At 40.1% G+C, this 144,179-nt stretch overlaps 2 protein-coding genes across 7 annotated transcripts; both read right to left on the reverse strand.

The window, feature by feature from the left end:
• Positions 1-17,914: 17,914 nt before the first annotated feature.
• Positions 17,915-87,405, reverse strand: OMA1 (OMA1 zinc metallopeptidase). Of its 6 annotated transcripts, none has more exons than XM_033225049.1 (9): positions 87,317-87,405; positions 79,418-79,934; positions 77,148-77,376; positions 73,897-74,070; positions 73,691-73,798; positions 70,366-70,494; positions 67,332-67,406; positions 37,373-37,522; positions 17,915-18,369 (listed from the first exon to the last, which is right to left on the reverse strand). In XM_033225049.1, exons 2-9 carry the CDS (start codon positions 79,915-79,917, stop codon positions 18,160-18,162), a joined length of 1,575 nt encoding a protein of 524 aa, XP_033080940.1. In that variant the 5' UTR covers positions 79,918-79,934; positions 87,317-87,405; the 3' UTR covers positions 17,915-18,159. The 6 variants fall into 6 exon arrangements, with proteins under 6 accessions (XP_033080940.1, XP_033080939.1, XP_033080941.1 ...); XM_033225048.1 differs by having other exon boundaries at positions 87,278-87,368; XM_033225050.1 differs by having other exon boundaries at positions 87,304-87,338.
• Positions 87,406-116,713: 29,308 nt separating this feature from the next.
• Positions 116,714-119,025, reverse strand: TACSTD2 (tumor associated calcium signal transducer 2). The gene has a single exon (XM_033225054.1). It carries the CDS (start codon positions 118,442-118,444, stop codon positions 117,473-117,475), a length of 972 nt encoding a protein of 323 aa, XP_033080945.1. The 5' UTR covers positions 118,445-119,025; the 3' UTR covers positions 116,714-117,472.
• Positions 119,026-144,179: the final 25,154 nt, after the last annotated feature.

Here is a 144,179-nt window from a genome sequence, read left to right on the forward strand (position 1 = left end):
TCTTTTCGGTGGTTGAAACTTGCTCTCATTCTTTTGAAGCAATTAAAGGTAAGGAAAAGGCAGGGGTAGTTAGAAGGGAGAAAGCAAAAATGGAGACACAGAAGAGATGAAGGCTTTGGAGGGCCAGCACTACTCAGGGACGGCCCAGGAGAAAGCAAGAGAAAAATCTGTCTGAAGCTGTTTTCACATAATCACAGTAACCAAGGACAAAACCACAGTCAACCCCAGCTAGCCTACTAAGCAGCTAAAAAAGGGTCAGAAAGGTACACATCAAAGGATGCAGAGCCAGCAAGTGTGGATATGAACAACAGTGGTTCTGTGAGCACCCCAAAGAGTACTGATGAAGGCACTGAACTCTCTCTGTGGCTGAATTATTCTCAACTGCTCCTGATTTTTTTCTGTTTTTATTTTCTATCCTGATGAGAAATGCGCAGATTTTCACCCTGTCTCAGGACAAATAGAACTCTGACATGTAGTTCACAATTTATGTAACTGATTTCATATACTTCTGCCAGTTGTATCATGTTTCTGACAATTACAAATGTTTCTCTCCTCACTCTAAGGGATTGTGAGGCATCCACAATCATGCTGTTATCCCTTGTATGCTGCAGTCTGGGTGCTATTACTTCCATCTGACACTGCAGGCAAACAAACTGAGGCTGAGAGGGGTGATGTTACTTACCCAAGGACCCAGGAGGGTAATTGGCAGAGAAAGGATTGGGATCCACGTCGATCTGAGAAGGTACCTTAACTAAATTCTTTTCTGTATTCTAGGTGTTAGTCTGGATACCCTCAATCCCAAGGCATCTCAACCAGTAGCAATTTTTAGAGGTTCAGGGTATCCCCAAGTTGTTCTCAAAACTTCAAAAGTCTCATTAAAATGGCACAATACAGGTTTTTTTTTTTTTTTTAACGAATAGCGTTTGTATTGGATGAAGTCTTTCAAAGGTGGAGTTAGTGATGCAAGAAAATCAGATATGTGATCAGCGGTGGTCAGAACATGGGGAGCCATTCTTTAGATTTTCACCCAGAAGACAAAGAGCCCACATTAAATCCCTTTAACTTTAATAGCATACAACTTGGCCAGACTGCTTACTAAGTAGGTAACCTCAGGCTGTTCATTTGACCTATGTGCTTCAGTTTCCTCCTCTGTAAAATAGGGATGAAGACAGACATACCCGAGTGTTATTGTAAGGACTGAAAGAAGTGAAACATGTACGGAACTTAAAACAGTGCCTGACACATAGTAGGAAGTCAGGGACAACTGTTGTTCTTATTGCTGTAACCTCAGCTTCCTTGTCTGTAAAATGGGGGTGGTTTATATACTATCTACCTCATAGGATGATTGTAAGACTCAAATGAAATGGTGAAAAAGTGCTTCATAAGCAATATCATGCTCTGCAGATGAGAAAGTATGCTGTAATTTTCACTCCTATGTCTCACATATGAAACAAGTCTAAGAACAGTGTATTCCAGCCAAGAAATTAAAAGCTTTGTTCCTTTGGAGTCAGAGTGTGTCCCTGCACAGATCAATGTTGCTGAAGTGAAAAGAGAGAGATTTAATTACCTTGAGCCTTAGTGCCTTCCCCACCGAGAGCAGAGAGTTCCTGGTGAGAGGAGCAGCTGAGTGCGGAGGTGACAGGTCGTCGTATGAGTGCCTGGGGACTCCTAGACATAAGCTCCGTCACCTTCCTAGGGCCAGACAACTTGACAAGGGAAGAGCTGGCTCCAAGGAGAAGGTGTGAACCTGTGTCTTTGAAAGGCCATGATCTGTGATGAAATCTGTTCGAGTGTGGCACCCAGGGAGAATGAGGCTAAGGCTGCCTTCCTGGCCCTTGCATGGCTGTGTGTAAATCTTCATGTTCAAGGCATACGGTGTTTGCATACACTGGTATCCACATTCTAAGGGGTATGCGCACCCACATACTGAGTCTCATATGCATAAGGTCATATGCATGCTTGAGAGTCTGTGTGTACATATATCTATGGCCTGGGCACATCCTGCATGCATAAATGGGTTTGCATGCGAATGCTGCTTCTGTCTCCATGGGCAAAAATGTGCATCTGTGTCTCTGCACTTGGCCTGGTGGACATGTACAGATGTGGATGGCCATGTGGACCCACCTGTGTGAGTCCATGGCATCACAGATGTATGAATTCTGTACATGTCCTTGCCATGTGTTTCAGTAGAGTTTGAGAATCTGAGACAGGCTGTGGGGTTGTCCACTGGGACCATCTGTGGAGCTGGGTCTCCAAGATTGTGGGTGAATGCCCCAAAGCTAGGAAGAGATAGGAAGGTTTGCATGAGAGAAGCTGAGCTCACAGCTCCAAGCAAATGGATCCTGTATCCAGCCATAGGGGTCAAGGAAGACCAGATACTAAAGGACAGGAGGTGCAGAGCCTGGGCTGTCAAGAGGAGAGTTGAAGGGCAGGGAAGAATATACTGCAGAAATGTGGAAGCAAAGTGCTCTGGCCACCAATCCACAACTGCCAAGCAGGCACAGGCAGAACAGCATTCTTATCGTTTAATTAGAGATGCTTCCTTAAAGGTATCATACCAGCTGTACCGTGTGTATGCATGGAAGACATCAGTGTGTGTATTGTCGTGTATACATTGAGGTCTGTGTTTGTACAGGTCCTTCCCGGGGCTTGACATATGATGTGATTGCATGTCAAGGATTTCCACTCTTACTCGGACAGCATTTAGACAGCACTTACTGTGTGCATGATGTGTTTGGCAGACAATGGAATGAAGTGGGATCATGTCCCCTGTCCTTGAGGTTTTTATATTCAAAATGGGGCCAGAAACAGAGAAATATGCAATGCAGAGAAAAATTATAAGTAGCATAAATAAGATGCGTAGGAATTCTGCCTAGACTTGTGTTTGAGCCTGAACTTGGCCTTGTACTAGCTGTGTGGCCTTGTGAATGTTATTTAACTTCTCTGAGTTCCTTTTCTCTCATCTATCAGACATAGCATCAATATAACACCAAGATATAGCACTAGGTTGCTGTGAGAATTAAAGGAAGTAATATATCAAAGGCACCTAATAAAATGTAAAGTACAAAGCAAATACGATGGATGTGGGCTTGCTCAGGCAGGCTCCTTGGAGGAGGAGGTGAGAACTGACCAGGGTGATGGGCAAGGCTAACCCGAGCCCAGGAGAGGATGCGACCATTCTAAACTCCATATCTGGCAACCCTTGCCCTCACACCTCAGCAGTATCCAAACACCATGCTTCCTCTAATCACTGCATATCGGGGCAGCAGAGGACCTTAGAAACTTGAATCTAACCCATCCTGTTGCTAAGGCAGAAACAGCCTCAGAAGAGCTCATCAAAGCCTTTCCAGAAGTTTGCAGCAGTAGCTGACGCAGTGTGAGGCACTGTGCTGATGCCTCACATTCTCAGCCTGGCTTATTGGCTGAGCTGTTGTTAACCAATATGGTATCTTTATCAAATAAGAAAAGTACCTGCCTCTGGACAGGTGCAGTCCATCAGAAACTCGCATTACAAGCTGTAAGCAATGTGTGAATGCAAACTAGAACACTGTGCCTCCTTCAGGCAAGCACAGCCCCTGAGCCCACCACTGGTCACCCAGTCACAAGGTGGACTGCAGTCCTCCTCTACTCTCAGGCAAGTGCCCTGCATGACCCTAGAGAGTGGCCCTCCCTGGGTTTGAGCCTGGCTAGGGCACAGGTCAGCCAACATGTAGGCACTGATGATGCGGCAGGAAACAGGACATCGTCCTCACCCCCACAGGGACTCTCAGTTTATTGCAAGAAATGAAAACAACAACAAAACGTGCAACCAATCATTGTAAAAAGTTCCATGGAAAGGGAGGCTACAGGCTCAGGGGAGGACCCCAAACCAAGCCTCAGGGTCAGGAGCAGCTTCATGGAAAGATGGTGAAGGATTCAGGACAGAGTGAGGTGTAGGTACATTTGGCACGCAGCAGCGGTGGGAGTACAGGGTTTTTACATTTTGATGCAGTCTCATCAAACCAATGCATTGAAATGCCCCCTAAATAAAAAACGGATCCATTAAAATAATAATAGGTACCATTTATTGGGCGCTTACCGTGTGTTTTAATTCATGTACTTCTGTCACAACCTTAGGAGACAGGAACCATTATTATCCATACTTTCCCACGAGGAAACTGGGGGGTTCAGTGCCTTGCCCGTGGTACCCATGGTCAGTGGCAGAAATGGGGGCTGCTGCGAAGCTCTGCCCCTCACCACTACCCGATGCCACCTTTTCTCAGGACTGTTTCCCTTGGCAGAGCCCAGGAACAGGGGTTGAAGCAGAAGCCAGATGTGGAGGGATACCAAACCTAGGGGAATGTGGTGGCCACGGAGAATATTCCTCTCAGATACCCAGCTTCAGGGAGCATGACTGCCCAGCGGTTCCCACAACTGCTTTCCAAAATCCAGCACAAACACTGTCCTGACTGCCCCTGGCCACCCCCAGCCGATGGAGGAGCAGGGCAGGGATAATGAGGAAGGGGCCTTCCTAGAGACTTGGGACCCCTCTCGTGGGCAACCTTGGCTCCAGGACTCCCAGAGAGCCCTGCCAAAGTTTCCATAGGATTGTCTAAAACACTTCCCCCATCCCTCCCTCCCCTCCCTTGCTCCTTCGCTGGGAGTCAGGTCTGCATCGATGACTTGTGGCTTTTCTAGCCTCCCCTGGTCTCCACATTTTTCCCCACAGGCATTTCCTCTAACAGATTTCTTGCGTGTTTAATCCTGTCTCAGTTTCTGCCTTCTCGGAGGGCCTGGATTAACACAGATGTGGGTGGGTAGGTCTGTGTGGAAGCAATGTGGGGGCCCAGGGGAGGTCCCTGAAGCCAAGGACTCAGAGCCTGGAAGGCAGATGAATGGGATACTTGGGAAGAATGTACAAGCGGCTGTCATGGGAAACCCTGACACTCTGCTCTTTCATCTTCAGGCCTCAGAGAGGCTGCTCTTTCTTGAAAGGAACAATCCTCCTCCCCTGCCAAACACCCTCCTGTCTTCCCTCTACCTACCCTCACCTGGGTCTCATCTGGAGGTCATTCTTCCAGGAAGCCTTGACATTCTACACGGGTGATGTTTCGCCTCCTTTTACCATCACAGTCCGGTTGACCAGCGCCTGTCCCATAACTGGTCTGTGACTGCAGGGGAGGCCGTGTTTGTGCATCTAAGCCCCCACTAGTTGGGGGGCTCCTTGTGGTGGGTGTCAGTCTGAGCCATTCATCACTGTATCCTAGTGCCTGGCGCAGTAGTGCCTGGAATGCAGGTGTTGTTGAATGAATGAATACATGAATATGTGAGTGAGTGGCCCCACAGCAGATCCGCGGCTTGCCTTGTGTGACGCAGATACAGTGCATGGACGCATTGCCTCCCAGGGGACAAGTGGGACCAGAGAGTCTGATATGAACCTGACCCTGCTAATGAGCAGGTGGGTGGCTCTGGCCATTCTCAAATTCACTGAGCATTAGTTTCCTTATCTGTGAAAAGCAGTGATAATGCTGAACTCTCCAAGTTGTGAGGATAATGCCAAACTTTTTGCCTGAAACATATAACAAAGTGGCTGCCACTGTAACAGGAACTCAAACACGTCAGGCCCTCTGGCCTGGCCTCCAGCTGCCCCACTGCAGACCTATTGCCCATACGTAGCAGCGCTCAAACGAAAGCACAATGTCTGCTTTTTTGATTATATTGAAAAAATAATTACTTAGGCTTTGCTGTCTGCACTACCTGCCATCTCTCTCCCCAGTCCCCGTTTTCTCTTCTCCTGATTATTAAAAACATAATAAACACATATTGCTCCCTGGCTACTGTCATAGCCACTGGGGATTAAGAAATAAGGAGATGAGAGTCTTTTTTCTTACAGTTTGTGGTCCAGTGAGGGTTGGGGAGAGAAAGAGAATAGAAACAAACGTAAAAATAAATAATTGCTATTCGGTGCAGTAAAAGCCACAATAGACTAAGACTCAACTGCTGGCATGTGACAACATATATCCGAAATTTCCCAGAACATGGCCAATTTCAAATTATTTTATTATTTTTCACTCGAGGCAATTTGTTGGGTATGATTTAATATGTTTTAAATTTTTATTATGAAATACTTCAGGCATATAAAAAGCAGAGGTATTATGAACAACTGTGTACCAACCACGCAGCTTAAAATACAAAATCTGTTTGCATTTTTCTTTTTCTCCTCAGTGGTAACCTCTCTCCTGAATTTGGGTTTATCTTTCATTAGTGTGTTTTTGGGTTTTTGCTTTGTTTTGTTTTGTTTTTGTTTGTTTGTTTGTTTTGAGATGGAGTTTCTCTCTGTGCCCAGGCTGGAGTGCAGTGGTGCAATCTCGGCTCACTGCAACCTCCACCTCCCGGGTTCAAGTGATTCTCCTGCCTTAGCCAAGTAGTTGGTACTGCAGGCGTGTGCCACCACATCCAGCTGATTTTTGTATTTTTAGTAGAGATGAAGTTTCACCATGTTGGCCAGGATGGTCTCAATCTCCTGACCTCGAGATCTGCCCTCCTCGGCCTTCCAAAGTGCTGGGATTATAGGCACGAGCCACCGCACCCGGCCCTTAGTGTGTTTTTATGCTTTTGTCACATATGCATTCATCTACAAATTATATATGACATTATTTCACAAGTTTTAAAACTTTGTATAAATGTTACATACTGTATGTATCACTCTGCAACATTTTTGTTTTTGCTCAACATTATGTTTTTGAGATGTATGTATGTTGATGTCTATAACTCTAATTCATTCATTTTTGACTGCCATATAGTATTCCACTGCATGATGATATCATAGAATTGATCTGTTTCCCACGTGACAGACATGTGGGTTAAAGAAACAGAGTCACTGTGTCTTTCCATTAGCATTCTTCAGGAAGTAGACACCAAGATGGGATTAGCTGTGCATGAGATGTAATGGAGAAGCTCTTGTGCATGACAAAGGAGAGGATCAGGAGCAGGCAGGGAGAGCCTTCAGACCATGATGTGGGTCTGACATGCAAGAAAGGAGAGTGGGAAAGAAGGAGAAGGAAGTAGAAAGAGCTGTGACTACAGTGCAGTTGTAAGAAAGTTTTGGCCAGGTCAATAGGGAGTCCTCAAGCAACATTCATCCATGACACCATCTCATGTGCACCAGCTCTAGTGCCCCTGCTATATTCAGTTACTATGGGTCTGAAGGTGTGGCAGCTGGAGCATTTGTCAATCATGCACTCCATAGAGGACTCACTTGAAGAGTGATCTGAGTGGTACCCCTCCGAGGCCACTACACTCTATATTTATCCTCTATCTTATGAAAAGAAAAGTGAGATGTTAGAGAAGGTTATCACAGGACAGTGTCATTAAAGTTGGGTCTTAAGGGACTGTCGCAGGCATCATTGCTGGCCAGCAGTCACAGCAAGTCATTTTCATTTATTTTTTGTATCTATGTTGAGCTCTGCTGCCAGGAATCTGCCATCAATGATCCAAGAGGCTCCATGGTAAGGCTTTGGAATCACACAGACCTGAATTTTATTCTCATCTCAGCCATTTGGGCATTGCATAACATTGTATAAGTCTTTTCACTGATGTAGGTCTCACTTTTGTTATCTGAAAAATGAGGATGGCCAGACCTATCTCATGCAGTTGTTATGGGGATTAAAAAACATGATGTAAGCATAGAGTCTGGCACCCACAGTAGGTGCTTTTAAAAAAAGTTAGTTCCTTCCCCATCCCACTATGACATTATTAGGGGAAAAGAGATCTATTCTTATATATAGTAACTTTTTTCAAACTGAGAAATGTTAAAAAAACTTAGGGCCTTAGTTCTGTAAACTCCAGTTATCTATAGCAATCGGGGTGAATCAGAATGATCTCCACTGAACCTTCTAATTCACACCCATCACTCTTTCTAAAGCAGCAATTTGTGGTTAATCTCACTCTAGGGCTAAATCAGTCCCAAGCGCTTCCAAGGCACTTGATAAAGAAGCTCTCTGATTTATAGCAAACACCATTATTGAGCAGTGGCAGGGAGAAGCCACCGGGGATTTGTCTTGCTGGAAACTCTCTCTGTTGGAGCCATTTCTTCTATTTTCCTGGGTAAGAGCTCAATTTATTTCAAAATAGATGGATGGAGCTCCTTGGTGAGGTAGGAGGAAGAGAGGACTTAGACAATTTTAAAAAATAAATTATAATACTTAATATTTTAAATTTGTGAAATTCTTTCGGCTTACACAGACATCAGGACTTGATAGAAGGCTAGGCATATAGTAGGCCTTCCATAAACGTTTGTAGAAGTGTACAATCATCTCATTTACTCTTCACAGCAGCCCCACGAAGTACACTGAGGCCATTATTCCCATTTGACAAAGAGGGAATTTGAGGTTGGCAGGTACGAAATAGCAAAGCTGGGACTTTCTCTTTATTTATTTATTTTTATTTTTAATTTTATGTATTTATTTATTTTTGAGATGGAGTCTCACTCTGTCACCCAGGTTGGAGTGCAGTGGTGCAATGTTGGCTCACTGCAACCTCTGCCTTCCAGGTTCAAGTGATTCTTGTGCCTCAGCCTCCCAAGCAGGTGGGATTACAGGTGTGCAGCACCACACCCAGCTAGGGTTTTGCCATGTTGCCCAAGCTGGTCTTGAACTCCTGACCTCAAGTGATCCACCTGCCTTGGCCTCCCAAAGTGCTGAAATTATAGGCATGAGCCAATGCACCTGGCCAGAGCTGGGACTTTCATGCAGATCCAGGCCTGATCCTTACCCTTCACCATGCCATCACCCTCAATGGTCCAGGAGCAGCACTGTCAAACCCATTCCTGGAGCACAGATGTCTGAAGCACTGTCTCATCACCAAACTGGAAGTCTGGTTAGCCAAGACTGCAGTTTCTTTTTTGCCTGTTCTTTGTGCCCATGTGGTTCTATTCCAGAACACATTTATGATACATTTGCATCTCACACGCGGTCTGTCTTCCTGACTCCTGTCTACTTAGAGCCTGGCTCTCCTTTAAGTGACCTTCATGAATGGCTGTCTTATCTTTGCTTGAGCTTCTCCTATGACTGAGAGCTCCCTACTCGGCTGCCCAACGTCAAAAGCTCTTCTTACTTGATTGAACCAACCTATTGCCCCTGGAATGTAATTCCCCTGGACTGTATAGACTTGGATACAGGCAGAATCGTAGCAGCAAAAGCTTATTAGGCCTTCCCACTTATGAGCTGTGTGACAGAGGGGAAGGGATTTCATTTTTTTAAGTCCTGGTTTTCTCAATTATAACACGGAACCAATACTATTTTATCAGTAGGAAAACTTGTAGGTGCAAGTAAAAGAATACCAAATTAATAGTGGTATAAATAATAAAGACGTTTAATATCTCACTTGACAAGAAGTTTTGAGGCAGGCAGTGCCAGCACTACCCCAGCAACCCAGTGCCACTGGGGTTCTGAGGTTCTAGGTTGCTATCCCTGGGATTTCCTAGGCCATCATATCTTCACACAACACTTAGAAGGCAAGGATAAAAGACATCGGTAAAAACAAACAAGCAAAACAGACTTTTCTGTGACCTCTCTCTTCTCAGGGAGAAAAATATTCGCTATTCTTGGAAAGTACTTGACTTTGCTTTCTTTCTTATTCACCAGATATAGCTACACACCTGTTCCTAGACCTGGTCCTGGCTTAGGTGAATAGCATTACATAATTGACTTAGACATTCATGATGTCTCGGGCAGGGCATACTGCCACCTAAACAAAATGACGGTTTGCAGAAAAAGAAGAGGAAGAGTGGCTGTTGGTTGGTGATATGGTTTGGATCTGTGTCCCCATCCAAATCTCATGTAGAATTGTATGTAATCCCCAATCCCCTTTTTGGAGGTGGGGCCCAGTGGGAGGTGACTGGATCATGGGGCAAGTCCTGATGAGTGGTTTAGCACTATCCCCTCTGTGCTGTTCACATGATAGTGAGTGAGTTGTCACAAGATCTGGTTGTTTTAAAAGTGTGTAGCACCTCCCCCCCGCCCTGCTCCTGCCATCTGAGGTGCCTTGCTCCCCTTTGCACTTGTGCCATGATTTTAAGTTCCCCGAGGCCTTCCCAGAAGCTGATGCCACCATGCTTCCTGTACAGCCTGGGGAACCATGAGCCAATTAAATATAGTTTCTTCAGAAATTAGTCCAGGTATTTCTTTTAGCAATTCAAAAACAGACTAATACAGCTGGGCAACAACAGCATTATTGGATAATATATGCAAAATGTGTTTAGTAGAGTTCCCAACACCTTCTGCTTCATACATGTTGACTATTACTATTGCCTACTATTATCATAAACTTTCATAAAAAGTAACCAGGGTCCCTCTGATCATCTCTTCTCCACCTAGGACTTCTGTTCACCTTCAATTATGCCCTACCTTGATAGTCATGCTCCTTGGAAGAAAAAGACACCCTGGGTAGGGCTATCTTACTGCCTAATCCCATGGTGTGTTACTCACGTGTTACTCCAGGAGAATGTACCCTCTGGAGGTGTGACTGCTAGCCTCAATCCTGAATAGGAGTAAAATAGTTCTTCCTCATCTGTCTTCACTATTTCATCTTATCTGAGATGTGGCCTCCCCTTGTCCTTGATATATTTGGTCCTGATATAACTTTACAGTTTTTATTTTGTTATATTTTTGTCATTGGCACTTTTCATAAGTCTTGCTTAGAAACTTAGCCTGAATCAACCTCTTTTCAACATCATGGGTAAAAGAGGGAGAGACGGTTCCCTTCAAGTGAGTCAGTGACCAATTGTGGCCCCTGAGCTTGACCATGGGTGCGCTATCTGTCCTTCTTAGGTCAGTGGTGATGTGGGGAGGGGGCCTCCCTAGCTCTGCTGGGACATTTGAAATAGTTAAAAGAAAGAGACCTCACCAGTAGAGGACAGAAAATCCAAGGTGGGTAATGGCTGGTTATTACTTAAAGCTCTCTTGAGTAGAAAACAAAAGACTGATGAAAACCCTTTCTTTTTTTTTTTTGAGACGGAGTCTCGCTCTGTCGCCCAGGCTGGAGTGCAGTGGCCGGATCTCAGCTCACTGCAAGCTCCGCCTCCCGGGTTTACGCCATTCTCTCGCCTCAGCCTCCCGAGTAGCTGGGACTACAGGCGCCCGCCATCTCGCCCGGCTAATTTTTTGTATATTTTAGTAGAGACGGGGTTTCACCATGTTAGCCAGGATGGTCTCGATCTCCTGACCTCGTGATCCGCCCGTCTCGGCCTCCCAAGGTGCTGGGATTACAGGCTTGAGCCACCGCGCCCGGCTTGTCTCTTGAAGTTCTCTGCCTTACAAAAGAATCTCTTGAATAAATGCAGTCCTGGCAAGAAGTGAATATGCTCTCAGGCTTTGGCCCCAAAATTTTCCTTTGTAAATCACGTGTGGAAGTAGGTGGAGCATATACCACAAAGCAAGAAGCAAAGAGGAGCAGCTAGCAGTGGCCACTCACCATGTGCCAGGCCCCTACAGGCATAAACCCACTGCCTTCTCAGGGTGCTCTATGGGCAGGTGCTATCGAAGATTTGTTAAGAGAGGAAGTAGTCCCAGGAAAACAAAGTAATTTAAATGACATTTCCCACACCGCACTGTATTGCTATGCTTTACAAACCATCCAACCAGCCAGAGCCAACCTCCCAATGCTTAACGCTTCCAAATGGCATTTCATCTGGGACCCAAGAGCTTGCGAGGCCAAGGTAAGTCTTACCTGGGAGGTCTGAGTCAAGTCACTCAGACTCTCTGGGCTCGATTTCCTCATTCATAAATAACATGGGACAATTTTATCTGCCTCATAGAATTGTTGCAGGAGTCAAGTGAGCTACTGCATGTCAAGTGCTTTCAGAGCTTGGTTTGTAAGAGGTCTCAGTAATGAATGGTGGCCATTATTATTGCTTTTGTTACTGCTCTTATTGTTAGGGACTTGATCTTACCAAGCCCTAATGACCCCATCTCCAGAACAGTCTGACCCAAGGACGCTCTGCAGAGAAAGTCTGAGCACCACCAAGCATGCTTCCTGAGACTGGTGTGTCTTCCCAGCCTGCGTTTCCTTCACATTTCAGCTCCAACAGATTTCTGTGTTCTGGATGAAGCTGTTGAGCGCTAACTCTGCAATCTGTTCTGGCTGTTCAATAAACATCTCTTCCCGGACAAGCTGTCATACGCATGTAAATATCACTTTGTGCCTGGACTTTGATTTCTGAGTCAAACTTCTACTTCATGGTGGCTTTTAGGGTCATTCCCAATCCAGAGTCTAGGAATCACCAATAAAGTATCAAGCTTTCCTGTAGAGTGTGGATGAAAAAGATGAGGATGAAAGAGCTCCTGCCCTCAAGGAGCTTTCAGGACAATAGCCAGCTTGCAGCACAATGGGGTAGCTGCAGTAATACAGCTCTTTCCATTGCCACAACATACAGGTGACGATAAACTGAGCTTTCGAGAGGCTTAGTGACTTGGTGGATCTCACAGCTGGTAAGGAAGGCAGGATGTGAACTCAGATCTTCTGACCTTGAATCATCAGTGGTTTCCTAAACTATAGGTTCATGCAAAAGTAATTGCCTTTTAAAAAGTGCCATTTAAAGGCAATGACAAAAAAAAAAAAAAAAAAGCAATTACTTTCACACCAACCTAATAGTTCCCCCTGGGAGAAGGAGTTGGTTCATTGTGATGAGCTCAAGTCAAAGCTGGTGGCCCATGTGACTTTAGGTAGCTATTAGGGTTCAAAAAGTGTCCTAACCCCTGTGTCGCCAAGGGTCAACTGTATGTTCCTGAGGCTGCTGGGCCTTTTTCATGAATACCTTTTAGTTAGTTGATTGGCTCATTGCAAAGGGGGCTGGTGTTGAGAGATTAGATCATGGAAAGTTTCAGGGACTATGGAGCAGGATAAATGCTCTAGGCATACAGACAAAGCAAAGATCCCAAATAAATGTTTCCCACGTTGCCCTGCCAATTGCTCTCATTTCTTGTGCGTGAAGGGAGGCGTATTAAAGACAGTGAAAGCCTTTGAGTCTCACAGACCTAGCTAAAGTCCTGGACTACTGTGTGACCTCGGTAAAGTTACACAGTCCTGTGAACCCCCATTCTCTTATCTGTAAATTAAGAGAATAAAACATGCCTCACAGGGTTGCTGTGAAGATTAAAAGGAGGGAAAAGTTGTAGAATCTTGCCCCAGTAGGGCTCAACAAATACTAATTCCCATTTTCCCAGTCCATCATCTGGCAAATAGATTGGAGATTCCAGGAAAAGACTGACCTTATTTCACCAGATTTAAACATTAGAATGTAGAAATTGATGGAAATTAGGAACAATCTCCAGACAGGAGCCGTGATGGATTAATAGAGTTAGGTTAATTATTATTAGTAGTAGTAGTATTGAGACTGAGTCTTGCTCTGTCACTCAGGCTAGAGTGTAGTGGCGTGATCTCGGCTCACTGTAACCTCTGCCTCTCCTGGGCTCAAGTGATTCTCCTATCTTAGCCTCCCGAGTAACTGGGATTATAGGCACCTGCCATCACAACCACACCTGGCTAATTTTTGTATTTTTAATAGAGACAAGGTTTCACCATGTTGGCCAGGCTGGTCTCAAACTCCTGACCTCAAGTGATCGGCCTCCCAAAGTGTTGGGATAACAGGCGTGAGCCACTGTGCTTGGTTGAGTTAGGTTAAACACACACACACACACACAATCAAACTAAAACAAAACATGCCATGTTACGAGGTGATTAACAGGAATTTCATCCTTCATATGTATACATATGCTTAAAATGGATATTTTTACCATCTGTCACAGACTATTAAAATGGGTGCTTTTAAATAACGGAAAAGAAGTGTTGGCCCTGCTGTTCACAAGTGAAGGGTGGAAGGAAATGCACATTTTTCACCCTCACTTCCTATGAGATTTGTTCATGGAAGTGGCAGTACATGGAGGAAGAGGACGGACTTTGGAGTCAGAAGATGAGAGGGTTTGAACCAGTTCTGCCATTGAGAAGTGAGTAGTGCTGGACACACATTGACTAATATTTTTGAGCTTCAGTTTCCAGGTAAGTGGAGGTAACAGCTCCCTTTCCAAAGAATGCAGTATTGCAGAAAGAACACTGGATTACAAATCAGTGAATTCCTTAGTTGCAATCCCATTTCAGCCATTTACTTGAATGCATACTTGGATCACTTGCCTAATTCCTCCAAGCTTTAGTTTTCTCCCCATGAGTAAATAATGCCATTTCTCCTTTCAATCTCATAGGCTTGTTTTGAGGATATAATTCAGTACAAAACAAGACAAAACAAACAAAAAAACCTTGTAAATAGTAAAGCAAATATGCTAATGAAAATCTGCTATCATATCAATATAAAATTTAAGGTACTTTTTTATCAGATTAAATGTCATTTCAGATAAAATTGTCAAGGGATCTATCGTGTTTCTTTGCCTACTGAAAGGATAAACATTAGGTTTTAATTCTAGTTCTGGCACTTACTTCGTAAGCCCTGTGGTTATATCTCTCCCACCATGCAGTGGCCATTCTGTTTGAGTGGTGTTGACTCGTACCCATCCTCAGCTCCAATGGTGGATCCTGATAAGTCCAAGCCAATCAAGATAATGCCATCCCCTGCCAGGCGATTGCTTCAGGGGTGCAGTTAGAGTGTTAAAGGCTTTGCTTCAATAGTTGGGGTGTGAGTCAGTCACACATCCAGCTGGATGTGAAAGCATGCAACCCTGGGAGCTGCTGGCAGCCATCTTGATATTACCAGGGAACAGCTGAGAAAGATTGCAAAGAAAAGGAGCCCTTGCTCTGACAATTATCATGATCCCCTGGATTAAACTGTGCCTGAAGCAGCATACTTCTGGGCTTTTCTGTTAGGTTGAGGCAACAAATTTTCTTGGTTGGGTTTGTGTTGGTTTCTCTGTTCTTGCAAGTAAAAAACCTTAAGAAATACACCATGTAACCTTGAGCAACTTCCCTTACCCCTCTCAACTTCAGTTTCATGATAACAGGGCATAGTAGAATAGAATGCCTACCATAAATAGGGTCGCTGTGGGGTTCGACAGTGCTTGACAAATGCTTAGTACCATGCATAGTTGATATGGTTTGACTCTGTGTCCCCACCCAAATGTCATTTCAAATGGCAATCCCCATGTGTCAAGAAAGGTAAGTGATTGAATCATGTGGGCAGTTTCCTCCATGCTGTTCTCCTGATAGTGAGTTCTCACCATATCTGATGGTTTTATGGGGCAGTTTTCCTTGCTCTTGCTTGCTCTTTCTTGCCTGCCACCATGTGAGACATGCCTTTTCCCCTTCCGCCATGATTGTGAGATTCCTGAGGCCTCCCCAGCCATGTGGAACTGTGAGTCAATTAAATCCCTTTTCTTTATAAATTACCCAGTCTCCGGTATGTCTTTATAGCAGTGTGAAAATGGATTAATAGTACAAAGTATGCATTCAGTATATGGTAACAATTTGTATTACATTTGCAGCTCTTAACTTGGTGTTAAATGCTTTAAGTATATCATTTCACTTGGTCATTGGTCAAGCTAGGAGGACTTTTTTTGTCCCCATTTTACAATTAAGAAATGAAGGTTGGAGAGTTTATGTGACTTGCACAAGGTTCCACAACTACAGAAGCAGAGATTTTACAGAGTATGATTGTTTCTCCTTTTTTTCAATCCTTTGAAGATGATTATTGTACAGTGTCAATAAAATGTTAGTTGAATGCCTATAATGTACAAAGCATTATAAGTATATAGCAGTAAATATATATGCTGTCCTTCAGTTTTAGAGGATAGTCTCACACTATCTGAATTATAGAAAAGATCAGGTTGAGTTTGTATCTTGGATTTATTAGCATCATGCCCCTAACAACTAAGTTAACCAGCCTGTCATCTAAATCCTATAGGCACATGAAAAGTATTGACAGGAACAAAGTAGTTCTGCAACTAAGTGTAGAACATAGAGCTTATTTCCATATAAAATTAAATATATATATATATACACACACACACACATCTTGTATTTCAACTGCTATTTAATTTCTTCTAAAACATTGAGCTGAACTGTAACATTCCTTTTACATTTGATTCCACTGGTTAAAAGTCTTTTTCATATACTATAAAGATATTATCTCTGCTCTTTCTGACATGGTGTCAACTTATATATGTTTCTAGCAAGTCTGAACAACACTATTAGAAGTGACAATGGGATGGAAGAAAGCACAGGTCTTTGCTACATTGTTTTCTTAGGAAATCTGCAGGAAAATCTAATGCTGTGTTTTACTGTTTACCTTCAGGTGACATTCTCCAAGTGTCTTTATATGTTACCGAGTGCCTTTTACAATACTCCAAACACAAGGCATGTAAAAAATGATTATATGTAGAATAGTTAATGTGAATCTCTTCATGACCAATGTTGTCTTATGTGCAGATCAGGAAATTCCTTACAAGTAATGTATAATAAGCCATAAGAAACATAAACAGCCGCTGAACTTGTCTTCTTAACAACTAGATATTTTGTCTAAGAAGATTTAATAGTGTCAGGACACATCCCAAATGAGATTTCACAGGCTTTCACAGGCAGGGGGAGAGGTTCTACTCTCCTATATTGCCTCATCTTCAGCTTTTCATGTCAATTTTGATAGAAGGGTCTGAGAGAGAACCTATAAAATCAACCTGCAGAAAACACAAGTGGTCCCTGATTTCATAATTATGAGATTTTTACTTATATTGAAGCCATATGTGGGGAAGCTAATGAACAACTGAGAATAGTTTGTTCCTTGTCTTGATAGCTTAGTCTTAGGGAGGCTGAGGCAGGAGAATGGCGTAAACCCGGGAGGCGGAGCTTGCAGTGAGCTGAGATCCGGCCACTGCACTCTAGCCTGGGCGACAGAGCGAGACTCTGTCTCAAAAAAAGAAAAAGAAAAAAAGAAAAAAAGATAGCTTAGTCTTAGATATCTGAGAGTTGTGAAAAAATGGACAGATTTGTAGTCAGATAGATTCAGCTTTGTTCTATCTAGGTGAGAGACATTGGGTATATTATGTAACTTCTCCAAGCCTATTTGTCATTGTAAAGTGAGAATAATAAAAACTAGTAGGGTTATGGAACAAAGATAAATACAGGGCCCCGTTCATAGCAGGTACACAATACAAAGTAGACCCTTTCCTCTTTAATTCTCTAAGAAAATATTTATTTAATATAATGTATTTCAAGAAAAATGTCCTTCTTAGAAATATAACCTAAGCATAACTAGACTTCACTAGTTTGGGAATACAAATATTAAATAACTCGTATTTCCACATTTATATAATGCAGCAATTTCTGGGCACCACTGGGGGTGTGTCTTGGGCTGCTTCTCTTGTCGTTTTCCTCCAGTCCCCTTGTTGATATCCGCGGCTCAGGAAGGTCAACTTGGGGACGGTGCCTTGCCTCAGCCTCTTTTGATGGGACAGTGCCTTGCCTTTGCCTCTTTTTCTTCTCTGGGAACCCCAGAGATTCCCAAATGGTAATCTCATGGAGCAATCAAATGACACAACCTTGTTAAGACGTCAGTGCACCAGGAACATGCTGTGTCTCTGTGGAAATGCCCTCTTCCCAGTTCTGTTTCTTGCTTTGTCATCTGAACTGCAAACTGTACTTCTTTTGCCTCCCTATGAAAATGGCTTCTGCCAGTAGCATTTTCTCCAGTCATCCACAGATGAAGACAAGGACATTCTCTATCCTGAGGCCCCCTTTTCCACATAATCCCACCCCGGTGCAAACTATTTCCTGCAAAAAGATAGCTTCAGACTGTTTCCTACTTCATCATAACCACCCAGACTTAGAAATCCAGTTTAGGCTCAGTTGAAACCTTCTCTACAATAAAAACTACTGTATGTGCTCATTTCTCATCCACTAGGGGTCTGCCTTCTAAATCAAAAGCAAGGAGAAGACAGAGTAAAATGTGTAATATAAATTTATTCTGTGACATTTTCCTCATTCAAGATATTTTAACATAGATTAAAATATATCAATATTTCATGAAAAATAAATTCTAGAAGAATTTAGATAATATCTGTAATATACATGATTTGACCCTGACTATCCTTTCTTTTTCACTTCAAACATCATTTTTTAAAAAGTAACATAAAATGATAAGGACTGCAACATTCTTCATATAACTTGTGTCTCATAAATTTTAATTCAACTGCCAGTTCTTTTCTCAATTACGTATGTTAATGGTATTTGCTCCTGTTTTTGAACAGGAAGAGTATCCATTTTCTGTTTCTTTGTGATATTTAGGTCTTCTTTCTCTGATTCTTCAAGAAAATGCTCCATGCTGAGTTTGAATAGTAATCGAGGGTCTGGTTTAGACAGTGGTGGGCAATTACACATCTCTCTAATTTTGAGAGCCTATAAAGACATAATAAGATAAAAAAATACTATATATACATCAGTGTATTCAGATTGTTTCAGTAATCCGTAATATGTTCCATGTAAGACAAATAAAGAATGCATTCTGTATTTTTTTAATAAAAGGTATCTTGATTATGACACATAAAAGGGAACCACTGATAAATCCACAGTGAACAGTTGTTTTCATGATTTGGTCAAATAGTATTATTTTAAAAACAACAACAACAATAGTATTAATAATCTGTAACCACTGCTCAAATGCTGTTTTGAGGGTAAACAAATCTTAGAGATACCTCTATGGTTTCAGTTAAACTCTAGCCAACCTGAGAACAATCATTCAGATTTTAAAAGACTCTATGAGAGGTTTTTTTCAAGAAAAAGAAAACTGCAGAATATAGATGACTGAATATACTGAAAAAAGATATATATAACTGATACAGTGTTGGGTAAAACTGATAATAACCTAGTGATACAGTTTGGATATATCTCCACCCAAATCTCATCTTGAATTGCAGTTCCCATAATTCCCACATGTCACGGGAGGTAACTGAATCACGGGAGCAGGTCTTTCCCATGCTGTTTTCATGATAGTGATTAAGTCTCACAAGATCTGATGGTTTTATAAAGGGCAGTTCTCCTGCACACGCCTTCTTGCCTGCTGCCATATAAGATATGACTCTTCTCCTCATTTGCCTTCCACCATGATTGCGAGCAACCCCCCCTCCCCCACCCCAGCCATGTGCAACTGTGAATCAATTAAACCTCTTTCCTTTATAAATTCCCCAGTCTCAGGTATGTTTTAGTAGCAGCATGAGAATAAAACATTGCAAAGGAAGGAAAAGTAATCACGGTGTACTATGGGGCTCAGCTAGGACTAGTGCTTACAGTTGAAAATACCAAATCTTGATGAAACCAAAAAGTACAATTTCATCATACTGAGAAGGGGAGAGCTGCATGGGTGTGTGCATGCACAGGGTGTGACACTGGAAAGAGAGGGCTTACGTCTCATCCTGTACAGTGGAAAATTTACGTAAGGCCCAAAATTGAAGTTAGAACGTAGCAACATAAGCATGTTATTTAGACACAATGGGAAATACTAAACAAATCATCCAATAGAACTGGACATAGTTATCCCTGAAACGGATGGCAGAGTCGGAGGACTGGCTGCCGATTTAAGTAACTAGCCTTAGAACTATTTAACTCTTCAAAGTGGGTATATGGATAATTTTAAGATATAAGAAGTAAAATAATTTTTAAGGAAAAATAGTCTCAATATTTAAGGAGTTTTAAAAGAAAGACATTTAGGAGAAAAAGTTAATTTAGTTTTTTACTACTTCTGGCTTTCTGATACTGATGTGTCTTAAGGGAAGTAAATAAGGCAGTAAAGGAGACAATGTTTGGGGGACTGGTAAAATCTTAGAAAGACTATCCAGGCAAGGCCTCACTGGTAAGATAATGATTTGGGGGGTCAAGAGGGGGACAGACCTGAAGGACATGAGGAAAGAGACAATGTGGCAACCTAGAGAAAAACCATTCCAAGAGGGAGCTGCGAGTACAATGGAGATGGGAGTGTGCCTGGGGTGTTTTGGAACAGTGAAGAAGCAGGTACAGCTAAGTGGAGCAGGGTGGAGGAAAGGAGCAGATTATGTAGGACCTCACGCTAAGGTCATGCTAAGGATTTTAAGTTTTACTCTAAACAGCCTGCCTCTAATGTCCATGGCAAGAATGAAAATGGAGGCCCAGATACCATGTTTCTAAACCCCTAAAAGCAGTAAGTCAAGCTAATACATTACTACATAAAATCTGTTCTATTCTTCTACTTTGAGAAATACACATTCGAAATTACCTGGAAGTCCAGGTACAAAATTAGAATTCTTGAATTTCAGAACACGTAAGACTGTAGGGAGCTTACTGTGTAGCTGTTGACACTAGCCTGCCCCTCTCCCAGTCCTAGCTTATCCGGCACTGTAAAGGGCCTTGTGTGCATGTGTTCAAGGAAGAGGTCCACATGGGCCCTGAAAGCAAGCTCAAACATGTTTGGGCAAGGAATTCCATTATCCCAGATACCCTGAGTTGGGTGTGGTAGGGGCACAGGTTCTTGTATGCAAACATTTCATTGAGTCCCACAGGAGAGGGGGACTTGTAGTCAGAGACGAGCCAGATAGACGTCCTCTAAGTGAATGGGGTCAGGGCAGAAGCTTGGGTCTAGGAGCACTTCTAGCTCTCATGAGGCTATGAGTTACCATTAAGGTAAGCTAGAGAGTTTGAAAAAGCATTACTTAATATGAAATTCTTCAGTGGCATTGGCCTTGTCTTATTTTTCTTTGTATTTCACAGCAGATTTAAGATGTTCCTTATATCTACTGAGTGTTAAGGAAATGTTTAAGTAAACTGAATTGACATAAAAAGAAAATGTTTCCCAACTATAGCACGTACAGCACTTAAGTAAACAGAAAATCAGACCCTCAGCTAAATGGTGACCTACTGTCCAAACGGGGATACCTTTAAGAATGAAAGGAGATGCTAGTGAGATTTGCACTGAGACATCAGGCATGAGCCAAGACTGTCTCCGCAAAACTGGGACATACAGTCACTCTTGCATTAGCTCCTTTACAATCATGTTAATTTTCTTTCCCAAGTGAGTTTACCTGTCGTGGCTGCTATATCAGTGTAGTGCCTATGTCTAAGCACTGCACTGGGATCAGTAAAGGGGGAGAGTACAGACTCCAGCAGGTAACAGCTGGCACAGCTGAGTGTGGCAATGAGAGATGCAAAGCAACAAAGAGAGGAATAGGATGCCATCCCCTGTGATCTCTGTGTATTCAGTAAAAACTCTTCTATTCTTCTTAAATTCTCTTATTCAGTCTTTTTAATACAATAAATATTTAGAACACCACAGTGAGTAAAGTGCTAGGTACACATCAGTCAGAATAGCCGCGGCCCCTGCCCTGATGTAAGTTACTCTGCATTTCTCCATTACTGGGCATTAGAATTGTCCCCATGGTTGTGTCTATTTGGCTTTTATAAATTACCCTGCTATCAACATCTTTCTTTAAAAAAATCTTATTTTCTCACCTCCATTTGGAGTTATGTGAAGTCTAACAACCAAAACAGAATGATCTGATCAAAGAGTAAGTGCAGGTGGATTATAATTTTTGTTATAGAGGACCAAACTGTGTTCTACCAGAAAGGCTTTATCAACCTTTAATGTCACCAGCAATACAGGCATACTTGAGTTATTCACAGTTATTCACATAAGATTTCATGACTTGTATGTAGATAACGACAGAATTTCAAATCTCAGAATCTTTAGAAAAGATCAGCTCAATTTTACAGATGAGGAAACTGAGTCTCAGAGAAGTTAAACGCCAGGCAAGGACAAAAAGCTGGCTTGATCAATGTTTTTAAGAGCTTTATTTGCTAAAACTTCGAAATAACCAAGATGTCCTTCGACAGGTGAATGGATAAACTGTGGGATATCCAGACAAAAGAATATTATTCAGATCTAAGACGAAATGAGCTATCAAGCCATGAAAAGATATGAGGAACCTTAAATGCATATTGCTGAGAGAAAAAAAGCTAATCTGAAAAGGCTACATGATTCCAACTATATGATATTCTGGAAAAGGCACAACTATGGAGACAATAAAAAGATTAGTGGTTGCCAGGGGCTAGAGGGAGGGAGGAATGAGTAGGCACAGAGTGTATTTTTATGAGAGTGAAACTACTCTGCATGATGCTATAATGGTGGATACATGTCATTATACATTTATCAAAATGCACTGAATGTACAGCACCAAGAGTGAATCCTAATGGACTTTGGGTGATAATGATGGGTCAACATAGGTTCATCAATTGTAACTAATATTATCAATCTGGCATGGGATTTTGATGGTATGGGAGGCTGTGAGTATGCGGGGGGCAGATATATAAGGGAAATCTCTATACCTTCTACTCAACCTAAAAGTTGAGGCTTTAGAGTCTAAAAATAAAACAGAGTCTATTATTTAAAAAAAAAAAAAAAAAAAAGTTGGCCTGAAAGTAAAAAAGCTGGGTTTAAAACCTGATTTGTTTTTACTGCTTTTGCCCTACATGCTTTTTGTGCTCATGCTTTTTTGCACCACATGATGTTTTTTGAGTAAATTTTTACTGAATAAACGTACTTTGGAGATGTCTGAGCTAGGTTTCTTTAATTGCTAGAAATACTATATATTCTTCATACAGGTTTTCTATCACCACTCCTTCATGTGTGAACTGCTTCTCCTCTCCAACTATCTATCAAGCAGAATCGTGTTATGACCATACATATTTCTATCAAATCTTCATCTATTTTGCATAGTAAGATTTTATCGGATGCCTTGGTAACTTATTTTTTCTTTTTTCCTTTCCTTTCCACATTCATTTTATACATTTCAGGGTGCCAATGTCTTTTTATTTTTATAAATTCTAATCTATCTTATTAAACATACCTTCCTCTCTTCAAAAATGAGCAAAATTTTCCTACCATATAGCTAGAATATGTCTTTCCACTTCCTTTACTTTGTTTTGTGTTTAACTCCATGCATTGAACATAATAGGCACTTAACAAACGCATGCTAAATTTTAAACAAACATTTATAGAACACCAGCTATGAATAAATCATTATGATAAATGTCATAGAGAAAATACTCTTAGGAGTTTATGGTTTAAGAAAAAGCAGGAATGTATTCTAATAGCAAGAATATATGGTTCTGAGACTCCTGAGGAAGATTTGAAGTGAAATACAGAATTAGCCAGCCTAAAGACTACAAGTGAAAGAAACTAACATCTACTGTCCACTTTCTATGTACCTTTCACTGTGTGAGGTATTTTACACATCTAAATTGACATTGGAATTTGAACCACTTTTGAAATCTTGGGCCTGGCATAAAACACTTATCATTAAAGTGTCTATGCCAAAGAAAGAGGGACAAGGGAGAGAAGGCAGCAGGACCTTACCTACAGAAATGCACAAGTATGTACATCCAACATCCAGGAGATATTGCTATCCTGATTTCACATATGAAGAAAACTAAAGGTTGGATTAGGTAACTTTCTCCAAGTTATATGGCTGAGTCAGAATTAAAACCCAAGACCCCTAAGACCACTGTTATCTTTATATGACTATTTCCTGTGACCATCTTTCTCCCGTTACCACCTATTAATTTCCTACATGTTAAATTTCTATAAGGGAGTGGAAGTACTGTTCAATTCTACTGCCAATTTTTCTATCTTTCACCCACTATTACATTGCTTGTCTTGCCTATTATCACACATCATGCAATAATTTAACAAATATTCACAGCCGGGCGTGGTGGCTCACGCCTGTAATTCCAGCACTTTGGGAGGCCGAGGTGGGTGGATCACGAGGTCAGCAGATCGAGACCATCCTGGCTAACACGGTGAAACCCCGTCTCTACTAAAAATACAAAAAATTAGCTGGGTGTGGTGGCGGGCGCCTGTAGTCCCAGCTACTTGGGAGGCTGAGGCGGGAGAATGGCATGAACCCGGGAGGCAGAGCTTGCAGTGAGTGGAGATCGCGCCACTGCACTCCAGCCTGGGCGACAGAGCAAGACTCCGTCTCAAAAAAAAAAAAACAACAAACAAATATTCACTAAGCATCTCAACTTGTCATAGGTACTATGGATATAGCAGTGTACACAGGCCTTACACTCTAGGGTAAAAGACAATAAACAAATAAGGTAATTTTAGTTACGTACATGAAGAAACTAAAGAGTGAGGTGTGTTGGACGGACAATGAGTACATGGAAGGGAGGCAATTTGAGATTGTGAGATCAGAGAAAGCCCCCCCAGGACAGTGACATTTGCCTAAAGAACTGAGGGAAGAATGTTTCAGACAGAGAAATCAGCAAGTAGAGGAGCTGTAAGGAGGACACTAGCTTGATGGGGAACATACATTGGTCTTGTATGTTTCCTAGACCAAGGAAAGCCTAAGAAAAGGGGCATGTGGTGAAGTTGGTGAGGTAGGCAGTGGCCAAATTATGTGACTGGAAGACGTAGGAAGAGTCTGGATTTTTATTCTAAGTTATGGAATAAGATGAGAGGTCACTAGAGGGTTTTAACCAAGGAAAGGACATTACAGTGATCACTCTGGCTACATACTGAAAATAGGTTGTTAGGAGTTGAGGTGAAACGTGACATCATGAGGTGAAAAGTGGCAACAGGAAATGACTGGGTAACGTGGGAGGAGATGGTGACTTTTACTGGGAAAGGAGCAGTGGTGAAGTTGAGAAGGGCATGGATTCTTAATGTACTTGTTGAGGCAGTCAAGAAGATTTTTTCATGAATAGGATACGGAAGTGAAGGAAAGAGGAATTGAAGATGAGTCTTAAATTTCCTCTTCTGTTTTAATAGCTTTTCTTTTATGATGCTGCTCATGCATCTGAGGATAATTAACTTGCTCATAGTAAATAATTACTATAATGTAATATCATATTGTCAATTAATGACCCCAGCCCATAAATTCTTTTAAAGTTATTGTTTTTATCAAATTGTCAAAACAAAATCATTTATGCTCATAAATGAATCAGAAACTTAATAACATACCTTTCTATACTTTGAAGGTAGAACTAATTAGTAACTAGGCAATTGTTCTCTGAATTTTTGAAAAAATTCTCCAAATTAAATCCCATCAGGGCTTGGAGTCCTTTTCTTTGCTAATTTATTATGACTCTATGGGTTCTAATATAGTTTTTAAAATTTGATTTATTTATACCTTACTTCTTTCTAAAATTAATTTGAGAAGCTTCATTCTAGCTATAATTTCTACTCCTAGCTGCAACCACTCTGGCAATTCCCCTCCCCCCTCAACACACATACACTTTAATTACTTCTGATTTTGATTCGAGCTAATAATTAACATCATCTAACTAAAAATAACATTCTCTCAAATATTTTGGTTTTCTTGCATGTTACCATACCTCTTCTCCTGATCCTATTTACATTTTACTCTTCGTCTAACTAATCTAATGATTATGACTTTGACTAAATTTCCCAAAGAACTGTCATTTTGCTTACTTCTGCTTAATTTTATTAACTATATTTACCCTATTTGAGACACTTATAGTTCTATATTTCTTTTCTCTTTTTCTAATATAGAAATTTAAACTGATAAAATTTTCTTTAAATACAGATTTAGTAAACACTCATGAAAATATAACTACATTATAAAGTTCATTGATTTTAAGGCATCCTCTTATCATCATAGATTTCTCTCTTGCTTTACATGTGCAGAATTTTAATTTTCATGTGGTTATCCATCTTTTAATTTTTGTTGTATTAATTTTACTATACTATGTTCTGATGATTGGAACCATAACTTTTTATTTATTTATTTATTTATCTTTCCAATAGGTTTTTGGGGAACAGGTGGTGTTTGATTACATGAGTAAGTTCTTAAATAGTAACTTCTGAGATTCTGGTGCACCCATCACTCAAGCAGTGTACATTGTACCCAATGTGTAGTCTTTTTTTTTGAGACAGAGTTTCGCTCTTGTAGCCCACGCTAGAGTGCAATGGCGCGACATCAGCTCACTGCAACCTCTGCCTCCCGGGTTCAAGCAATTCTCCCGCGTCAGCCTCCCAAGTAGCTGAGATTACAGTCATGCGCCACCACACCTGGCTAATTTTTGTATTTTTAGTAGAGACAGGGTTTCTCCATGTTGGTCAGGCTGGTCTTGAACTCCAGACCTCAGGTGATCTCCTGCCTCGGCCTCCCAAAGTGCTGGGATTACAGGCGTGAGCCACCATGCCCAGCCCCAGTGTGTAGTCTTTTATCCCTCACCCCCTTCTCACTGTTTCCCCTGAGTCCCCAAAGTCCACTGTATAATTCTTATGCCTCTGCATTCTCATAGCTTAGCTCCCACTTATGAGTGAGAACATAACATTTTTATATTATGTACAGATATTTTTGTCCAAGTTTTATAATCAATATTTTCATGAAAGATGTGTATTTGAAAATACATTCCTTTTTTTAGGATTTAAAATTCTTATGCCACTTAAAATTTATTTTTCATACTATTCAGCTGAATCATTTGGTAGTTCCTTACTTGATCCGTGGTTTTCTAAGAATGGCAGGGTGCAAGCTAGTTACAATTATATTTAAACAAACAAAACTGGCCGGGCACGGTGGCACAAGCCTGTAATCCCAGCACTTTGGGAGGCCGAGACGGGCGGATCACGAGGTCAGGAGATCGAGACCATCCTGGCTAATACGGTGAAACCCTGTCTCTACTACAAAATACAAAAAACTAGCCGGGCGACGAGGCGGGCGCCTGTAGTCCCAGCTACTCGGGAGGCTGAGACAGGAGAATGGCGTGAACCCGGGAGGCGGAGCTTGCAGTGAGCTGAGAGCCGGCCACTGCACTCCAGCCCGGGCGGCAGAGCAAGACTCCGTCTCAAAAAAAAAAAAAAAAAAAAAAAAAAACTGTATATTTTATCTAACTCCTGATGGTTAGTAGATTCTGGAAACAGCACTGTTGCAACCGAGCACTTCACTGACATATTGTTCTATGTGTTTCATTTACTAAGGATCTTCTATCATAAAAAAAAAAAAAAAGTTAGTTTTTCTAGATATCACACCAAAGTGTATTAGTTCCACTGTTTTTTGTTTGTTTTGTTTCTTTTCTCCTAAACTTTTACACTTCCTCCAACAGCAAGAAGTATAAGAACTTAGAAGGAAAGAAACATCTTCCTTATACTTATGAAAAGCAAGGTCCAAAGTCATTCTTACTCTTCTATGTCTTTAAGTTTTGTCTTTTTACCTAAGTAGCTTATAAGAGCCTGTCTTTGCAATGAAGATTAAATACTTCATAAGTTTAAATATCTAAGCATTGTCATTTCAGGGCTTCTCATGGATGATACTCTGGGAATCTCCTAAAAATCCATCTTAAGAAATGTTACCTAAATTAAAAAATGTGATATAGAAACCACAATCAAAGAAATGAAGACATGTACAAACGAACGAATGTATCTTTCCCACTGTTAAATGCAGCTTGGATTTCCTGGTGCCTTTTCAATATTCTTTCATTTTTTTAGACATTTTTTTTTTTTTTTTTGCTTTGGGCTTTTTAATTTGGTTGTGCTATGTTCCTCTATCTTCTGCATCAATGAGTCTTTGCTCTGGGGTATCAATTCTGCTCTTTACAGCCTCCACCGAAAGTTTTACAGCTTCTCTGCTGAATTCACAAGTTTAACAATTTTCTGAAATGGATTTATCTTACATTTGTAAAGATGTTCTTTCAGCTTCTGTCACTTTCAGTGCAGCTAAATCAACCTTATCATGCCAGCTTCAAGTGGCATTGCTTCTATGTTCTTGCCACCTTGCCCGTCCTCTCCCATAAAGTAACATTTTTAAGTTTGACCTGAGATTTGATTTTGTTTTTCATATTTCTGCTCTTTAAAACTTATCTCACTGGGGAACAATGAATATTTCAGAGGCTTTGTTTTGTGTTGCTATTGCTGAATTTAGTTTACATGAGGGTCCTTGTAGAGTTATTAAAGATACTTAGATATTCAATACTCTTTTAAATAAGATTACCCTCATTTTTCCTTTCAACTCTGTTTTTCCAACTCTTGTACACTTACCGTTCTGATTTTTTAAAAGTCTCTCTTACCTACCTCTTAAATCTATTCTTAAATAAGAGAAAAGTGTCTGCAACATCTTTTATTCATAATTTGGCTGGTCTGAGTTCTAAATAGATTCTACATAGATTTCTCCTGAAGGCACACTTCTCAGGTTGTTTGAAAACTGATTATTTGCAGGGGGGTGCTAAATTATCACCCCACAATCACTTGCTGGCCACAAGGAAGAAAACCACCTTTACAAACAAAGAACCAGGCCATCACCATCCAACTCCCTGATGGCCTTCAGCATCACCAAATGTGGGGCAGCCAGGTATTAAGAGACTTCCAACACAAAGCACTTTGAAGCATAGTTGCATCACCTATAAAATACCATTCCCAAAATTTAACTTCTATTTACAGGTATACATAGAAACAAGTTAGAAATACCATGAAGAAGCAATCAAGTAAACCCAGAATCTACAATGTGGTATTATATATACTCAACAATTCAATGACAAGTTTTAAAACAAACAAAACAAAAGGGAGGGGGGCACTGTTCTAAAGTCAAAAGGACTTTAGGGACATAAGGACCAAATGCAATGTGTGGATCATGAAGTATCCTAATTTAAACAGGTCAACTGTAGAACCGTTGAGATAGAGAAATCTGATGTAGACAGAATATTTAATTTTAAGAAATCACTATGAGTTTCCTCAGGCATGATAATGTTATGATTGTGGAAGAAAATGATACTACTTTCTGAAATGCATACTAAAGTTGATGGAGTGCAGGACGTATCATTCCAAAGTATGACTCCAGGAGACCAGACTATGCCACCCCAAATATGCCTCTTGAGCGTAAGAGTTATTTTCTACTAATTATTTTGGGAAATAGCAGACATAGGGGAAGTTCTGAAAACAGGAAGAAGTTACCCTTTTCTCAGAAAAATGTATCTATACAGGAAATCTCTAAGTGTGTCTCCCTCTCTGTACCAGGAAGAGAAGGATGACTCTAAATCACTGGAAACTCTTATCAACAAAGAAGGTACAATCTACATAACAAACCTTACCCTTGCTCACTGTGCTTTTCCTGACCACCTCTCTACAACCTGGCTTTCCCTACACCCTTCTGTCTTTGTTTCAGCTGAAGATGGCATTTATGCCTGAACTCAAAGCCACCTCTTGGAGAATTATTCATGCCGTGGGTATCTCCCAGGTATACAGGAAGTATACCTGTTAATAAACTTCCATTTACCTCTTCTTAATCTGTCTTTTACTACAGGGGTTCATCTCAACTAAGAACTATGAAGCACAGACAGAAAATGATTTTTTCCTCCCCTATAAAGCCCTGATATCTGGGCTTTATATCAAAATACTCCTGGGAAAAACAGAGAGATGGGACAGATGAAGCAAGTGTACAAAAGGATTATACTGTTCAATATCAGTGAGTGAAAAATAGGGACTCATTAAGCTATTCAAATTATTCTCTATCTTGACATGTGTTTTAAACATTTATAATAATAGTAAAACTAAAACTTAAAAAAAAAAACCTTTTCCATTGTCTTCCATTCTTCTCTACCATTTTTGCATTCCTATAACTTCACTCTTGATTTTACAACTATGTTTTAGTTCTAAATGGCTCATGAGAGGTTTAAATCTTAAATATTTCTCCTGGAAAATGAAACTCGTCACTTTATTACCACCTCTATTTCCAACTCTCTCCCTTAATTTCTAAAAGCAAACATATACTTTTCAGAAGGCCTAAGGAGTTAGGTGTCAATGACTCTAATCCAAAGACTCACTATGCAATAGATTTAACAGAAAATAGTGAGAATAATAGGTAACTACTTTAAAAGACAGAAAAGAAATACAACAAGGATAATGCCTACATGGCTACTTATTAACAGAACAAAAACTCTACAAAGGAAATCTCTAAGTCATTTCGGCATTCCTTATTGTCTATATATGTATGTTTCTTGAATTCTCTTTTGAACTAGTTGTAACATATTACAGTTTCCCTCATTAATGAGTTAAATAAAATCTCAGAGATGTGTTCATTTTATATTTGAATGATTCATGATTTCACCTTTTAAAAAAATTATTGTTTAATTCATTTAATTTCCTTCCACAAACACTGCAATGGAAATTGGAGTCTGACTAGTTTTTGAAGTGTTCTAAAGTAAATAGGTATAAATAACTGAAGTAAATAATTTAAAGTAAATAAACATAAAAAATTAAAAATTAAGACCACCTTGGCATAGGGCAACTATCCTCTGGAATGATAAAATAATTAGGAAAGGTTTTCAAACAAACCTATAAAAACATTTGATAATCAACTACTCCTAAATATGAACATGATTAAAATCCTACCATTTGCAACAGTATGGATAAATCTGGAGGACATTATGCTAAGTGAAATGAGCCAGGTACAGAAAGAAAAATACTATATGGTCTCAATTACATGTGGAATCTAAAAAAGTCCAACTCAGAGAAATTGTGAGTAGAATAATGATTACCACAGGCTGGGGATTGGAGAGTAGGAATGGGGAGGTGTTGGTCAAAAAGTATGAAGCTTTGCCAGCCTGGGCAACACAGCAAGGCCACATCTCTACAAAAAAAAAAAAAAAGGCCAGGCATTGTGGCACATTACTATAGTCCTAGCTACTCTGGAGAGTTGAAGTGGGAGAACTGCTTTAGCCCAAGAGTTCAAAGCTGCAGTGAGCTACGATCGCACCACTGCACTCTAGCCCGGGGAACAAAGCCAGACTCCAGATAGCTAGCTAGCTAGCTAGATAGCTAGATAGATAGATAAGATAGATAGATACTAAAAAGTACAGTTTCAGTTAGGAAAAGTAGCTTCGGGAGATTTGCTATACAGCACTGTTACTACAGTTAATAAAAATGTACTGTATATTTGAAAATTGCTAAGAGAATAGATTTTAAACATTCTTGCCACAAAAAATAAATATGTGAGGTGATGAATATGTTAGTTGAATTTAACCATTACACAATGTATACAGATATTGAAACATCACGCTGGACTCCATAAACATATATAATTTAAAAAATTAAAGTAAATAAAAAATAAATACTCGTATTAAAAAAAAAACAAAAAAACTGGCTATACTTATTTTCCCAGTAACAACTAAAGTATTTATGAAACAACTGCTAATACACATCAGTATTCTGACAGGTATTACATATCAAGTAAAACATCAAATACTTATTCACAAAAAATAAAAGTAAGTTTAAAAAAAAAAGAAAAAAATGGAAAAAAATTAATACCAGAGAGTCTTTATGACTGGATTAAAAGCTTCCTTTGAAAACAGAAAGCAAGACATTTCAAGGGGGAAAAAAATCATCTTTATTTTTTAGCATGTTTTTCTAAAAATATCAATCCTTTCCCCTTTCCCCTCAAAAGCATTTTTTCTAATAGCCCATTCATTTCAGCCTCAAGTAGATACACATCGCATGCACCATAATGTTGTTTTTAAGGGTTTAGACAATGTTACTGTCAGGCTTCCTGGCTTTATATGATTCACAGGCCAATTCAATTATAGTAGCTGCTATGATATTTGCCTTTTCCTCAACACTCTTTATGTCAGACAAAATGAAATTCTGTAAGGTGAACAGTGTGTGTTTGTGCACACTGGCCAACGACATTTCACTTCAATGTTAAACACTCTCATATTTTCTGCTCATGAGATGTATAATATTAATGATTTATTCATTTACTTTGTCCAATTATAAATGTATAAGAATGATTTACATGAGTTCAAATCCCTGGCTTCCTGAAAGTGTAAAGGATTCAGAATAAAAGGAGATTAATATGAATGTAGCCATCAAGTGATTCTGGTATCTAAAAATTGAATGAAGTGAATTTGATAAAGATTTTTTAAAGCTTCTGAATAAAGCCAGAATTGAAAGCTCTAAACACATTCAAATATATATCCTATTCAAATTATGATTATAAACATAACCATAAACAATGAGTAAGTTCAAATTAAATATTTTTCCTATACGTTCTATCATTCTCTATACCCTTCACCCAACAAAGAGGGGATGGTGGAGAGAAACAGGGTTCATAAGTGAAGTGGAGAATAAGAAATTCAGTCTAAATATTTTCAGTTTTAAAATAAATCTTTGAAGCAGATTTCTCATATTCACATCTATTCATATTTTATAACAATCTTTATAGAAAAAAGTTAAATAAGGTGTCTCTTTCAAGGACAAATTATAATATACATAAAGTCTGAACAGTCTAACTATAATTTTAAAACTGTTATACTATTAAACATCAACAAATTGATACATCTCTCTTCATTTTTTCACCCAAGTTGTTATGATAACCAAAATACGTGTAATATGTGTTTAACTGATTATTTCAAGTAAATAAAATTATAACATATCAGCTTATTAACTACAAGTAATAATTGCTACAAACCTGTATTTATCCTTTTTAAATGCTAATGGATCACAAGATCATATTTAACTAGGCAATTTATACATGATTTATCTTGAAATTCACATTTTAAAAAGCAAAGATTTGCTTTTTTTTCTAATGTGATGTGTTATCTTGACTTAAAAACAAAGCAAGAAAGGAACTAATCTATTTTCTGAACAATATACTATGATAAAATGATCCAAAATTATATTACGGTACTGCTTTGCAGGAGTTGTAGATCACATTGTTTTCAAACATAAGTGACCTTGTCACTCCTCCAGTCCTCTGCTCAAATCCCTCCACTAGCGTCCCGTCTCTGTGAACAAAAGCCAAAGGCCCACGCCCTCCTCCTTCCCTTGCTCACCCCATCCACCCACACTGGTTTTCTTGTTGTTGCTCCTGCCCCACGGCCTTGTACCCTTCCCCAAGACAGCCACAAGCCTGGCTCCTTCACTTATTTCCAGTCTGTGTTCAAGTATCAGCTTCTCAATGAAACTTCTTTGATTACTGAATGACCCCATTTTACACTGCTATTCCTGCACCCCTCCCATCTCTGCTCAAACATAACTGTCTGCTAAGGACTCATGTGTTCCTCTAAAATTCATAGTTTGAAGTCCCAACCTCCAGTGTAACTATATTTGGAAATAAGGACTAAAAGGAGGTAACTAAGGTTTAAAGAGGTCTGAAGGGTGGGGCCCTGATCCAATAGGATTAGTAGTTTTATAAGAAGAAACAATACATTTATAGTAAGAAACAATACATTTTTGTGACGATATGCAAGGGATCCAATAAGAAATAAAAATATGCAATCTTAAATAAGCTAAAGTTTAAAAATCACAATGGTCAAAATTTGTGTTCTAATCACACAACCACAGAATCCTGCTTTCTTGGTTCTCCTCCTATGAATCTGATCCAACACAGGCTCTGTCTTCCTCCCATCCATTAAATGTGGAAAATATGTAATACTGTTACTTTGATCTTTTTCTCTAATCACTTCCTACATGAACTCATCCATTCTCATTGCTTCAACTATCGCTTCTGTTTAGATGACTCTGAAACTCTGAAATCTTCATCTCTGGCCTGGACTTGTCTGTGCTCTCTAGTGCTGTATTCTCAACTGCCTTTGAGGGGATCATCACTTCACCATACTGCTAGAGATGTCAAAGGACAGGAGCCTTAGGTAGAACATAACATACTCACTAGAGCATGCTACATAAAATATAATTTTAAAATGTAGTATTAGTAAGGCCGGGCGCGGTGGCTCAAGCCTGTAATCCCAGCACTTTGGGAGGCCGAGGCGGGCGGATCACGAGGTCAGGAGATCGAGACCATCCTGGCTAACACGGTGAAACCCCGTCTCTACTAAAAAAATACAAAAAACTAGCCGGGTGAGGTGGCAGGCGCCTGTAGTCCCAGCTACTCCGGAGGCTGAGGCAGGAGAATGGCGTGAACGTGTGAACGTGGGAAGCGGAGCTTGCAGTGAGCTGAGATCGTGCCACTGCACTCCAGCCTGGGCGACAGAGCAAGACTCCGTCTCAAAAATAAATAAATAAAATGTAGTAGTAGTATATCGACTCACATAATTCTATACACTGCCTGAGAAACTGCCTTCTTTCATTACAGAAATTAGACTATGATAATAGGGAATTCCAATCTTTGAGTTATGACTGTGTATTCTAATTAACAATATACCCTTGTACTATCAGTTTCACTTCAACCACTGAGTTATTCCCAATATTGCAATAGAGTTTTATTACTTTCAAATTGAATTTAATCACTTGGGGTGGGGAATATAAGAAATTATATGAGGTTTTCAAATTAAGTTTCTGAACTAGGATAGTTTATTTTTAGAAGAACAATGTGTCATGTCTTTGTCGTCATCACTGGCTCCCAAATAACATTTGTTTCTCTAGCCATTTTTCTTCCTACTCAGTAATCAATTCATTATTATTTTAAAGACTTCTCTAAAGCACAGTTTTTACCTCTCTGAAGATGCTCAGTAATTTGATGATGAAATGACAACTCAAAATTTAGGAAAGTCTTCACACGAAAAGTTGGCTAACAGAATTTATTATCTAATTAAACAAACCACATATTTTTAGAATTTCATTGAGCAAAAATACAAAGAAAAAATCCAAGAGAAAATCATACTGTTATTATTGCTTTAGAGACAGGCCCAGGCCTCCCAGGTGCAATAAAGTCCCGGGGGCCTTGGATAGCATGAAGGACCTTAGAGTCAGTGATCCTCAGTACAAGTCAGTTACTGATGAAATACATAATGTCCCATGCCTATAGTGCCTTTTTAAGAGGAATAATTACTACATGTTATATCAGGTAAATTTCACTGCTACTTCTTTCTCAAATATTTTTTATTCAAATTAAGGATATAAATGACATCTAGTTAAGATAGGTGCTGATATAAACTGAATGTTTGTGTCCCGCCAAAATCTGTATGTTGGAATTCCAACTCCCAGTGTAACGGTATCAGGAGGTAAGGGCCTTTGGGAGGTGATTGTCATAAGGGTGGAGCCCTCATGAATGGGTTAGCGCCCTTATAAAAGAAGCTATTGAGAACTCCCTTGCCCCTTCTACCATGTGAGGTTACAAGAAGATGGCTGTTTATGAGCTGGGAAGTGGGCCCTCACCAGACACCAAATCTGTTGGAAATTGGATCTAAGACTTCACAGCCTTCCAAACTGTGAGAAGTAAGTTTCTGTTGTTTATAAGCCACCCAATCTATGATATTTTGTTATAGCAACCTGAACAAACTAAAATAGGTGTTAAGAAGTCATGCTTGGCTGTCCTCAATACTCACAAAAGGTACAAAGTATGCCTAAACTACCAACAAATCCTGTCATTACTCCTTTCAAAATATATCTAGAATCTGACTGATTCTCTCCTCCATTTTCTGCTACCAGATACCTTGGTCCAAGCCACCATCATCTCCTACCAGGATTACAAGTCTCCTAAATAATCTCCCTGCCTACTAGTCTACTCTCTACATAATAATGCCAGTGATCACAATAAAACATGAGTCAAATCAAGTCATTCCTCTGCTCAATATCCTCAACTAGCTTCCCCTATCACTTAAAGTGAAAGACAAGTCCTTAAAATGGCTTAGAAGATCCTTCATGGTCTGGTCCCCCTTCACCTCATCTTGAACTGTTCTTCCCCTCCCTTACTCCATTCAGCCCCAATGTCTTCCTTGCTATTCCCTGAACACATCAAATATACATTCACTTTAGGTTCTCTGCATCAGCTGCTTCCTCAGCCTGAAAGGCTCTCTCTCCCTCCAGACAGCTAGAGGACTTGCTCCCATGCTTCCTTCCAGATTCTGATTAGTGAGGCCTTCCTTGACAACAGAACATAGACTAGTACCGCTTCTCTGCTGCCCGCCCCTCTCTAATACCTTTAACCTGCTTTATTTTTTCCCAAAGTGCTTATTATTGCTAGGTATACTACATGTTTGTTTCTTATTTGCATTACCTAACTAGAATGTTAACTCCAAGAGAACAGACTGTTTTGTTCCTTGCTCATTCCCCAGCAATAGAATACAGAATAGATTATCAATAAGTATCAATAAATATTGATCAAATGAATGAATGAATAAATCTTGCACTAGTTTCTTATCCCAAACCAGATGCAGATTCATCTTCCTTCAAACTGCATACCACTATATGTTTATTTTTGTTATGATAAATCATATCCTTGTATTAATAATCATTCTTTATGTATCTCAGCATCCTGTAAATATCAAGAACCATGTCTTATTCCTCTTTGTATCCCCCACATCTAGCATCATTTCTTTCTTTTAAGAGGTACTCAGTATTTGTTGGGCTGAATTTGAAGTAATACTGAAAGATAACTTTTTTTTTTGAGACAGAATCTCACTCTATCGCCCAGACTGGAGCACAGTGGAGCAATCTCGGCTCACTGCAACCTCCGCCTCCGGGGTTCAAGTGATTCTCCTGCCTCAGTCTCCCAAGTAGCTGGGACTACAAGCACATGCCACCACACCGGGCTAATTTTTGTATTTTTAGTAGAGAGGGAGTTTCACCCTGTTGGCCAGGCTGGTCTCGAACTCCTGACCTCAGGTGATCCACCCACCTCAGCCTCCCAAAGTGCTGGGATTACAGGCATGAGAAAGATACTTCTATAATACACCTGGATCTGTTGTGCTATGCTTTAGTGCATGGCCCAGTACCAATTCTTAAATTGCTAAAAAATGTTCTGCTTTCATCACAAGCTACCAAATTTAACACAAGTGAGACAGAAGAGGGCGTGTAACCTGCCTCAGAGATGCCTAACATCCATTTTGTCCTGATATGGAAACCATAAAAACATTTTGAATGATGTCAACAAATCAAAAGATTTTCAGAGGATACTGAAAACTACTTGGCAGAAAGCCACCTCAGCGTGACCCACTTACGAACTCTACAAAAAAAGAAAAGCCAGAGAGAAAATGCTTAAAGAAATAAATAACCAGAAACAAACTAACATGAAGATTTTTTTTCCTAAAAAAACAAATTCCAGCATCACTACTACAATTAATATCCATTTGACCCAAAACTTTTGTACAGCTCATTAACTGGATATTTTTAACAAAAAGCTTAAATCACCAAGGAAATATTAAATTATCATCAACATGTTTAAAAAACTTAATACGCCTTGAGTTTTAAACTTTCATCAACTCAGTTAAAATTCAACTCTCATACTAAAGGAGTTAAACCTTCATTATTAAGAAAAGTGAACCATACACAGCAATTTATTCTCCAAGACTTGTGGACAAGTAGAATTTTGCTTTTCAGTCAAACTCTTTGACAACTGATAATCCATAATTATAGTAATCAAAATAGTTAATAGGCTAGAACTCTCTTTTACCAGGCAGAAGTGACAGCATTAAAAATAAATGATACAGTAAAAACAATGTCCCGCCTGCTACAGTGTCAGCTCACCTGAGGTATAAGTCTATCCAGATGTTCAACTCGATTGCCATGAGAAGGGTGTGTAGATGACCATTCTGGCATCTTGGGTAGGCCATGCAGGCTATCGACAAACTCCATTTGCTGCCAAAACACTGAACTGGCTCTTATGTCTACACAAGCCTAAAACCAAAATTAGTAAAACCACACAATGAGCTCAGTTTTGAGGATTTTCTTAAAAAATACAACTTTATGTCACTACATGCTTTAAAGTCATTTTCTATGATCATTTTAATAAAAGTAGAACATGCCCATTGCTTAGAAAAAGACCCACCTCAAACAACATGGTATCACAGTACTGAAGTCACAGAATGCCTGCCCTTCCCATATACAACATTCACAATAACCCTGCTAACCAAAGATCGCTCACTATTTTCAGTATGATGAATATTAAGAACATGTATTAAGGGTAAAATCTTTTACACAAATTAAAAATTTTGTTTTCATAAAAATAAAGTTTTAAAATATAATGTGTTATTAAACTGCATTAAAGGAACTTTACTTCTATGCTACTAGAACAATCAGAAAAAAACTTCAAATAAACATAAAGAGAAGACATTTTTATTGTGCACATCAATTTACCCACTTTTCTCAATGTATATGGAGGATATATTTAATTCATATTATACCTTATAAAATACAGTACCTTATAAAAGTATACTATAAAAGTGCATTAGTGCTTTTTAAAAGAATATATGTAGATATTGTGTATGTGTATGCACAATTCCATCATACACTCACATACATACTCATACATATATACTTGTATATGCACAGAACATATCTGAGAAGCTATTTAAGAAATTGTTAACAGTAGCTACCCTAAGAATGTATCTGAGGTATCTGATAGTGGAGAGGGAGCAGGACTTTTATTTCTGAACTATATTAAAATACATTACTTTATAATTAAAATTATTTTTAAATCCTCCATAAGGTGGATTATTAATAAATATTTTATTAACTTGTTCAATTTATTCACATTTCTTAACTCATTCTTTCTATAATAAGTAACTGGAAAAAAGTGATTATATTTCCCAACCATTTTACTTTTGATTAAAACTAAGAAAAAAGATATATACTATACTAAAATGTACTTTCAAAAAGGTTTATAATAGTGTAATTTTGAAACCCCAAAAGGCAAATATATTAATAGAACACAGCATGCTAGTCAATATCCATGCTACATCATTTCTTAACAAATACCATTAAAACATTTCCAAATGTTAGCAAAATAAAAAATTTTAAATTCAAGTAAATCTTAATATTTAAAGAAATATAATTCCTTAAGATCTCTGAGTATTTTAAGTTGAAAAGAATTCAAGGTACTTTACACACTACTGCACAGATATGGATATACATGTTTATATGTATATAAACAGGAATATACAAGATAAATGTATATAACAAACATAAACATGATTCATGTTTATACACATATACTTATCTATATATGCAAGATGTGTGTGTGCTTATGTGTAAAATACGTATGTAACATATATATCTCTGCAGAAATAATTATTTGATCCTGAATTAGAAACACCCACAGGAATATGCCCCTCAATAGGTAATCACATTCACAATAAAAATAAAAGCTGAGATTAACAAGTATTCTTCTAAAATAATTCATAAAAATATAAAATGACTTGAAAGAATTCTAACAAACAAAAAACCCCTCTGAAAACTGGAAGATAAACATTTGAATGGACTACAAATTCGTGAATTATCTAACATGAAGTTTGTCTGGTATACAAACCAAAAGCATACTTATCTAATATTTTTAGCCTAAAACTGTTAATCAAAAGACAAAATATTTCCCTATTCAATCTCTAAGTAACATAGCTGAAGGGAATCTTTAAAGCAATATTTGATATGCAGAAATAGAAAAAGAAATTAATTATCCCAACAGACTAGAAAGTATTCCATACTAAAAGTATTAAAAAGGGACTTGAGATATCTACTTTAATGTTAAGATAAGAGTGTTGAGTTTGTCTGTACTTCTCAAACCCAGTTCAAAGACCCACTAAAGTCAGATAATTTTGTTTCCAAAATGAGTATTTTATTCACATTTTTCCAATTTAGGAAAAATAAGTAACAGGGTGACATCAGCAAGACGGAAGAATAGGATGCCCTGAACCCTCCTTCCCCACATGAACACACGGATTCAACAATAACATACAAATTGCCTTTGTGAGAAATCCTGAAACTAAAGGTGCAATGCTTCTGCACCTGCACAAATACGAAATGAACCATATCAAACCTGGTAGAAAACTGGAGACACCTTCTTGCCATAATCTGCAAGAGCAATTACGTACCCCCAATACAGCGTACCATATGATCATAAAAACACCTGCAGCTCCCCACCACTCCTTGGGGAAGAAAAAAGTTGGCTTGTGTATCTAACATTCCAACTTTTTTAAGAGCTGCCCTAGGAACTTGCCAGCCTTGTAGCACTGATGGAATCTAGAACACTCTAGATGTCTAGAGGCCGGTGATAATGCAACAGAAGTTTGAGCAAGCATATAGGCAGTTGCCATGACCACTCCCTGAAGCTCAGCATGAAATGAGTTGAAGAAGAACTCCAGAGCCCAGTTTCTCCTGGGGCAGGGCTTGGGGGAAGAGGTAGATCATGTGTCCAACATTCTAACATTTCTGAGGGCTGTCCAAGGAACTGACTTCTGTCTCATCTGTCTTGTAGCACTGCTAGAACCCAGCATATGGACCAGATGAACCAGATAGGATCCTAGACGCCTAGGTACCACTAAGAACAAAGACAGCAGTTTGGACTAGCATGAAGGTTTGAGAGGTTCTCGGAATCTCTGCTGTGCTGACTGATGAAGATCTTCTCCTGTACAACGACAGCCGGTAAAGGCTAAGAGGTTGCTGCTTTTTCCTAATGTGTAGATATCAACAATAACAGTGAACAAAATAAACAGAGAAATATGTACCAAAGGATCAAGATAAATCTTCAGAAACCGACCCTAATGAAAGGGAAATACATTATTTATCTAACAAGAGAATTCAAAATAACCGTCATAAAGACACTCAATGAGGTCAGAACAATGCAAGAACAAAGTGAGAATTTCAACAAAGACTCAGAAAATGTAAAAAAGTACTAAACAGAAATTCTGAAGCACACTCCCAAACTACACACTCCTGAACAGCCTATGGGTCAAGGAAAAAAAATAAAAAGAAAATGATTTTGAGACAAATGAAAATGAAAATACAATATAACAAACCTGATGGGATACAGCAAAAGCAGTTCTAAGAGTATAGTTTATAGTGATAAACACCTACATTTAAAAAAAAGAACAAAGCAAGCAAATAAACTAACTTTATACCTGTAGATCTAAAAAAAAAAAAAAAAAAAAGAACTCAGCCCAAAGTTTGCAGAAGGAAGGAAATAATAAAGATTAGAGCATAAATAAAGAAAGCAGAGAATTAAAAAAATAGAAAAAAACTAAAACTAAGAGCTTTTGGGGGAAAGATTTACAAAACTGACAAGTCTTTAGAGTAATTAAGAAAAAAAAGACTTAAATGAACAAAATCAGAAATGAAAGAGGACACATTACAACATACCATTATAACTTATACTATACAAAGGATCATAAGAGACTACTCTGAACAATTATATGCCCACAAATTGGATAAGCTAGAAGAAATGGATAAACTCCAAGAAATATATAACCCACTAAGATTGAATAATAAAGAAATAGGAAATATGAACAAATCTATAACTAATGAGATTGAATCAATAATAAAAAACTTCCCAACAAAGAAAAGCCCAGAACCAGAACCAGATGACCTCACTGGTGAATGCTACCAAAAACATTTAAAGAATTAATGTCAATAACTCTCAAAGTCTTCCAAAAAATTGAGGAGGGAACACTTCCAAACTCATTTTATGAGGCCAGCATTACCCTGATACTTATGCCAAAGACACTACAAAAAAAAAAAAAAAAAATTACAGGCCAATATCCCTGATGAACATAAATGCAAAAATTCTGAACAAAATACTAGCAAACCAAATTCAAAAGCATATTAAAAGGATCACACCTCATGACCAAGGAGGATTTACTCCTGATAATCAAGAATGGTTCAACACACAAAAATCAATTAATGTGATATACCACATTAACAGAATAAAAAAACACGTGATCATCTCAACAGATGCAGAAAAAGCACTTGACAAAATTAAACATCCTTTCATGATAAAAACTCTCAAACACTAGAGATCGAAAAAAATTATCTCAACATAATTATAGCTATATATGAAAAGTCCACAGCTAGCATCACACTTCATAGTGAAAAACAAAAATTTTTTCCTCTAAGTCCAGGAACAAGGCAAGAATGCCCAATCTTGCCACTTCTGTTCAATATAGCACTGGAAGTCCTAGCCAGGGCAATTAGGCAAGAGAAAGAAATAAAAGGCCTTTAAAATTAGAAAGAAAAAAGTAAAATGATTTCTGGATAATATGATCTTATAAGTAGAAAACTAAAGACTCCACACACACACACACAAAAAAAAAACTCGTTAGAACTAATAAATACAGTAAAATTAGGATAGAAAAATCAGTATACAAAAATCAGTTATGTTCTACGCACTAACAACAAACTATCCAAACAGGAAATTAAGAAACAATTCCACTTACAGGAACATTAAAAAGAATAAAATACTTATTAAACCAAACTAAGGAGGTGAAAGCCTTGTACACTAAAAAGTATTTTAAAAAACCGATGAAAGAAATTAAAGACAACTCAAATAAATGGAAAGACATCCCATGTTCATGGATTGTAAGACTTAATATTGTTAAAATATCCATACCACCCAAGGTGGTCTACAGATTCAATGAGATCTCTATGGAAATCCCATTGGCACTTTCTTACAGAAACAGGAAAAAAAATCCTAAAATTCATATGGAACCACAACTAACCCCAAATCACCAAAGCAATCTTGAAAAAGAGCAAGACTAGAGGCATCATGCTTCCTGATTTCAAAATATATTACAAAGTTACAGTAATTAAAACAGTATAGTATTAGCATAAAGATAATCATTCAATGAATGGAACAGAATAGAGAGCCCAAAATTAAGCCCACACAAATACAGATCTTTGATGAGGGTACCAAAAATATACAATGGGAGGCCAGGCATGGTGGCTCATATCTGTGATCCCAGCAGTTTGGGAGGCTGAGGCACATGGATTGCTCGAGACCAGGAGTCCAAGACCAACCTGGGCAACATGGTGAAACCATCTCTACAAAAAATTAGGCAGGTGTGATGGTACACGCCTGTGGACCAAGAGGCTTAGATGGGAGGATCATCTGAGCCTGGGGAGTCGAGGCTAGAGTAAGCTGTGATCACCTCACTGCACTCTAGCCTGGGTGACAGAGCAAGACCCTGTCTCAAAAGCAAACACACACACACACACACACACACACACACACCCCCCATAATGAGGAAAGAGCAATCTCTTCAACAAATGGTGCTAGAAAAACTGAATATCCACATGCAAAAGAATGAAACTGGACCCTTATCTTACACTACACACAAAATCCAACTGAAACTGGATTAAAGATTTAAACGTAAGACCTAAAACTATAAAACTCCTAGAAGAAAATATAAGGGAAAAGTTTCATGACTTTGATGTTGGCAATGATTTTGTGAATATGATACCAAAAGCACAGGAAATGAAAGGCAAAAATAGACAAGTGGAACTACCAAAAAGCTCTGCACAGCAAAGGAAACAGAGTGAAAGGCAATCTATGGAATGGGAAAAACCATTTATATACCAAATATCTGATAAACAGTTAATTTCTAAAATATATAAGGAATTTGTACAACTCAATATCAAAAAAAAAAAAAAATTCAAAAAAATGGGCAAAGGACCTCAATAGACATTTCTTCAAAAAAGACATTCAAAAGTAGGTAACAGGTATTAGAAAAAATGTTCAATATCACTGATCACCAGGGAAATGCAAAACAAAATCACAATGAAATATCACCTTACACCTGTTAGGATATCTATTATTAAAAAAACAAGAGAGATAAGTGTTGGCAAGGATGTGAAGAAACTGGAACTCTTGTGAGAATATAAAATGGTGTGGCCTTTATGAAAAACAGTATGAAGATTACTCAAAAAATTTTTAAAAAGAACTAACATTATGATTCAGCAATCCCACTTCTGGATATTTATCCAAGAGTTGAAATAAGGATCTCAAAGGGATTTGCACTCCACATTTATTGCAGCATTATTTGCAACAGCCAAGAAGTAGAAACAACCTGAATGTTCCTCAACGAATGAACAGATTAAGAAAATGTGGTATAAACATACATCAAAATATTATGTGGCCTTAAAAAAGGAAATCCTGGGCCGGGCGCGGTGGCTCAAGCCTGTAATCCCAGCACTTTGGGAGGCTGAGACGGGTGGATCACGAGGTCAGCAGATCGAGACTATCCTGGCTAACACGGTGAAACCCCATCTCTACTAAAAAATACAAAAAACTAGCTGGGCGAGGTGGCGGGCGCCTGTAGTCCCAGCTACTCGGGAGGCTGAGGCAGGAGAATGGCGTAAACCCGGGAGGCGGAGCTTGCAGTGAGCTGAGATCTGGCCACTGCACTCCAGCCTGGGCGACAGAGTGAGACTCCGTCTCAAAAAAAAAAGGACATCCTGTCATATGCAACAATATGGATAAACCTCGAGGACATTAAGCTAAGTGAAATAAGCCAGTCACAAATGGACAAATACTACATGATTCTACTTAGATGTGGTATGTATCTAAAGTAGCAAGCTTGTAGAAGTAGAGAAAAGAATAGTGTTTGTCAGGGACTGGAAGTAGGAGGAAATGAGGAGTTGCTATTCAATGGATATAAAGTCGCAGTTATGCAAAATGAATAAGATCTAGAGATCTGATATACAACATGTGCCTATAGTTAAGTATGTATTGTACAATTAAAAAGTTAAGAGGGTAGGTCTCATGTTAAATGTACTTACTAAAAAAGAGAAGAAATGTAACAAGGATAGACCAAAATAAAGACATTTTAATAATAAATAGTTTATCACAACTCTAACTCATCTGCTTCAAGAAAATTATTGAAGAAAACTAACAACTTATTAAGCAACTGATATGGTTTGGCTGTGTCCCCACCCAAATCTCATCAACAACTGTAATCCAAATTTTAATTCCCATGTGTCGAGGGAGGGACCTGGTAGGAGGTGACTGGATCATGAAAGCAGTTTCCCCGTGCTGTTCTCCTGATACTGAGTGAGTTCTCATGGGATCTGATGATTTTATAAGGCAGTTTTCCCTGCTCTTACATACTCTCTCCTGCCACCATGTAAGACGTACCTGCTTCCCCTTCCACCATGATTGTAAGTTTTCTGAGGCCTCCCCAGCCATGCAGAACTGTGAGTCAATTAAACCTCTTTCCTTTATAAATTACCCAGTTTTGGATATTTCTTTACAGCACTGTGAAAATGGACTAATACAGCAACTAATTTGGTCTAACTCATCGCTTCAATAAAATTATTGAACTGAACTAAATAACTTATTAAGCAACTGGAAGTACACAAAGAATTAGACTCTAGGTAACCCTTCCCTCTTAAAACACAACTAATAATGGCTACCACTGGCCAGAGAAATGTAAGAAAATATGTCTCAGCGAAATACTTTGGTCCTAGAACATTTTTTGAGACAGTAAACTATGATAACGGAAAGACTACAGGTTTTAGAACCAGAAATATCTGGGTTCAAAATACTAATTATTTTATTTATTAACAGTCATTTATATGACACCACATACCAGGCACTGTTTTAAGTGTATTACAAATATTAACACATTATATTAACTCATTTAATCCTCATAATAACCTCATGAGGTAAATACTGGTAGGACCCTCACTTTACACATTAGATGAAGAAACCAAGATCCATGGTGACTACATAATTTGACAAAGCTCAAACAGCTAGTAAGTGACAGAGCCATAATTTGAAGCCAAGTAGTCTGGTGACAGAGTTTTTGCCCCTAGGTCAATAATTTAGTCTCTAGGAGTCTCAGATTCATCTGTAAAACTAAATTAAAGCAGTGAATTATCAAGTTAAAATGTGATCATTCTTGCAAAGCAGCCAGTCTAGGGCTCAGAACATAGTGGACACTATTTCTACCCTTCCTTTCCCCTGATGAGCAACCAGAGGCCTATGGTAATTGCAAGATGCTACGTTTGGTCCTAAGTGATGATGTCATGAATTTACAAGAAGGTTCTAGTACAATCCAGAGAATATAAATGTATATGAATATGCATTAATGAACATCTTGAAAAAGAATTTGCTACTATTAAATTATAAACTCAGTGGGATATATTCATAAAGAATACAATAGTATAAAAATTGTTCTTATAATTTCACCATTTCCCAATGCCAAAACAATACTAGAGAAATATGTATAAATAGATCTAGACCAAGTAAAAGCCTAACTGTACCATTACCTGTAGCCAACGTTTTCACTAGAAATGCAAAGATGAAAAGTATCTCTGAATTTTGCTGTCTGTATTCACTAAACGCTCCAACAAAGCTCCTCTTAGCCATCACCCTCTTCCAAAGGTAAATCCTGACACTGAATGAATCTGAACCTTTTTTTAGGAAACCATTAACACCCTACACTTGTCCCAGTCATTGACACCCTACGCTTGTCCCAGTCATTGTAGCATCCTCTCCTGTATTCCACATAGACGTGTGATAGGTAAAATAATCATCTGAGACAATACTACAAAGGATTGTGGCCGGGGGAGTTGGACTCCTACAGCTAGCAAAATACACTGAGGCTGCTATAAGATTTAAAGGGACCAAAACAGATATAAAAATGATCATTATTTTAGAGGCAATACTGCAGAAAACCAAAACTGTTTCCAGCAGGCAAATATAAGATGGAAAGCTCCCTTTCAGAAACTAATCGATCTCCACTTCGGGAGGCGGAAACCTTACTGTCTGTGAGAGCTTTGTCAAGTTACTTAACTCCTCCATCCCTCAGGTTTACCCAACAGGGTTGTTATGAAGATCAAAAGAATGAACACATGTAATACACTCAGGACAGTGGCCAACACATTAAGAATGTTATTGAAGCCGGGCGTGGTGCCTCATGCCTGTAATCCCAGCACTTTGGGAGGCCGAGGTGGGCGGATCACGAGGTCAGAAAATCGAGACCATCCTGGCTAACATGGTGAAACGCTGTCTCTACTAAAAACACAAAAAAATAGCCACGCATGGTGGCGGGCGCCTGTAGTCTCAGCTACTCGGGAGGCTGTGGCAGGAGAATAGCCTAAACCCGGGAGGCGGAGCTTGCAGTGAGCTCAGATCGCGCCACTGCACATCGCGCCACTGCACTCCAGCCTGGGCTACACAGCACTCCAGCCTGGGCTACACAGCGAGACTCCGTCTCAAAATAATAAATAAAATAAAATAAAATAAAATAAAATAAAATAAAATAAAATGTTATTGATTATTATACACTATCATCATTATTGTCATCATCTACCAGAAACTAGTTCATTTCAGTCTCACATACTTCCATAGGTTCATCATTTTCCAATATTGCTGATGGCAGCACTTCTTAAAGCTCATTTTATTTTGTAACCCACTTATTCTCTAAACAACATTTTTCTAGTCAATAATTTAAAATTGCTCTTTTCCAACTAAATGCAACATAATCTTGCGGTAATTTCAGCTAAGCCATTCACAGTATTTGCCAATCCCTCACACTAAGAGAAAATTTATCAAAAATACTTCATGTACTCCAACATAGAAATGAAAGACATATGTTGATCATTTAATCTTGATTTTTTGCCCAAGTTTCTGCATCTTTTGATTGCCAGCATGTCAGTTCACCAATCAATAAATTAAATTTTAATAAATTTTCATGTTACTTTTTTCCCTCTATCTTAGGTAAAGTTTTATCATAAGACTTAACGGCTCAAATCATAGCAATGAAAAATCCGATGAATACACACAAGCCTATCTCATTTATCTGGGTGATAAAATTAAGTTCAAAATAATGTATGCATTATGAAACTTACTTTACAACATACCTATTAAATAAGATGGTCTCCTTACTTACTGATTCTTTTCTTTCTTAAAAGAATCATTAAGCAAAGAACCTAAAACAGTAACCCAAATAAAACACAAAGATAGTCTGCTGTGATGAAAGCTCAGAATACTAACCTGAAAAACAAGAACTAAGGGTCTTCCTACTAACTAGGTATAGGTTATTAGATAAACCACATCTTTGGACTCTGGCTTTCTTATCTGTAAAATGAGAAGGTAGATTAAATTAGCTCCAATTTTCCTTCCTGCTCTAAAAGTCTATGATTCTACAGGGTACTATTTTAAATAAAGTTTAGAATTTGAAATTTTCTCATTTCTGTGATGAAAAAAAGATTTTGCTTATTACCTAATGCCCTCACTAGATGGTGCTATTGGCACAGTTATCTCAGGTTACTTGAAGAAACTAATAGGCCGTGTTTCCCAAACGGGCCACTTAACAGGCTTTGGGGATTACTCCCAGTGACTGCTTTCCAAGCCACCATAGCATATTTATTATCCCCACTCCCCTCCCATTAAACATCAATAATTCCCCCCACTTCCCCAATAACTGTGACAATCAAAAACAATCATACACAATGTCATCCAAGAAAGCTACCCCATCCCAGTTCAGAACCACCAAAAGAAACTCAGTTTTCCAAACTTAAGAAATTGTTATGAAAAAATTAAAACTGACAGTTTAGCTGCTTGTGAAAGTTTTAAAAAGTCATTTCCATAATGACTGTAAAGTGTCAAAAGTTCTTTACAGTGACAAATGAATATTCATATCCCAAAAAATCAAATACTTAACAGGACATCTTTTGTCAGCTGATGACTGAACAGCTTGCTGTTCTATGCTTAATTCACATGTTGGTCCTACCAGTCATTACTAATTCTATATTAATCATTCTGATAATTTATATAATGATAAATTAAATGCCTTCCAAATGAAAAATTAAAAGAACTCCTATAAAAACGTAAATATGCACAATAAAATCACTCATAGCCAATAGCAGAGGAGCAGCAGAGAACCCCAGGGAAAGTAGGCTGCCTACTTTGAAAGAGGCTTCATGAGTAACATCATTTTTGTGAATTTTGCATATTGAAATCTCATAAATCCAATGGGACTGCACATGACCAATAAAACCATCTCTCAGAAATAGTTCCCATTAACCAAGCTCACAAGATTGACATAAAATCAGAATGCAAACTTCTTAATTTACAGAGATAACTACAGCTGTCCAAACCAGCAAGAGCACAAGCATCTATGTCCTTGGGTTAGCATTTTCTCTCCCTTTTAGGCATGCTACACAGGAAGCCAGGCTATAATCAAAAGGTTGCCTAGGAAGGAGAAAATGAGGAAAAGGAGGATTATGTTGACATGATTTGAATGCTACAATGGCAAGAAGTCAAGGGAGCCTGATGCATCAGGGTCCAAAAAAAGGATACAAGCCACAAATAAGAATCAAGTCCAGGAGGCGGTTCCAAGACGGCCGAATAGGAACAGCTCCAGTCTACAGCTCCCAGGGCAAGCTACGCAGAACAGAGGTGATTTCTGCATTTCCAACTGAGGTACCAAGTTCATCTCACTGGGGTTTATTGGACAGTGGGTGCAGGACAGTGGGTGCAGCGCACTGAGCATGAGCCAAAGCAGGCAAGGCATCGCCTCACCCAGGAAGTGCAAGAGTTCAGGGAATTCCCTTTCCTAGCCAAGCGAAACTGTGACAGACTGCACCTGGAAACTCGGATCATTCCCACCCTAATACTGCGTTTTTGCAAGGGTCTTAGCAAAGGGCATATCAGGAGATTATATCCTGCGTCTGGCTCAGAGGGACCCACAGAGCCTGGCTCATTGCTAGCACAGCAGTCTGACATCAAACTGCAAGGCAGCAGCCAGGCTGGGGGAGGGGGGGCCCGCCATTGCTGAGGCTTGAGTAGGTAAACAAAGCGGTTGGGAAGCTCCAACCTGGTGGAGCCCACCACAGCTCAAGGAGGCCTGCCTGCCTCTGTAGAATCCACCTCTGGGGGCAGGGCATAGCCAAACAAAAGACAGCAGAAACGTCTGCAGACTTAAATGTCTCTGTCTGACAGCTTTCAAGAGAGTAGTGGTTCTCCCAGAACAGAGTTTGAGATCTGAGAACGGACACACTGCCTCCTCAAGTGGGTCCCTGACCCCCAAGTAGCCTAACTGGGAGGTACCCACCAGTAGGGGCAGACTGACACCTCACACGGGCAGGTACCCCTCTGAGATGAAACGTCCAGAGGAATAATCAGGCAGCAACATTTGCTGTTCAGCAATGTTGGCTGTTCTGCAGCCTCTGCTGCTGCTACCCAGGCAAACAGGATCTGGAGTGGACCTCCAACAAACTCCAACAGACCTGCAGCTGAGGGTCCTGACTGTTCGAAGGAAATCTAACAAACAGAAAGGACATCCACACCAAAACCCCATCTGTATGTCACCATCATCAAAGACCAAAGGTAGATAAAACCGCAAAGATGGGGAAAAAACAGAGCAGAAAAGCTGAAAATTCTAAAACTCAGAGCACCTCTCCCCCTCCAAAGGAACACAGCTCCTCGCCAGCAACAGAACAAAGCTGAACGGAGAATGACTTTGACAAGTTGAGAGAAGAAAGGCTTCAGACGATCAAACTTCTTCAAACTAAAGAATGAAGTTCAAACCCATTGCAAAGAAGCTAAAAACCTTAGAAAAAGACTAGACGAATGGCTAACTAGAATAACCAATGTAGAGAAGTCCTTAAACGACCTGATGGAGCTGAAAACCATGGCACGAGAACTACGTGACGAATGCACAAGCTTCAGTAGCCGATTTGATCAGTGGGAAGAAAGGGTATCAGTGATTGAAGATGAAATGAATGAAATGAAGTGAGAAGAGAAGTTTAGAGAAAAAAGAGTAAAAAGAAACGAACAAAGCCTCCAAGAAATATGGGACTACGTGAAAAGACCAAATCTACGTCTGATTGGTGTACCTGAAAGTGACGGGGAGAATGGAACCAAGTTGGAAAACACTCTGCAGGATATTATCCAGGAGAACTTCCCCAAGCTAGCAAGGCAGGCCAACATTCAAATTCAGGAAATACAGAGAACACCACAAAGATACTCCTCGAGAAGAGCAATTCCAAGACACATAATTGTAGATTCACCAAAGTTGAAATGAAGGAAAAAATGTTAAGGGCAGCCAGAGAGAAAGGTCGGCTTACCCACAAAGGGAAGCCCATCAGACTAACAGCAGATCTCTCGGCAGAAACTCTATCAGCCAGAAGAGAGTGGGGGCCAATATTCAACACTCTTAAAGAAAAGAATTTCAATGCAGAATTTCATGCCCAGCCAAACTAAGCTACATAAGTGACGGAGAAATAAAATCCTTTACAGACAAGCAAATGCTGAGAGACTTTTGTCACCATAAGGCCTGCCCTGTAAGAGCTCCTGAAGGAAGCACTAAACATGGAAAGGAACAACCTGTACCGACAACTGCAAAAACATGCCAAACTGTAAAGACTATTGATGCTAGGAAGAAACTGCATGAACTAACGAGCAAAATAACCAGCTAACATCATAATGACAGGATCAAATTCACACGTAACAATATTAACCTTAAATATAAATGGGCTAAATGCTCCAATTAAAAGACACAGACTGGGAAATTGGATAAAGAGTCAAGACCCATCAGTTTGCTGTATTCAGGAGACCCATCTCATGTGCAGAGACACACATAGGTTCAAATAAAGGGATGGAGGAAGATCTACCAAGCAAATGGAAAACAAAAAAAAGGCAGGGGTTGCAATCCTAGTCTCTGATAAAATAGACTTTAAACCAACAAAGATCAAAAGAGACAAAGAAGGCCATTACATAATGGTAAAGGGATCATTTCAACAAGAAGAGCTAACTATTCTAAATATATATGCACCCAATACAGGAACACCCAGATTCCTGAAGCAAATCCTCAGAGACCTACAAAGAGACTCAGACTCCCACACAATAATAACGGGAGACTTTAACACCCCACTGTCAACATTAGATAGAGATCAATGAGACAAAAAGTTAATAAGGATATCCAGGAATTGAACTCAGCTCTGCACCAAGCAGACCTAACAGACACCTATGGAACTCTCCACCCCAAATCAACAGAATATACACTCTTCTCAGCACCACATCACACTTATTCCAAAATTGACCACATAGTTGGAAGTAAAGCACTCCTCAGCAAATGGAAAAGAACAGAAATTATAACAAACTGTCTCTCAGACCACAGTGCAATCAAAGTAGAACTCAGGATTAAGAAACTCAATCAAAACCACTCAACTACATGGAAACTGAACAACCTGCTCCTGAATGACTAATGGGTATATAACGAAATGAAGTCAGAAATAAAGATGTTCTTTGAAACCAATGAGAACAAAGATACAACATACCAGAATCTCTGGGACACATTTAAGGCAGTATGTAGAGGGAAATTTATAGCATTAAATACCCACAAGAGAAAGGAGGAAAGATCTAAAATTGACACCCTAACATCACAATTGAAAGCACTGGAGAAGCAAGAGCAAACACATTCAAAAGCTAACAGAAGGCAAGAAATAACTAAGATCAGAGGAGAACTGAAGGAGATAGAGACACAAAAAACCCTTCAAAAAAAATCAGTGAATCCAGGAGCTGGTTTTTTGAAAAGATCAACAAAACTGATAGACCACTAGCAAGACTAATAAAGAAGAAAAGAGAGAAGAATCAAATAGATGTAATAAAAAAAATAAAGGGGATATCACCACCGATCCCACAGAAATACAAACTGCCATCAGATAATACTATAAACACCTCTACACAAATAAACTAGAAAATCTAGAAAAAATGGATAAATTCCTGGACACATACACCCTCCCAAGACTAAACCAGGAAGAAGCTGAAATCTCTGAATAGACCAATACCAGGCTCTGAAATTGAGGCAACAATTAATAGCTCACCAACCAAAAAAAGTCCAGGACCAGATGGATTCACAGCCAAATTCAACCAGAGGTACAAGGAGGAGCTGGTACCATTCCTTCTGAAACTATTCCAATCAATAGAAAAAGAGGGAATCTTCCCTAACTCATTTTACGAGGCCAACATCATCCTGATACCAAAGCCTGGCAGAGACACAACAAAAAAAGAAAATTTTAGACCAATATCCCTGATGAACATCGATGCAAAAATCCTCAATAAAATACGGGCAAACCAAATCCGGCAGCACATCAAAAAGCTTATCCACCATGATCAAGTGGGTTTCATCCCTGGGATGGTTCAACATACGCAAATCAATAAACATAATCCAGCATATAAACAGAACCAAAGACAAAAACCACATGATTATCTCCATAGACGCAGAAAAGGCCTTTGACAAAATTCAACAGCCCTTCAAGCTAAAAACTCACAATAAATTAGGTATTGATGGGACATATCTCAAAATAATGAGAGCTATTTATGACAAACTCACAGATAAAATCATACTGAATGGGCAAAAACTAGAAGCATTCTCTTTGAAAACTGGCACAAGACAGGGATGCCCTCTCTCACCACTCCTATTCAACACAGTGTTGGAAGTTCTGGCCAGGGCAATCAGGCAGGAGAAAGAAATAAAGGGTATTCAATTAGGAAAAGAGGATGTGAAATTGTCCCTGTTTGCAGATGACACGACTGTATATCTAGAAAACCCCATTGTCTCAACCCCAAATCTCCTTAAGCTGATAAGCAACTTCAGCAAAGTCTCAGGATATAAAATCAATGTGCAAAAATCACAAGCATTCCTATACACCAATAACAGACAAACAGAAAGCCAAATCATGAGTGAACTCCCATTCACAATTGCTTCAAAGAGAATAAAATGCCTTGGAATTCAACTTACAAGGGATGTGAAGAATCTCTTCAAACCACTGTTCAACGAAATAAAAGAGGACACAAACAAATGGAAGAACACTCCATGCTCATGGATAGGAAGAATCAATATTGTGACAATGGCCATACTGCCCAAGGTAATTTATAGATTCAATGCCATCCCCATTAAGCTACCAATAACTTTCTTCACAGAATTTGAAAAAAGTATTTTAAAGTTTACATGGAACCAAAAAAGAGCCCGCATTGCCAAGTTAATCCCAAGCCAAAAGAACAAAACTGGAGGCATCACACTACCTGACTTCAAACTGTACTACAAGGCTACAGTAACCAAAACAGCATGGTACTGGTACCAAAACAGAGATATAGACCAATGGAACAGAACAGAGCCCTCAGAAATAATACCACACATCTACAACCATCTGATCTTTGACAAACCTGACAAAAACAAGAAATGGTTTAATTTAATAAATGGTGCTGGGAAAACTGGCTAGCCATAAGTAGAAAGCTGAAACTGGATCCCTTCCTTACACCTTATACAAAAATTAATTCAAGAGGGATTAAATACTTAAATGTTAGACCTAAAGCCATAAAAACCCTAGAAGAAAACCTAGGCAATACCATTCAGGACATAGGTATGGGCAAGGACTTCGTGTCTAAAACACCAAAAGCAATGGCAACAAAAGCCAAAATTGACAAATGGGATCTAATTAAACTCAAGAGCTTCTGCACAGCAAAAGAAACTACCATCAGAGTGAACAGGCAACCTACAGAATGGGAAAAAAATTTTGCAATCTACTCATCTGACAAAGGGTTAATATCCAGACTCTACAAAGAACTTAAACAAATTTACATGAAAAGAACAACCCCATCAAAAAGTGGATGAAGGATATGAACAGACACTTCTCAAAAGAAGACATTTATGCAGTCAACAGACACATGAAAAAATGCTCATCATCACTGGCCATCAGAGAAATGCAAATCAAAACCACAATGAGATACCATCTCACACCAGTTAGAATGGCGATCATTAAAAAGTCAGGAAACAACAGGTGCTGGAGAGGATGTGGAGAAATAGGAACACTTACACTGTTGGTGGGACTGTAAACTAGTTCAATCATTGTGGAAGACAGTGTGGCAATTCCTCAAGGATCTAGAACTAGAAATACCATTTGACCCAGCCATCCCATTACTCCCATTATAACACCCAAAGGATTATAAATCATGCTGCTATAAACAGGATTATAAACACAAGCACACTTATGTTTACAGTGGCACTATTCACAACAGTAAAGACTTGGAACCAACCCAAAAGTCCATCAATGATAGACTAGATTAAGAAAATGTGGCACATATACACCATGGAATACTACACAGCCATTTAAAAGGATGAGTTTATGTCCTTTGTAGGGACATGGATAAAGCTGGAAACCATCATTGTCAGCAAACTATCGCAATGACAAACAACCAAACACCGCATGTTCTCTCTCACAGGTGGGAATTAAACAGTGAGAATACTTGGATACAGGAAGGGGAACATCACAAAACCAGGCCTGTCGTGGGGTTGGGGGAGGGGGGAGGGATAGCATTAGGAGATACACCTAATGTAAATGATGAGTTAATGGGTGCAGCACACCAACATGGCACATATATACATATGTAAGAAACCTGCACGTTGTGCACATGTACCCTAGAACTTAAAGTATAACAGTATTAAAAAAAAAAAAAAAAAAAGAATCAAGTCCAGGATATCCAAAATAACCCTTTGATGGAAGTACTATTATTATTCTCACTATTCAGACTATAGAACAGATTTGAATAGGTTAAGTGATTTGCTACAGTCATGTGGAGGAGACAAGAGCTCAAACACACATCTGGACTACTGAACCCAAAGTCCTGACCCCTATGCTACACAAGGTGTAAAATCCTTAAAATTGCTAATAAAGAAGTTTCTGCCTACCCTTCAGTTTTATCTGTTGCCACTGGTGCTCCTGAACTCTGCTGACATTTTAACCATAATAAATTTTCAATTCCTGGAACAAGCCATTGTTTCTCTTGCCTTTGAACACACCATGCCAAACACTACACCTACCAATATCTTCAGGATAATTACTATTTATCTTTTGGATCTCCATTTTAACTATTTCTTTCTCAGTCTAATCCCAAGACTAAGTTTTCCTGATCCCTCAAGTTACATCTCTGCTATATTCTCCCACAGAATGAATGTTTCCTGTATCTCCAATTCATAATACTTCAAACTTTGTTAAAATTATTAAATTACTGTCTCTTGAATTCTAATGTCCATGAAGATATTATGTGTCCCCATAATCTGGAAATTAATTACATTCAATTAATAAATGAAAATCATCATAATGGATCAGAGAAGAGCTAGCACCTAGGTCTGTATGATCAAACTGTCTTTTGATTGTATTAACGTTAAATGTCAATCCGGGCCGGGCGCGGTGGCTCAAGCCTGTAATCCCAGCACTTTGGGAGGCCGAGACGGCGGATCACGAGGTCAGGAGATCGAGACCATCCTGGCTAACACGGTGAAACCCCGTCTCTACTAAAAATACGAAAAACTTGCCGGGCGAGGTGGCGGGCGCCTGTGGTACCAGCTACTCGGAGGCTGAGGCAGGAGAATGGCGTAAACCCGGGAGGCGGAGCTTGCAGTGAGCTGAGATCTGGCCACTGCACTCCAGACCGGCGACAGAGCAAGACTCCGTCTCAAAAAAAAAAAAAAAAAAAAAAAAAAAAAAAAAAAAAAAAAAAAAATGTCAATCCGAAGTGGGGGATTGGTCAGGTGAGAAAGGGAAAAGTCTGGAGGAAAATTCTGGTCAATGTCTTCTTAAAGTCTTATCTGAAGAAAGCGAGTATCAGGACAGGCGCAGTGGCTCATGCCTGTAATCCCAGCACTTTGGGAGGCCACAGCGGGTGGATCATCTGAGGTCAGGAGTTCAAGACCAGCCTGACGAACATGGAGAAACCCCATCTCAACTAAAAACACAAAATTAGCCAGGCATGGTGGCGCATGCCTGTAATCCCAGGTACCCAGAGGCTGACGCAGCCACAGAATGAAAGAAAATATTTGCAACACCTCTGTCTGACAAAGAACTTGCACTAGCACGTATATGAAAAACTCTTATAACTCAAGAATAAGAACACAAACTTCTTTGCCCAATTTGAAAATGGGAAAAATATCTGAGAAGATAATTCACAAAGGAATATAAATGAAGCACCAATAGACACATTAAAATGTTCCACATTATATAAATAATTATAAATAAGAAATGCAAATATATATATTTATTGGGAAAAGGGAGACCAGAAGAAAAACACGTGTAGGGAGAAATTAAGAATTTAGGCCGGGCGCGGTGGCTCAAGCCTGTAATCCCAGCACTTTGGGAGGCCGAGACGGGTGGATCGCGAGGTCAGGAGATCGAGACATCCTGGCTAACACGGCGAAACCCCGTCTCTACTAAAAAATAGAAAAAACTAGCCGGGCGAGTTGGCGGGCGCCTGTAGTCCCAGCTACTCGGGAGCTGAGGCAGGAGAATGGCGTAAACCGGGAGGCGGAGCTTGCAGTGAGCTGAGATCCGGCCACTGCACTCCAGCCTGGGCGACTGCGAGACTCCGTCTCAAAAAAAAAAAAAAAAAAAAAAAAAAAAAAAAAAAAAGAATTTAATATTGAACATACTGGGTTTGAGACAATGTATTTGTGAAATAAAGAGGTGATAGCAGACAGTCATTTTAGATAAATGATTTATCCACATCCTCTCCAGCACCTGTTGTTTCCTGACTTTTTCTTTTTCTTTTTCTTTTTTTTTTTTTTTTTTTTGAGAGAGAGTTTTGCTCAGTCGCCCGGGCTGGAGTGCAGTGGCACGATCTCGGCTCACTGCAAGCTCTGCCTCCCGTGTTCACGCCATTCTCCTGCCTCAGCCTCCCGAGTAGCCGGGACTACAGGCGCTCGCCACTATACCCGGCTAATTTTTTTTTGTATTTTTAGTAGAGACAGGGTTTCACTGTGTTGGCCAGGATGGTCTCGATCTCCTGACCTTGTGATCCACCCGTCTTGGCCTCCCAATGTGCTGGAATTACAGGCGTGAGCCACCACGCCTGGCCTGTTTCCTGACTTTTTATTTTTTATTTTTATTTTTTTTTTGAGACAGAGTCTTGCTCTGTCGCCCGGGCTGGAGTGCAGTGGCCGGATCTCAGCTCACTGCAAGCTCCGCCTCCCGGGTTTACGCCATTCTCCTGCCTCAGCCTCCCGAGTAGCTGGGACTACAGGAGCCTGCCACCTCGCCCGGCTAGTTTTTTGTATTTTTTAGTAGAGACGGTGTTAGCCAGGATGGTCTCGATCTCCTGACCTCGTGATCCGCCCGTCTCGGCCTCCCAAAGTGCTGGGATTACAGGCTTGAGCCACCACGCCCGGCCGTCCTGACTTTTTAATGGTCACCATTCTAACTGGTGTGAGATGGTATCTCACTGTGGTTTTGATTTGCATTTCTCTGAAGGCCAGTGATGATGAGCATTTTTTCATGTGTCTGTTGGCTGCATAAATGTCTTCTTTTGAGAAGAGTCTGTTCATATCCTTTGCCCACTTTTTGATCGGGTTGTTTGATTTTTTTCTTGTAAATTTAAGTTCTTTGTAGATTCTGGATATTAGCCCTTTATGGGATGGGTAGATTATAAAAATTTTCTCCCATTCTGTAGGTTGCCTCTTTTATTTCATTGAGCAGTGGTTTGTAGTTCTCCTTGAAGAGGTACTTCGCATCCCTTGTAAGCTGGATTCCTAGGTATTTTATTCTCCTTGTAGCGATTGTGAATGGGAGTTCACTCGTGATTTGGCCCTATTTGTCTGTTATTGGTGTATAGGAACGCTTTTACACTTTTGGTGGGACTGTAAACTAGTTCAACCATGTGGAAGACAGTGTGGCAATTCCTCAAGGATCTATAACTAGAAATACCATTTGACCCAGCCATCCCATTACTGGGTATATATCCAAAGGATTATAAATCTTGCTCCTATAAACAGGATTATAAACACATGCACACTTATGTTTATAGTGGCACTATTCACAATAGCAAAGACTTGGAACCAACCCAAATGTCCATCAATGATAGACCGGATTAAGAAAATGTGGCACATATACACCATGGAATACTATGCAGCCATAAAAAAGGATGAGTTAATGTCCCTTGTAGGGACATGGATGAAGCTGGAAACTATCATTCTCAGCAAACTATCACAAGGACAGAAAACCAAACACCACATGTTCTCACTCATAGGTGGGAATTGAACAATGAGAACACATGGACACAGGAAGGGGAACGTCACACACCAGGGCCTGTTGTGGGGTGCCGGGGGGGGAGGGATAGCATTAGGAGATACACCTAATGTAAATGATGAGTTAATGGGTGCAGGGCACCAACATGGCACATGTATACATATGTAACAAACATGCACATTGTGCACATGTACCCTAGAACTTAAAAGTATAGTAATAATTTTAAAAAATAAGAAAAATTTTTTAAAAAGATGAATGATTAAAAGACAGAAGCTCTAAGAATTTTAATTGTATTCAGTGTATGATAGGTCCAAGTACTGTTCCTATCCTACAGATGAGAAAAGTTGAGGCACAAAAATAATAAATAACTTGATCATAATCACACAGCTAGTACTCTCTCTGGCAAAGCAGATTCTCAAACTTAGGCAGTATAGTTTCAGAGTTCATACATTATCTCTACACTTATTGCTCGCTTCTTTGGCAACTGGTTGATTACCCCACACTACAGAGATCCCAGATTTAGTATTTGACATCCAAGAAAGAAAGGTTGAGGTATAAGGGTCATAACAGAGAATTTTTAAAAGTCTCCACAATTAATGGGAAAACCCTACTCCCTTTTCCACCGCCAATCCTCAAACAATGACAAACTAGTTTTTTTGCTTGTTTTTTATTTTTTATTTTTGTGGGCACTTGGTAGGTTATATATTTATGGGTTACATGAGATATTCTGATACAGGCATGAAATGTATAGTAATCACATCAGGGTAAATGGGGTATATCCAACAGCCAGTTTTTACAGGATTCATCTGCAGACACTTGAATGACCACAGAGAAAAGGCCGATATATATTATGTGGGAAGGTTCCCCAAAGAAAGAGCTAGATCGCTATACTATCATCTTACAGTAGAGCTCATCATCCCAGCCTATGCAAACTCAGCTTAGGCTCTGAATGAGTGAAGAGATCTGCTGTGCTCTAAGTGACCACTTAGCACAGAGAATCCCTCTGATGGAAAAAAAACATATCATTCAAAGCCAACAGAACTGTTTATATGAAATATCCAGCATTCAATCAAAAATAAGCAACCATGCCAAGAAACAAGACCAAAGGCAAAAACAGACAACAGAAATGGACCCAGAGATAATACAGATATTAGAGTTAACATGAATTTTTTTAAAAAAAATATGATTAACATATTCAAGAAAATATAAACAAAGAAACATATGACAAAATGGAGAATTTCACCAGAGAATTGAAATGTATAAAAGAGAATTAAAGGGATATTCTAGAATGAAAAAACAAAGTAACTGAAATTTAAAACTCGATACGAGTTTAATGCAGAACAAATACAGCTAAAAACAAGATTAATGAACTTCAAGATAGGTAGTGGAAAACATACATTCTGATACATGGTCAGAGGTTAAGTGATTAGCCTATTGCATGTTCTCACTCATAAGTGGGAACTAAACATTGACTACACATGGACACAAAAATGGGAACAACAGATACTGGGGACTACTAGAGGGAGGAGGGTAGGAGGGGAGCAAGGGTTGAAAAACCACCTTTTGGGTACTATGCTCACTACCTCAGGGACAGGATCATTTGTACACCAAACCTTAGCAACGTGCAATTTACCCATGTAACAGACCTGCACATGTACCCTGGAACCTAAAAGTTGAAAAAAATAAAAAAAGAGCAAGCCACAGAATGAAAGAAAATATTTGCAAGACACATATCTGACAAAGAACTTGTACCTAGCTCATATATGAAAAACTCCTACAACTCAAGAGTAAGAACATAAACTTCTTTGTCCAATTTGAAAATGGGAAAAAATATCTGAGAAGATAATTCACAAAGAAATATAAATGAAGCGCCAATAGACACATAAAAATGTTCCACATTATATAAATAATTATAAATAAGAAATGCAAATTAAACAAATAGACTAACTTTTCCCCAAAAAGGGCAAAGATAAAACCAACAGCAATGTTCTGTTTACAAGAGCTACACATGTAAGAACATAGGAAGTTTGAAAATAAGAGAATATTAAAGATGTACCATGCAAGCACTAACTGAAAGCTGAAATAACAATAGTAAAAGGAAAAAGTGGACATCAGGCAAGAAGTATTACTAGAGACAGAGTGATTTTATTGTGAGAAAAGGATCAATCCACTAGGAAAATCTAACAATCTAACAAGTATGTATACTAAAGATATTTTTAAGATGTACAAGGCAAAAATTAATAGCACTAAAAGGAAAAAAAGAAAAATCTACAATCATAATGAAATATTACCAAATGTCTCTTGATAACTACAAAAAGGAAAAAAAATCAGCAAGAATATAGAAGATCTGAAACAACAAAATTAACAAACTTGACAAAACTGACATTCACAGAACACTGCACCCACAATGGCAGGATCCACTTTTAAGTGCACATCATTTTAACAAAATTGATCACACCCTGAGCCACAAAGCAAGACCCAACAATTTTCAAAGGATTCCAATCATTCAGTATATTATTCAATCAGAGTGTAACTAAGCTAGAAATTGAACACAAAAGGTAACATTAAAATCATCAAATGTTCAAAAACTAAGCAATATACTTCTAATTAACCCACGAGTCAAAGAAACCACAGTGAAAACAAGAATACATTTTAAACTGAAGAAAAAATAACATATCAACCCTTGCAACATAACAAGTAAAGATGCTCTGAGGAAAATGTATGGCCTTAAATGTATGTAATAGGAAAAAAAAAAAGAATTTAAAATAAATGATGGTAGTATTCATCTTAAGTTAGGGAAAGAACCGCATATGAAACCCAAAAAATGAACGCAGAATAAAATAATGAAAAAAAAAAAAAACATGGTAACCTACATAACAGAAAACAAATATAATAGAGAAAATAAGCAAACCCAAAAGATGGTTTTGAAAAGACTGATGAAAGTTGATAAAAGCTAGCAAAAAAAGACAAGACAGATTACCAATATTAACAAAGGGGACATTTAAAAGATGCCTGTAAAATACAGGTATCCTTCAGACATTAAAATATAATAAGAGTATATTAAAACAACTTTATGCCAATCATTTTGAAAATTTAAGCAAAAATTCCTAGAAAAACTACAAAAACTGAAACAACAGAAAAATCTGAATAGTTCTATATCTATTAAAGAGACCGAATCCATAATTAAAGACAAACTCACAAATAAATCTTTAGGCCTATATGGCTTTACCCAGGAATTCTCCAAACGTTTAAAAACTAAATATAGCTAATCTTACAAAAACTCTTCTGGAGAAGAGAAAATGAAGAACACTTCCCTGACCAATTTTATCAGGCCAGCATAACTTTGATTCTAAAACCTGATAGGACATTATAAGAAAAGAAAATTCTAGGCGACTATCTCCTTTGAACATAGAGATAAACATTCTAAACTAAGCATTAAACCAATTCTAGCAATATATTATGGGATAATTGACAAAATGGGGTTTATTTCCCCAAAACTGCAGCTTAACTTTTTTAAAAATTAATGTAATTTGCCACATTAACAGATTAAAGGAGAAAAATCATATAATCATCTCAACACAGGCAGAAAATGCAAGGGGAGGAAGAGCATCAGGAAGAACAGCTAATGGATCCTGGGCTTAACACCTATGTGATGAGTTGATCTGTGCAGCAAACCACTGTGATACATGTTTATCAATGCTACAAACCTGCACATCTGCACATGTACCCCGGAACTTAAAAGTTGAAGAAAAAATGCAGAAAATGCATTTGATAAAATTTAATATACATACTTAATTTTTTTAAATCTTAGGATATTAGAAATGGAAGAGAAACTCTCTCATTTGATAAAAAGCTTGCTACAAATATCATAATGGTGAAATACTGAATGCTTTCTTGCCCCCAAGATCAGGAAGATACAAAGTTGCCCATCACCAACTTTGTACTAAAGTTTTTGGCTATTGCAATAAAGCAAAAATTAAAAAGTACATTTGACCCTTGAACACCACGGAGGTTAAGGGCACTGACCCCTCTGTGCAGTCAAATATCCACATATAACATTTGACTCCCCCAAAACCTAACTACTAATAGCCTACTGTTGACCTTGCCAGTAACACAGTAAATTAACATGTTTTGTATGTTGTATGTATTATACACTGTATTCTTACAATAAAGTAAGCTAGAGAAAGGAAAATGTTATTAAGAAAACCATAAGGAAGAGAAAATATATTTACTACTAATTAAGTGGAAGTGGATCATCATAAATGTCTCCATCCTTGTCTTCACACTGAGTAGACTGAGAAGAGGAGAGTTAGTCTTGCAGTTCCAGGGGTGGCAGCGGCAGAACGGGAGACAGGAGAGGCAGGCACAATCAGTGTAACTTAATGTAAATACTTTGTAATTTCTGTCATAAAATAAGTCAAAAGTAGTCTTGAATAATCAGAATCCTCCTGCTAGATTGTCTAATGTCAATTTGTTTTCTGGCACTACTATGTCTTTTCTACCTGGCACCATTTTGGAAGCACTCATTTCCATCAAGTCATCCTCTGTTAATTCCTCTGATAAGGTGTTTCTTTTAGCTGTTGGAATTTCTCTAAGATCCGTATCTTGAAACCCTTCACTCCCCACCTTTTTTGCCATATCCACCAATCTTTTCATCATTTCCTTGACTGACTCTGTGTGGTCACGCACAACATCTGGACAGTCTGCTTCATCAACAACTTACTATTTCAGGCTTGATGGCTTTTTCTATAACAATGATGGAATCTTCAGTGATATAATCCTTACAGACTTTCATGATGTTCTATGGGGGTTCTCTTCCATAGCAGCAACAACCTTTCCCTAAAGTACCCTGCTGTAATGAGGCTTAAAGGTCCTTATGGCCCTCTGATCTGAGACTCAACTAGAAATGCTGTGTTTGGGGGCAAGTAGACCACCTGGATGCCTTCAGTGTTGAACTCATGGGGTTCTAGGTGGCCAGAGGAATTGAGAATGTAAAAAGAACTGGTAGTCCTTACTGGCAAGATACTTCTTAACTTTAGGAACAAAACATGGATGGAACCAATCCAGAAAAAGCATTCTCATTGTGTAGCAGGTCTTTTTGCTATACGACCAAAAGAGTGGCAGTTGGTATTATCTTTTTCCTTAGAGGTTCAGGGGTTACCAGCTTTATAGATAAGGAAAGTACTCAGAAATCCAACTCCATTTCCACAAAATAGTAGAGTTAGCATATCCCTTCTGCCTTAAATCTTGATGCTCACTTCTCTTCCTTACTAATAAATGTCCTTTACGGCATTATCTTTTTTCCAGAATAGCATAGTTTCACCTGCATTAAAAACCTGTCCCGACAGTTGTTCTTTCTCCTCAATGATTTTCTTAAGCATCTGGGAATGCATCTGCTGCCTCTTGGTCAGCAGAAGCTGCTTCTCCTGTTATCTTGACATTTTTAAGCCAAATCTCTAAAACTATCAAACCGTCCTTTGCTGGCATTAAATTCTCCAGCTTTAGAGCTTTCATCTTCCTTTTAAGTTGTAATATAATGACTTTGTGCTTTTTCTTGAATCATATTAGAGTCTATAAATATGCCTTTCTTATGGCAATCCTGTACCCACATAAAGGGTGCATCTTCTATACAAGATAAAAGTCTTTTGCAAAAAGTGCAAGGTTTTCATGCTTGCTGGTATAGTTGCAGCTATGGTTCACAAACTTTCTTTTCCTTTTTTCAGTGGTCCTTATTCTGGATTCATTTATTTTGAAATGGCAGGCAACCACAGCTACAGACCTCAATCTGCAGTATATATCAAGCAACTCAACTTTTTCTTGTAATATCATGAGTTTACTTCTTGGGAACATTTCCAGTATCACTAGTAGCAACTCATATGGGTTTCATGGTATTATTCAAGGTGTTTATAGTATTGTACAAAACACAATGAAAAATATGCAAGAACTGCAAGAGACCATTTATTAAGATACTCAATTTACTGGAGAGAAAGCTGCTCACATGGAGATGATTAGTGTCTAATGGTGTTTTAAGCAGATATTCACAATTTGAGATCACTGCAATAGCAACAGGAAGTGAATACAAAACTATAAGAGTAGTATAATAGGTATCACAGTTAATTCTATGCAGTTATGATTTAATGCTGCATTTTTACATTTGTTTACATTTCTCTCAACTGCAAATGGCACCATGTATGGTCTGTGTAGGCACACGTTTTGATAAATTTTCATAAACAATTTGTATTTTATGGTAGCAAATTATAACACAGACTAATATCTACATGTATTTTATGCATTCATGACATATCTTTTTCTTAATTTTCTTCAGTATTTCTAGGCTACGTGGTTCATCAGAGTTTTTTCAAATTGCTGCACATTTCCAAAAAAATTTCCAATATATCTATCAAAAAAAATCCTGTGTATAAGTGGATCTACACAGTTCAAAAACATGCTGTTCAAGAGTCAACTGTATACAGATTGGAAGGGAAGAAATAAAGGTTCTTGGGTACAAGGCCAATTATAAAAATCAATTGTATTTTTATATACAAGCTATTTACTTTAACAATGACACTATTTATCATGACATCAAACACTTAGCAATAAATCTAACAAAAGATGTGTAATTCCTACATTAAAAAAATTTCAAAACATCAAGAAAAATTAAACATCAAAACAAATGGGAAAATATATCATATTCATAGATGTGAAGAATCAATACTATAGACACTAGTCAAGTGTCCCCAAATTAAGTAGAAATGCAATGTAATTCCAGTCAAAACCCCATGTGCTTTTCTATGTATGTATAGTTTAATAAGCGTTTTCTAAAATGTATATAGAAATGCAAAGGTCCAAGGATAGTCAAATCAATTCTGCAGAAAAACAGTGGAGGACAGAAGCTTCAGGTATCAACACTTACTACAAAGTAATAGTGATAACATGGTATTGGCTGAAACATAAACAGGCCAATGGAACAGAATAGTGTGTCTAGAAAGAGACCTCATATATACACCCACCTTTATGACAAAGAGACACAGAAGTCTGGTGAAAAAAAGATGACTTTTTTCAATAAACAGTGCTGAGTCTATTAGTTATCCATATGGGAAAAAGAAAAGATGTTGCCCTCCTCCGCATAATATATATTTAAAAAATAGTAAAGTTCCTTAGAAATAAAGCAGGAATAACTTACTGAGATAAACAAAGATTTCCTAACCGGAACACAGAACACACTTAACATACAGGAAAAATTTGACAGACTGTAGTACATTAAAATTAGGAAATTCTTGGCCGGGCGCGGTGGCTCAAGCCTGTAATCCCAGCACTTTGGGAGGCCAAGACGGGCGGATCACGAGGTCAGGAGATCGAGACCATCCTGGCTAACACTGTGAAACCCCGTCTCTACTAAAAAATACAAAAAACTAGCCGGGCGAGGTGGCGGGCGCCTGTAGTCCCAGCTACTCGGGAGGCTGAGGCAGGAGAATGGCGTGAACCCGGGAGGCGGAGCTTGCAGTGAGCTGAGATCCGGCCACTGCACTCCAGCCCGGGCGACAGAGCGAGACTCCGTCTCAAAAAAAAAATAAAATAAAATAAAATAAAATAAAATTAGGAAATTCTTGATACAGCCAATCTGTAGCCCCCTTTTTTGGGAACTTATTAGTGTATGCAGTCTGATAATTCACTTAACCATATTTATTTAACATTCAAAGAACTGATTTTGCTTTTGTGAAGGAGTAATAGTTTGATTTACAAAATTAAATCCATAAAACTTATGAGGTTCAAATAAAATGATTAATAGTTTTAATAACTCCCAGAAACATAACAAAGGATCAAATACAATTTGAATTTCATATGTGAAGTGGCATTGTTTTCACTCATTTTTTAAAATGCAGTTTTACTTCTAATCTTAAATGCTACTAATAACAACTCAGTTATCACAAGTGGTTGAAAATAGTTGCCAGGTGCCCTGTTAAGTAGACAGAAACAAAGTCAACTTAAATAAAAGTAAAGGCCCAGAGCTGCTCTCTATGGCTAGCAAAAAAAAAAAAAAAAAAAAAAAAAAAAGCCATCTGCTGCAAAAAAAAATAACCTAAATGTCTGTTCGTCTACTGTTTATTTAAATGGTGGAAAATCAGTTTGCTTAGCCAAGATCATAGCTATAACAGGATTAACCTGTCTTCAAGTGGAGGAAACACTACCTATCATCCTGTTTACTCAAAAAGCCTCCTTAGATCAGAGAAGCAAGGGGTAAAATATTGGAGTACTGGAGTAAAATAAAGATAGCATTAGCTTTCCAGAGGTGACAAATGTTAAAAGGCCAGAGGGGATGACACATTACATACCCAAATGTTTTAAAATTTCAATTTATATGTTTCATGTCTATAATAAAAAAATTTACACATGCAAAAAATTATTTCTAATCAAGAACTGACTTTCTTTTAATAGAACCTGATAATTACTATAATCTTATGGATTCTGTCTAAGGTAAAATACAGCTTTAAATATAGAAGGGAATTGAGTATCTTCAGTTATACATTCTTTCAAGGTCCATAATCTTCAAATTTCTAGATTAACAGAAATTGCGTAAAGGGCTAATACAGTCCAACTCTCATTCTCTGCTTATGCCAAGCCTCATTAAAATAATACACATTTATCTTTCAGTCTGGGAAGGGCATTACGTATTCTCAACTACTAAACACTTTACCTTTGCAGCAAGCAGTAGTCCAATTTTGTCAGCTTCAGCCTCCAATTTTCTGCTGTATGGTCTATTAAACATATACTAAGAAGAAACAGGACACAAAAACTCCATTAAGACAATTTATTTCATGACAAAAGGAGTAACAAAGAGAGGTTTTTTTTAAAGTTTCATGGAGTATCTGGGATAAAATTCCTATACTGCCTACTAACATTAAAATAATTCCATGATATAAAATATAAACACAGCCTTTATTTCCCTGATTAGAAATTAATACTTTAAAAACATGGTAAAAATAGAAGTCATGCCTATAAATTTCTTGACACTCTGTAGTATGAGGAATTTAATTCTATTTTTCCAATTATAGTCTCCACCTACTGAGTACAGGATTCACTAAGAAAGCTTATTGATGAAGGCTTTTAATATGGCCAAGGAACATTATGACCTTGAGTTTTAAAAGAAAATCAAGAAAACGTAGGTATATAATATCCAATGACACTACTAGACAATTTATTTCAGTAAGAAAATTAACCATATAGCAGAATGTTCTTTCTTTGATAAATTATCTTAATTTCCTTTTTCTTTTCTAAGTATTGATTAGTTGGGAAAATGAAATTTTCTTCTGACTTCAATAAAAAACACACATAGATATAGTAACTTTCATTTTTCTAATTACTTGTATTTATGTGAATGCTTTCCAGTTAAATTCTAATTTTCAGTAAGTACTAAAACTTCGTAGGAGATGAATCAATAGGCAGGACTTTAGAGAAAAGAGCTATTAATTGGGGAAGCAATCTTTCAAAGGTAGCCACATGTCTGTGATGGCCTGAAATAATACAATAAATCTGATATACAGTATGTGACCATTAGAAACGACTTCCTTCCTTTTCAATCAGTCAGTTTTAGGTCGATGATGTATATCATATAGTGCCTTCACTCTCCATGAGCAGGCTGCATGTGCCTCCATCAAGTCTACTTGATAGCATAAGGATTTAAAATGTTGGCTTTAAAAAGACAGAAACTTAAGTCCAAGTCCAAATACTATTAACTTATTGTTAACCCTGAGCTAATTGTTTAACCTCACTAAACCCAGGAGTATCATATGTAAAACGAAATGAGTAACAGTGCCAAGCTCACAGAGCTGCAGAGGGGATTAAATGAACAAAAATATTAGCTCATATTTATTGAGTCCTTATTTGTGCCAGGTATTGTGCTAAGTGTTTTAAATTAATGATTCTAAACCTAGTGTGATTTTGTCCTCCAGGGACATTTACAAATGTTTGGAAATATTTATGACTGTCATAACTGAGAGAAGGGAGAGCTCCTGACATCTAGGGGATGGGGGTGAGAAATGTTACTAAACATCCTACAGTGCCCAGGACAACTCCCCCACAACAAAGAATTATCCAGTCCAAAGCATCAGTAGTGCTGTGATTGAGAAATCCTGCTTTAAATGTATCATTCCGTCCTCACAACAAATGAATGTCACCAATTCCCACACCCTTATGACTTCACTATCAACATTCCTCTCTGTTCTCCAATCACAGTGAGCAACTTTCTAGAGAAAAACATCTCCTTGTCACCAGAATTATTGAGGGGCCTTGATTTAGGGAAAAGGAATTCAAATAGAATCGTTCCTACTTTATTTTCATTGAAGAATTACAGTGAAGTGGCAGAATTTATCAAATATTTAAAGAAAGAGCTACATGTTATCTTTCTTATGACCAACCCTGCTGATTCCATTACAAAAAAAGCAATCTACAGATAGATAGAGAAAATAACTAAATTAATTCTTTTAATTTCCTGGCAGGTCAGTGACAGAAACAAAATTCAAAATATGAGATCCTATAACCTAAGGAATAACCATTCTTTTGTTCTCTCTTTAAGAACCTTTACTTCAATATAAATGAAGCCAAATGATATGGTAATACTGAATAACAGACTTAGTTATCCAATCTCAAAAACAATTTGTCTCATAGAATTTTGTACATTAGATTTAAACAGCACCCAGATGGCATTCTGATGGGTATTCCACAAATCATTAAATAAACAAATAACAGATTGTTCCTAAATAACCAAACCTCCCGGGACAAGAGGAAATATTCAAAGAGAGATGTCAAATAAAATAATCATGGTTAACAAAGTAGTTATAAAGATTGCAAGACCTACTTTCAGTAGTACAGTATTTTGAACAAAACGAGGCACTCAATACATTTTTGAGATTATTATACGTAAGCACTAAAATAAAAAGTTAACAAACACCTAGTAAGACTTTCCTTTCAATAATTTCAAAGCAATGATAGTTTAACAGAGAGAGAAGGAAGGAAGGGCAGTAAAGCAGCTTTAGCCAATTCTGTGCCCATTAAAGTTCACAGGTTTTAATACCGCCCCATTAAAATGCAAATATAGTTGGCTCTCTGTATCTGTGGATTATGCATCTGGTGGATTCAACCAATTTGGACAGAAAATATTTAAGAAAAACAATTAAAAAAAAAAACTACAACAAAATTAAAAATATATAGTAAAATAACAATTTACATAGCATTTACATTGAATTACACATAATCTAGAGATGATTTAAAGTATATAAGACGATGTGCATAGTGACATGCAAATACCATGCCATTTTTTATCAAGGATTGGAGCATACTCAGATTTTGGTATCCATGAGAAGTCCTGTATATCAAGGGACGGCTGAAACTGGGGAATGGGGGAGTCATTTAGTTACTATGAAAGGAAGGGTCAGTGGCTGGGTTTTCTCTCTGTAAAACCAATAAATATATTTTTAAAAATCATATTAGCCAAAAGTTGCCAAGCCCTTCTAACCTATCCATACCCATCATTTGAGAGATGTAGTATTCCTTAACTTAAATATTCGTATATAAGAATATCCCCTAAAAATGAGAAAACATAAGACACTAAAAATTTGTACCCATATTTCATAGTAAAATGTAAAAACATCTCTGGATTTGCTGCTTTACAGTAGTATTAAAATATCCTCACCACAGGCTATGATCAATTCAAGTTATTGTCTCAGACTTACCTCCTGTAATTTAGACTGTATCCACTGGCACAAAAGTGCCAAACTATCTCGAGGACAAATGGCCCAAATCATTGTGAGGAAAATCATACCTAGGAAATCCAAAAAATGAACCATGCCAGCCTTTTCTGCCTGTAATAATAAAAATTACATTTCATACATCGAGACAGTATATGCTTACATTTTCTAGTTCATCAGGTGTTACAATTACCCGACCTTCTCCACCTAAGACTGAGAGTTCTCTTTTTCTTCTTTTGCTTTTTCTTTCCTGGTCTGCTTTTCCCTTCCTTTGTTTATCTACTTATATACCTATTCATTCGTTTAACTAGTATCTACTGTGGCACTTATTATTACAGGATATTAATCTACAGTTTCCTGCATTAACAAGCATAATAATCTTGTGAAATAGGTACAATTAGCCCTACATTTATAGATAATGAAACTGAGATAGAGGTTAAAACAGTTGTCCAAATTTGCACAGCTATTACTAAAAGGACCAGAAATCAAATCTGGTCAGTTTTCGTTTTTAATACAGTTGCATCATTTTAAAAAATCAAATAAATGTTTCATTTTACTAATATTTTTGGATGAGGACTAAACACTAACATATGAAGCACTTAAAACAAGAAAAAACTCAGAAAAAGACTGGAAGTTTATTTTAAATAAATGTATTCTGGTCTTCAAGACCTAATATATGAAACATTATTCCTTTATACAAGTTTGTAAATTTGTAAGTCTAGTATTCATCATGAGAGAATAGGGTTCTATGAATTTTTGTATTTACTTATATCAGTTACCAAAAAAGATTTTTCATAAAATAGTTGTTTTCAGTAGTATTATCTAAATATAAGTTTAATGAACTAGATTGTTCATGGTTTGCCAGTAAAATTGATTAGTAAATGTTAATGTAGTAATGCTGAAACTGAAAAAATAGCAGTCATTACTTGAATGTATGAAAAATGACTGAAAACTAAAAACAATGACTTAGAATACTGTCCCTTAACAAATATTGTACCCTCATAAAACATACTTTACCTCCTTATATTTGCCTCATTACTTTGCCTCAAAACAACTGTGTATTTTGAAAAACAATTATGGATTTTTTTTTTTTTTTTTTTTTGAGACAGAGTCTTGTCCTGTCGCCCAAGCTGGAGTGCAGTGGCGAGGTCTCGGCTCGTTGCAACCTCCGCCTCTGGGTTCAAATGATTCTCCTGCCTCAGTCTCCCGAGTAGCTGGGATTACAGGGGCCCACCACCATGCTCAGCTATTTTTTTGTATTTTTAGTAGAGACGGAGTTTCACCATGTTGACCAGGCTGGTCTTTAACTCCTGACCCCGTGATCAGCCCACCTTGGCCTCCCAAAGTGCTGGGATTACAGGCATGAGCCACCACATCCAGCCCAATTATGGAATTATTTTAACATGAAAACGCAAAACTCAAAATAAGGAAGTCGTTCTAGAAGAGAAAGCCCTTGTTATTAAATAATATAATTGCTATTATACAGTCTTAGAAAACTGGAAATACACACACAAACGCCTGTATTTGTAAAATAAAGAAAACATAAAAACCTAGATAAAATCAAAATTGAGACTCCCCAAAAAGAAAATATTGTGCTGACAATATTTAAGATATCTGCAAAAACATACTAATAACTATGCTCTATTTTTAAGGCTGCTGTTTGCTTTTTACATCTCACCTACTACTGTTCTTGCACTGATAGAGATGACAATACACTGAATATGATGCCTGAAAAACAAATGTACTGAATAGTAACACCTTTCAAATGCTAAAATGGCCAAAACTGATTTTATGATTTTATGATTTCAAGTTATGACGTCATTACTTGAAAGATATTAGAGTGCATATAGTAACACTGCTTAGATGTACTCTTGTGTATATTTAAGAAAAAAAGATTTTTTCTTTGAGACAGTGTCTCACTCTGCCACCCATGCTGGAGTGCAGTGGTGCGATCATGACTCACTGTAGCCTTGATCTCCCAGGCTCAAGCAATCCTCCTGCCTCAGGCTCCAGAGCAGCTGGAACTACAAGTGTGAACCACCATGCTCAGCTAATTTTTTAAATTTTTCTGTACAGACAGAGTCTATGTTGCCCAGGCCAGTCTCAAACTCCTGGGCTCAAGCAATCCTCCTACCTCAGCCTCCCAAAGTGCTGGGATTACAGGTGTAAGCCACTGCACCCATCAAGAAAAGTGTTTTTAAAATCTTCCTGTAACTCAGAAGAAATCAAGGAGATAATTACTTTTGGTGCTTCAGAAAAACACTTTGGCCCATCTTATTTTATTAATACTCTAAGGAATAGGTAGAATTTGAGATGACTCTTAGAAGGATTAGAATCATTATCATTTCCATTTGAAGTTAATGTAACTTGTATTTCTGATTTAGCATTTCAGTCACTTCACTGTGTACCTTTGTGTTTACAATTAAAAAAATACTTATCTCTAATGTACACAAAACAGCCATTCATATTTTTAAATGAATAACAATTTTAAAAAATCTGTGAAACAGATGTGTTATTTTCCTAGACTCACATCAAGATGAACAGACAGGTATTTACAGGAGCATACATCAACTTTAATTCTATGACCTATAAGAAAAGTGCTGCTAAAAACCAGGTAACTATGGTGAAAGGAAGAAACACTGGACTAACATACAGAAGACCCAGGTTAAAGTCCCAATTCGGTTACTTTGTCAGGTTAGTCATGTTACTGTTTTTCTAAACATTAGTTTTCTCTTATATAAAATAATAATAATAAATACATACCTCATTAGGTATTAAAATTATGAATGAGAAGCTACATATACTAAAAAGCTCAGTAAACTGTAAAATGGCAAGGTATCACTATTTCTCTGCATTAATTATACATGACACATCATTCTAGAAATTTTCAAAGATGCTCCAAGCTATCTTCTGAGAATGAATAAAAAAAGAAAGATGATTTACCCACTTAAATAGTAATATTACTTTCCTACAATTACTTTTCTGACTAGATTACAAGTATATTAATAATTAAAGTTTAAAATTTAATTTGAAATAATTAGGGGTTAAGAATAATTACTTTGTAGCAAAAGAGACAGGTGATAAAAATAATATTTAAGCAAAATCTTATTCAGTATCAAATACTAAAGACCATTAAAAATTCTCAAAATTAGCTGATCACATTTTTTCAGGTAGCAGATAAAGGCAATTACTCAAAACTAAAAGTCCATCATTTTAAAAAAAAGCTGAAGAAAATCAGTTCTTTAAAAGATTTAACTTGTTAACTTCAAAGCAGTTTTCCCAAACCTGAACATCCATTTTAGGTACTTACAGCATGTCCAAGTACTGCATGTGCTATTTCATGGCCCAGAAGGAAAGAAAGTTGATCAATATCGGTTACACTATTTAACAATCCACTGAAAACAAACATTTGTCCATTCTGCACCACAAAGAAAGTAATATAAGCAATTAGAACATCATAAAAAAAAAAGGACAATAAATTTAACAACTATAATGCATTTGAGAACATTTACTTACTGGAAGCACAAAGGCATTAATAATTGGGGAATCAACCACATGAATAATCCAATTGATCTGAGAAATCCCTGGAACATCTTTATTGCATTCAATTAGACGACAAAGCACTTCTTTAACGGCCAGGTATCGGGCATCTTTCTCAGTTAGCATATCATTTTTAAATTCTTCCATGTACTGAAAGATTAAAAATTACTTCTTATTTTAAAAGAGCACTACGAAATGCTTACTCTGCTTCATGGAAAGTTATATGGCTACTTATTGCTGAACATTTTAAGTTTTAATTATATAAAAATCTGCATATATTAAGCACTCAAATTTCTCAAATCTGAATTATTCATGCAAAGACAATGTGGTTTCTCGCAAAGGAATAAACTCTAATACTAAGATTTTTTATGGATTGAATAGATTGACATCAAAATTTCACTCTTTTTGATTAAACTACAAACGAATACTTAAGTATTATTTCTACTTTCCTAAGCATTTTAGAAAACACTGCCTAGGCCAGGCAAGATGGCTCACACCTGTAACCCCAGAACTAGGGGAGGCCAAGGCAGGAGGATCACCTGAGCTCAGAAGTTCAAGACCAGCCTGGGCAACATGGTGAAGCCCCATCTCTACCAAAAACACAAAAAATTAGCCAGGGATGGTGGCATGCACCTGTGTTCCCAGCTACATGGGAGGCTGAAATGGGAGGATCGCTTGAGCCTGGGAGGCAGTGAGCAGTGAGCTGAGATCTCACCACTACACTCCAACTCCAACCTGGGTAAAAGAATGAGACTCCATCTCAAAAAGAAAAGAAAGGAAAAGAAGGAAAGAAAGCCTAGAGAACTTAAGATTTCATCTAAGTAAAATACAAAAGAAAATTACATTCACAAAGCATTGAACAGAAAAACACCCTACACTTAATAAGAAAGTTAAACTACCATAATAGATATTTCATTAATTTTAAGGTGTTTTATTTACAAATTGAAAGGAAATTACTGAAATCTCAGAACTAATGAGCATATCACTGTCTCTACATGATGCTGATTAAGACTAGCCATCATAGACGATACTTTTTCTGAAGTTATATTCATGAGAGCTCTTTCAAGTGTACTGAGAAAATTAAAAATGTTCTGAAATATTACTTTAACTTTCATAAAGTAGCTGGGCGTGGTGGCTCATGCCTGTAATCCCAGCACTTTGGGAGGCCGAGGTGGGCAGATCACAAGGTCAGGATATTGAGACCATCCTGGCCAACATGGTGAAATTCTCTCTCTACTAAAAATACAAAAATTAGCCGGGCGTGGTGGCAGGCCCTGTAGTCCCAGCTATTCAGGAGGCTGAGGCAGGAGAATCACTGGAACCCGTGAGGTGGAGGCTGTAGTGAGCCGAGATAGCCCCACTGTACTCCATGCACTCCAGCCTGGGTGACAGAGGTGAGACTCTCAAAACAACAACAACAAAAAAAGAATCAACAAGTTAGTAACTTTTCTCCTTGAGATGCATTACAAAGACATTATTTTATAGAATATGAACTTACAAGTAGTTTTTATTTTAAAGACTTCTAAAAAGCGTAATTCACCAATGTGAACTGCCTAAAGCAGACAAAAACCCCCACTATTAACTCTTCTGAAGTAGATAAAACAAGAATAAACGTAATTATAGCACTTTATAATATCCCTATAAGAACATGTGTTTAAATTTTCCTATCACACAGATATTACATTTGTAGCTAAAATAAGAAAAAAAGAAAAATGCATCTATGTCTATATGTATATACATGTACACACATATACATAAATTTTTAAAAATTTCTTAGCAGTGTGAATGGTAAAAGATGCACTAATACTAGGCCTGTCTCAATCTTTCCAGAACACTTTCCTTAAACCTGCCTCTGACTAAAGCCTAAGAAACATCTCAAATCTCTGTATATACTCTACTAAAAGAGATTGGTCTTGCCTGGATTAAGAAAAAATTTTATAACTAAGAAAACATTATTTCTTTTTTTCATAGTAACTTTCTATTGACAAACTCAGAAGTTCATTTGGAATAAAAAGATTTGACCATGCCAGGTGCAGTGGCTCACACCTGTAAACTCAGCATTGTGGGAGGCTGAGACAGGTGGATCACCTGAGGTCAGGAGTTCGAGACCATCCTGGCCAACACGATGAAACCCCATCTCTACTAAAAATACAAAAAAATTAGCCAGGCATGGTGGTGCACATCTGTAGTCCCAGCTACTCCGGAGGCTGAGGCCTGAGAATAACTTGAACCTGGAAGGCGGAGGTTGCAGTGAGCCAAGATTGCGCCACTGCAGTCCAGTCTGGGCGACAGAGTGTCTCTGTCTCAAAAAAAAAAAAAAAGATTTAGCCATGCCAAAGCTGTCGAGTGAGGCCACTGGACATGAATTCAACAAATATTAATTGAGCCACAGGGCACATAACATGTATATGTGCTATGAACTGGAAAGAAAATGATGACCTCTGTCCCGAAGAAACTCACTAGGGTATAAAATGTTTAACTACCTGAGTTATTATACTTTCCAGAGAGGTAAGACTTCTAAATTACAACTTCAGTTTGGATTCAAAAAATATAATAAATTGCTAAAACTGATGTTTGGAGAAAAATGATCTCATATTACTTGATTTTCAAAGTATAAAAATTCTGACAATAAATCTATTTATCCAATAGATATATACTAAGCACTACTCTTACACACTGTGTATTTAAAATAAAACCATAAACAAAAACAGGCAAGATCCCTGCCCCCATGAAGCTTAGTCTAACAAGGGACATGGACTATCGAATAAATAATTATGCAAATAATTATGTTACTCTCATGAGTGCTTTGAAGGAAAAGTACAGTATGCAGAGAAAAAAAGCCTAGGAGACCTAACCCCAGTAAAGCCAAGCAATGGGCACAAGTACAAATAAGCTGGTTCATAATTCAGTCGGTATGAAGGATACCTCCTAGGACCTCATCCAGTCACCTGCGTAACCCAGTCTGGTTATCACGGAAGGATTTCCGGAGAAAAGTGGCATTTAAGGAGAAATGTGCTGAGCGGGAGTTGGCTGGGTGAATGCTAGGAAAAGCAATGTAGGCAGTAGGAATACTAAGTGTGAAAGGTCTGAGGCCTTCTGGAAAAAAAAATGCTAATTTCGTATCAAAGACTAAAATTTAAAAACAACGTATCTTTCATATTTAAGATACTTTCCTACTTCGAGTGTTATACTAAGCAGTCTAATTAAAAACAATTCTTACTACTTACTGCTTCATATTCCAGTTCTGATAAAAGTCTGAACTGCTCTTTCCCCAATAATAGTAGCTTGCTCCTTCCTGTGACTGGACTTACTTCCAGGTGAGTAAAATAAAACACCACAAAGAGCAATCCACAACTACTCAAACCAAGGAATAGCTTCCATTTATTCTTCCTTATACTTTGTTTAAATAGTTCCTTCTTGTTAGGAGGAAGTGCCTGCCACCATTTCCTTATGCCCCTAAAGCAAAAAGAAAAATTCAAAGTTCTGATCATTACAGCACATATCACTAAAGCTCAAATGCATACACTAGAATTTTATGTCCTCAAATACCTGAATTTGTATATTTTGCTGAATACATCACGTTTCCAATTAATAAAATTCTTAGCTAAATGATGAAGAAATCATGAACGATGTAAAGTTACAGCTAAAAAATTCTAATACTCATCGAAATTTTCTTCTTCAGCTATTTTAAGGATAAACACTAAATGAGATGCTAGTTTACTATAACTACTACTGGTTAACATTTATTACTATCTAGTATATGCAAAATTCTCTCTCTCTCTCTCTCTCTCTCTATATATATATATATATGCCATCTCATTTAATCTTCATAATAACCCTGTCACAAAAGAGAAAATTGTTAGGTAACTTGTCCACGGCCACCGAGGTAATAAGAGTAAAACCAAGCAATGAAGTCAATGACATTCCAGAGTCTGACCACTTAGCCACTTAATAGGGATAACTGTCTAGTTAATTATGTAAGAGGTTACAGTACAATAAATCTATACCTGGAACTACTATTCTTCCCACTGCTCCTCAGACCTCCAACACAATCTGCCAGTGATTCAAGAAGGTACAAGGAAAACTGCCTCAGCATTCATTTTGGAAATAAATAGTGCTCAGTAGCAGAAACTCCACTATCCTCTTTAGAACATGAAAAAGGAGAGATAATAATATCATAGGTACTCATAACAAAGTGGGAGATTTTGTAGATAACATCTGAGAAGGTCCAATTTCTACCAGGCAACAATACTGTCTGCTGCTTAGCAGTGTTCAGAAACTTTTCTGACAACAGGCAATGTTTTCAATACTGGGACAAACATTTTCCTTGTGAGTTGATCTGTAAAACCACAACAAAAATTTACCATATATACATGATTCCCTGGACAAAAATTTATTTTACAAAATAACTTCTTAAAGTTCTCTTTGTGAAGTGACACACCCCAATGCCTTTACACAAAGTGTCTCAATTTAAAGGGACATAAGCCAAACTATCGAGTACACCTATTTCCTATTTAAAATTTACATGACATTATCATTTATTTAAAATGTATGAAAGACATATTCTACATGAAAAGTTTTAGGTGATCAACAATAGTAACGAAAACAAGAAAGTTAAACATAAATAATTTAAAAGGATGAGAACACATTAGAAATCAGAGAGGGCATCCCAAGAACCTAGGATGAGCGTATTACTCAAGCAAGAGTCAGTACAGCTGTATCTCCTCTGGGTGCCAGCACCAAATCATGAAGAACATAATAAATTACAAATAGAAGTTCTTGGTTTTTTATCAAAAGCAAACTGGTTTGGTTCATGGGAAGTAAGAAGGCTAGAAGGGACTTCACAGTCATAAAACACAAGAAAACTTTATGAAGAAACAGCGATTAGCTTTTTTCAATCTTCATAAAACAAGAGAAAAAGGGTTAAAGTACTATCAAGCTGTGAAAGTTTATTATAAAGGATCTCCAAGAAAAAAAACAAAGATTTGTTGGGAACAGAAGAGAAAAAAAAGCAGCATTAATGATTTAAGAGTTAACTAGGAGTGGGCCCACCCTTACATAAGTAAAGTTCCTCAGTTTTATGATTTGCTGCCTTTAAATTCCACAAATTGAAAAGAAATGTTTGTAAGTACTCTTCTTATGTGTGAGCGATAACCAACACTTCTGATCCATATATCCTAAGATCTTGTAATCATAAGACTTTTTAAAAAATGCCTATACAAAATGTAAGAATAACTTTTTAAAGAGACCATATTTCTATACCATAAATTAATATGCAGGAAATTGTTTCAGGATTATTAAACCATACATAACAAAATTGGGCAGGACCTACTGTTCAGAAACTTCACTTTGAGCTAAATGAGGGGAGACGGGATCTAACAAGGTTTCTTTAAAAGTACAGTCTTATAAATTACAAAAATTAATTTCTAAAAGTTAACACAAAATACTAATGCAAAAAGTTAATACAAAAGTTTGTTTTTCTAAAAAAGCATTTTACCTGCCTATAATGATTGCAAATAACTTCTGCAATGGTTTAAGAATCATCAACAAGAGAGGAACCGGAGCAGCTTGAAACCGTGGAGAAGTGTGGAAATTCCTAATAGCTCTTACAGGAGAAGGGCTTAGAGAATGCAATACTGACAGATTAGGAACTGCTGTAACTTCTTTTATTAGTAGCTGTCTTGAAAAAGAGTCATTCCTTGCAGTACATTTGCTGGTAATCATCCAAATTTCCTTATTTTTGGTACTTGAGAGGCATCCTGTTCTTTTGTTGTTAAAAGTCCTATAAAAATGAAAGTTTCCAGGTAGAAAAGTCCACCTATCACACTGATCTACTCCCAGTCCCTGATACTTATTTACTATATGGTTAACTTGTACTTGATGACAGCCCTGTGAGGTTGATGCTAATGTGTTACATTTTCTCCAGTTAGACAGTGAATTAAATCGGAAGAAAACATGGTTTCTAGCAGCAGACTGCAATCCACAGATGAAGCTCATCTTTTTCACTTGATTACCTGAAACATAAAAAATAAACTATAAATATCTGTGGAAAATATTTACTTACCAAAGTGGGAATATAACACTTATTAAATAGGTGTGTCAGCTGTTCTTCTAACACATCTCAGGCTAAATTACCTTGGGTTTCAACTCATCACCCCTACAGCAAGGCCTTTCAGCAAGATAAACCAGAGTATACATAACATGACATTTACTATGCAATGTGTACTTTAGAAGTTTGAATTTTTTTCATTTCATTTTAATTTTTAGTTAGGGGAGAGCCATTTTTATTTTAATGGCAAATTATTTGGGCAATAAAGTGGATTAGATAAAAACAATAGTAAAACTTTTATCTGTTTGCAATAACTGGAAGGAAGCATGTAATACGGAAGAGTAAAATCTAACCTATATAAAATGCACTGGACATTAGGCAATGAAGAACAGTGATCCCTGAGAAATGGGAAACAGAGCCCTGCAACTGTCCTAGCTTATTGTCTGGAGAGTGCTTCCAGGCCACAATGCAGACAGGGTAAACCTAGGTGGAGCCCAGTGGTTCCCCTAAATCAAAGAGATAAGGCTGTGAGGTCAAGCAAACCAAGGTTGCTAGAGCTCACAGGACAGAGGACAAGAGAAGAAAAGAGCTGCACAGAGAACTCTAGAGTTCTGCAGAGAATCCCCCTCCCATATTCAGCTGAGTCCTGCCTGGGCATATGTGTAAGAAAATCCCCTGGAGCTGGGAAAGGACCACCTGAAAAGACTGGAGAGAACAATATACTGGGCTCACACATGGCATGGTATAGTGCCTGTCCCCACTCCCCAACCAAAGTGGAAAATCTTATCATTCGTCAAGCACTCAGAAGGGTTTTGCCTCAACATTAGAGAAAGATTAGTCCTAGGCTGAAAGCCGCTGTGACCCCACCTAACAAATATTAAAAGCAACACCCAAAAAGATTAAATGCTTCCAAGCAACAACTGCATCCCAGCAAAAACAAAAAACAAAACAAAACAAAAATCTCAAGAACAGGTATTAGGACACAAAACTATTTAGCACTTAACAAGGCGCAATTTACAATTAAAAATCACCAAGCATGCAAGAAGCAAGACATGTGATCCATAATTAGAAGAAATATCAATCAGTGGAAACTAACTCCTAAATAAACAAATAACAGCATTAGTAAACAAGGATATTAGTTATTGTAACTATAATGCACAAGTTTAAGAAGCTAAAGGAAAATATGAGCATGTTACGTAGAGATATATATTTCTTTAAAAGACTTACACTAAATTTTTAGATAGGAAAACTATAAAAGATGAAAAACATACTAAATGAGACAATAGCAGATTAACATTATAGAAATAAAGATTTGTGACTTTGAAGATGTATCAATAGAAACCATCTAAAATGAAACGCAGAGAGAAAATACAATAATAAAAAAAGGCACAGGGCATCAATGAGGTATGTAATAACTTCAAACGACCTAATATTCATCTAACTGAAGTCCCCAGAAAGTGGCGGGGGAGGTGCAGACAGAAAAAAGAATACTTGAAATAATGGCCAAAAGTTTTCCAAACTTGATGAAAACTATAAAACCACAAATTCAAAAAGTTTAACAAACCCTACACAAAGGAAAAAAACTGCAAGGCACACAACTTCTTAAAATCAATGAAAGATAAAATCTTAAGCTGGACATCTTAGATGAACTGTATAAATTCATTAAAAAACACAAAAAAGGCTGGGCATGGTGGCTCACGACGTGTAATCCCAGCACTTAGGGAGGCCGAGGCAGACGGATCACTTGAGGTCAGGAGTTCGAGACCTGCGTGGCCAAAAATGTGAAACCCCTATCTAATAAAAATACAAAAATTAGCCAGGTGTGGTGGCACTTGCCTATAATCCCAGCTACTTGGGAGGCTGAAGCAGGAGAACTGCTTGAACCTGGGAGGCGGAGGTTGCAGTGAGCTGAGATGTCACCACTGCACTCCAGCCTGGGCAACAGAGTGAGAGACTCTGTCTCAAAAAAAAAAAAAAAAAAAAACAAAACAAAACGAAAAACACACAAAAAAGTACAGACTCTGATTCCATCTCTACAACATAAACTGCAAAAAATGCAAACTAATCCATAGTGACAGAGAGATCAGTGACTGCTTGAAGAGTGGTAGGAAAAAGGGCCAGGGGAAGGGATTACAAAGAGTAGCGCTTGCCTGTAAACCCAGCTATAATTGGGAGGCTGAGGAAGGAGAATCACTTGAACCTGGGAGGTGGAGACTGCAGTGAGCCAAAATTGTGCCACTACACTCCAGCCTGGGCAACACAATGAGAACCTGTCTTTAAAAAAAAAAAAAATCAACAACTAGAAACAAACAAAAAACCCAGATTGAGGGAATCTAAATATGAATTGAATTTCAAGTTGTTTTAGGTAATTATTATTTTCTTAGGTGATAATATTGTGGTTATGTGGCTATTTTATTCCTGAGATACTTGCTGAAGGATCTGTTCATGATAAATAAAACTCACTTTCAAATTGTACAGCAAATGTACACACACAAAGGACATAAAATCAATACATAAGATATCAGCAATCATTGTATCTCAGTGATAGTTACATATGTGTTCCTTAAATTTTTCCTCAATTTTTCTCCATGTTTCAACACCTTCATATAAAAGTCGGGGGGAAAAACATGTAAAACTCAACCTAAGCTAATACGATACTATCTAGAAAGATGCTTCAGGACTACCAGTTTTAATAAATAGTATTATATCTATATCAAACTATTTGAAAATTATTCAAATTTATTTTCTATGTAATTCATACACCCTGCCCTTCCTTGCACTGTTAATGTATAATGTTAATAAAGGGCATGCTAAGTAAAACATTAACTTTGAGTTAACCCTTTTTGAAATACTATCAATTTTAAATTAGTAAAGTCTAGGCTGATATATAATAGTTTGACATTATTAACAAGATACTTTGTTGTTCTTTTTTGAACCAAGCTGAAAAGTGGTAAAATAATTTAAGCCTAGAAATCATTTCAAAATTCATATTGGAGTAGCTAGTAAGGTGTTCAGTGGCTAGGGGGCATGTGAGTTATGCAGCACAGAATATAGTCCTGCTCTCACGGAGGTTATAATCTAGTTGAGGAGACAAAATTGAACCTAAGTAAGACTATTAGGGGATAATAAAATTCAGTTATTAAAAATACATACTGTATGCATTTTTAAAAAGACATCCATGAGTAGCTGAAGAGCTCGGGAAGGCAGCAATTATTTTCCACGCCATTTAGACAGATCAGAAAGAGAAAAAACAATGGAAAGAACTGTTTTCAATGGGAAAGTGTATTAAGGTTTAAATGTAAAGTCTTCTAGAAGTCAAACTGCAAAAACAACACAAGCCCACTTTCTTTCCTTGACCTCAAATCTGATGATTTACTGTAGTAGATAAGCTTCAGACACTTGCCCAAGCACAACTTCTTTTCCAAATGTGCTCTCACAGCCTCAGTTTAGGGGATGGGCCTAGTTGGCCACATTCATCCCTAGCAACCCCTACCATTAGCTACAGAACTAGGAGTAGGCATTTGACACTAAAAAGATTTTACATAAAACAGTATCCCGCACAGGAATATAAGGGCATGTGTAAGTTGGGTCTACAGCAGGTGCTATGGCCAAACAAAGCAATATGTAAGCAAGAACTACAAACAAAACGCTTTTTAAAAAAAAAAAATGGATTCACAGAAGAGACAATGGAATACAAGTGCAGACAGAAGATAAGTGAGAGACCACGAAGCCAGAGTGAACACGAGAGAATAAGACCTCCCTGTTTCCCATGAAACCATTGTAGTTCCTACACTTAATTGAGCTTCGTGAGCTTTTACTTTATCCCCAAAATAATTCCCTTTCTTCAATGAGTTCCTGTATTCTACAAATAAATGATCTCTAAGACATTTACATGGTATAAAACAGTTGCACATTTGTTTTTGTAAATCGACAGCATTTTAATATTATACATGTTGTTTACTGGAACTAGCTGAGGGTTCCTCCTACACTTTGCAAAGCCAAATTTACCAATTTTCAACATTTAATCAGTTCCAGAAATACTGGATTATCACTACAGCAACTTTAGCATCCAAAATATCTCAGCCCACATTAAATCAGCCATGCCAATTCCACCTCCTTATCTCATTCTAGCCTTTCCTGGGCTCTGTGGTCTTACGGTGTTGATCACTACACACCTAATCTCCCTGCCTTATTTCACCACCAACCCCTCCCACTCCAGTTTGACCCCAAACTGCAGCTAAAGTACTATTTCTAAAATGCAAACCCCAGCAACAGAATCCTACCCCCACAATTTACATACAGTCCTACCCTGGTAAATACCATGTAATCATTTAAAAGATAACACGGTGATCTGTAAATATTTAAAAGATAGCAATCTCTGGCAAAGGGTTACACAAGTTTAAAAACAATAATAAATGCTACCTAAAAACTTCTGTATAACAGAGGTGGCAAACTCAAACGTTTAAAGAAGCACCATAAAACAGACCTTTCTGCAATGATAAAAATGTTCATGTCTGCACTGTCCAATAAGGTAGCCCCTACATGTGGCTACTGAGCATTTGAAATGTGACTGGTGCACCTGAGGAATGAAATTTTTAACTAAGTTAAATGGCCATACGTGGCTAGTGTCTACTGTATCGCACAGCACAGGTTTGGAGGGTCGAGGCAAGTGAATATCAGTAAAGCAATATTGATGTGAATGCAGATTCATGCCCATCTAAAGGAAGTGCAAACAGTATGATGGAATTTGAACTTGCTGTGGCCAAATGATTCAAAACTTTCAAGTAAAGCCAGAATTTCAGATTTTATGTGAAATTTATCAATTTTTAAATGTTGGCAATGAACTTAAAAAATTTTAACGCCCTTAACCAAACATTCAGATTTTTTTGTATTTTTGACCTCTGAACTGTATTATTATTCATTCATTCTGAAAATGCTTAATGAGTGCCCACTAAATGCTAGGCACCATTATGAATGCTAGAGATACTGCAGAGAACAAAATAGATTTAAAAATCCCTCCCCAGTTTGCAAAAATCATAATGAGAACATATGCTAGTACATACAAAAATAAATCTGAAAAAAGATACACCAAACTATTCACAATTACTTTGAATGGCAGGATGGTGGTTAAGAGGAATTATTAGTATTTTCACCTTATATATTTCTGTGCAGTTCACATTTCTACAGAATGTATTATTACTTTTTTAAGGCTCCACTCGGGCAACTATTTCTGTAATTTCCATTGTTTTTCTTTTCTTTCCGTTGTGTGAGAGGGTCTCACTTTGTCGTCGCCCAGGCTGGAGTGTAGCAGTGCCACCTCGACTCACTGCAACCTCGCCTCTTGGGTTCAAGCAATTTTCGTGCCTCAGTCTCCTCAGGAGCTAGGATTACAAGCATGCGCCACCACACCTGGCTAATTTTTGTATTTTTAGTAGAGATGGGGTTTTGCCAAGTTGCCCAGGCTGGTCTCGAACTCCTGGCCTCAAGTGATCTGCTCACCTCAGTCTCCCAAGGTGTTGGGATTATAGGCCTGAGCCACCGCACCCAGCCAACCCAGTTAATTTTCAAATTTTTTTCGGTAGACACGGCGTGTCACTATGTTGCCCAGGCTGATTTTTAACTCCTGGGCTCAACCGATCCTACTGCATTGCGAAGTTCTGGGATTACAGTCATGAGCCACCAAGCCTGGACTTCCATTGGTTTTCCATGGCTTTCATAAACTCCTTCATATGGTGAACCAGGCCCTCCTACTACTTCTCCAGGCACCTTCCCCAACCCTCCTTCACCCATTCCTAAATTCTAACCTCCCTGATTTACTTACACCCCCCGAAAAAGAAAGCTCTCATCTCTATGTCTATGCACATCTACTCACACTGCTTAGCTCTGCTCATGACAAACTCCTTCTTTCTCATGACTTGTGTAAAAATTTTAAAAAAGAATCCTACTGACACAGAAGGTATAAGCAAAAGCCCCAACACTACACGTATATAATTAAAACCATTATCATTTCTATCACTGACAAGCAAGTGTCATTTTGAATAGAAACTGTGCCTGATATTTTGTAATCCCCGGGTTATCCTGAAGAAAGGGTAAAGAATGAGGGAAGAAATCTATTCATGCATTTTCAACGAGCCAATCACTAGACTACGGAGCACATAAGAAAAAAAAAATCAGGGCTGACACATTCTCTTCAAAGAGCTGTGGCGGGTCAACAAACATAGCTGGCAGACTTCTAGGATTACAAAATTAATGATGTGAGAAAATTAAACAATTTGGATTGTTAGCCTCTAAGGACATTTCAGATCCTTAATTCTTTAAGTACCATCTCAGAATGAGCAAGTGCAGCACTCACTGGCACTCATTGCTGAAGCCTGGAAGACAGTTTTAACAACTCCTGCTGAAAATGACTATTTCTTCTCTAGTTTCTATGGAAACAGCTGTCAGATTGGCAAAAATAGGACATGTACTTTAAAATAATCATTCAAGCAAAGTACACACATGATGGAAGGCTTTAAAAAAGAATTGGACGGCAGCAGACTTGGTTCTTAAGCTTCCAAATGTCAGACTACACCCCTTCACCCCGGCTGAGAATGACGGAGATGAAGCTAAATCCTTTCAGCGAGGGTTGCACGGCCTTGATCAACGCCTGAATGCCAAATAAGGGATTTTCATCTCCCTGGACTACAATCTCTTGTTGATGATTGCACGGCACAATAAAACTGTTGCTCCACACACAGACGACATTTACACAGTATACAGTGAGTTCTGTAGACGAGTTTACCAGGAAGTTGTTAAAACTCCCCGGAACTGCTTAGACGGGGAATATTCTGGTTTACCCTGCCGAGTTAGGCTGGAAAACGTGTTCAGTTTCTCCTTGGAGAGTGAAGGGGTGAAAGAGACGGATGCCCGACGCGGCGGGAGGCGGTCCCCTCTGGCAGAGGCGCCGGGTGAGAGGCGCCCGAAGCCACGCGGGTGAGAAACGCCGCTCTGAAAGCGGGGCCGCCAATGAGGGCAGGCTGAGGGGGAGAACAGGCGGCCCCCGAAAGTACTGCCACGGGGCAGACACACGCGGTCGCCGGCGTGCCCCGGGCCAGGCGAAGAGAAAACCAGGCTCTCCCAGGACAGATCCCCTCCGTCTCCCGCCCCCGCGCCCCTCCCCTCCACGCAGCCTTGTCGCCCACCCACGCCTCCTCCCGTATCCCCTTCCCCACGGATCCCCACTCCTTGCCCTGGCGCCCCCGCAGGCGCTCTGCGCTCCGCCCCCTCCCCACTCCCGCACTCTGCCTCCTGCCCTGGGCACGAGCCTACTCGGAAAAGCTGGGGAAAGGCGTCACCGTGAGGACTGACTCAAGCAGAAGCGAAAGCTGTGACTCCTCCGACCCGACCTATGCGCAGGCGCGCACCCGCATTTCCTGCCCGCCACACCGGCCTGGGCGCCCTTCGCTCCGCCCACACCGAGCAGTCAATACAGCGGCCCCGGGCCCCGCGCGGACTGTGGCGCTCTGGCGCCCCCGTGTGGCCTAAGGAGGGACATGGCCCTGGGCTGGGCTGCTTGCCTGGGGACAACTTTCTCCTGTCCTTGGTGAGTTGGGTCCTCTAAAGAATGATCCACCCAAGAATGTGTCCCTTGTAGTCTCTACGGCATTACCGGCCAGAAGGGAAGAGACTCGAAGGCTGCCAAAAGACGAAGGCTTCCTGGTTCTGAATCTGCATTCATGGAAATAGTCTTTGGAGTGTGGCAACAGTGCTTTCATATGATTTTTGGAGGGACGCATTTTAAGAATGATGAAATATAATCTTAAATGTCTGGAAGTTAAAGTAGCTGGCTCCAAAATTATGTGTATAGTATGTTTCATTCATTTCACCAAGACATATTTATTGAGCATCAACAACATTTTAAGTGCCAGGGATGTAGCAGTGAACAAGACAGACCTGTCTTTCGTGAAGTTTATATCACAGTGAGGAAAGACAGGCTATTTTTTAAAAGTGTACAAATAAACAAGCAAAATACTGGATTGTGATGGATGAGTAGTGAGATCCCATATTCGTTTATTATGTTTATACTCTGTGTACAATGAAAACATCTCAAAGGACATAAACACTATGAACAATTCTAGGTATCTCTTTTGGAAATTTTGTAAGTTACTGTTTCTTTTATCTTATGTGTACTTTATGATTTGCCTTTTACTTTGAAAGGGATATCCTGGAAAACCCCTGACCACTGGATCCCTAAAAACCGAAGTAGGAGGTTCTTCAGTCTTCGTACAGTTTATCTCCCAACCTCTGGAGTGCATGTGTCTTACCAAAGTTTCCAACGTGCTAGCCACCTCTTGCTCATCCTGCCTGATTCGCATAACGTCATTGGTGAAATAGATGGATGTGATGTGCTGTGGAATTTCCAAGTAATCCAGCTCCTTTTGGACTGTGCAGAGCCATTATGTCATTCTCCTGGATCCACCTGATTTCCAAAGGGGCCAGACTGGCAAGTTAAATAGAGATATGGCAGGGATGACTAACCACCCTTGTATACTTTAGTTCTTTAATTATGGCATTAATCTCCACCATCATCTCACTATCCCCTCTGATGAAATATCGGTTTTGATTTGTTATCTTGACTTGGAAAGAAGGTCAGCTTCAGAGACTTCCCATTGGCTTTCCGCACCATGATAACTCAAGACTAAGGACCTTGAGCTTCTTATCAATGTGGAGATTGCTTCAGCTGCCCGATATGTACTCCCAATTATGCACTCAGGAACTAAGGAAATGACTACTGGATGGGTCCATGTATCTCTGGACCCACTGTAAGCTGGACATTATCCAGGACTCTGCTTATTACCTGATCCCCATAAGCCCCCACATTTAGAGAGGAGCCATGTGTGATACACACTTTGGATGTCTGGGTAACACCTGTGAAATGTCTGGGTATTCCTCTTTCTTCAACATATATTCAGTCAAGAAAATGGCCATGGGACACAGACCAAAGAGTAATCATTCATTACAGTAAATATTTGTTTCAGTATTGCAGGATTCTTCTTTTTAGGGACCCAACAACCTCTTAAGTCAACAGATTCTGGGGTCTCAGTGTGAAGATAGGCTCAGGTCTGAGACTTGAGCAATGAGCAGTGCTTTTTATTAAACAACTGCTCCCTGCATAGGGTAAATAGCTTCTTGTCTTCCTCCAGTTGTAGATGTTAAGCAACACTATTGTTGGCTGCCCATCTGTTTTTCCCCTAGGGAGACCTTATGCTATTAAAGCCCTCCACAACCTCTGTGGATCAAGCCCTCTTGGCTGCACCTCTGCCCTTGCCAGTTGTTGCAGTAATCTCATCCTCTGGGGTCCTCATGGTTAAAACAACCACCTGGCTTCTACTACTTCAAGATCCTGTTATCCCAGTGGATATTATCAAGCCCAGCCTTGTGATTGCCTCTCCTACCATCATCCCTTCCCTTCAGAGGAGAGCCTCTCTGAACTTCTTAGTGATTCTAGTGCCCCTCACGCCAGTGCATTCCCCATGGCCATAGTAGATGATGCATCCTCTGGGCCTCCCATGAAGCATTCCCCTCTGTCTGCCTTCGGGCTCTACACAAAAAAATTCATTCAGGCAGGTCCACTTCCCTCAGCTCCTCTGTCCTTCCTCTACCATTTCCAAAGGCAATTCGGGCATTCCTGCCTTACTCTGCACGGACCATGGCTTTCTCTCAGCTTCTAATAGTCACCTAGCAGTGAGTTTACACCATCTTCTAGAGTCCCAAGTCCCGAGAAAGTGCCTCTAAGACAATGAATTTGTCTTTAGCCAGGCTTGTTGTGGAACAGGAATTAAAAGAAATTAAAGAATGTGTAAGCAGAAACTCAGTTCTGTGTAAGAAAACCCAGTTCACCCTGAGAAAGAAAAAGAGCTGGAGTCCTTTAAAAATTAACTGCCTGTTTTTCCGTGGCTAGTGAGCCTTATCTCTCCCTTTCCCAGGCATTGTGAAGACCCTGTTTCTCTAGCTGTGCAGTTGCAAGGTCACTAGACAGATAAACTCAAGCCATAAAACATGTTTTTCCTTGAAAAGTTAGAAATGATGTAATGCATGTCTCAATTAATTAAATAACTGTCTTTGTTTCTCGCTTCTGTAACATGCTTCTCCCCACACAGATCTCCCCTAGCCCCATGAAATGCTTAAAAGGTAACTTGACTCTTTGCTCAGGGCTCAGTCCTTTGGATGTTAATCCAACTGGGCCAGTGCACCTAAATAATAAATCCTCCTCAACCCCTCGGTCTCTCTGATTCCTTATCAATCCCACCACAGTTCCTGCCCACTTTGATCAAGCACCTTCAGAAATCCAATTCCAGGGGTCCTCTTCTGGCTCCTGCTGGTACATGCTAAGTAGTTCTTTTGGCTCCTACATTATGCGATCTTCCTCCTCCCACCTTACCAGGCCCCACACATCCCCAGCTGGGTGATGCTGGAATTTAACCTGAGTTATCACCCTGGCAGATCTCTAAGAGGAGATGGGGCAGCTCCTGAGTGGGCACCTGTTTATTCCTTATGCTAGAGGCTTCAACACTGCCTTCACACATGAGGGAAGTGTTAGCTTTGACTAGGGAAGGATCAGCCACCTCTGCAAGCTGTCAGGGTCTGCAGAGTCAGTATCCTCAGGGATTCTATCAGGATGTCCCATTTTGTACTTCAAGGTTCCAGATTTTCCCAACCAGGGCCCAGACCTGCCTTGGCTAAGCATTGAAACATCTCTGGAGCTCTGCAACTCCTCATGAAAATCTCTTTTGTTTCTCTGCTGTCCACACTCCTCCACTGCAGGAGATAAGAGCCTGTCTGTTACCTACCAAGGAGACCTCTGACTCCCACTCATGTTTACTAATGACCCTCTCTCATTATCTCATGCAGGCCATCAACACAACATAGCAATAACAAGCCCACTGCACTGTTCTTTCAGACATTGCTCCCTCCATCTTTCAAGTGCATTAACTATCCCACGTAAATGGCATTGCCCTCCACTGGGTCAGTTTTCCAAGTCGCCATCACTGAAATCCACATGTGGGCCACTATCTCGTGCCAGACACTATCCATGACCCCACAGTCCACGCAAGATGGAGTTCTTGTAGCCAGTTGGACAATTAGTGAGCTACTCTCAAAGCCGATCTTACCATCTTCTCAAATCAACCCACTTCCAGTCCACCTGTATCAACGGGCCCTCTAAAAAGCAGATGCCAAGGTGGAATCAGATGTGCAAGACTTATTTACTGGGTGGAAAATTCTGGGAAGGATAATGGAGCAGGAGCAGGAATAGACATGAAGGGCCCTCAGATCATGACACTGGTTAAAGGAGAAAGGGAAAGAAAGATTGGATAAGAAGCACCTCAGGTTGTAGCACAGTTCTAAGAAGGTTTTGAAAATGAGGAATCCTTGGGCCAAAATTGCCTGCTAGAGGAGTTCCACATTTCAGAGATGGGCATCCACTAGTGTTCACACCGTGCGTGATCATTGGCTAAGAGCAGTATAGGGGGAGCTTGCGCTTGTTACAAATGGAGTTGGGGAGCCAGAAGGTCAGGGGCAGGGCCTGGCAGTCAACCATGCTCCTCAGAGCAGATCTGAGCAGCACATTTTCACAATCACAGCTGCTGGAGGATTTAGAGTTTGAGTAAGTCTTCTGATCTGGCTGTACGTCTTCTTACTGCTGCCCTTTAAGCAATTTTTTTTTTTTTTTTTTGAGATGGAGTCTCGCTCTGTCGCCCAGGCTAGAGTGCAGTGGCCGGATCTCAGCTCACTGCAAGCTCCACCTCCCGGGTTTACGCCATTCTCCTGCCTCAGCCTCCCGAGTAGCTGGGACTACAGGCGCCCACCACTTCGCCCGGCTAGTTTTTTTGTATTTTTTAGTAGAGACGGGGTTTCACCGTGTTAGCCAGGATGGTCTCGATCTCCTGACCTTGTGATCCGCCCGTCTCGGCCTCCCAAAGTGCTGGGATTACAGGCTTGAGCCACCGCGCCCGGCCTAAGCAATTTTTTAATCAACATGCTATGGACTGAATGTTTGTATCCCTCTGAAATTCTTATGTTGACCCCTAAATTCCCAGTATTACAGTATTTGGAAATGGGGGCCTTTAGGAGGTAATTAGGTCATGGGGGTGGAGCTCTCATGAATGAGATTAGAGTCTATAAGGAGATAAAGAGATCAGAGAGCTCCGTCTCTGCTACGTGAGGATATAACAAGACAGCTGTCCGTACACCAGGAAGAGGGTCCTCACCAAATCCAACCATGCTGGCATCTTCATTTCAGACTTCCAGCCTCCCAAACTGTAAGAAAAAATAGTTTGTTGCTGAAGCCAGTCAGTCTATAGTACTTTGTTGTAGCAACCTGACTGACTGAGACACATGATCAGATTGCATTCTCAGAACCAAACTTCCAACCAAGCAATATTGATTTGCTATGCTTTAAAGTTTTGCTTTTGTCCAATCTCCCAAGCTATTTACCCCATCTGAATTGAGATGAATAATTGAGATAAATAATTGACATGAATAATTTCCTTTGGATATGCCCTTGGGAAAAGGGCTTCATTTTAAGCACAGCTTAATGAGGTGTGAGAAGCTTTTGAAGGTGTTCTTTACTGAGCATTCATGGTAAGAGGGTTGCTTGAAGTGTTACACTGAAGACTGTGTCCTGTGACAGCATCACTGAAGTTCGACTTTGGATAGAACACTGAAAGTAGGTGCTGTGCTGCACCAGCAGATCGCCATTCACTGAGGTTCTCATTCTGGCAGCTGCCTGCCTCCCTAGAGATTTCCCTTGGAGACGCCTGCTTCATCCAAGGATTGGCCCTCTGCCCAGCGACAGCACTTACCCCACAGACTTTGGGAGGATACAGTCCTTACTCCTATGCTTCGATTGAGGATAACACTGCAAGGCCATCCAAGCTGCAGAGACCTCCATGGGACTGGAAGCTCCGCTTCTCCCTCTACCCAGTCCTCTTTCCCTCACTCGCTTTAAGTATTGTTCCTTGGCCGGGCACAGTGGCTCACACCTGTAATCCCAGCAACCTGGGACGCCGAGGCAGGCAGATCACTTGAGGTCAGGAGTTCGAGATCAGCCTGGCCAACATGGTGAAGCCCCCTTCTCTACTAAAAATACACACACACACACACACACACACAATTAGATGGGTGTGCTGGCTTGTGCCTATAGTCCCAGCTACTCAGGAAGCTGAAGCAGAAGAATTGTTTGAAGCTGAGAGGCTAAGGTTGCAGTGAGCCGAGATCACACCACTGCACTCCAGCCTGGGTGACAGAGCAAGACTCTATCTCTAAATAAATAAATAAATAAGTATTGTTCCTGAGATCTCTCCCCTATAAGCCTGACACAAAGATTTATCTCAGAATCTGTTTCCAGGGAACCCAGCCTAAAACAATTCAGTCTTCTCCAGTGGAAAACTATATTAAATGCCGTGACACAGAAAGACATTCATTCACACCTCCTATAGAAAGTGCTGGATGCCGAATACCGAGTTAAAGAAGAGAATGACTCTGAAGAATTATGAAGCATAGCTTGTCTTACAACAGGTTTAAACAGAAGTGCAACAGACAACAATCAGGCCTCTGATGATCTAGATTCAGGATGAGAACCTGGTGAAATAGCCACAGGATTTGATGAGGGTCACGTACTTGGAAGGCTGCAATTTATGGGTGGCACCTTGACTGAAGTGGCCCTTCATTTTTCTTGAATATGTGCCAGACATGACTGTCCAAAAGGGTTGCAATGACCGATTGTGAATTTGAAATCACTCCAACACAGAGAATTTCAGCATCTTCATTGAAACGTTCTACTCCAACGAAAATCAGCTCAGCGCTTTCTTCAACCGCACTTCTTTTTCTTCTTGTCATCACAGCCCTTCTTCCCACGTAACATGAATAAATCTGCTATTTTAAAGTTAATTTTTGCTTGAAGAGAATGGTCACACCAAGTTCCAGTGTGTTATTTTTACAAATTATCATCTAGAATCCTGACTGGTCTCCCTGTCTCCAGCCTCATCCCTCTTGTCTATACTGCAGCCACCAGGACCCAGCTCCTGAAATTGGGTGTGGGACAATTCAATATGGCTCAGTAAGCTCCACGCAGGGCCATGGGGGAAGGTCTCACCATGGACATGCCCTTGCTCACTCCCCAGAGATCAATTATTCAAAGATGCCAGGTGAGCACTTTCCTTAGTGTCAGTGCAAACTATTATTTCTTTATTGCACAAGTGAAATACTAATACCATAGAAAAGCAAAACAAAAAAGAGAAAAATCACCCTTTAGCTCACTATCCCAAAATAACCACTGTTGACATTTGGATATGTAACCCACTTGAAAAGCAAGATTTAAATTACTTTAAATATTTAAAACATTGATGAGATCAAAGCTTCCTTGTTGTTTTGATGTGCATTCCTTTGATTTATAATAATGTAAATGCTTTTTCATGCTTATATGCTGTTTGGATTTCTTCTTTAGCAAATGCCTGTTCATGCCCTTAACCCATTTTTCTGTAATATATTCATTTGTATTATATAAACTTAAAATTTTTTTTTATACATTTAAGAATTGTCTGTCGTTTATGTAGCAAACATTTTCCCCATTTGAAGTTTGTCTTTCAACTTTGTTGATTCAGGGGAAAAATATACTTAATTGCTAAAATTTTGATACAGTCAAAAATATTCATCTTTTCATTATGGCTTCTGCCTTCAAGATCGTATCTACTGTCTGTCTCAAAATTAAGATTAAATATTTATCATTATTTTCTTCCAGTACTTTAATGACTTTGTTCTTTCTTAAATCTTTTAAAATATTTAATCTACCAGGAATTTATTTCAGCATAAAATAGGAGGAAAAAAAATAACCTAAAATATTTTTGGAATAATTAGGCCAGTGGAGCTTTTACAAAGGATGCATGCATGTGCCCTCCCCATGGATAGGACCACCAAAGTAACTGCTATCCCAACCATTAATTTAATGTGTCCTGACTGACTTAAAGCATCACTGTTACAATATGCTAAATTCCTGTAAATATCTACATATGTTTCCGCAGTTTCCTTTTTTTCCCTTGGTCTGACTGTTCTGGAGCTAGTGCATGATTCTTTCTATTTATTGTAACTTCGTAATATACATTTTATTTTTGAATATTGTCTGGCTCTTACACATTTGACCTCCAAGATGAATTCTTGAACAATTTTTCTTGGCTCCCTTCCTAAAAAAGAAAAGGAATTGGGATTTTTAATTCTGTTATTGTTGTTGTTTTTAATCTTGGATTAATTTGTGTGAGATGTATATCTTTGCAATGTTGACTATCAATCAAGGAAATATGTGCATCACCATTTATCCAGGTCTTCTTTTATGTCTCTTCATAAAGTCTTACAGTTTTCTTATATGGGTCAAAGCAGTATATTTTTAAATGGAACTATAAACTTTACTTCTTAGGATTACGGAATCTCAGAGCTGGAAAGGACTTAAAAATCACCCTACCAGCCGGGTGCAGTGGCTCACGCCTGTAATCCCAGCACTTTGGGAGGCTGAGGCCAGCGGATCACGAGGTCAGGAGATTGAGACCATCCTGGCTAACATGGTGAAACCCCGTCTCTACTAAAAATACAAAACATGTAGCCAGGCATGGTGGCGGGCGCCTGTAGCCCCAGCTGCTTGGGAGGCTGAGGCAGGAGAATGGCGTGAACCCGGGAGGCGGAGCTTGCAGTGAGCCGAGATCACGCCACTACACTTCAGGAGTCTGGGGGAGAGAGCGAGACTCCGTCTCAAACAAACAAACAAACAAAAATCACCTCACCCCATCTGCTGCTGAGTCCTTATCTCAGCCAAAGATATGCGGCATATTTTTAGTGCTTTTTTTTTAACATAATGGTATCACACTATGAATATTTTCTATAACTTCCAGGTTATCACTTCCACAACATGCCTTGGAGAAATGTCTTTATCAATACTTGTAGATCAATTTAATCCATTTTAAGCACCACAAGATGTCCTCTGGAAAAGATTTTGCGTCATTTATTACTGTTGATGGACATTTAAACCATTTCTATCGTTTTGCTCTCACAAACAACTCAGCTCACAACCTTGAGCTCTAACTAAAGTAAGTCTCCAAACTCCTAAAGCACACACCACTGGGGCACAGTCCCCCTCCTCATATATCACTATCAGGTGACGCAATGCCTGTTAAAGAAAGGCATTCCTTTACCTTTCCATGGAGTCTCAATTCTGTTCAACAAACATCTGTTGAGCATGAATTATTTAGTAAGTACTGGGCTTTTTGTTTCAAAATCACTAAGATTTATTTTTTAGGGAAATTTTAGGATCACAGCAAAATTGAGCAGAAAGAGGGTTTTCATCTACTCCCTGTCCCTACGTGGGCACAGCCTCCCCCACCACGAAGAGAGGCACATTTGTTAAAATTAACACGACATTATCACCCTAAGTCCATAGTTTATATTATAGGCATTTTGAACTCACTAATTTTGATACAATAAACAGATCCATAAGTTCAATAATACTATGGAGGCTATACTATATGCCAGATACTCTACAGAACCTGGTGCTCCAGGGAAAATAGGCAATCCCCTACTCCTCCTCTCAACCTAAACAATTCCCAAAATAAAACATGGATCATCACATCATGGTATCTATTTATTTATAAGCACAGGTAACTCTTCATCTGTCAGATCACTAGATCAGGTAGCAGATTTCCAAATAATTTGGATAACCTCTGGAATTTGTCCATGCTTAAATTTCCATGTTCTTGTACATGCTACTCTTTCTGTGTGTCTCCCAAGGAGACCTCCCTATTAGACAGCATACCATACAAAAAGAGAAGCATGTATAAGACATGGATACAAATGTGACAAGCACAAAGATTCCAATACGAGTAACTTATTTGGGAGGTGATCCTAGGAAGCACCCATTGGTGAGTAGAGAAGTGAGACAGGGAAGGAAAGGAAGCTAATAAAGAATACATTAACAAACTAGTTACAAAAGGGGCCAATGAAGTGTCTTCCCTCTGAGGAATGCTAGGAGAACGTGTAAAACAGGCCACAGATTTTACCAAGTGAGGATAAGGAAGCTGGGCTATTTACCCACCATTCCTGCCGGTAGCATTTGTTGAGGGCTGTCCTAGTAATAATTAATTCTGTGACACTTCTGGCCTCCTGCATGTGCACACAGAGTGGACTCCTACAGGCCAGAGAAAGACTCAAGCAAGGAGCTTCAGGTTCTGACAGTGGCAAATTGAACCAGTATGTGCAGAAGTATAGGCCAGGCACCAACATAAAGGGAAATGTGAGTGGACACTGGTGGCATCTGCTACAAATGCCTTTTTCTATCAACACCTGGCTAATTCACTCTTCAAAACACAGGGCAAAATCGTCCACTCTGGCAAGTCTTGCATGTATCTGCACCAGGCCTGGGGAGCTATCCTACTTCTGTATACCTGGGGCACTTTGTGCTTATGTCACTCCTACTAAAAAGTTGTAAGTGGTTGCGCTGAGTCCAGGTTGGCCTGACTCCACATCCCAAGCTGAAACCGCTAAAACAATATAAGTGAGCCCCCTTAGCCCATAGATGCATTACTCTAATCTCTGCCTCCATCTTCACATTGCCCTGTTCTCTGTGTTTCTTACTCTCTTCCTCTTATAAAGACAGTAGGCCGGGCGCGGTGGCTCAAGCCTGTAATCCCAGCACTTTGGGAGGCCGAGACGGGCGGATCACGAGGTCAGGAGATCGAGACCATCCTGGCTAACACGGTGAAACCCCGTCTCTACTAAAAATACAAAAAAGTAGCCGGGCGAGGTGGTGGGCGCCTGTAGTCCCAGCTACTCCGGAGGCTGAGGCAGGAGAATGGCGTAAACCCGGGAGGCGGAGCTTGCAGTGAGCTGAGATCCGGCCACTGCACTCCAGCCCGGGCGAAAGACCAAGACTCTGTCTCAAAAAAAAAAAAAAAAAAAAAAAAAAAAAAAAAAAAGACAGTAGTCATTGGATTTCGGCCCACAAGATCATTAACTTAATTAACATCTGCAAAGACTCTATTTCCAAATAAGATCACCATTTTTTTTATTATTATTATTATTGAGACGAAGTCTCTCTTTATCTCTTAGGCTGGAATGCAATGGCACAATCTCAGCCCACTGCACCCTCCGCCTCCCGCGGTCAAGCGATTCTTCTGCCTCTGCCTCCCAACAAGTAAGATCACCATTCTGATTTTCCAGATGCACATAAATTTTGGGACTCTCTTCAAACCACTACATGGACAAAACAGACCGATTAGACTACTATCATATTTTTATCATTGAAGGAGATAAAAATTCTACTGTGTGACTCTTAAATTAGGCGAATATGATACTAGTACTACTGATGTGCATTTTGGCCGTGATGAGGAAAAAGCTGGCTTAGAAAATAAAATGAAGCCAAGAGCAGATGAAGATATTAAGAAACAGACAATCAGAATAAGCTTATATCTATTAAGGAAACTGATCCAATAATTAATAATCTTCCATAACAGAAAACCCCAGGCCCAGGTGAATTTAATGGTGACTTCTACCAAACATTTAAGAAAGAAATTATACTAATTCTCTACAATCTACTTCAGAAGATAGAAACAAAGGAATACTTCCAAACTCATTCCATAAAGCCAGCATTACATTAATACCAAAACCAGACAAAGACATAAGAAAATAAAAGATATGAATGCAAAATTCCTCAATAAAATGCCACCATATTTAATACAACAATGTATAAAAGGAATCTTATAGCACAATCAAATAGGAATTATTCTAGATATTAATGGGTCAACACTTAAAAATCAATTATGTAATTTATCACATCAGCAGGCTAAAGAAGGAAAGTCACATGATCATATTAATACATGCAGAAAAAGCATTTGACAAAATCCTATATCTATTCATAAAAACAAAAACCTCTCAGTAAACTAGGAGCAGAGGGAAACTCCTAAACTTGATAAAGAATCTCTACAAAAAGCCTACAGCTAACATCATACTTAATGGTGAAAAACTAGATGCTTTCCCACTAAAATCAGGAACAAGACAAGGATGTCCCCTATCACCACTGCTTTTCAACATTGTACTCGAAGACAAAAGTAATGCAATACAATGAGAACAAGAGATGTAAGGTATAGAGATTGGGAAGGAAGAAATAAAACTGTCTTTGTTGTGGATGACATGTTCATCTAAAGACAGAATCCAAAAGAATTAACCAAAAAAAGAAAAACAAAGAAACAACCCTCCCAAAACTAATAAGCAATTAAAGCAAGGTTGCAGGATACGAGATTAATATGCAAGTCAACTACTTTCCTACGTGCCAGCAATAAACAAGTGAAATTCGAAATTAAAAACACAATGCCATTTACATTAGCACCACTCAAAATGAAATACTTACGTATAAATTTTTCTTTTTAAGTATAAGATTTATATGAGAAAAAGTACACAATTTTAATGAAAGAAATCAAGGAGAACTAAATAAGAGAGATTCCGTATTCATGGATGGGAAGACTTAATATTGTCAGTCAGTTCTTCCCAACTTGACCTACAGATTCAATGTAATTTCAATGAAACTCCATCAAGTTCTTCTGTAGATATTGCCAAACTGATTCTAAAGGCAAAATGCCGGAGTAGCCAAGACAATATTAAAAGTGAACAAAATTAGAGAACTGACACTACCAGACTTCCAGACTTACTATGAAACTATAGTAATCAAGACAGTCACGTATTGGCAAAAGAATAGACAAACAGACCAAAGGGAAAGAAAAGGGAGTCCAGAATTAGACCCACATAAATATAGTCAACTGATCTGCGACAAAGAAGCAAAGGTAATACAATGGAGAAAAGATAGTCTTTTCAAAAAATGCTGCTGGAACAACTAGATATCTACATACTGGAACAACTAGATATCCACATACCAAAAAAAAAAAAGGGATAGCATTAGGAGATAAAGCTATTTAAATGATGAGTTAATGAGTGCAGACACCAACATGGCACATGTATACATATGTAACAAACCTGCACATTGTGCACATGTACCCTAGAACTTAAAGTAAAATTTTTTTAAAAAATGAATCTAGACACAGACCTTACACTCTTCACAAAAAATAACTAAAAATGGATTACAGATGTGAATGTAAAATGCAAAACCATAAAACTCCATTTTGCATTGTAAAATGCAAAAGTATAAAAATAGATTTTCTCACTGTGTTGCTCCAGCCTCGGAGAAAATCTAGATGATCTTGCATTTGGCAATGATTTTTTTTTTTTTTTTAGACGGAGTCTCACTCTGTCACCCAGGCTGGAGTGCAGTGGCCGGATCTCAGCTCACTGCAAACTCCGCCTCCCGGGTTCACACCATTCTCCTGCCTCAGCCTCCCGAGTAACTGAGACTACAGTCACCCGCCACCACGCCCAGCTAATTTTTTGTATTTTTAGTAGAGATGGGGTTTCACCATGTTAGCTAGGATGGTCTCAATCTCCTGACCTCATGATCCACCTGCCTCAGCCTCCCAAAGTGCTGGGATTATAGGCCTGAGCCACTGCACCCAGCAGGCAATGACTTTTTAAGTGCAACACCAAAGGCATGATCCATGTAAAAAACAATTAATAAAATGGACCTTATTGAAATTAAAATTTTCTGCCCTGAAAAAGATACTGTCAGGAGAGTTAAAAGAAAAGTGACAGACTGGGGAAAGTATTTGCAAAAGATATACCTATTTTTAAAATGTCATTCAAAATATACAAAGAATTCTTAAAACTCAACAATATAAACACACAAAAAAATGATTAAAAATGGATCAAAGACCTTAAAAAATATCTCACCAAAGAAGAAATACAGATGATAAATAAGCATATTAAAAGATGCCCTACATCATATAGCACCAGGAAAATGCAAATTAAAACAACAACGAGATACCACTACACACCTATTAGAATGGCCAAAATGCAGCACACTGATAACATCAAATGCTGGTGAGGCTGTGAAGCAACTGGAATTCTCATTCACTGCTGGTAAGAATGTAAACATGGTACAGCCACTTTGAAAGAACAGCTTCTTACCAAACTAAACATACTACTTTTATCAATGATCCAGCAATTGCACTCCCTGATAGTTACCCAAAGAAGTTCAAAACTTATGCCCACACAAAAACCTACACACAGGTGTTTATAGCAGTTTTATTCATAATGCCAAAATTTGGAAGCAATAAAGATGTCCTTCAGTAGGTAAGTGGATAAAAAAAGCTGCACTACATCAAGACAATGGAATATTATGCAGCAATAAAAAGAAATAAGCTATTAAGCCATGAAAAGATGTGAAAGGCTGGATGTGGTGGCACATGCCTGTAGTCCCAGCTGCTTCAGAGGCTGAGGTGGGAGGATGACTTGAGCCCATGAGTTCAAGTCCAGCCTGGGCAACATAATGAGACCTCATCACTAAATAAAATAATAAAGAAATAAAGTTTTGAAAGAAAAAGGCATGGGAGAAACATAAATGCATATTACTAAAATCGAGGAGCCAATCTGAAAAGGTGATATACTGTATAATTCCAACTATATAACATTCCAGAAAAGGCAAACTTATAGAGATAATAAAAAGATCAATTATTGCCACAAGTTAGGGGAAAGTGAGGAATGAACAGGCAGAGCCCAGAGGAATTATTTTAGGGCTGGGAAACCACTCTGTATGATACTGCAGTGGTAGATACATGTCATACATTTGTCCAAACCCATTAAATGTACACCACCAAGATTGAGCCCTAATGTAAACTATGTACTCTAGATGATAATAATGTGTCATTTTAGGTTTATCAATTGTAAAAAGTCTACCACTCTGGTGAAGGCTGTTGATAACAGGGGAGGCTGTGGGTGGGGGGGGCAGAGGATATACGGGAAATCTCTGTACCTTTTGCGAAACTTTGTTGTGAACCTATAACTGCTCTAAAATATAGTTTATTGTGATGGTTAATTTTATGGTTAATATGATGGTTGATTTGACTGGGCTAAGGGATGTCCAGATAGCTGGTAAAACATTGTTTCTGAGTGTGCCTCTGGGGTGTGTCTGGAAGAGATTAGCATTTGAATTGGTAGACAGTAAAGAAATAATCCTCACCAGTGTGGGTGAGCCTTATTCAGTCTGTCGAGGGACCCAATAAACAAGAAAGTGGAAGAAGGATGAATTCACTCTCCCTATTTCAGCTGTGACATCCATCTTCTCCTGCCCTCACTCATTGGCACTCCTGCTTCTTGGGCCTTCAGACTTGGACTAGGATTTACACCCCTGGTTCTTCCGGTTCTCAGGCTTGATCTAAAACTCACCGTTGGCTTTCCTGGGCCTCCAACTTGCAGATGACAGGTGGTGGGACTTCTTAGCCTTCATAATCACGTGAGCCAATCCCTCAGAATAAATTTCTCTCTCTCTCTCTCTCTCTCACTTACTCACTCACTATCCTATTGCTTCTGTTTCTCTGAAGAAGCCTAACCAATACATCTGTTTAAAAAATATAAAGATATTAAGAAGGAAAGACAGTCCTGACAACGTTAATTGAACCCTTGGATCCAGCCATGATTAAAGCTAACACCACCCCTTCACTTTTCAGTTACACAGATCACTATATTTTCTTTTTGTGTAAACTTACTTGAGTTGAATTGCTAACATTCATAGCTGAATAGTCCTTGCTAATATAGTCAGTTATTGCACATCTAGTTTCCTCTGCAATACATTTTCCTTTCCTCTTTTTTTTTTTTTTTTTTTTTTGAGACGGAGTCTCGCTCTGTCGCCCAAACTGGAGTGCAGTGGCCGGATCTCAGCTCACTGCAAGCTCCGCCTTTCGGGTTCATGCCATTCTCCTGCCTCAGCCTCCCCAGTAGGTGGGACTACAGGTGCCCGCCACCTTGCCCGGCTGGTTTTTTTTGTATTTTTTTAGTAGAGACGGGGTTTCACCGGGTGAGCCAGGATGGTCTCAATCTCCTGACCTCGTGATCTCAGCCTCCCAAAGTGCTGGGATTACAGGCTTGAGCCACCGCGCCCGGCCTCCTTTCCTCTTCTTATACATGACAAGCTCCTGTTTGTCCTCAGGTCTCAGCTTAAGCAGAACTTTCTCTAGCACATCTTCCCTAAACTGATTCCTATTTCCACTCCAGCTTACATCAGTTCTCCTTGGTGGATGTTCTCATTAAGGCCCTGTATTTCCTCATAACACTCATCCCAGACTATTGTAATTACTTGTTCCATTTATTCTCCCTGTTCCACCACCACTACCACACTGAACTATTAAGATCTTTGAGGGCAGAAACAAAATATTCTGTTCATTGCTATATTCCCATTTCTATTGTGATGGAATGAAGTGGGTAGCCAGTGTCTGTTCATTCATAGATTTAAATCTTCATTTGATTTTCAAAATTATAGTAAAATAAATTATGAGTGAGTATAAGTGCTTTTGTATGGTTACTAGACAATTGTAATATGTTCTGATTAATTTTTAGCATAAAAGCTAGTAATTGCTTTTACTTAGGGAGTTCTAAATGAAACTGTAATAATTTTTTTTAAAACTCCCCAGGCTGATCAAAGGGAAAAATTTGAAGAAGATAATTATGCACATGGAGGATGAAGATTATTACTTCAATAGTATTTAACAGTCTGATTAAAGAAAGAGAGAACCCAGTCTGCCAGTTCTTTGAGCATTTTCTGAAGATCTGGATTGAAATCTAAAGAGATCCCCAATCCATGCATAAAAATCACAAGCATTTCCATACACCAATAATAGACAAATCATGAGTGAACTACCATTCACAATTGTTACAAAGAAAATAAAATACCTAGGAATTCAACTTACAAGGAATGTGAAGGACCTCTTCGATGAGAACTACAAACCACTGCTCAAGGAAATAAGAGAGGACACAAACAAATGGACGAACATTACATGCTCATGGATAGGAAGAATCAATATTGTGAAAAATAGCCATACTGCTCAAAGTAATTTATAGATTCAATGCCATCCCCATCAAGCTACCATTGACTTTCTTCACAAAGTTAGAAAAACATACTTTAAATTTCATATGGAACCAAAAAAGAGCCCACATAGCCCACTAAGCAAAAAGAACAAAGCTGGAGGCATCACGCTCCCTGACTTCAAACTATACTAGAAAGCTACAGTAACCAAAACAGCACGGTACTGGTACCAAAACACATATATAGACCAATGGAACAGAGCAGAGGCCTCAGAAATAATGCTACACGTCTACAACCATCTGATCTCTGACAAACCTGACAAAAACAAGCAATGGGGATTCCCTATTTAATAAATGGTGTTGGGAAAACTGGCTAGCCATATGTGGAAAACTGAAACTAGACCCCTTTCTTATACCTTGTACAAAAATTAACTCATTATGGATTAAAGACTTAAATGTAAGACCTAAAACCATAAAAACTGTAGAAGAAAACCTAGGCAATACCCAATAGGCATGGGCAAAGACTTCATGACTAAAACACCAAAAGCAATGGCAACAAAAGCCAAAATTGACAAATGGGGTCTAATTAAACTAAAGAGCTTCTGCACAGCAAAGTAAACTATCATCAGAGTGAACAGGCAACTGACAGATGGGAGAAAAATTTTGCAATCTATCCATCTGACAAAGGGCTAATATCCAGAATCTACAAGGAACTTAAACAAATTTAAAAGATGAAAAACAACCCCATCAAAAAGTGGGCAAAGGATATGAACAGACACTTCTCAAAAGAAGACAATTATGTGGCCAACAGACATATGGAAAAAAGCTCATGATCACTGGTCATTAGAGAAATGCAAATCCAAACCACAATGAGATACCATCTCATGCCAGTTAGAATGGCAATCATTAAAAAGTAGGAAAGAACAGATGCTGGAGAGGATGTGGAGAAATAGGAACGCTTTTACACTGTTGGTGGGAGTGTAAACTAGTTCAACCATTGTGAAACACAATGTGGCAATTCCTCAAGGATCTAGAACCAGAAATACCATTTGACCCAGCAGTCCCATTATTGGGTATATACAAAAAGGATTATAAATCATTCCACTATAAAGACATATGCACATGCATGTTTATTGCAGCACTATTCACAATAGCAAAGACTTGAAACCAACCCAAATGCTCATCAGTGATAGACTAGATAAAGAGAATGCAGCACATATATACCACAAAATACTATGCAGCCATAAAAAAGGATGAGTTTATGTCCTTTGCAGGGACATGGATGAACTTGGAGACCATCATTCTCAGCAAACTAACACAGGAACAGAAAACCAAACACTGCATGTTCTCACTCATAAGTGGGAGTTGAACAATGAGAACACATGGACACAGGGAGGGGAACATCACACATTGGGGTCTCTCAGGGGTTGGGGACTAGGGGAGGGATGGCATTAGGAGAAATACCTAATGTAGATGACGGGTCGATGGATGCAGCAAACCACCATGGCATGTGTATACCTATGTAACGTTCTGCACATGTATCCCAGAACTTAAAGTATATCAAATAAAATAAAAACCACACTCACACAAAAATATTCCTTTTGTTTAATTTCGGTGTAAACAATACCCATATGGTACATTTGCTTAGCCAGCTTAAACTGAAAATTTAGGGGAAAAACCAAGGAGGTGTTTATATCACAGTTCCATATACATCACTCATTCATTTATTCATTCAGCAGTCATAATCTTTAAAATAAATGGAGTATTAGAATTCCTCTTTCTTAGTCAAGTCACAAACTAGGGGTCTGATTGATACGGGAGTTAAGTTATCTGACTAAGAAGAAATCACTTAGTCAGATGGTAAGGGCATGGGAGTCCATGGCGAGGCTTTTCTTTTTAATGAAAAGCAGTCCCAAATCGTTTTCTAACAAAGAGCAAGCCGGGAACTTGCATGGATGAATGCTGGCAGGAACTAAGAACTAGACATTTTCAAGATGGCAGCTCTATCTTCCCTTGTCTGCCAGCCACATGTACTATAAAGGAGGAGAAAAGATGGTTCTGGTTAAGTGGAAATCTCCTTTGCATAAGAAGATTAGGGTGGGGTGACCAGCCTTCCCCACGCACTATGTAAACCTCATACCTGATCGAACCAATCTATGAGCCCTATGTAAATCAGACACCACCTCTTCAAACTGGACTATAAAACTTGGGGGATTCACCACCAACTGGTCCTTTCCTCTGGGAGACCCCTTCCTCCATACAGGAAGCTGTTTCTCTTTCTCTTCTTTTCTACCTGTTAAACCTTTACTCCTAAATGCCTCATGTGTGTCCATGTCCTAAATTTTTCTGGCACGCAACAATGAACCCCAGGGGAATATACCCCAGGTAATGTAGCCACTTCATGATCTCAGTTGAATAGTATCCTCCCCTAATTCATGTTCACCTGGAACTTGTATATGTGATCTTATTGGAAATAGGGTCTTTGCAGCCATAATCAAGTTAAGATCAGTTCACACTGGATTAGGGTGGGCCCTCATTCGGCAAGTAGTGTCCTTATGAGAAGCCGAAAATTTGGACACGGAGATACACACAGAGGGAAGACAGCGATGTGAAGAAAGCAGAGATTGGAGTTATGCTGCCACAGGCCGGGGACTGCCCACAACCGCAGAAGCTAGAGGATGCGAGGAAGGATTCTTCCCTAGAGCCTTAATTTCAAACTTCTAGCCTCCAGGACTGGAAGAAATTAATTTCTGTTATTTTAAGCCTCCGAGTTTGTAGTAGTTTGCTATGGAAGCCCCAGGGTACTAATTCTTGGTCCAATCTTCTGCTAAGTGACCCTTCCTTTCCCCCCACCACCCAGCCTCCATCCAATTCCAAAGCATTTTCTCCCATGTCTTTTTGTTGTTTCCTTTTAAAGGAGTTGGGTTTTGCCATGTTGCCTAGGGTGGAATGTAGTGTCTGTTCAAACGCTCGATCCCTCTACTGATCAGCACAAGAGTTTTGATTTGCACCGTTTCTGACCTGGGCCAGTTCACCCCTCCTTAGGCAACCTAATGGTTCCCCGATCCCAGGGGGTCCCCAGATTGATGTTGAATTTGGTACGGTCATCCAATCAACATAGCACACAGCAACCCAGAACTCCTGAGCTCAAGCGACCCTCCTGCCTCAGCCTCCTCAAGAACTGGGACTCCAGGCTCCAGCCACCAAGCCCAAGTCTTTATGCAAAGCAGTTCAGGATCTTTAGCCCCTCACCCAAGCAAAGGCCTTCCCTTTGCATATAGGAAGGCTCAGACTCTGCCTCACCAAATGGGAGGCACCTAGATGAAGCAGGTTTTCCTTTCCTGCACCCTAGCAGGCTCTTCAAAGGGTGAAGAGTTCAGTAAAACGGGAGTGTAGTAGAACAATTGATTTCTCCACTGATTAAAATTATACCACTTCCTTGAAGTTTAAAAAAAGAAAGACAAAAATAAAAGAGAAAATGAAAGCAGTTACAATTGATTTGGATTTAAAACAACAAATTTTGCATTTAAAATAAGTTTGTTCCTGTTTTTTAAAAATGGAGTCATTTTATAACTTTGTTACTTTTCCCCCCTCACTTAACTCAACAGTATATTGTGAGCATTTTCCCATATTAGAAAGTCCTCAAGGATTATACCATAATGTACACAGATCCACAGTCCCTTGTCCACTGTTCGGGACAAAGGAAGCTCCTTTTCACTCTCTGAAGTTTCCCTGGAAAATCAGCTTACAAAGGCTGATTAGTTGGACAAAAGGCATACAAATTTATTTAACATACATACAATGGAAACCTTCAGAAGGAGGACCCAAATCCCTAGTGGGGTGCAGAAGTCTGTATACCATCTTTAGGTTACAGAAAGAATTTGGGGCTTGGATCCTGGCAAAACAGTTATGGGAGGAGAAGTCAATGGGCTTGAAGAACATATAATGTCTGTTGGGCCCACAGAGTGAACAATGATTTGTGACAAAATCTGTCCAGGTTTGGTGTCAGACTTCGGTCTTCCTTCCTGTAATATGGGTTCAGTTAATGAAAACTTAAGGAAGGGATTGAAGGTAATTGTTTTCTTCTTTTGTAGGTCTGGACTTTAGGCGGATAAGGAAGCTTTGGAGAGCAACTTTGTCGCGTGCTTTGAGAGAGATGGAGGTGGGGGCAGATCTGGAGAGAGAAGTCCGAGAGACCTTGAGGCTCCTTTTTCAGTTTAGCACGTACGAAGCACTACATTTTGGGATATCGATTTCTGAGCCCCGACACCACAAATCCCAAAAACTGAAAACCCAAGAGTTGTTTTAAAAGTTTGGCAGCAAAACTGACCTGAAGTGACCTAAGCCTACTTATGGTCTATTTATACCACTTAGTGTGACTGTTAATGTTTCATGACAGAAATCTAAACATATTTGATTAGAAATGCTGTCACAGACCCTGCTGAAGGGATTAAAAAACATGCACCAAATTATCCTTCTAACATCTGAACACTTTTAAATTCTGAAACACACTGGGTCTCAAGGAGTTGTGAACCTATATAATTATCCCCCTGTAGTTAGATATTTATTTTCACCTTTTTACTATTATAAGAAGTGCTGCATGCAACATGTTATACATGTGAATCTTGTTTGCATCACTATTCATGTCCTCAAGATAAATTGCTTGATATAGAAATAGAAAGTCAGAAAAACTAAACACGTTCTTGGTAGATATTGTCTACTTGTTTTCCAGAAAGATTATACCAATTAACATACCCCTCACCAGCACTGGAAAACATCAGTTTTATTAATTTCACAAAGGAAAATTGTCATACCATTGTGCTTTTAACTCATTTGGTTACCGGTGATGTTAGATATATTTTTAAAAAGAGGTTTATTAGTATTTTGAATTCCTCTCCTGGAATTGTCTATTTATGACCTTTGTTCCTTTTCTACTGAAGTTCATCTCATAAGCTTGCTTTGTGTATGTGCTGCACAAAGGCCAAGGGGGTGGGGGCCAAAATCAAGCCTGACTCTGATCACCTACCTGTGTACCCTCCCCAGAGAAAGGATCACTTTTTCTTCTTTGAAAGGTGTCTCCCCACCTGGTACACTTGTCAAGCCCTGCACTGCAAGGGTGAGTCCAACTAGATGGACTGTCTTTTTCTAATTTGTCTGCCCAGAGCAAGCAGGATGCCCTTTCTAATTTGTACAAGCTGAGATCTTAACTAGATGAATTGTGTTTCTAATTAGTTTGAGTTTAAATTATTTATATAGGCTGGGTGTGGTGGTTCACACCTATAAACCCAGCACTTTGGGAGGCTGAGGCAGGTGAATCACTTGAGCAGAAGAGTTTGAGATCAGTCTGGGCAACACGGTGAAACCCATCTCCATAGAAAAATACAAAAATTACCCAGGCATGGTGGTGCATGCCTGTAGTCCCGACTACTCAGGAGGCTGAGGCAGGAGAATCGCTGGAACCCAGGAGGCGGAGGCTGCAGTGAGCCGTGATCATGCCACTGCATTCCAGCCTGGGGGCAGAGTGAGACCTGGTTTCAAAAAACACAAAAAAGGTTCTTGATATAGTAAAGCTATTATATTAAATTTTTGAGTGTTATATTATGCAACTGTGTTTTTCTTGCTTATTGCTTTGTATTTGTTTGACTCATAAGTTATCTAAACGTCTTCCATTTTGCCTTTTCTTAAGAAATGTTTGTGGAGCTCTAAGTAGCTTTGTTTTTCTTCCTTTTGCTTCTGAATATTATTTTAAGTGGTGCAATATGGGTAGAAACGTATGAAATCTAATCCTTGAACAGTTAATCCCAGCTGTCAAAGGGACCTACTTGGCCCTGTTTAAATGCCCAGACCAGAGATAGTCATTCTGCAAGACATCTACACCCATATCACCTATCCATCCATTCAACCAGCACTAATTATTGAGCATCCAGTATGCTCCGGGCACTGTGTGAGACATTGGGAATACAGACGTGCATAACAGAAACCGGAATTCCTTCCTTTATGGAGCTTGCAATGGACACCATGTGTTCAAGTTTCATGTAACCATAACAATAGCTAACATTTAGGAGTGCTTACTGTGTGCAGGCACCAGTCTAAGTGCTTTACCTGCATTAATGTATTTACTTCTCTTAGCAACCCTATGAGGAAGTAGGTATATTATTGTTCCCATTTTACAAGTGAGGAAAATGCACAGGAGGTTAAGTAACTTGATCCAAGATCACAGACAGGCAAATAGCTTGGTTACTCGTAAAGTTGTACCTAGCAAATCTTCATCACTTCCATTTCCCATGTCACTTTCACAGATTTGTCACTTTAACTGTCTACTTCAATCCTCTCTTTCTTCCTCTTGGTCTGAGGCTTTGCTTCCACCAATGCTTCCATGCCCCATGAAGAAACTGCTCTGCCACCCGTGACTTCTGACTTGGCCTTTATCCCCTGGTAGCAGTCTGGACTTGTCTTTTAGTCTCCACCCCTGGTTTTGACCTTTCTTGGTTTCCTTTGCCAACTCATTCTCATCTTTCTGGTCCTGATGTGCTACAGTCTTTTAAAGCATGGTGCTAGTTTTCTTCCCTTTTCAGTCTATCACCTTTCCCTAGACAATTGAATTTCTAACCCTGGCTTTTAAGTACTACCTATAAACCAGTGCCTCCCAAATTCCCATCTCCAGTCCATAAAACACCAGACTGCTGTAGTCAGCTTCTGGATGCAAGTCTGAACTCAACTGTCCAAAACCATCCTCATCATTTCCGTCATACCAAACATGTTCCCATCCCTGTGTTCCCTTTCTCAGAAAATAGTGCTACCAACCAGTTATGAAAGCGAAACACTACAACTATTCTTAACACTTCCCTTGTCCTCACCACCCCCATGTAAAATCTATTCCCGAGTACTATTTATTTTATATCTGAAATATTCCTCTAGTACATCCACTTCTCCCCATCATCATCACTATTTTCTATTACTGACCCTCATCCAAGTTACATTTTATTTTTATTTTTTTTAGTCGGGGTTTCTCTCTTGTTGCCCAGGCTGGAGTACAATGGCAGGATCTCAGCTCACTGCAACCTCCTGCCTCCCAGGTTCAAGCAATTCTCTTGCCTCAGCCTCCCGAGTAGCTGAGATTGCAAGCATGCGCCACCACGCCTGGCTAATTTTGTAATTTTAGTAGCAACAGGGTTTCTCCATGTTGGTCAGGCTGGTCTTGAACTCCCAACCTCAGGTGATCCACCTGTCCTGGCTTCCCAAAGTGCTGGGATTACAGGTGTGAGCCACTGCGCTTGGCATTCCCAAGCCACCTTTATCTTTCACCTGAAATACTCCTATTACTGATCTTTTATAGTTTCCTTGCCTCTATTCTTGTTCCTTTTCAGTCTATTCTCCATACTCCAGCCAGAGTGATCTTTTCAGAACATGAATCTGATTTTGTCACCCCGCCTTAAAACAAATATTTTTTTTTCAAGGATTTCTTTATGCTCTTGACAGGGGAGGGGGTGAAACTATGTCAGTAGGAAAGTAGGGGACCCTTATTTCTTCACACAAAGGCACCTACCAGCCCATTTGCCAAATTTGGCACTTCAGGGTTAAGTCCAACTAGATAGGAAGCCTTCTTCTAATTTGTCTGCACAAGGGGTATGCCCTTTGCCATTTGCACAAGGTCAAAATACTTAGTAGGCTTGAAAGGCCTTCCATTGTCTATTTCCAGCCCACTTCCTCAGTCACATGCAGCACCCGTCTTCTTGTACCCACAATCCACCCATGCTGGTCTACTCTCAGGTCCTCAGATAATCCACACTTGCTCCTGCTTCAGGACCTTTGCACATGCTGTTCTCCCTTACTGAAATGCTTCTCTTTATGCATAAATAACATCTGCTCATGCCTTACATCTCAAATCAAGCATCAATTCCTTAAGGATACGACTTCCCCCAAGACTAGGTCAGAACATTCGTATTTACTTTTTTTCTTTAGAGCACGTATCTCATTTTTAAATTGCACCCTTATTTACATGATTGTGTTGCTAATGACTGTCTATGCTGTAGCCTTTAAGTTCATTAAAGGCAGAGACTCTACCAGTCAGGATTCTCGGCTGTAAGCAACAGAAAAGGATTCTGGCTAAACTTAAGTATAAAAGGAATTTATTGGAGGATTTGGATTAAGTTCACAGAATCAGTGGGAAGGCTGGTGAATCAGATACAGAAAATGACCAGGACCTAAGGTTGCCTAGGCAGCAGGGGATGTGGCCAACATCAAGCTGTGGGGCAATCCAATTGGGATATTCTACCAACGCTGCTGCCACTGGACACTGGCACCCATGGAACAGCTGTGCTCTTGACAAAGCCAGTACTGTTCTGAGAAAATTTCTCAATTGTCCTGATTTATGGCTTCATATCCTCTAGATCTCTGCCCAGGCAGGAGAGTTCAATTGGCTGAGCCATGTTACATGCCCATATCCCACCTGCCAGGGAACAGGACCATCAGGCTTCCCATCAAGTTTCACACAATGTGGGCGTTTCCCCCATTGAAAACATTGTGGGGATGCCAGGTAAGAAAAAAAATAAGAGCACCAGAGAAACCACATCTGTTCAGTTCATTATAGGTTCCCCAAACTAGTATGATATCTGACATCAAATAAGACAAAAAAAAATGTGAGGGAACAAATAAATGACCAATGCTGGGCATCTCTGAGGGCACAGACTGTCCAACTTGTGCCTGCTTTAGGGTAACCGCTGACAATCACTGGGGCCTTTGTACTCCAGCTAGAGCCAACACTGGTCAAACTGGCTGCTTAGTCGAGTTCACCCCAGTTCCATTGAGATCAGATGAGAAGCCAGGAGCTCTATCAGCTAGAGTGAGTGGATATCACTAGACCCATTTTATAATGCAAATGTGAGGTTCAGGGAGGTGAAGTGCCATGTTCAAGATAATACAGCTGGAAAGCAAGAACAAGGACTTGAAGCCTCATCTGCTGGCATAGTTAAGTACCTTTTCCCACCTTCTGTATTATGTTGTTTCAATTGCATATGACAATGTGCTTCACATAAAAATATTTGGGTGGCCGGGACATTTCCTCCAACAGTATCAGATAACAAGGGAGTTGAGAGTGCTGAGGCCACCGAAGAGACTCAGCTATATCCAGCATGGGAGAAGGGTGGGCACAAGGATTCCAAGGAGTTAATGCTTATCTAGTCCAGATCCCTTTCCTTGTAAGGAGACAAGATGCTTTGGTAAGCTGAGCTGCCTGCTGATAAACTGCTGGTTAACATGTTCAGGCTATCACTCTGGATCATTTATCTTTCCCTTCTTACCCAGATTGATTTGGCCTCCTTGTACATCATGAACCTGAGAATTTCCACTGAAATTGATGACATATGGCTTGCTGCAGTGCCCAGGGACACAACCCCCTGTTTACAGTATAATTCTCTAACAGTGAATGGGCCCAGCCCCTCTATCCATCCCCACCCCTCCCAACAATTCCTCCTTTGAGCTCACTAGAAAAGGCTATAATGAAACCTCTAATGATATTTAGCAATGACAGGGAATGGTTCCAAGAGGGAAATTACAACTGGAAGATATCCACCAGGACCTGCTAGTAATTGTAAAGGAAATCTACTCAGTTCTCAAAGGGTCCTTTGTTTAATATAAACAGGAGGCTTCCAAGGTTGCTCTAGCCCCCTCTAATAGCAGAAGTCTATGGAGAGATGTCTGTCTCAGAAAGTGGAGTGGAAGTTCTGTTCACATTACATTAGAAAGAACTCACCCATTACTAGTATTTTTCCCCCAAGTTCTTGGGGGACCTTCCCCTAGTTCTAACAAGAGTGACTATTTACTAAATACATCATCAGGAGACTAACCAGGGAGGCAAGTGGAACATTAGATAGGATAAAGCCAGGGTGTTAGAGCTCTAGAGTGTCTCTGCCCCTCTCTGTCTTACTTGGGTAAATCCATTCTCTGTGAGCTTCAGTGTCTTCATCTATAGAATCAGAATGTTGAACTAAATGACCCTCTAAGCTTTTTCCAGCTCTGACATTACATTCTGTGATTCCACTTGAAAAATGATGAAGCAAAAAATATGTAAGCAGAGAGAGGAATGGGTGATCTTTAAAAAAATGCTTCAATAAAAGAAACAGCAAGAATGGATAAAGCCTTGGTGACCTACACAAGGAAATCAGTCGAGTGTCCTTAGGAGGCTCAGAAGGCAGGCTGCAACTTGCTGGGCAAGCCACACCTGCTCCTCACATTCCTTCCAAGGGCAGCCCCAGGTCTGAGCTCTCGGCAGTGAACCAGTGAACCAGTAAGGTATTTTGTTTGTTTGTTTGTTTGTTTTGGTGGGGAGGTGGGCGGAATCTTGGAGGTAGCTGCTCAGTCCCTGAGGATAGCTGGTTCTTAAGACCTGACCCCAGCAGAGGAAAGCTGAGTTTCAAAACAGAAGCATGAGGGGGCTCTTCCTTGGAAGAAGTGAGCAAAAAAGGCATCTTAACCTGCTGGGTACCCAGCAGGAAAATGAAGAAATAAGTGTAATGGAGACATGTGCCTAGTTTTTACAGCTAACAGGTAAAACACGTCTTTAAAGCACATTAATAGTAAAAATCTTAGCTACACGAGGCAAAAGTCCCAAGTCCCAGATTTGGTATATGCCTAGTGTGTGTTCATGAGTTTACTCAATGTCTTTCAAATCTCAGTTTGCTGACATGTGACATGGATGTAATCTAAACAAGAGAAAATCTAAAATATATGAAACTTTCACTAAGTACCAGATTGTTTCAGACACTCATATCAATTACTTCATTTAATCTTCACAATTGTGAGAGAGGGATTTATAGCTTCATTTAACTAATGAGGAAACAGGGGAGGTAAGTGACTTCTTGGCCCAGAGGAGTAAGATTTGACCTCAGGTTTGTCAACATTTGGGTTACTTCCAGTAAGTCAATGGCTCAAAGAAGATTATATGTGTGAAAATGCTTTGCAAATTATAAATGCTATAAAGTATAAGAAGTTATAGTCCTGAATTAATGCAGAAACCTAAATATCATCCAGAATCAACATTCTGATGGAGGAAGGGGCTTTTTCAGGGAGCCTTCTTTGTTCAGTTGCCCACTGGATCCTTTATTTATTTTCCAGGCAGACAAGTTAGTTTTCAAAAGTGACTCTTGAAACAATGAGATTCTCTAGTTCCAGTTGTGCTACAGGAACATTTATCTTGAGAAATCACTTGCTCTTCTCATGTATGAAATGTGGGGTTAGGTCACAGGTGATCACCAAGGTCACTTTCGTCAAAGCATTCAGTGACTCAGAAGTGGAAAGCACCCAGCGAGACCTGGAGTGGGCTGTCTCACTCTCATTGTTAGAGAGCCAGTTCTAACATCAGGTACTTTGGCCATCCTTCCTATTGTGGGAGAGCCTGCTTACATCCACCCTCTCCCCTTGGGAAGTCTCATTTGATCCTGGAAGGAAGTTTGGAGCCTGAACGGAGTTTCTCCCTTGGTGAATGGCCACAGACTTTGAGATCTCTGGCAATCCTACAGTATCCACTCCACCAGCACATAGCAGCCACAGCCCTAAGCTGAGAAGCCAGTGGCTGAGAGCTCTCTCTCCCCTAGTTCTTACTGGTGTTTCAGTCTTGAGAGGTCATCACAGACTGTAGAAACAGCATGGGAGGAGGGGCATGAGATGGATTCCAGGGGAAGAAACTGCAGTCCTGGATCTAGGTTAGCTGTTGCTGAATATGCGATATACCAACCACTCCCTCCTTTGTACACACCCAGTACTGTATCAGTTTCTCAGTTTTTGCAGTAACTTGTTTACTTCTGGGGTACGCCACAGCCACACACATAAATGACTGAGAATGAGTGAAAAGGAAGAGATAAATGTAAGAGGGACAAGTGGCTAGTTTTTACAGCTAATAGGTAAAACACATCTTTAAAGCACATTAATAGTAAAAATCGCTGGGTGCGGTGGCTCACACCTGTGATACCAGCACTTTGGGAGGCCGAGGCAGGGGTATCGCCTGCGGTCAGGAGTTCGAGACCAGCCTGGACAACATGGTGAAACCCCATCTCTACTAAAAATACAAAAATTACTCGGGTGTAGTGGTGGGCACCTGTAATCCCAGCTACTCAGGAGGCTGAGGTAGGAGAATCACTTGAACCCAGGAGGTGGAGGTTGCAGTGACCTAAGCTCACTCCACTGCCCTGCAGCCTGGACAAGAGAGCAAGACTCCATCTCAAAATAAATAAATAAATAAGCAAAAGTCTTAGGAAAACAACTTGTGCACACCCAGCAAAAGCATAGGGCCCACTGCAGGCTGGTTCCAATTATGTGGGAAAGTCATTTAATCTTAGCGCCACAACACTTTGAGATTAAGTAATTTGCTCAAATGCTGAATGGAAATAGTACCACCTATTTCAAAGTAGGGTTGGGATTCAAAGGAGATACCACCCTTGAACTAGAGTTTTCCGTCTCCATTGGTGATAAGCCTTGTTTAGAGATGACCAAAGACTGGCACTCTTTCTCATAAAACCAGCTAGTTTTAGCTTCCTCCCTCATGCTCACCCTCCTGAAGTTTGAAGGAAGTTTCCAAATAATCTTATTTAGAAAGAATAGCATTTACACTGGCCAGTTAGGATATCTTAGGACACACCAGAGTAGCAACATGAAACACCCATTTTTGAGGGGAAAAAAGTGTTATAATTTGAAATAAAAAAAAAATACAAGTCTTGGGAAATTAGAGGAGACCAGAGTGATAGAATTCTGGAGGGACTTTTCACAAATGCCAACTTTTGGTTTGTGCCTTTCCCATATTTTATTAAATTCATGTTTTTTTAAAAAAAAAAATCACAGCAACATTATCAAAGACAACATATGTACAAACATTTTACAAAAAAGAACATTACCAATATCAGTGGTAGTAAGGGCAAGCTGAAGAATAAATAGACTGAGTTTCCGGGCAGTGTCTGTCCTCAAAGACATCTAAACTGCGTTCAGGCAGCTGAAACAGGCTTCTTTTCCGGTGACGGGCATATGTGGTCAGTAATACAAACGATGGTTAATGAGGCTACTACGTAGGACCAATTAACAAACTCCTCTTCGAGTAGGCCATGATACAAGTGGAACTCATCAAATAATTTAAACTCAAGGCGATAACAACGCTATTTCCCATCTAAACTCATTTAAGCCTTCACAATGTCACAATGGATTCAGTTACCTGCAAACGATCCCGGGTTGTAATACAGATACTCGTTTTTTATACATAACGCAGCGCCATCCCTTCCTTCACTGCCCCAGTCAGGTTTCTTGTTGTTGGACCGAAAGGGGATACATTTTAGAAATGCTTCCTTCAAGACAGAAGTGAGCAAGAAAGGCGACCCTGAGGCCAGGATATATCAGACCTGGTGTGTGCGCAAAAGGGAGGGGGAAGGCAGGAATTTGAAAGGATAAACGGCTCCTTTGCGCCGAGAATCAGGAAGCGTGACTCACTTGGGTCTGGGAAGATACCGAAATCTGGTACCCCACCCAATCCCCTGCCCCGCCGGGTACCTACAAACTCGGTTCCTTTCTCAACTCCCCCAGTTCCTTGATCTCCACCTTCTTGTACTTCCCCGACTTTTTCCGGTTAGTGATCACCAGGACGGCCATGCCGGCGACGAAGGCCACCACCACCACCACGATGACTGCGATGAGGCCGGCGGTGAGGCGCTTCATGGAGAACTTCGGGGGAATCTCGTCCAGGTAATAGATGAGCGTGCGCTCCACCTGCAGGGGCTCTCCGCGCACGCGCAAGTCCAGGCCGCCGCGGCCCTGGAATAGAGACTCGCCCTTGACTTCCCTCTCGAAGTAGTAGGCTGCATCACCGATGTCCACGTCACCTGCGGCCTTCTGCGACGTGTTCTGCCGCAGTTCGATCTGGATGGTGGGCTGCTCGTAGTGCACGGCCGCCACAAACTTGGGGTGCAGCCGATAGCGCTCGCGGAAGAGCCGCCTCAGCTCGGCGTCCAGGTCGGAGTGGTTGAAGGCGCCGGCGGTGGGGCGGTGACGCAAGTCAATGAGGATGTGGTGGGTGCGCACCAGCTCATCGCAGCGCAGGCTCAGGTCGCCCTTGTCGGTGCGCCGCACGCCCACCGAGTTCACGCACCAGCATACCGACGTCTGGTTGCACTGGCGCGCCTTGAAGCGGCCCTCTGGGTCGCAGTCGGGGTCGTAGAGGCCATCATTGTCCACCAGCGCGTGCTCATTCGGCCGCACCAGCGTGCGGGCGTTCTTGGGGGCGCTCATGCGCGCCTTGAGCAGCAGACACTTGGAGGTCAGCGTGGAGCAGTCGACCGCCACGCCAGAGCCCAGCGCGCGGCACTGGCAGCGGCCACCGGGGCCGTCGGGGCTGCACACGGTCATCTTGTTGGTGGGACACGTGCAGTTGTCCTGCCCGGCAGTGTGGCCAGTCACCGCCGCCAGCAGCAGCAGCAGCAGCGGGAGCCGCAGCGGTGGCGGCGCGAGGCTGGGGCCCCAAGCCATGGTGGGGCGGAGGAGGCGCGGGGACTCGGCGGCGCTCGGGCTCCGGCGTCTGGGATGGTCTGCGGAGGTCTGCCGCCCGGCCGCTCCCTCAGGCTCTTATACTCTGCCCGACCTGCCCGGCTGGTTCCGCCACCGACGGTCCCTACTGGTATTTGGGTGACACATCCCGCCCCCCTCCCCGTCCCACGGAAGGCCCAGCCGGCCCTGCGCCGCCCGCGATAGGATCAGAGCAGGGAAGCTGCTCCCGCCTCCTCCGGACCGAAAGCCGGGAAGGGGAGAACCGATACTCACCTGCGGGCTTCTGCGGACCCGCCCTCGGCGCGGCCTCCTGCTCCTGGCGCGTCCGGGCCGCTCTCCAGGCAGAAAGTGTAAAGAGTTTCATTGCAAAGTGTGGCTCGCGACTGTCGCACTCTCCCCTATCCCCGACTCCCTTTTCGTTCTTTCCCGGCTCCTAGCCCGCCCTTAATTTCTCTCACTCCCTCTCTTCTTTGTCCAGTTCTCACAGTAGCACACATTTACATAGTTTACAGTTCACAAGCATTATCTCATCCTCACACCAGTCCTGACAGGTAGGGACTATCAGACCCATTTTATAGGTGATGCTGATGGGGCTTAAAGACCTGAAGTCACACTGCTATCAACTTCCTCATATTCCTGAGAGGGGTCTTTGTCACCCTAACAGTGATGAGACCTTAAATAAAATGTTTGTGGACACGAAGTGATGCAGATTCTGAAGGTCAGATGTTGAAGTTAGAGAAGCAGTTCTGTTACTCACCATATCAAGGGTTAAACACAGGTATCCTGGCGTCCAAAGGGTTAAAAGTTCTGTTAAACACTAATTTTCTGTCCTTCACAGAAGCGCGCACACGCACATAGTATTTATGTGTGCGCTAGCTATAAAGAGACAAACAGGAACAAATTCTTAAAGAGCCAGCAAGACTGTAAAGAGTTTTTTGTACAATTTGATTCTAACACAGCAAATCATTGCTTTTCTTTTCCTGTATCCCACGTAAGTAGCTGAACCATGTAAATAATGAAAGAATGGAGCCTGTGAGAAATTGCTTGTCTGCCACTGTGTGGCTACTTTCATGGCATAAAGAGGTTGCAATCTCTTTTTGAGTCATTGAGAAAGTCCCGAGTTTCAAAGCTGTGGTAAAATTAATAATAATTAGCAAGCTGTAATTATTCCCAGGTCCTCCATCAAAGCACATTTTATTTGTTCAGCATTTAATGTGCACCACCAGTCGTGCGAGGGTGTCGTTTAGCAGATGAAAGCCAGCTGGACCTCTGTCCCATTAATTTTCACGCAATTCCTGAGGCAGGAAGATTAAAATATATTCTACCTTGACAGATAGAGGAAGCAGAGATGTGTGAGGGACAATTTCTTTTTCTTTTTTTTCTCCCGGGTTCACATGATTCTCCTGCCTCAGCCTTCTGAGTTGCTGGGACTACAGGCAACCGCCACCATGCCCGGCTAATTTTTTTGTATTTTTGGTAGAGATGGGGTTTCACTGTGTTAGCCAGGATGGTCTCGATCACCTGACCTCGTGATCTGCATGAGGAACAATTTCTTATCCACAAACATGAGGAATTGTGTGATAGTCCTCTGCTGTCTATTCCCAGTGTCTCTTCAGGTCTTCCTTGGACAAATATCTGAGTCAGGTTCCAGTTTCTCTTCCCCTCTCTGACCTCGGTCCACCCTGCATCCAAGACTTCCTAAATCACAAGTCTGTGCCCACCTCCTCTCGGCTAAGTTCAGAGTGAGGGGGTGCTCTGGGCTCTCCAGATAAAATTCATCCTTCTTATACTAGCCCTTAAGGTCATTCCTATATGATGTATAGGCAAGCTACATCTCTGTGCCTTAATTTTGTCATCTGTAAAATGGGGATAATAAAAGTACCTACCTTAAAAGGTAGGTATTATAATTAATGTAAATAAACTGCTTTGAAGAGTATCTGTTCTAACAGTATCTGCACATAGTTAGCAACAGATAGATGTTAGCTGCTGTCATTTATCATCATCATCGTGCTCCTGCCAACCTCTCTAGCTCTCCATATGTTTTCAAGCCTTTGCAAAGACACCTACCTGGAGTCTCTCTTTCTTTATTTAGTGCATAATTGTGTTTTTCTACTCAGCTCTTGAGTCACCTCCAAGACACCTTCCCTAATAAGGCCCTCCCTGTTAAACTCAGGGATGTGCCTCTCCTCTATTCTTTCCTAATCTCAGACATACTGAGATGGCAACATTAACGTTTCTGGGCTTTTGTCCTCCCATCTGTCAAATGGGCAAAATACAGCCTGTTTCATAGATTATGCTGAGAATCAAATACAAAGAGATGAGATGGTAGATGCCAAAGCTTTGTAAACTGTAAAAAATGTTAGATTTCACTTTTATTTCTAAAATAGATATACCCTCTTCTCGCTTTTCCAGGTATTGGCTAGGTAGCCACAGTGCTCTACAACTAGCAGAGTTCTCTATTTGCCATTCCATCAGGTCCCAGGCTGGCAAGAGGAAAGCTGCTGAGAGAGGGTTCTCAGGGCTGAGGAATTTGTGTGATGGCGTCATTGACTACCAAGCTAGAACAGCCCCAGATGAGTGTGCATCACTGGGGCTAGTGCTCTGAGGTCTCCAAGCCTTTGCTTCTTCCAATTATATTAGGTAGTGAGAGGACAGGAATAGAAGGGGCCCAGCCTCAATATCTTCTGTGGAAGTGAGAGTAAGCCGAAGATGACCTCCTAATCCCCCACCCCCCGCCCGAATCCACTTGCTTAAATTCTCTGGTTCTGCCAGGCTTTCCCCAACAGCTCACAAAGACCACAATGAGTTTATTATGTAAACACAGTCTCAGCTGTGATTCTCCCTTTTCCCTTCATCCTTTTTCTGCCCAGTTCTGCAAAATAGCATGCTAATGCATTATGCCAATGCTTTATCTCTTTTTTATTTATTTATTTATTTATTTATTATTTATTGAGACAGAGTTTTGCTCTTGTCACCCAGGCTGGCGTGCAGTGGCATGACCTCAGCTCACTGAAACCTCCTCCTCCTGGGTTCAAGTGATTCTCCTGTCTCAGCCTCCCAAGTAGCTGGAATTACAGGTGCCCAACACCATGCCCGGCTAATTTTTGTATTTTCAGTAGAGACAGGGTTTCACCATGTTGACCAGACTGGTCTCAAACTCCTGACCTCAGGTGATCCTCCCGCCTCAGCCTCCCAGAGTGCTGGGATTACAGGCGTAATCCTACCACACCCAGCCTGTATTTTTTTACTTTAATTTAAAAAATATTTAACTCAAGCATTTCAGGCTTGTCAAGTGTTTATGAGGGGCAGGAAGCACATCTAAGCACTGTGTGTAGCCCCAGCACCAGCATATATTAAGCACTAAGTAATGTTTATCGGATTAACATTGAGTTGTGACCAGAATGTTTCAATATCAATATATTCTCTAGGAGTATTCATGTGGACCATTTCAGTGCTTCTCTCCTTGTCTAAGCCTCACCACCTGCCTCAACTATGAATCTCTGTCCCTACCCTAACCCACCCTCCAAACACCAAATTTCAAGGAAGACTGGGTAATGGTGCCCTTATTATCATTTTTGCACAATCCTTAATATTTGTCAGCCTTGTGCCTGCAAGGATGAGGGATATGATCTGAGGACGCCAAGAGCAGCCAAAGATTCTGTAAGCAAGTGTATAATGTAGTTGAAAGAAAATGGACCTTGGATCCAGTGAGACTTAGGCTCAAATTCTGGCTTCACACCACTCACTGCTGTGTGTTTTTGAGCAAGTTGTTTCAGCAGTCTGCCCCTCAGCTTCCTTAACTGTAAAACGGGGGTAACAGGGCCTATACTGCACCAATGCCTGTGAAAAAAATGATTTCCCACCTTGTAATTAAGAACACATTTTTCCCCATTGAACTTCACACCTCAGCTATTCTTGTGCTCTTTGATAAACTCTTGGTGATTATCTGATTCTCCTTGATATAAGACCGATACCAGCATGTGAATTTTATATTAAAGGGTATGATATATAAAAACAAAACATAAAAATAAGACTGTTTGATTAAAAATAAACAGCACTTACCATTGAGAATTATTTTAATGATTCTAGATAAAGAATATAAAATACTCAACGTAATGTTTGGTATGTGCTAAGTAAAATAATCTTAGCTATTATTATCAGCTGTCTCAGGAATGTGACGGTGCTTTAAGATCATTAAAGGGTTCTTCACAAGGCCAGTGATTATGGGGATTGCTGAAGATCAAGTCCAGCGAGCTGAGTGCTAGGCAGGAGAGCGGCCTGAGAGCCCCCACCATCCCCTGACCTCCAGGATGTAGCAATATGGAGAATGTCTAGATGCAGATAGAGCTTTAGTATATTTGCTCCCATTATCTGCTGGGATCCCTACAACACCTCTGGGGGTTAGGCAGGGAAGATATTATTATCTCTGTTTTACAGATGTGGAAACAGAGGCCTTGGGGGAAGAGAAGGATTTGCCCATGGTCACATGCTTATAAAAGGTGAGGCCACGCCTAGAATCCAGGTCTCCTGACTGCAAATGTATATAGAAATTAACAAAGGTGGAATTAACAAAGGGTTGAAAGAGCTTAGAGACTCATCTCATGTTTCTCAGGTTTTCTTTTACTTTTCATTCCTTCCCTTAATTGTATAAATATTTTTGGGAAGTTCTGGTTTCAAGAAGAATGATTAAATAATTTATTTTCTAGGACAGGTGTGAGCCCACACCTGAAGACCCTAATGCCTAGTGCTATGCAGGAGGAGTCCTCACTCTTCTTTCTAGCCTGACAACCATCAGCTTCAGCCTCTTTTAAGGAGCACCTTTTGAGACAGTGGCAGTGCTGGAGGGCCAGAGTTTCCCTTTCTCCTCAGCGGAAGCTTACAGTCCTAGAAGAAGCAGTATTCAGCCGGAATACTGATAATGCAGAGAGAGAAGTTGGTTGTGGTGACTGTTAGTTCAGGCTGGAGGAAGGAAGCCCCAAGAAACAGAACATAGAAAAGGAAGCTGGACAGGGTAGAGGTGTGAACAGAATAGACAAGGGCTACACAACTGTATCTTCAGTGTTTCATTTCTTTAAAAATGTGATTTAAGTATTTCAAAATACTAGAAATCAAGAACTAGGGAATGGGTGCACTCTCCATATTTTGTTTGCTTAAAATATTTGTAATAAAAAAATTCACATCAATTCCTCAAAGTAAGTTTCGGAGGAAGTATTTGGGAGTAATATTTTCTGTTTTTGCTTCCTCTTATCTTTGTCTCCATTTCTGTATTTTTATTAATATTAGTTGTCATTTATTGATCATCATATTATAAATTCCCTGTAATTACCCCAGCAAGCGTACAAAATAATTACTCTTGTCCTCATTCACCTGATCATGAAGCTGAGGCTTAGAGTCATACAGTTAGAAACGAGTCCAGGAAGGATCTGAGCCCAGGTCTGGTGACTGGGACATTTTTCCATTGCACAGTTTAGTCTCTCACTGATGGGTCTTGAATAAGCGAGAGAGGTTGAAGATGTTCAGCTGGTAAACTGGGTGTGGTCTGGGTCCTGGCTACCCAGGAATGTTTGATCTTTTCACTTTTCTGGGAAGACAACATGTTTCTGTTTGTGCTCGCTCATTTGGGTGGGCCCTACTCAGTTTCTTTCAGGAGAGGTTGCCTGTGATGTGTACAGTTCTGCTGGGTTTTTGTGGTTCATCTGGATTTGAAAAGTGACTGCAGTTTCACCTTACAAGTATGTGTCATGGTTTCATTTCAGAATCCTGCCCATCATCTTCTCTTCATGGTGTCCTTGTTCTGAATTGCAAGCCGTAAATGGCCTCCCTCTCACTCTGGTCTCCTCCTCTAGGGGCAGTCAGCTTCTTCTGTAAGGGCTTTACACTCCGGGGAAACCCAGTAAAACACTCAGTGACTTTTAATTTCACTGGGTCCAACAGCTTCTGGAGAGATTTGGCAACAAATAAAGAGAGATTGGGAAATCTTCTCCCTACATTCCTGAGGCAGCCACACTGCTTGAACCCCACACTGGTGAGTCACGGTGCTTCCTTTCCCAGAGCTGGCCCAGTGATGTGTGATGCCCTGTTAAGGGGGTGTGGAGGTGTTTGCTGTTTTTAATCACTTTCAGCTGTCCTCGAGGTAAGGGCAGGTGGTGAGAGGTCTTAAGTGGGCTGCTACCACTGACAAATTCGTCTGCCTTTCTGGGCAGTCCTGCTCCAAGTGATGCTCCTTAGAGGTATCAAAAGGGGTCTTAGAAGACAGATATTCCAGTCTCCCACCCAGAGGTAGCTCAGAATGCCAAACAGGTGCTTGTAGGCTACCTGTTATGATGAAACATCCTTCCTCCCCACAAGACAACCCATTCCAGTCCCGAGCAGCTTTACTAAGAAGTTCATCATAATTAAGGAAATTCAGTGCCTCTGTAATTTTCAGAAACTGATCTAAATTTCTACTCTTGGAGCAAGAAAGAGTAAGTAATTTTCTCCTTTCACTCCTTGGTTCCTCAGGTATTTGAAGCCAGTTCTCCTGTCCCCAGCCTTTCCCCTTTCCTGCTCTCTCCCTACCTCTTCCATTGCCTTTCTCTAGTGGAACGTCCCTATCCCATCATCCTTCCTCCTGTAGCAACCTCACACCCTGGGTGGTGGCGGGCACCATCTCCACCAGTGGCCCAGTCCAGCAAATGATGTTATGAGAGAGATCAGCAGAGGATTCTAGGGAAGCTTTGAGGAGATTTTACTCCTGTTGTCTTGCCTCTCTACTCCCCTGTCTAGGAAGGCAGGAGTAACCCCAACAGCCCCTACCTACCTACCAATTTCCTCTTTTGTAGGAACAGATGGTTTCTGGTCAATACTTATAATAAATATCTACAATGTATTGAGAGCCTGTTACCAGCCAGCAACTCAACATGTGTTACCTCTATCCCTATAACATCTAAAAGGGGTGGGTTTTGTTATTCTCACTTTGCAAATAAGGAAACAGGCAGAAGGGCACTTGTCTTAAGAGTACACGAATAGTAAATGGAATAGCTGGAATTGACATTCTTTTCTAAGCATATTTTAGAGACAGGATCTCTCTCTGTTGCCCAGGCTAGAGTGCAGTGGTACAATCATAGCTCACTGCAACCTCAAACTCCTGAGCTCACGGACCCTCCCACCTCAGCCTCAAGTAGTTAGGGCTACAGGTATGTGCCACTGCACCCAGCTCATAACCCTTTTTGCCTGGTTCTGAGATTATGCTTTTTCTGTGACATCATGCTGCTACAGACCATATACATTTCCTGAACCCAAATATTTAAAACTCCAGCACAGTAGTGTAGAAGTTCACTGGTATACAAGTTCAAGTTATACCCTAACCTCTCCTACTCCTGCTGAATCAGGACATGAAAAATGGCCTCTCAAGAGAATCCAAGTAAGGATCAGGTTTTGATTTTATCCGACAACTTACTATCTTTAGACGGTAAGGATAGTAAGTTTTGCTATCTTCTCCTTTTGGGAAGATAGACAAGTATTATGGACACTGTGGATGAATACAGTACAGCCTAGTGCAGGTGAATTTTGTTTTGTTTTGTTCAAAACAGGAAAGCAGGACAGAACCTTTCAGTCTCCATGGTAGAAGACACTCTCCTTAGCTCTTGTGCTGCCCCTCCCATAGACATTAATACCCAAACTACATCCCTGGCATGGCTTACCCTCCTGCTCCTCCCTGGCCCTGTTCCTGTCCATCCCAAGACATCTCCAGTCACATCAGTCCAGGGCTGAGTGTGCTGAGGGGCTCAACTCCACTCCTACTCTCAGCGGTTATGAGCCACAAGACTCACACCAGGGATGGAAGTAGAGGCGAGGAGGAGTGGGAGAGAGGAAAAGTTCAGAAGTCTGGGAAGAATGAGGCAGGCAGGAAAGAGGAGACTTCATTGTTCTCTAATTCTGGGATGTGTGGGCCCAAGACAAAGGGCAAGAAAGTCCTTGTTGTTCCTCTGGCCTTAGTGGGATGTAAGAAATTGGATTAATTTCTTTGGATTCATGTGAGAAGTCCTGACTCTGTCAGCTGATCTTCAACTAGCATCTTTCAAAGCATGACTAATGGGAAAATGAGGACTGCCCTCAAAAGCTTCTCCAAGATCATGGGAAGCTGCCAATTGGAAGGTACCAGAAACCAACACAACTAAATTGCTCAGCACCCTGAACCTCTTTCCCCACCCACACTACTGATTTTTCATATACTTTCCAGTCTTCTATTCATCCATCTCTTCAGCCAGGCAGGCGGGCAAGAAGGCATTATCACTGAGTGCCTCCCAGGTGCCAGGTCTGTATTGGGCTGAGGGGGTACAATGGCAAGTTACACCTAACCCCTGGCTTCTTGGAGCTTACAATCCACACAACAACTACCACCTAATGGGGGCTTAGTACATATTTGTTAAATAAATAACATGGAAATAGATGAATAACTACAATATGGATTTATAAACCATATCTCCTGTCCTCCCCACTAATACAGATGATTTATCTAGAGTTGCAGGATACATCAGTAGAAGAACCTCACTGGCTCTTAAGGTTGTCTGTTTTTCTCACTTTTTAAAGGCAGTGAGTATGTAGCAATTTGGAGGTGGGAACAAATACAATCCAATAGATAACATTTGTATTTTAAAAGGCATCTGAAATAAATAACATTTGGGCAGAAAAGACAACCTAAAGAGATAGCACACGAGGAAAAAAATCCAAATAAATAACATAGAAGAATGTTAAAGTTGGAGATAGCCTTCTAAGAAAGCTAGTCCAGTAGTTCTAATCTATTTGGCTAACCAACCCCTGCTCCAACTTTTTTTTTTTTTTGACATGGATTAACTCCTAATCCTCACAATAACCCTGTGAAGTAGGTTAACTACTACTATCAGAATCCATTTCTGAAGGCAGTGCTAGATTCTCTCTTCAAATAAATGCAACTGTGCACAAAGACACTATATTTTGCACAGATTCCAGTGTCATAGACTCCCTGAAATTCATTTCAAGGACCTTCCTGACCTCATTTTAAAATCTCTCATGGGACTCATCACCTTCATCTCACTTAACAGGGACAGTGAAATGACTTGCTCAAGATCATCAGCCAGTTAGTGAAAACATTAGGCGGTTTGGTCTCAAGAAGAAACTCAGAAACCAGTTGCCTGAGTTCAAATTTTGCCTTTGCCATTTACTAGCGCCTCAATAAATCATTTAACCTCCCCCTGCCTCTGTTTGCTCATCTGTAAAATGGGGATAGTAGTAGTTAACCTACTTCACAGGGTTATTGTGAGGATTAGGAGTTAATCCATGTTTAAAAAAAAAAAAGTTGGAGCAGGGGTTGGTTAGCAAACTATTTAGTTAAAGGCTAGATAAACAATTTAGGCTTTGTGTACTAAGGATCAAAATTCAAGATGGGACTGGGTGCAGTGGCTCACGCCTGTAATCCCAGCAGTTTGGGAAGCTGAGGTGGGTGGTAGCTTGAACCCAGGAGTTCAAGACCAGCCAGGCAACATGGCAAAACCCTATCTCTACAAAAACTTTAAAATTTAGTCAGGTGTGGTTGTGTGTGCCTGTAGTCCCAGCTACTTGGGAAACTGAGGTGGGAGGATCACTTAGGCCCAAAAGGTCAAGGCTACAGTGAGCCGTGTTGGTGCCACTGCACTCCAGCCTGGATGATGGAGCAAGACCCTGTCTACAAAAGAAAAAAAAATTTTTTTTTAATTTCAAGATAATTAGGAAGTACTTCTATAATTATTTAACAATGTAAACAACATCTCGGCCAGGCTCGATGGCTCACACCTATAATCCTAGCACTTTGGGTGGCCAAGGAGGGTGGATCACTTGAGCTCAGGAGTTTGAGACCAGCATGGACAACATGACAAAACCCCATCTTTAAAAAAATCCAAAAATTAGCCCAGCATTGTGGCGTGTGCCTGTAGTCCCAGCTACTCGGGAGGTTGAGATGGGAGGTTGGCTTGAGCCCAGGAGGCGGAGGTTACAGTGAGCTGAGTTGTGATTGTGTCCAGTCGGGTGACACAGCCAGACCCTGCCTCAAACTTTAAAAGTGTCTCAGCCCATGGACCAAGCAAAAACAGAATTTGGGTCAGTGTAGTTTGCTGACCCTTAGCTTAAAGTAGCATCTGGCACATAATAAGTGCTCAATAAATGGTAGTTTCTATTATCCAAATCAGGGCTCTTTATATTGCTCTGAACTGCTTATGCTCCATGTAGCATAAATAACAGGAAACAAAGTGCTGGCTGACCAACATAGCCAACCTGTTTGTTTAGACACAAGCCAAAGTTACCAAGATGTAAAACGTCTCCATGCTCCTCCCTGTATCAGAGCCTTCCTACTCGTGCCCTGCCCCAGTAGGTAAAACAGCCAATGTTCTAATTGTTCTCAGGGAAGCCTCAAGTCAGGTGCCATATGAAGGCAGGTGGGAAGAGCTGGAATGGTTTCTGGGCAGAGGTAGAGACCGGAGAAGGAGAAGGGGGCCCATCCCACAGCTCTGTGGTGTCCCAGACTCTGGAGCACTGTGCTATCTTCCAACTGTGGCATCCTGGCTACATCCTGCCTCTTGTACCTGTAGAACGCCAGTTCTGTCCATCAACTACCTCCTGCCCTACTTTAGAGCAGCCCTGCCTGGGGCAGCTCCAGACATAAATTCAACCACAGTTATGAGTTAGAAGGAACCCCATCATCTACTTCCAATCACCCCATTTTACCAATAGGAAAATTAAGGCCTGGATTGAAGAAGTGACTTACCTGAAGTCACATAGCAGGCACAGTTATCCTGGGATTAAAAACCCAGGCTCCTGCCTCCCAGGCCAGTGCTTTTTTCCTGCCTGAGTTCCTGCAGGTTTCTCTTTGGCACATAATGGAAATACCAATGGAGTTATCTGGTGCAGTTTTTTTATGCTTATCAGAGTGCAGCTGGATTTGACCTAGATATAGCCCTCTTCAGAGTGTATTCTCCTGTTTATCAACATTCCTTGAGCTCCTTCTACGTGTCAGGCTGTGTGCTGAGCGCAAAAGATGAAAAGAGAGCCAATGTCTTCTTTCAAAGGCTCAGTTTACAACTGGGTGTGATTATTGTTTCTCATTGGTTGGTTTGCATATTTGTTCATTCAACAAACATTATTGAGCACATACTTTGTGTCAGGCATGGCACTAAATGCTGGGACTAAGCGTTAGTAAAGTCTCTGCCTTTGTGAAAATTATGATCTAGTGAGAGAGATACACAGTAAATGAAATAAACACAGAATAATGTGCACATAAGTGTTTGAAAACAAGTTCTCCAGGAAAAAAAGAAAGTACCCTATTGTCTTTGGTGATTTTCAAGTAGCTAGTTAATGGTGAAGTCAGGATTTGAACTCAAGCAACTGGTTTCTGAGTTCCTTCTTAAAACCAAATTGCCTAATGCTTTCATTAACTGGCTGTGTGACCTTGAACAAGTCATTTCACTATCCCTGTTAAGTGAGATGAAGGTGGTGAGTCCCATCAGAGATTCTAAATTGAGGGCAGGAGGATCCTTAGTGTACTCTCTCTGTGGCCAATTTCAAGCTGTCAACATGGTGTCACCGAGTATCAATTTAGGAGTGATTCACACAGTTGGCTCCTGCAGCCCAGGATTGCATGGACCCTAGACAGATGATAAGTGCTCTGAAGGAAAAGAAGCAGGTTACAGGGTGGGAGAGTGAGGGAGGTTGTGCTATCTTAGATTGGCTGGTCAGGCAGGATTCTCTGAGGGGCAAGATTTGAACAGAGACCTGAATGAAGTGAAGAAGCCAGATAGTTAGTGAATATTTGGGAAATGAGCATCCCAGGCAGAGGGAACAACACGTGCAAAGGCCCTGAGTCAGGACTGTGCTTGGCCCTTTGATGAATGGCTAGAAGACCAGTCTGCAGTGAGCACAGGATTTAGGGGAGCACACAAAGGGGAACTTGAATTCAACAGGTATGTGCAGCAGTAGTGAGAGCAAGATTTGGTAGCTGGACAAGGGGATGATATTTGCAGGAAATCTTAAAACATGAGGACAGGTTTAACCAGAAGGTTAGAGTTTGGGCAGAAGTGGAAAGAGAAGAGAGCTCTGAAAAGAAAGAATGGTGTGAGCAAAGGCGCCAAAGGTTGGAACAGAGTAATATGGCTGGGGGATTGGGAGCATATGGCCAGTCAAGCCTGCACGGGTAAGTAAAAGCCACATCATGAAGCTAGTGATAGATTTTCACCTGGGATAGACTTATAGGCAGGCATTTGTGGAAGATAAATTTGACAGGGAGACACAAAAGGCAAAGAGGCTACTCTGGAGGCTATTGGTACAGGATAGAAAGGATGGATGAGTGCCTGATTTAGGGAAGAGAGAAAGGGATGGACATGGAACAGTAACTTCATGTCTCTGTAATGATTTACACTAAGGGCTTTCAAGCATGCCATTGCTTCTCATCTTCACAACAGCCCTGCGAGGTAGATGGAATATGTGTTGTGGTGGTTCAAGATGGTGGCAAATCTTTGGCACTCCTCCCTTCACTTCCCCTTGAATCTGGGTTGGCCCCACGTCTCATTTATAGCCAATAGAATGTAGCAGAAGTGACACAGAGGGACTTCCAAGGCTAGGTCAGAGATAACCATTTTGTTTCTGCCTTGGCGTCTTAGCATGCCTGCTCTGTGGGAAGCCAGCTGCCTTGTGAGAAGTCAGCTGCCTTGTGAGAAGTCTGACTACTCTAAGAAGTCCCAGCTAGAGAGGACACATGGCAAAAGAGGTGTCCAACCAGCCTCCAGACTTTCAGCCTTCCCAGCCCAGGTGAGTAAAAAAGCCACCTTGGGCATCAAGCATGGTCAAGCCTTTGGATAAGTCCAGCCCCCGGGGGCCATCTGACTGCAGCTGCCCTAGACCCCAAGCAAGAACCACCCAGCTGAGCCCAGTTAACACGAACCCTGAGAGGTAATAATTGTTGTAAGCCATTAAGGTTTAGGGTGGTTTGTGATGCCACAGTAGATAATCAGAAGACACCTGATATTATCCCCATTTTAGACGGGGAACTGAGGCTCAGGGAGATCACGAAGATTTGTCCAAAGTCACATGGCTAACAAATGGTAGAGCCAGAGCTAAAATCCAGGTGTGCTGACATTTATAACTGCTGTTTGGACTCCTTTCTGCTCTGTCATTACCATCCTCTCCCATGCCCTGGGCCCAGAAAGGTTAGGGAGGAAGGGAGGGAGAGAGCCATCTGAGTCTTTTTGCCAGCCCAAAGGAGAGGTCCACTCATGCCATTTATAGCAGCCCAGTTCTTGGAGGGGGGAGGGTAGAGAAGTGTGTCCCCTCCAGCATCCTGATGCCCAAGGGGTACTCCCTTCTGGCACGTCCCCATGTTCTCCCTCTCTCTATTCAAGTCCTTCTGTCAACCAGCTGTCCCCTTGGGAATGAAGAAACTTGCATTTACTGAGCATCATCTGCCTAACATTTTACATGATGTTAGCTCATATAATCCATACAGCATGAATACCAAGAAGGCATGCCATAATTGGCGGTAAACTGAGGCTCAGAGGGGAAGACCTTTGCCCAGACTCACATAGCAAGTGAGTTTCAGAGCCTGGATTTCAACCCAGATTTGTCTATTCTACCATCTGCATTCTTTTCACTGGACGATGGGGCTAATGTTACACAGACATGCCACCAGAGCATCTGGTATGACACAGGTTCTCAGTGTATGCCACATTCTCTTCCACTTCCCTCCCTGTATTTCTGCTCCATCCTAGAGAAATTCACAACCTGCCAAAAGACAAGAGAAGTCCTTGAGTAGAAAAATAAGACTCAACAGTTATTGAACTCTCTGTGATGTAGGATTATCTTACTCTCACAAATACACTGTGAATTTAGGTGCTGCTATTAGCTCCACTTTCCGTCTGATGAAGTCAAGACTTAGATAAGAAACTTAGCCAAGATCATACATCTAGTAAGGGATGGATTCAAGATCGAAACCCTGGTGTTGCTGTCCCTGAAGTTCATGCTGTTAAACAGCAAAGCCTGCCTCAGCCCCTGAACTGGGAGCTCCAGTGCCAGCTGCATGCCTGGCAGCCTGCCTGATGGAGCAGGACTGGGCAGGCTGATTAATGAGGGGACAGACATGGGGAAGGAATGAGGTCACATTCCAGGAGGCTGAGGCAAGGCAGTTCACGCATCACTTCAAAATACTCACTCTCTTGGAAAAATACTGGTAGGGTTGGATACCCATGCCAAATAAGAAAACTAGATATACAAAATGGATGTGAGCACTGAGCATAGTATTCAACCTTCCAGGGGGACCAATTGCTCAGCCATGGGTCATACCTCTCCAAGGACTCGTTCATGTCCTACCCCCTTCCCATACCTATCCCTGGTCTCCAGAAGATCAGATGGCCTTCCCTCTGGCTTCCACCCCTCTTTGTATGTGACTTAAGCACCTTACACGTTGTTATGAATAAATTCATTGACTTTAAAGATATTTTTTGGGCACCGACTTGATGTCAGGCACTGTGCTAGGAGTAGTGAATGTAACATATTAGTTACCCCCTTGGCCCTTACAATCTAGTGAGGAAGGTAGACATTAAACTGGAGATGAACATTTTGATAGGTAAAGTATAGGGTGCTATAGGAAATAACATTCTTTCTTTCTCTTTCCCTCCCCCATTCCTCCCTTTTTCTATTTTTTCTTTCCTTCCAGAAATACTTATTAAGACCCTAGTCTGTGCTAGCACCAGTTGAGGTGCTAGAGGAGAAAGCAGTGAACAGCAGAGATGCTTGGCCCCTTGGAGCTTATCCCAGTGATGACTGGGGAATTTGACCTGGGATAGGAACAGCTTGTGAAGGAACTTGTGAGCCATGCCAGAGTTTGAATTTATCTGGTTGGTAAAAGAGAACCTAAAATTGAATTTAGGCAAGGGAATAGTCTGAGCAGATTTGTGTTTCAGAAAAATCACAGGGAAACTATATGGAGGATGAGTGGCAGGAGGTGAGACTGGAAGCAGCAAGATCAGATTGGAGGTTGCTGGGAGACCATGAGAGAGATGGGTTGGTGCCCTAGACCAAGTGGGCTCTTGAGAAAGGAAGAGAGCCCCATAGCTCACTCCCACAGGGTGTGTAGTGACGGTGGCACCTTGGACAGGATGGCAAAGTAGCACTCTTCAAACTGATATTTAAAAAAACATAAACACATCTATTTGGTAGGCATAGAGAGAAACAAATGACCCATTATTAAAAATTGCATGCCCATTGCTTTATGCTAATTATGTGTACTGAAGATGACATTTCAAATCATTTGAATTGTCTTTCATTTCACAATTTCTCTGTCACTCATAGGAGGGTAGCAAACTGAGGCATTGTGCGATGAGTCCATCTACCCCGCTGGAGAGACCACATGGGAAGGGGAAGGGGTCCAGTTGAGCCCAGCCCAGTCTTCAGCTGTCCCCACCGGGGTGCCAGGCATGTGAGTGATGATATCCCAGGATCCTCAGACCAGACTAGCTGCCACCTGAATACCACTGAGTAACCCCAGTCAAAAGCTCTATGAAGCCTAAGTATCTCCAGGCTAAGCCCTGCCTGAATTTATGACCCATAAATGGTGAGATATAGTAAAATATTAATATGTTCAAGTCAGTTTTGTTGTTTGCTGTTCAGCAGTTGATAAACAGAACAGCCCCATTTGTTGACAGTCAAGCAACATCAAAGTTGACAAGCCCCTGCACCACTTGGAAGCCTTGTCATGTGATCTCACAGAGACCACTGCGTCTGAGTCTCCAGTGTCCATTACATCCCTGCTGATTGTTCTAAGTAAGCCTTGCTAACATCATTCTGCTTGCCAGGTGGATATGGAGAGGCTTGAGACAATGTGAGCCCCTGTGTCATAAAGGGAGGCTCTTAAACACTCTAGTAAAAGATTATTCATGAGTATCAGGTCTCTTTCTCTCCTTTGCTGGATGTGAAAGAAGACACATACCCCAATTGCCATTAGCAGCCACCTTCTGATTACAAGGGGAACTAGGCTTGGGAAGAAGCCAGTGCTATTGAGGGCAGAGGGGAGAGATGGAAAGAACCTAAGACCACAATGGTATCATTGAATCACTGCATCAACCAACCCTGAAGCCCACCCTACAGTTGGACAGGTGCTACGTGAACCAATTCTTAAGTTTCCAACTGAAGCTAATTTGTGCAGGATTTTTTGCTTGCTACTTAAGTCAACCTGCTTAATTTAATGTTATGGTTCCTTTCTATGAAATATGGATGTTTAGTTGGTAAATTCAGTTTCTTAATTTCTAGCTTATCCTGAACTCAACCTGTTCTCACTTGCTGTAGTTAAAGCCCTAGAATGGAGAACGAGAGAAATATTTTTAAGCCAGCTATCATTTAAACCATAAATTTTACTTACTACACAAAATACGTGAAGGCAGTGCCTCTAAACAGTAAGAGTGCTACCAAAGAATATTAATAGCAATAATTATAAGAAGGATAACAAATATCATGGAGAAGTTGCAATATGCCAAACATTGTTTTAAATACCACATGGATTACCTCATTTAATTCCCATAACACTTCCATGTGGTTAGAGATATTTTAATCTCCATTTTACAGAGTGGAAGCTGAGACAGGCAAAATTAAGTTAATTTTTTTCTAGGTCACACAACAGCAAGTGGTGGAATTGGAATTTAAACTGAGAAAGTCTGACTCCCGAGCTCTGTCTCTTAACAACTATTCTAAACTAAGGAAGTAGTAACAAGGAAAGTAGTAGCACCAATAAAATAAATAAAAAGTATTATAGATTTGTTAGTAAGAAAGAATGACTCAGCAGGGCGAGGTGGTTCACGCCTGTAATCCTAGCACTTTGGGAGGCTGAGGTGGGTGGATCACAAGGTCAGGAGATCAAGACCATCCTGGTCAACATGGTGAAACCCCGACTCTACTAAAAAAAAAATACAAAAATTAACTGGGTATGGTGGTGCATGCCTGTAATCCCAGCTACTCAGGAGGCTGAGGCAGGAGAATCGCTTGAACCAGGGAGTCGGAGGTTGCAGTGAGCTGAGATCGCGCCACAGCACTCCAGCCTGGTGACAGAGCAAGACGCCGTCTCAAAAAAAAAAAAAGAGAGGACGACTCATGGGGGATGTGGAGGATTTGGGAGTGAATGAATCAATTATGAGGTCCAACTGAACCCTCAATATTTTAGACATGCCCATGAACACTACTTATTGATGTTTTATAAATAGCTACATTATTACATATTCATATACATATAAGTACTATGGATTTATTGTGTGTGTGTGTGTGTGTGTTTTAGACAGAGTCTCGCTCTATCACCCAGGCTGGAGGGAGCGTAGTGGTGCAATCTCAGCTCACTGCAACCTCTGCCTCCCAGGTTCAAGAGATTCTCATGCCTCAGCCTCTGGAGTAGTTGGGATTACAGGTGCATGCCACCATGCCCCGCTAAGTTTTAGTAGAGACAGGGTTTCACCATGTTGGCCAGGCTGGTCTTGAACTCCTGATCTCAAGTGATCCACCCGTCTCAGCCTCCCAAAGTACTGGGATTACAGGCATGAACCACTGTGCTCAGAAGATTTACTGTTAATGTTTTCTATGTGACCTTTCAAACTTTAGTTTTGTTGATCATGGTAACGTATTTTGGGAGAAAGCTATGACCCTAGACAACAGGTGTCAAAACCAAGCCCCATAGCAGTGGTTTTCCCTTGATCAGCCCCACTTGCTCCCTCTGACTTCACTTCCTCCTGGCTGCCTCTGAACTCACTGTGCTAACACTTCCAACTGTAGTCAGGTCACTGGGGCAAAATGCAGAGGGGCTGGATATCCCAAAATGAGTTCTGCATCTTTTTGATATAAGACCTTGATTCCTCCAATGTCACTGGTATGTCTGCTTAGAAGAAAGGAGCTCCTGACAGGATGATTTGACCACCAATTTTGCCAGAGCCTAGGCATTGCTGAGCCACACAGGTACCTGCTCTTCAGCCTCTTTCTTCTGAAAAGTAAAACTCTTCAGTATCATGGCTAGGCTTCCACACAGACCCAATCTTCACAAACAAACAAGCTGTCAGGTCAAATCCTTGGAGAAGTGAGTCTGTATTCAAACCAGAGCCCTCTAAAGGCTGCATGGGAAATGTTCCCTCTCTGAGATTCAGTCTGTTCTGAGGACTGGGCAACCTCTGAACAAAGGCAATTCCTGCATTTCGAGGCTCTTGAGCATCTCGTTGATCTTACGAAGTGGCCAGGCATGCGCCAGCCTCCTCAGAGGCAAATACTCCAGGGAACAACGTTCCTTATTGACAACAGACGCCTGTGAGTGGGAAGCGTCGTTCCCTTCCGAGAATTTGATTTCATTCAAGGCTGCTGAAGAAAATTTGTTTTTTAAAACATGATGGATTTTCCCAGATGATATCCAGGTTTGCCAACAACTTAAGACATCTGCTACATTTTATACTGAGTGTATCCACTCCCTGCAAAAAACAAATCATAGAGATTGCAACCCTCCCCATGTTGAAAGAACTTTTCTCCAACTGATGTCATTATCACCTTATTTCAAGCTGTTCCCACAAAACTCGCCCTGAGTTTCTCCTTTGTGCATTCATTTATTTATACATTCAACACATGCACTCATTTCACATGAGAGACTGTCACATTCCAGGCACTAGGCAAGCTATTGAGGATACCAGGGTGTACATGATAGATACACTTCCTGCCATGATGGAGTTTAGCAGGGAGGGCTGACCAGTTCTTAGAGGATGGTGAGTATAATTTGCAATGGAAAATCACAGGGTGATATGGTGGATATTCTCAGCAGGGGCTGGGAATGAGATGGGGCATCTAGACAGACTGTGGGGCAGGGAATATCTTCTTAAGCACGTGGAGTGTAACCCAAGACCTAAGGATGAGTAGTACTGGGCCAGGGGAAGAGGTGGAACAGAGTATTCCAGGCTATGCAGATGTGGTCCACCGGCACTCAATATCTACTCCAGCCTCTTTCTACTGTGTTAGTCTGGAAAGCTAAAAGCCGCATTTTCCAGGTTTCTTTGTTGTATGCATTCTGAATGTGAATTAGTTCCATCAGTCAGTGCATTCCTGCAGGATTTGGAACATGGGGGTGCTGCAGTGGTCTCACCTCCCTGCTTCTGTGGCTTCTGCTGATTGGTAAGCTCCTCATGGATGGAGGTCTGGCCGCCACAAGGCACTTCTTGATTTTGGTGGCTTCCTGGTTATTTCAGTTTCTAGGTTGTGGCTGTTTGCTGATTTTGGTGGGTTTTTGATCCTGGCAGAGAGCTGCTACAGAGGCAGCTTCCCAATTTGGCTGCCAGCTCCCTGACGGCAGAAGAGACAAAAGCCCCCGAGGTGGCCAGAGCTGCCTGCAGCTCTTGGGGTTGCCTTAGAGTCTCGTTTTCCTGGCTTGCCATTGCTTCTGGAACCATGTAATATCCTGCAATAAATAAGTCCTTTATTACTTAATCTAACTAGAATCACTTCTCATTCCTATGACTGATCCCTAAACAACTTACAGACCATAGGAACCACATATATGAATGTCCACTAGGAAGAAAGCTGGTAGCATTCCAAAGAGGCCCCCGTGTGTCTGGGATAGAGCCATTTAAGGGAAGAAGGACTGGAGGGACAAGAAAGTGCTAAATCATGGAGTGTCTTTAAGCAGGCTGAAAATCTCTATTGAAAGCGCAACTGAAGGTTTTCCAGCAGTTTGACCCCAGAACCAGATTTGTGCTTTTCAAACACACTGCCCAGTAAGTGGAGAAGAGATGGAAGGCCAGGAGTGAGTACAAGAACACCAGTTGGAATCTACTGTGTTAGTCCTGGATTCAGAATATGCTTCATACATCAATACTCAATTCCATGTTGAAATACAGGTAGTAAAAATTAAGAGATTCTTAAGTTTATTTGTGTAAAACTTAAATCTTTCTTACTTTCTCTTCTATCTTATTCCAGATAGGGTGTGACCACCATTCTTTTCTTTCTTTTTTTTTTTTAAGACAGAGTTTTGCTTTCGTCACCCAGGCTGGAGTGCAATGGTGTGATCTTGGCTCACCGCAACCTCTGCCTCCTGGGTTCAAGTGATTCTCCTGCCTCAGCCTCCCAAGTAGCTGGAATTACCATGCCTGGCTAACTTTCTTTTTTTCTTTTCTTTTTGTATTTTTAGTAGAGATAAGGTTTTGCCATGTTAGCCAAGCTGGTCTTGAACTCCTGACCTCAGGTGATCCACCCGCCTTGGCCTCCCAAAGTGCTGGGATTACAGGTGTAGGCCACCGTGCCCAGCTGAGTGTGATCACCATTCTAACCATCAGTGTGCAATATTTCTTGGCAACCTAGTTGTGTCCTTCAACCCAAGGTTGCAGCCACTGTAAGGAGGCCCTCTCCACAGCTTGTGCTTTCTCTGTCTTCCTTCCTTCCCTCTCTCTCTCCCTGTGTTTCCTCTGTTACAGTGACTACTCCTCCCCTGTTCCTTTCCCCTAAAATGGCAATGTCTCTTGAGTTGTAATTAGCTCTAGGATCCTGTCCTATCTCCTTTTACCTTGTGGTTTCCCTATGTACCACCCAAATCTTTGTAAGTAGTCCTTTTACTAAGCCCTTCTCAAATTACCTAATTTGAATGTGCCATCTGTTTCCTGCTGGGACCTTGATGGATACTCTGGGTAATTTGTCATGTAGAATTCTCCTACATTTTGGGTTTGGCTAATTGTCTGTTTGTCATATCATTCAATACATTTCTTTATCCTCTAGATTTCCTGTCAACTGGTAGTTAGACCTAGAGGCTTGAAGAGATTCAGATTCCAGGTGTTTTTGGCAGGTAGGGTGGGAACAACAATATTTCACAGGTGGCTTCTTTATACTTCTATAGCATCTCATTAGAACCCACATAAAATCTGATTGTCTGATTTTTTTTTTTTTTTTCCTGGAAGAAAGCTTGTTGTCAGCTTTCTTTTTTAATTTTAATTTTGGTTTTATTTTATTTTTTATTTCACTAGTTTTTGGGGAACAGGTGGTTTTTTGTTACATGGATAAATGCTTTAGTGGTAATTTCTGAGATTTTGGTGCACCTGTCACCCAAGTAGTATACACTATACCCAGTGTGTAGTCTTTTATCCCTCATGCTCCCCCTTCCGAATGCTCCCCATTCCTATGCCTTTGTGTCCTCATAGCTTAGCTCCCACTCATAAGTGAGAACGTATGATATTTGGTTTTCCATTCTTGTTTACTTCTCTTAAAATAATGGTCTCCAATTCCATCCAGGTTGCTGCAAATGCCATTATTTCATTCCTTTTTATGGCCGCATAATATTCCACAGTGTATATATACCACATTTTCTTTATCCACTCATTGGTCGATGGACATTTAGGCTGGTTCCACATTTTTGCAATTGCAAATTGTGCTGCTACAAACATGTGTGTGCAAGTGCCTTTTTCATATAATGACTTCTTTTCCTCTGAGTAGATACCCAGTATTAGGATTACTAGATCAAACAGCAGTTCTACTTTTAGTTCTTTAAGGAATCTCAACTGTGTTTTCCATAGTGGTAATACTAGTTTACATTCCCATCAGCAGTGTAAAAATGTTTCCTTTTCACCACATTCATGCCAACATCTATTTTTTTTTTTTTATTTTTTAATTATGACCATTCTTGCAGGAGTAAGGTGGTATCTCATTGTAGGTTTTTCATTTCCCTGATAATTAAAGATGTTGAGCATTTTTTCCTGTTTCTTGGCCATTTGTATATATATATATATATTTGTGTGTGTGTGTGAATTGTCTATTCATGTCATTTGTCCACTTTTTGATGTGGTTATGTGTGTGTGTGTGTGTGTTTTTCTTGCTGATTTGTTTGAGTTCCCTGTAGATTCTGGATATTAGTCCTTTGTTGGATGCATAGTTTGCAAGTATTTTTCCCCATTCAGTGGGTTGTGTGTTTACTCTGCTGATTATTTCTTTTGCTGTGCAGAAGTTTTTTAGTTTAATTAGATCCCATCTATTTATTTTTGTTTTTGTTTCATTTGCTTTTGCATTCTTGGTCATGATCTCTTTGCCAAGCCAACATCTAGAAGAGTTTTACCAATGCCATCTTCTATCATTTTTAAGATTGCAGGTCTTAGATTTAAGGCTTCAATCCATCTTGAGTTGATTTTTGTATAAGGTGAGAAATTAGGATCCAGTTTCATTCTTCTACATGGGACTTGCCAATTATCCCAGCACCATTTGTTGAATAGGGTGCCCTTTCCCCACTTTATGTTTTTGTTTGCTGTGTCAGAGATCAGTTGGCTGTAAGTATTTGGCTTTTTTTCTGCATTCTGTATTCTGTTCCAATGGTCTATGTACCTATTGTTTTTTTTTTTTTTTTGAGACGGAGTCTCGCTCTGTCACCCAGGCTGGAGTGCAGTGGCCAGATCTCAGCTCACTGCAAGCTCCACCTCCCAGGTTTATGCCATTCTCCTGCCTCAGCCTCCCGAGTAGCTGGGACTACAGGCGCCCACCACCTTGCCTGGCTAGTTTTTTTGTATTTTTTAGTAGAGACAGGATTTCACCATGTTAGCCAGGATGGTCTCGATCTCCTGACCTCATGATCCACCCGTCTATATTGAATGGGGGGCAATATTCAACATTCTTAAAGAAAATAATTTTCAACCCAGAATTTCATATCCAGCCAAACTAAATTTCGTAAGTGAAGGAGAAATAAAATCCTTAACAGACAAGCAAATGCTGAGAGATTTCATCACCATAAGGCCTGCCCTATGAGAGCTCCTGAAGGAAGCACTAAACATGGAAAGGAACAACCTGTACCGGCAACTGCAAAAACATGCCAAACTGTAAAGACCATTGATGCTAGGAAGAAACTGCATGAACTAACGAGCAAAATAACCAGCTAACATCATAATGACAGGATCAAATTCACACATAATAATATTAACCTTAAATGTAAATAGGCCAAATGCTCCAATTAAAAGACACAGACTGGAAAATTGGATAAAGACTCAAGACCCACCAGTGTGCTGCATTCGGGAGACCCATCTCACATGCAGAGACACACATAGGCTCAAAATAAAGGGATGGAGGAAGATCTACCACACAAATGGAAATCAAAAAAAGGCAGGGGTTGCAATCCTAGTCTCTGATAAAACAGACTTTAAACCAACAAAGATCAAAAGAGACAAAGAAGGCCATTACATAATGGTAAAGGGAACAATTCAACAAGAAGAGCTAAGTATCCTAAATATATAGGCACCCAATACAGGAGCACCCAGATTCATAAAGAAAGTCCTTAGAGACTTACAAAGAGACTTAGACTCCCACACAATAATAAAGGGAGACCCATTGTCTCAGCCCAAAATCTCCTTAAGCTGATAAACAACTTCAGCAAAATCTCAGGATACAAAATCAATGTTCAAAAATCACAAGCATTCTTATACACCAATAACAGACAAACAGAGAGCCAAATCATGAGTGAACTCCCATTCACAATTGCTTCAAAGAGAATAAAATACCTAGGAATTCAACTTACAAGGGATGTGAAGGACCTCTTCAAGGAGAATTACAAACCACTGCTCAATGAAATAAAAGAGGACACAAACAAATGGAAGAACATTCCATGCTCATGGATAGGAAGAATCAATATCGTTAAAATGGCCATACTGCCCAAGGTAATTTATAGATTCAGTGCCATCACCATCAAACTACCAATGACTTTCTTCACTGAATTGGAAAAAACTACTTTAAAGTTCATATGGAACCAAAAGAGAGCCTGCATTGCCAAGACAGTCCTAAGCCAAAAGAACAAAGCTGGAGGCATTATGCTACCTGACTTCAAACTATACTGCAAGGCTACAGTAACCAAAACAGCATGGTACTGGTACCAAAACAGAGATAAAGACCAATGGAACAGAACAGAGCCCTCAGAAATAATACTACACATCTACAACCATCTGATCTTTGACAAACCTGGCAAAACAAGGTCTTTGACAAAAACAAGAAATGGGGAAGGGATTCCCTGTTTGATAAATGGTGCTGGGAAAACTGGCTAGCCATAAGTAGAAAACTGAAACTGGATCCCTACCTTACACCTTATACAAAAATTAATTCAAGATGGATTAATTTTGAATGTTAGACCTGAAACCATAAAAACCCTAGAAGAAAACCTAGGCAATACCATTCAGGACATAGGCATGGGCAAGGACTTCATGTCTAAAACACCACAAGCAATGGCAACAAAAGCCAAAATTGACAAATGGGATCTAATTAAACTCAAGAGCTTCTGCACAGCAAAATAAACTACCATCAGAGTGAACAGGCAACCTACAGAATGGAAGAAAATTTTTTGCAATCTACTCATCTGACAAAGGGCTAATATCCAGAACCTACAAAGAACTCAAACAAATTTACAAGAAGAAAACAACCCCATCAAAAAGTGGGCAAAGGATATGAACAGACACTTCTCAAAAGAAGACATTTATGCAGCCAACAGACATATGCAAAAATGCTCATCATCACTAGCCATCAGAGAAATGCAAATCAAAACCACAATGAGATACCATCTCACACCAGTTAGAATGGCGATCATTAAAAAGTCAGGAAACAACAGGTGCTGGAGAGGATGTGGAGAAATAGGAACACTTTTACACTGTTGGTGGGACTGTAAACTAGTTCAACCATTGTGGAAGACAGTATAGTGAATCTTCAAGGATCTAGAACTAGAAATACCATTTGACCCAGCCATCCCATTACTGGGTATATACCCAAAGGATTATAAATCATGCTGCTATAAAGACACATGCACATGTATGTTTATTGTGGCACTATTCACAATAGCAAAGACTTGGAACCAACCCAAATGTCCATCAATGATAGATTAGATTAAGAAAATGTGGCACATATACACCATGGAATACTATTCAGCCATAGAAAAGGATGAGTTCATGTCCTTTGTAGGGACATGGATGAAGCTGGAAACCATCATTCTCAGCAAACTATTGCAAGAACAGAAAACCAAACACTGCATGTTCTCACTCATAGGTGGGAATTGAACAATGAGAACACTTGGACACAGGAAGGGGAACATCACACACTGGGGCCTGTTGTGGGGTGGGTGGGGGCGAGGGATAGCATTAGGAGATATACCTAATGTAAATGATGAGTTAATGGGTGCAGCACACCAACATGGCACATGTATACATTTGTAACAAACCTGCACATTGTGCACATGTACCCTAGAACATAAAGTATAATTTTAAAAAAAGAAAAAAAAAAAGAAGTGGTGAAAGTGGCCAATCTTTTCTTGTTCTGGTTTTCAGTTTTAGCTTTCCATTTTTCCCCATTCAGTATAATGTTGGATGTGGGTTTTTCATGGATGGCTTTTATTATTTTGAGTTAAGTCCCTTCTATGCCAATTTTGCTGAGGGTTTCAATCATAAAGGGATGCTAACTTTTGTCAAATCTTTTTTCAGCATCTATTGAAATGATCATATGATATTTGTTTTTAGTTCTGTTTATGTGATATATCACATTTATTGACTTGCATATGTTAAACCATCCCTGCATCCCTGGTATGAAACCCACTTGATCATGATGTATTATTTTTTTGACATACTGCTAGATTCAGTTAGTTAGTACTTTGTTGAGGATTTTTGCATCTATGTTTATCAGGGATATTTGTCTGTAGTTTTCTTTTTTTGTTATGTCCTTTCCTAATTTGGGAATTATG

Source organism: Trachypithecus francoisi, unplaced genomic scaffold (assembly GCF_009764315.1).
Source record: "Trachypithecus francoisi isolate TF-2019V2 unplaced genomic scaffold, Tfra_2.0 Lachesis_group12, whole genome shotgun sequence".
NCBI classification, from domain to species: Eukaryota; Metazoa; Chordata; class Mammalia; order Primates; family Cercopithecidae; genus Trachypithecus; species Trachypithecus francoisi.

What these genes read in the sequence shown, in the direction of transcription:
- TACSTD2 (XM_033225054.1), bottom strand. Translation starts at nt 118,444, where the DNA reads ATGGCTTGGGGCCCCAGCCTCGCGCCGCCACCGCTGCGGCTCCCGCTG.
- OMA1 (XM_033225049.1), bottom strand. Translation starts at nt 79,917, where the DNA reads ATGAGCTTCATCTGTGGATTGCAGTCTGCTGCTAGAAACCATGTTTTC. An exon ending in ATGCAGTACTTGGACATGCT is followed by an intron (nt 70,495 to 73,690) that starts GTAAGTACCTAA and finishes TTATTATTACAG; the next exon opens with GCAGAAAAGGCTGGCATGGT. An exon ending in TACAGTCTAAATTACAGGAG is followed by an intron (nt 67,407 to 70,365) that starts GTAAGTCTGAGA and finishes GTTTCTTCTTAG; the next exon opens with TATATGTTTAATAGACCATA.